Below are 144,179 nucleotides of genomic sequence, written 5' to 3'. Positions count from 1 at the left end.
CTTATCTCTTTAATTTCTTTAATTTGAATTTCTGTTGCATAACTATTCAAATGTTTTTGATAAAATGTTTTGAAACTCTGATTTCAAAATAGATTTTGTTTAAATCAACGATTTTCAAACCTCAACAATTCACCCCATCTGTTGTGTATGGAGTCACATGTTCAAGATGTGGATATACATGCTTACAAGTAGGAAGTTAATACAAATATAGTTGAACCAATGATCCTGATGTTGTTGATTATCTTTGAGTTTAGATAACGATGATGTTAATGATTGTTGAAGTCGTTGGTGATATTTTTCCAACTCTCTAATGATCATATCTCAAGTTTTATCAAGTAAAATATTTATGGTTCCATTGAAGTTCTTATATGATCGGTGTATATGACAAACGAACTTGAAGCTTCAGAGTTGTGAAATGGAGGAATTGTGAAAGTTCAATTGGTCATGTATGTCTGACTAACTAGAGTCTTGTAAAAGTATAAGAGTAACTCCTAAGTTACCAAGGCAACTTACACACACACACACACACACACACACTAAAACCTTTGAGAATATATCCTATCTTGATTTGATAAAACCACCTAAAAATATTTTAAAGGCCTAACTAATTGATTAGAGAATTGTCTGATTAATTAGAAGCATTTTTGCAAAGGATAATTGACTATACCTAAGTAAATAATCGATTATTATCACTTTGTAACGCATGTAGTTGATTGGAGAAATCTCTTAATGATTGGAAATGACGAGAAATCAAAAACGTCTATTTGTGCCTTGAATAATTGATTATTCTCTTATAATAATCGATTATGCTAATCAATTATTCTATTAAAATATCTCGTGGATTACTTTCTATTTGAGGCATATATTCTCCTATATAAAAGAGGTTTCTCCTCATTTAAAGTTACACTAGAATTTATATTTCTCTTATCTCATTCTATTTTATTACTCTCCATCTCTCTCTTTGATAACTTCATTTCACCAAAAGTTGCCCTAGTGCCTTGTGAGTGGAAACTACTTGTGAGGAAAGTTGTGTACTGGTGTCATTCTTGTTTGGTTAATTCAAGAGTGTGATTCTCTTAAAATCTCTCCATTTGGTTCTGAATATAAACCGGTTAAAATCTATGTTTGGTTATTGTGACTAGTCGATAAAATCTCTACTCAATTTGTTAGCTCAGCCTGTGAAAAATATCTTGTTATGTTGGGATAAGTCAATGTAAAATCTTCTAATTTGGTTGTTACAAAGGTCCGTGGGCATAACCTGAAAAAGCTCAAGTCATTATTAAAACTCTTAAGAATATCTCTTAGGGAGAGGACTAGGCCAAAGTTTGTTCAAACGTCTATAAATCTCAATGTCATCTCTCTAATTGTATCTATTTATATTATGTCATTTATTTTCTCAGTTTCATTTCTTTCCGAATTTTTTCTCTGTTTTATCTCAATACTAACACAAACTGTTGTTTTAAGTAAACAATTTTAAAATTAATCATGAATTTTAAATACTATAATTCTCTCTCTCTCTCTCTCTCTCTCTCTCTCTCTCTCTCTTGTGCTTTAAGTCATTTGTTCAACATACATACTGGATTCACCACCTAACCTCATCATTACTCAATTCTCAACCATACAAACTTCTAAAAGGTTTAATATAAACATATGCCTTTGATACATCATCTCAATACTCCCATATTTCCCAGGGTTAATTATTGGGATTTTGGGAAAAACAAAGCCATAACTAACCTCACCGATGTCAATCCTAAACATGTTTTCTCCTCCATCCTCCTCTACATCCACATAAAGTCTCTTATCATATTGGGGATCCTCTGACCCTTAAGCATCACCTCCAGTGTCCCCCATGATGCTAGAGCTATCGCTAATCTCTATAAAGTTTATGAAAGGGTGTCTCACCGCTAACGGGACCCTTATGTAATTTCCACTAGATAAAACAACAAAGACAATGACCAGGTTTTCCTATGTTGGCCATAAATAATTAATAAATGGGAACATATGAAAGGGTAGAGAAAGATTGTGTTTCCTTGAGAAAAATGCATAGTTTAAGTTAAATGGTCAAAAGAGAAATCACCAAAAATCCATAAAATATTGCTTAAATGTGAGAGTAAAGGTCAAGAAAACAAGTATCAGATCACTTGTAGAGCAGAAACTACAAGGGGAAATGAAGACACAAAACCTTGTGGCAAACGATGAAAAAGAGAACCCTATGGCAACTATTTTCTTTATAATTAATCAAGATGCACAAAATTTGCAGTTGAGATCGATAATGATAACATAAGGCAAAATCAATATCTCAAGATTATCCTTGATGACATAATGGCACTTGAGTGCTATAACAGTGTCGCCACTCCCTACCCTAGAAGCCTAGGATCACATGGAGAAGTTAAATTGTGAAACATTTTAGTTACAAGACAAACATTAAATATTCGTGTTTTTGAGGTCACCTACTCTCACTCAACATGTCTTCGGTCCCATCTCTAAGATTAGGACATGTTTGGGCACATCGGGACGATGAAGATGATAAGTCTATAGGCTGGTCTCAAAGCTCCCATTACAAGCCTAGCTTCATACATGATTGTTTGGACTTGAGAGACAACTATTTTAGGCCGACCAAACAGCCCAACACCAAAATTCCGACCACAAATACCCTCGCATGAAGAACGATGAATAGATAGACCTTCGTCAGAGGACCGCACACTAGATCCAGACCACTCGCAGTCATCTGATCCAATTTGAAGGTTTACTGCATTTCGTATCGGACCAATTGGAAGCAATTCTCATTCATTCTTGCAAATTGCATTTTTCTAACCTCACTAACTTAGACGTTGGATTGTTAATTTTACTCTCACTCTACCGTATCAAAATTCCACACCACTTCGTCTAAAAAATTTCATATTTATTTATCATCAATCTTCAATTCCGCACCAAAATACAATGACTTAAATGTTGTTTACAAAACAATAATAGCACATTAAATCTAAAAAATACCGCATATTCTCCAATATGCATCTCTCCTTCTTTTTTTTTCCTACTATCCATCACGTCACCCGTACCTCAAATCCATACACCACTCTCCATAACTCTTTCTCTCTCGAAAATAATATATATGCACTACCAAACATTTTCCTTACAAAATATACTGAACCCGACAAACAGAGCTTTCTCCGCAAACACAAACAACCAGGCGATATTTTCTCTTCTTCAGAACTTTGATCCGGTCACCAACGCGTATATTCTGAATTTAAAACTCACATGTTGCCGTTGCCGGCCTTTCTAAAACTTGAGAGCAACCCATAATCGTCCTTTTCCAAAACAGATAACAATTATCAAACACAACAAACTATAATAATCTCATCAATATCTACCATAGTCATTATTTCCTCTTAAATACAATACAATTCAACAACGTAACCAACACACAAGAAAAAGCTTCCAATAATATGGCTGATTACCAAGGTTACATCATACTTTTCCTCATATGGCTAATATCCACAATTTTGGTAAGAGCCCTACTCAAAAGAACACATAGCAAACCAAATTTACCTCCAAGTCCATTTTCCTTACCTATAATTGGACATCTTCATCTTCTAGGTACAATACCTCACCAAGGATTTCACAAACTCTCATCAAAATATGGACCTATAATCCACCTTTTCCTAGGTTCAATCCCTTGTGTTGTAGCTTCCTCGCCCGAATCCGCCAAAGAGTTTCTTAAAACTCACGAAAACTATTTCTCCAACCGTCCTCAAAGTTCGGCTGTTGATTATCTAACATATGGTTCACAAGATTTCTCGTTTTCCCCTTATGGACCTTACTGGAAATTCATGAAGAAGATATGCATGTCTGAACTTCTTAGTGGTATCACATTAACTCGACTTCTTCCTGTGAGGAAGCAAGAGACAAAAAGCTTTGTTGACTTTTTGCTTAAGAAAGGGAAGGAAAATGAGGCTATTGATGTTGCGAAAGAGCTTTTGAGGATGTCGAATAACGTTGTTTCGAGGATGATTATGAGTGAAAGTTGTAGTGAAAATGAATGTGAGGCTGAAGAGGTGAGGAAGTTGGTGCAAGACACGGTGCATCTTACGGGGAAGTTCAATGTTTCCGATTTTATTTGGTTTTTTAAGAACTGGGATGTGCAAGGGTTTAGTAAGAGATTAAAGGAAATTAGAGATAGGTTTGATTCTATGATGGAGAGGATTATCAAGGAGCATCAAGAGGAGAGGAGGAGAAGAAAAGAAGTTGGTGGAAGAGATGGTGAAATTAAGGATCTACTTGATATTTTGTTGGATATATTTGAAGATGAGAACTCTGAAATCAAATTGAAAATGGAGAACATAAAAGCCTTCATCTTGGTAAGTGTTAAGTGACTCGTATTTTAATTATAACCTCTCAAAATACGATATAATCAACACATTTTAGTTGATAGATCAAGGTCAGACAACTTACGTAATAGATGAAGTTAAAATATGAAACATTTGATCTTGACCTAATTGATTTTTAATTGCCCTATAAACAATCAAGATCTTTACTACCAATATCGCATTTTCCTTTTATTCACTTCTACAATGTCAAACTTTGAAAAATATCAACCATACTATAACCGATACACTCAATCTTCCCCACATTTGACCTATATGATGTAGTTCGATCTAAATCAGACGGTCTAAATTCAAACTTAATAAATTGTATTATTTTAGGTTTAGATCGAACGGCCATCGAAATTTCCGAGGGACTTGAAACATAATTTGTTAAACTTAACTAAAAAATGATGGCATACCCTTTTTGTTTTTGCAGGACTTATTTATGGCTGGAACAGACACTTCAGCCCTAACCATAGAATGGGCTTTGGCAGAACTGATCAACCATCCACATGTGATGGAAAGAGCAAGACAAGAGATTAATGATGTAATTGGAAGTACTAGAATAGTAGAAGAATCAGACATTGTAAACCTTCCTTACCTACAAGCAATAGTCAAAGAAACACTAAGAATTCACCCAACAGGTCCATTAATTGTTAGAGAATCATCTGAAAGTTGCATCATACAAGGCTATGATATTCCAGCAAAGACACAACTGTTTGTTAATATATGGTCTATTGGAAGGGACCCTAATTATTGGGACAACCCACTTGAGTTTAGGCCAGAGAGGTTTATTAGTGAAGTTGGAAATTTAGATGTGAGGGGACAACATTTTCATATGATTCCATTTGGGAGTGGAAGAAGAGGGTGCCCTGGAACTTCATTGGCTTTGCATGTTGTGCAAACAAATCTTGCTGCTATGATTCAGTGTTTTGAATGGAAGGTTAGTGGAGGTAGTGAGAGTGTTGATATGGAAGAGAAACCTGGGTTAACTCTTTCTAGGGCACATCCTTTAGTTTGTGTTCCTGTTCCTAGGCTTGATCCTTTTCCTACTATGTGACTTTGATCATTGATTAAGGTTGGGGAGAAAAAAAATGCAATTTTAAATTGAAAATTTATATATTTGGTCCCTTTGTTTTTTTGTAGTATTCATGATTTCAAATTTGTTTGTGGTTTTCATACTTTTCATAATTTAACATTAGACTATAGAGTAAAATATGTTTAAGTACTTATGTGATAGAAAAAAGTTAGACCATAAGAGTATATTATATTGTTAAAGCAAGGGGTTGATGCAATAAAGATCCTAGCTATCACAATGATAGATTATATAAATGACAAAATGTGGTGCAAATATAACAATAATTTATAAATTTTTCAATGTTGATAATTGATTACCACACATGCATTATCGATTATGGCATATCAAAATGAAAGGGTTTTTTTTCTAGTCATTGTAAATTATTAAGACACTTTTTTAATCGATTTTAGGCGTTACAAAGTAATATAATTGATTATCAAATCGGTATAATCTATTATCCCTTTGTAAAACATGTTTCTAATTGATTAGACATACAATTTCGTAATCTATTGGTTAAGATTTTGAAATATTTTTAGGTGATTTTATAAAATCAAAAGAGACTTTCAAGAGATGTGTGTGTGCATGTGCGTGTGTGTGTGTGGTTGTGTGTGTGAGTCTATAAGTGTGGATGGGTGTGTGCGTGCGTGTGTGTTTGTGTGTGCAATTTAACTTACTAAAATTGAGATTTAGTCGTATTTCTTTACAAACATTGATCACTCGACACATACACTACGAGCTTTCACACTTCATCTCTTTTACGACTTTAAAGCTTCTGGTTTATTCCCACATTATCTTTGACTTTAACATTTATTTGGAACCTTAAATCTTATAGCCTCAATCATTAGACAAACTGTTTGATTAGAGATTTTGCTGACTTCATCAAATGTTGCTTGACATAAGATGTTGTCACCATAGATAATCATATATAACTTGATCTCCAAGTAGAACAATCTTGATCACCACAACTTGACCAACACAACTTTATATTCAATCTCATTCACTTGATCATTGCATCATATGATTTTCAAGCTTTATCTTGATTAACACATCTGATCTTCATGCATCATCACTTGGTAAACTTATCAAGCACCATCACTCTATCAACACATCAAGCATCATCACATGATCATCAACATGTCAAACACAATTACTTGATTAGCAACATGTCAAACACTATCATTTGATCAACATATCAAGCATCATCACCTAATCGACAACATGTAAATCACCATTACATGATCAACATATCATATGATATTATCTGAACCAATGAGCTTTGGACAATAATATTGATGAAGACTTCTTTTAAGAGAGTTATCAACATTAAAACCAAATCAATAAGTTGCTACAAACTTCATACTTGCAAACACATAGATCCACATGTTGAAGAACCATACTTGTAGGCTTGTTCAATTATCTAACTAGGAAAAAGTGATTGGAAACAAGTGAATGCAATTGGCGAGATCAAGGTTCAATTGCGGCTTGAACATGATCAAGGTTGTTGAATAGTGATTCAACATGGTAGAGACAAACAAGGTCGTTGATGAATAAATTGGCATCACCACAGTTTCAAGTCAAGGTGGAGATTGTATAAGTATGCGTTAAAACCTTTAAGTGATTAAGAAAAAGAAAACATGTTTTGAGATTGTAAAAAATCGTAAATCTAAAAAGCAACAAGAATGTTGACGAAAGACGTCAGAGCTGCGGAGGAAAGTCTGGCAAGTAAATGGTTCGGTCTGGTCGGTTCTCAGATATTGGATTTGGTCAATTTAGTTCACGATTCTGTTCATTAATGTTAGAATATTATAAATATATTTTATATTAATTCAGAGATACTCTAAGAAAAAAGAGATACTCTAATATAATCTAAATTAATATAAAGGATGTTATAAGATATTTGGACATAGATCCTCTCCTGCTGCTCTCTCATGTTTTGCATGTTGTTTCAATCTAAACCATTTATTCAGTAATTAATATTAATTACTTTTTATACTTGACCAAAATGAGTGATTGAGATGGAGCAGGACCATTCAGTCACTGAAGAGGATCCATTTCCAAGATATTTATAATCTTTTTAATTCTATAAATTAATGAGTTGGGCTTTATGGCCGTTAACGATACATTGGATTTCAATAGTTATAAATGTGCATATCTATCATTATTATCTTCACAACCTTCAAAATTTTACAATTGAAGGAAGAGAAAAAGTTTATGAATATGATTAAACTTAGAGAGGTGATGCGTGTTTTTCGCAAGTATACGAACGCGTCAGAGTAATATAAAAGATTGTCGAATCCACAGAGACCAAGTGTCAATCTATCGTTATCTATTGTTATGGTGTTTATCAAAGGCAATCAAAATAGGTGTTTTTAGAGTGTGCAATGAAAAGTAGAGTGTTGAATAAAGATTAATTAATAAAGACAGGGTCGAATGTAATTCACATAATCAATTGATAATCCAAGTACTTACTAATAGAACTACTTATGGGCAATGTTTTCTACTCTGAAAAGAACTAATTTAACAGGAATTGTCGCTTTCGCGTATTCAGAACCGAGTTGTACTCCCTAATCAAACCCTCTTATTGTCACTTATAAAAAGGCGCGCATTGCGTTAGAGTAGTAAACCTATTTTTAAGAAATATAGTATCTTGACTAAGTTGAAAAGTATTATAACCTGGATTTCTTAACCAAAAGAGGTTCTCACGAACCAGACTCTAAACTTATAAACGCGTCCGAAAATAGTTTTAAAATCTCTTTTCTTCTTAAGTTAAAACTCCTAATGAACTAAACAAAGCGCTTTCGCTGTTTTTCAAATAGTTAAAAACAATTAAGTTTAGATAGACGTTGGACGGCTTTCGATCTTACCCAACGGAATTGAAGTGCGGGAAAACTTAAGTTGAAAGTTAAAATAGCCCTTAAATGTTTCTACGAACAATTGTACGGATTATCGGTTCAATTATGATCCTTACATTATAACCTTATAAATTTAGTTATACATGGTAAAGTAAAAGTGCATTAAATTAAATAAAAGTAGTGCGAGTGCGGAAAGTAAATAAAAGTAGTGCGAGTGCGAGGAAATAAATAATTTAAAGCGAGTGCGAGGAAATAAATAAAAGTAAAGCGAGTGCGAGGAAATAAATAAAAGTAAAGCGAGTGCGAGGAAATAAATAAAAGTAAAGCGAGTGCGAGGAAATAAATAATTTAAAGCGAGTGCGAGGAAATAAATAAAAGTAAAGCGAGTGCGAGGAAATAAATAAAAGTAAAGCGAGTGCGAGGAAATAAATAATTTAAAGCGAGTGCGAGGAAATAAATAATTTAAAGCGATGCGAGGAAATAAATAAAAGTAAAGCGAGTGCGAGGAAATAAATAAAAGTAAAGCGAGTGCGGGAAAATAAATAAGATAAAGACAAGTAATAAAAACCTGCTCCAATCGGAGGGTTGAATAAATTGCAAAGCGGAAATGAAAATGGCGGCAGGATTAACTTCCTTCCAAAGTGCTCCAAACTCGATTACAGACTCTATCACAGACTCGATTACACAATTGTGGTAACATTCCAATGCGAAGCGATTACCACTTTAAAATACTGAATATATGCCTAAGTGGAACAAAGTTGCTCTGAGTTTGCCTCTGCTCTAAGTTTGGATCATTGTAAAAGTGATTTCGAGTTTCTATTTATAAGCAAGTAAAAAGATGGAAATGACAAGGATGCCCTTCAACTTGAAAATGGGAGGGAAAAACTTTCCTCTTGTGACGCCCGCCACAAGCACAAAATGAGGCGCCTTAGTGGAAGTAGTGGGGAACGTGGAAGTTGAGGGAAATTGAGCTTGGACACATCATGGCAGGGTCTATGGCGCCAGCCATGGGGTAGGCCACAAGTACAAAATGCTGAATTTTAGGGGTTTTGGTTCTTTTTCGCTCCTTTTCTCGATCGGGGCTCCGATCAAAGTAAAAACCTGGAAACAAAGGAAAACATAGCAATAACACAACAAAATAACAATAAAACAACTAGAATGCATGTGAAATCGGAGTCGAAATACGGTAAATTTCAGTGTTATCAAACTCTCCCACACTTAAACCTTTGCTTGTCCTCAAGCAAAACATTAAAAAGCTCATAAAAGAAAATCTGTGTAAACGAGTGCTTCAGGTAAAAATTCTAAGTTCAAGTCGGGATGCAGTGATAGGTACTAACTGAGTGAACTAAGGGTATCATGATGACACTGATCCGCAAATACGGACACAAACTTCATTCCTATATTAACCAACCCATATTATCCCACAATACCTAGGCCTGCCTCTTCATCTCTTTTTGTGTCCTTTTCATTCAGGCGCAATCACATTAAGTCCGTTATTCGTACATGCTTCATAGTAGAGTGGCCTGTTAGTGATTATGATCTGAGCATGGGATTTCTGGCACATAATTATGTGTAAACCCTTTTATTGGACCCAACTGTAGTTGTGGGGGATCAGATTGTAATCCGCCCTACCGAGTTCAGTGCCAGATACCTCTGAACCAACCAACAGTGGGTAAGTTTTTCTTTTTTCTTTTTCTTTTTCTTTTTGTAGCAATTTTTTACAATTCTTTGGTTTAAATGACTTTGTGAGGGTCACCTATACCGGAGTTGCCTTTTTTTGCTTTCTTTTATTTTTTGTTTTTCTGGATCATTCACTTATTTGCATCGGTCCCCTACGTAGAGGATGTGTAGGCCGGAGCTGACTGTTGAGATAAACTACTGAGGACTTATACGGAAATGATGATTAAGGCCATGGTATATGGGGTTTCGGGAGTGGTTCCTATATTTACGAAGTCTATGGTGCTAAAATAATACTGATGTTGCGCAAAGTTCTCCCAAGTCACCGCATCCTTACTCAAAACATGTCTTTAAAACCTGAAAACTTTTGGAATAACACTATTTTCTTTTGCAAAAAAAAAAATCGGTGGGGCTAAAGGTATGGGGAGGTAGGATTGTACTAAAGATATATTGTATTTGGTGACTCGTCAAACTCATGCATTATACTAAAAAGCAAAATAAACAACTAAAAGGAAATAACAATAAATAAACTATCTAAAAACAGCAAAGAAAAAGCGATAAAGGAAAAAACGAGAAAGGTAATAAAGAAAAGATGATAGGTCTCCTCCCACACTTAAATCGAACATTGTCCCCAATGTTTCGAAATAAGATAAGGGAAGAGTTACCTGACAACCTATTGCTGACCACTAGTGCCCTCGCCATCCTGAGGTGGACGACGGGATCGGGTACGACGACGATCTCTCTGATCCATCCTCGCCTGCAGGGCATTCTGAGCGGTCCTCACTTCTCGAAGGTGACCTATAATGGAACCTTGAGTGGCTTCAATGAGTGTCATGTGTCTCTGGTGGTAGTTTTGCTGACGGGCTTGTGTATCTGTGATCGTTTGCAGGGACTGTAAAACAGTGTCGTAGGACCTGTCTGTCCTCCACTGCGACTCTTGCATGAAGCTCATGTTATCCGCCATTTGTTGCTGGATGGTAGAGAGTAGGTCGTCACGCCTTTTCTCTCTAGCCATGTGGTCACGCCACATCTCCTTTGTAATATAGAAGCCAGGAGTGGTACCTGCAGAAGAAGAAGATGGTGCGGTGTGTGGTGGTGAAGGATGATGGGGGGACACATGGGGTACGGGAGATCTCTCTCGCCGATCATATTCATCATCAGTGTCATGTCCCACCTCATCAGGAATGTTAGGAGGAAGAGGACCCAAAACAGGTGGAGCATCTAAAGCGTAGGTTCAATTCCTTTCATCTCGTACATCTGTACGTCTAGTGCACGGTAAAACAACAGATGGGATGGATACACCATGAACCATAAGCATATAGCCTCCTTCTCTCCTCGAACGACACAGTTTCATGTCTCTCAAAAAATTTAGGTTAATTGTGCGAGGAGGTAAGGGGTCTAGGGTAGCCATCTCATTGTTCAGGTGAAGCGCCCGAGCAAAAGATGTAATTAATCCACCAAAAGAAATCGGTCCCGCTTTATTCAAAGTTAAAGTCATATGAGCAAGCATGAACGGGACCGCATTAATACGTCTATTTGTGAGGCTTCCTTGTAAAAATAGAAGCTCTCTAGCATTAACCTTATCTGGATTCTCCCGGCCAAAAATAGTGCATGCCAACAGATATCTAAAAACGCTGATGGTCGGGTTATGGATAGTTGAGGCAAGAACTCCTTCAAAAGAGTTTATGGAAGTGTTTGATAAACGCTCCCAGAAGGAAAATACCTCAACAGACCATTCGGAATCCAAAGGGGCCTCACAAATAGCACCGTCCCCATGAGGGATCCCTAACAAGCTGGCTAGTTTGTCGGTACTGAATTCGTATTCAACAACAAACATTCTAAATCTGACAGTACCAATTGTGCTAGCAGTGTTAGGGTTGACAATATAAATCAAGGAACTCAAAAATTCAATTATCAACCGCTCATAGGTAGGTTCTTTGTTGGAAAAGAAATTATGCAAATCTAAGTTATCTAATAAATGAAATATGCTATGATAGATACCTAAAGTGTAGAGACAGTTTTCGTCAACATACCTTGTCGGGAGGATTTCCCGATTTTGCAACCATTCAATAATTTTTCTTTGTCTATCCCCCGGTTTCCCTCCTCGAAGAATGAATCCGTTAAACTCCATTTGAAAGCTCTTGAAAAGTGATGAAGAAGATGAAGTGGTTTGTGAAAAGGTTGGATTTTTACGAAATCCGACGGATGAAAATGAAAATAGAAATCGGAAAAATGATTTGTACGGTGTGGTGGTTAGAAAAGTATGAGCTTTTTGTGGGTTCAAGGATGTTTTTCCAAGGTGAAAAAATGGGTTTGGAAGGTTGTAAGTTGCAAAAATGGTGAAGAAAGGGATTCTGCTCCGACCTTTTACAGACGCTGTGGCGGGCGCCACAGGGTCTATGGCGGGCGCCACAAGGCCAAATCTGACTGGGCCGGATTTTGGTCCTTTGGTTTGGGCTTCTCTTGTCTTTTGGCTTTGAGGGGTCCGGATAGCATTTGTTTTGTGATTTTCCTAACATCATTGACTTGCATAATTTTATAAAGGTAAAAACAAAAATAAAAATGAAACAAAAATTAAATATTAGACTAATAAATAAATAAATGAATGAAAAATAAAAAATGCAAATAAAACGAAAAATAAGACATATATAGATAAAAGTAGAAATATTGATGTATAGATGTAGTTTATATAATATTCCAAATGCGATAATATAAGATGAGTTATGTAAATACGAGAAATATATAAAAAAAAGAGATAAAATAAGATGAAATGGTGAGATCATATAGTGGGGATGTCATCTTCCTGAGAGGATCCACGGAGCATGGCTACCTCCTGCTTGAGCTCTGCGATCTCCTGATATAGACAGTCGGCTTCAGTAGCATGGGTGAGATCAGACACTCCCATCTGTAAAGTGAGGTCAGCCACCTCCTGTCTAAGCTCTGCGATCTCTCTACGATACTCAGCAATCTGAGTGCGGATGTCGGGGGTCTGCAATGAAAGATTATTAAAGAAAACAGTGATCCTAGGAGATGGTGGTGTAGGCGTGTATTCAGCAATGGGTGGTGATCTCGGCTCCTCGACGGTCTCTCCCTGGCCCTCCAAAGCATAACTCCAATTCGCTGGATCATACACACTGGCCATCATAGGATCTGGCAGTGTGAAGTAATGGATAGCCTCGCTGTCGACTAGCAGTCGGAACTGACATGGGTGGAAAGAGGCTCTCCTCATCAACCCTCTGGTCAAACAGAAGTCGATGTCCATGGTAGTGTAGCCACAGTAGGTCCGAAGATGTAACAACTTGCGAGACAGACCTAAAGCGACAGCAATCTGCGTGATGATTCCGCCAACATGGATGACTCCTTCGGTAGATCTGGAGATACCGTTGAGACTGTATAATAAAAAGTTCCCACATGCTATTGGGCGAGACTGGGATGCACAAAATAATAGGAAGATATCCTCTTCACTCAGTAGTGTCTCTGCATCCGGCCTTCCCTGGAAGGAATGTGCTAATATCATCTGAAAGTATCTGAAGGCGGGGTTATGTATAACATGAGACAGCTGTGTATATGGATCCTGGCTTCCGCCGCCTGATATATCACTCCAAAACTTCTCAACCTCCTTACCTAGAAAATATCCCATAGGTGTCTCCGGGATAGCATCAGGAGTGGTCTGGAAGCCCAAAAGGTCGCCGAACTCTTTCTGGCTGAAAGAGTACTCAACTCCGAAAAGCCTGAAAGCAGCATACCCATCTGGTCCATAATATGGGTCATAGTCGAATGAACTCAGGAACTCCAAAGTCAGGTTCCTGTAGGTGTTACTCAAGTCATCAACAAACTCGTCCCAGTGAAGTTGGTGGCTAAGGAATCGGATACTCGGCTCGATACCCAGTGCTTCCATACAGTGCGGATCAGGATAACGTGTGGGTGCCATAGGGCGCTGATACAGAGCGATGTAGCGCCCCCTCTGAGCATTATCTCTATAGGCCACGTGCATGTCATCGAAATCCTGCATCCTGTAAAAGTTAAGAAAGTGATCCTGAAAATGCAAACCATTCAAATCTTAGTCTCAATGCAAAATATGATAAGATAAAATAAAAATTAAATTAAATAAATGCGAAAAAGTAAAATGAAATAAAAAAACCATGGGTTGCCTCCCACGCAGCGCTTGTTTAACGTCAATAGCTTGACGATTAGAATTTATACACCTGTAGTAGTAGGAATCGATGGATCAATCAGGGTGTGGCTTGAGTAGTATGTTGGAATATCTCCTCCTTCGTAGAGCTTCAGTCTTTGTCCATTTACAATGAATGGACTACAGGTATCGTTCTTGATTTCTACGGCTCCGGATCTCAGAATCTTGGATACTTCGAAAGGACCAGTCCATCTTGAACGTAGCTTTCCAGGGAAGAGTCGTAACCTAGAGTTAAAAAGGAGAACAGGATCGCCTATATTGAAATTTTTCTTTACTATTCTTTTGTCGTGATAGGCTTTTGTCCTCTCTTTATATATTTTTGCATTCTCGTAGGCCGATTGCCTAAGTTCTTCTAATTTATGAATGTCTAGGGTACACTTTTCTCCAGCGGCTAGGTAGTCTAAATTCAAAGTCTTAATGGCCCAATAGGCCTTATGCTCTAATTCGAACGGTAAGTGACCAGATTTTCCATAAACTAGTTGATAAGGAGTAGTTCCTATAGGGGTTTTGAAAGCGGTTCTATAGGCCCATAATGCTTCTTGAAGCTTCTGAGACCAGTCTCTCCTAGAAATAGAAACATTTTTCTCTAGGATTTGTTTTATCTCCCTATTAGATACTTCTACTTGGCCACTAGTTTGTGGGTGGTATGGTGTTGCTACTATATGCCTAACTCCATATTTTCTTAAAAGTTTGTCAAATATTCTCGATATAAAGTGTGATCCTCCATCGCTTATGACTAAACGTGGTGTTCCAAATCTAGGGAATATATAGTTTTTAAATAATTTGATTACTACCCTAGTGTCGTTTGTGGGTGCAGCTATAGCTTCAATCCACTTAGACACATAGTCTACAACTACTAAGATATACATGTTTCCTAAGGATGGTGGAAAAGGTCCCATGAAATCTATACCCCATACGTCAAAGAGTTCTACTTCCTGAATGTTTCTTAGAGGCATTTCATCACGCCTTGAAATGTTTCCAGTGCGTTGGCATCTATCACACTTGACAATGCAAGCATAGACATCGCGCCACATGGTAGGCCAGAATAGGCCAGCTTGAAGAGTCTTGGTGTATATCTTAGATGTGCTCGCATGTCCACCATAGGGTGCAAAATGACAATGCTCGATAATATTATTTACCTCTTCTTCTGGAACGCAACAGCGAAAAATGCCATCTTTACCCCTTTTGAAAAGGAGCGGTTCGTCCCAATAGAAGTTTCTCACATCGTGGAAGAATTTCTTCTTGCGGTGGTAGTCAAGATCAGGGGGTACTATATCAGCAGCTAGGTAATTAACGAAGTCTGCATACCAGGGTACGTTACTTATTGCTAAGGAATTTTGAGGGTGCTCATAAGGATCTAGGTTATTATCTTCAATGGTTTCTACTCTAGCGATCAGTCTATCATAGGCAAAATCATCATTTATGGGTACTAGTTCAGGTTTTAGATGTTCTAACCTAGAAAGGTGATCGGCTACTACATTTTCAGTGCCTTTTTTATCTCTTATATCTAAATCAAACTCTTGTAGTAATAGAATCCATCAGAGTAACCTGGGATTGGCATCTTTTTTACTTAATAGGTAACGAATGGCAGCATGATCGGTGTAAACTATAATTTTTGCTCCTACTAGATAAGATCTAAATTTGTCTATAGCGAAAACTATAGCGAGTAATTCTTTTTCAGTTGTTGCGTAGTTAAGTTGGGTAACATCTAGGGTTCTACTGGCATAATAAATGGCATGTAATTTTTTATCTTTCCTTTGTCCTAGAACGGCTCCAACTGCGTAATCACTAGCATCGCACATTATCTCAAAAGGTTCTGACCAATCAGGTGGTTTCATAATGGGTGCTGAGATTAACGCTTGCTTTAAAAGATTAAATGCGTCATTACATTTTTCATCGAAAATGAATTCAGCATCTTTCATTAAAAGTCCAGTTAAAGGTTTAGTTATTTTGGAGAAGTCCTTAATAAAACACCGGTAGAATCCAGCGTGTCCAAGGAAGCTTCGGACTTCTCTGATGGTTTTTGGGGGTTTAGGTTTTCTATAACTTCTATTTTAGCTTTATCTACCTCTATACCTTTTTCGGAAACTATATGTCCTAAAACTATTCCTTCGGTCACCATGAAATGACATTTTTCCCAGTTTAGCACGAGGTTCACCTCCACGCATCTCTCCAGGATTTTCTCAAGGTTAGCAAGACAATTGTGGAAATCAAATCCGCAAACCGAGAAATCATCCATGAACACTTCCATGATACCATCTAGGTAATCTGCAAAGATTGACATCATGCAACGTTGGAAAGTAGCTGGGGCATTACAGAGGCCGAATGGCATTCGTCTGTAGGCAAAAGTTCCATAAGGGCATGTAAAGGTAGTTTTTTATTGATCTTCGGGGTGGATAGGTATTTGGAAGAATCCAGAGTATCCATCTAGATAGCAGAAGTAAGAGTGTCTAGCTAGACGCTCCAACATCTGGTCTATAAATGGTAAAGGGAAATGATCCTTCCTAGTTGCTTTATTTAATTTTCTATAATCTATACACATCCGCCATCCTCCTTCTAAACGTTTTGCTACATGCTCGCCTTTATCATTTTGCACGACTGTGATGCCTCCCTTTTTAGGTACTACATGCACAGGGCTCACCCACTTACTATCCGAGATCTGATAGATTATACCTGCCTCAAGTAACTTAAGAACTTCCTTTTTAACGACATCACTCATTATAGGGTTTATTCTTCTCTGATGTTCCCTAGAGGGTTTTGAATCTTCTTCGAGCGAAATCCGATGCATGCATACGGATGGGCTTATACCTTTTAGGTCAGAGATATTATATCCTAAGGCTGAGGGATATCTTCGTAAAACGTCTAAAAGTTGGTTTATTTCCTCTTGGCTCAAGGTAGCACTAACTATAACTGGACGGTTCATCTTTTCATCGAGGAACTCATATCTCAGGTTCTTAGGCAGTTCCTTAAGTTCTAAGGTTGGTTTCTTAGGGCATGGCATAGGATCTGGAGTAAGGGATAAACATTCGTAAAGGTTATCATCGATGTAGGGTTTCTTAAAGTCATCATTTTCCCTTATGAGAGTTGATGGTAACTTAATTGTTTTTATAATTTCTTTTTGTTCTAATTCTCTAACACATTCATCAATGATATCTAAGGCATAACACGAGTCTCCCATCACAGGTTCCATAAGAAATTTCGAAAGTATAAATTCTATTTTCTCGTCACCTACCTCAAATGTCAACTTTCCTTTCTTGACATCTATTATGGCTCCTGCAGTCGATAAGAATGGTCTACCTAGAAGGATTGGTATATCACTGTCCTCCTTGATGTCAATGACAACAAAATCAATAGGGATAAATAACTGACCTATCCTAACAGGAACATCTTCTAAAATGCCTATCGGATATTTAACAGATCTATCGGCTAACTGAAGTGACATCTTAGTGGGTTGTAATTCTCCTAAGTTTAACCTCTCACAAACTGCTAAAGGCATTAGACTCACACTAGCTCCTAAGTCTAGAAAAGCTTTTTCGATGACATGATTACCCAAAAGGCAAGGAATGGAGAAATTTCCAGGATCTTTATCTTTCTTAGCTAATTTGTCCTCGGAAATAGCATTACATTCCAAAGGCTTCGGATCGTCAAGTCTACGTTTGTTGGTAAGGATGTCTTTGAGGAACTTTGCATAAGAAGGTATTTGGGTGATGGCTTCTGTGAAAGGGATTTCTACATGAAGTTTTTCTATAACTTTAATAAATTTTTGATATTGTTTATTGATCTGGGTTTGTTTGAGTCTTTGGGGATATGGTATAGGTGGTTTATATGGTGGGGGTGGTACATAAGTTTTATCTTTAGGTTCTTCTCCTTTTTCTCGACCTTCCTGGTTTTCAGATTCCTCTGGTTCCTTTACTTCGTCCGGGGGCTTGGTATATTCCTTAGAAGTTTCGGGTTCACTCAATCTAGGTTTTGGTGGCTCATCATAAGCGTTCCCACTTCGTAGGGTAATGGCATTGGCTTGTCCTCTCGGATTTTGTTGAGGTTGTCCAGGGAATTGTCCTCCAGGTGTAGTCTCAGGGGCTTGGTTTAAAACTACCTGAGAGATCTGGGTTTCAAGCATCTTGGTATGAGTAACTATTTGGTCAACCTTGGTTCCTAACTGAGTAATCAATTCGTTAACATGAATGTTTTGGTTCATTTCTCAAGGCTCGGCTTTGATGGTACAGGTTGCATACGTTGATTTGATCTAGGGGCTTGATAATTAGGTCTCGGAGGTGCATTATTTTGAATAGGGTTATTGTTTTTATAGGAGAAGTTCGGGTGATTCCTCCATCCAGGGTTATAAGTATTTGAGTATGGGTTCCCTTGGGTGTAGTTCACTTGCTCAGAGTGGGTTTCGTTTAATAGACTGCATTCTGCAGATTGGTGTCCTTTGGTTCCACATATCTCACAATCCGACGAAACTGCGGCTACAGCATTCGGGTTTATGCACATATGCTCGACCTTAAGAGCTAATGCGTCCATTTTAGCTTGCATCATGTCTATAGAGCTTAGTTCATGCACTCCTCCTTGGGCTTCCTTCTTCTCAACTGTCGCTCGTTCGACTCTCCATGATTGATGGTTTTGAGCCATATCTTCGATGAAGGCACTAGCTTCAGGGTAAGGTTTGTTCATCAGAGCACCGCCTGCGGCAGCGTCGATGGTCATCTTTGTGTTGTAATGAAGTCCACTATAGAAGGTTTGAATGATTAACCAATTTTCTAAGCCATGATGTGGGCATGCTCGTAACAACTCTTTATATCTCTCCCAAGCTTCGAACAGCGATTCTCCTTGGTTTTGGGTAAATCTAGTTATATGGTTTCGGAGAACGGCGGTTTTACTCGGGGGAAAATAGCTAGCAAGAAAAACTCTTCTAAGGTTATCCCAAGTCGTAATGGAATTGGGTGGAAGGGAATCTAACCATGATAGGGCTTTATCTCTGAGGGAAAAAGGAAATAATCTTAAACGTATTGCCTCAGGCAAAGCTCCATTGGTTTTAAAAGTGTCTGCTAATTGAAGAAATATTTTTAAATGTTGGTTTGGGTTCTCAGTAGCGAGACCTGCGAATTGTCTTTGTTGCACTAGTTGCAACAAGGATGGTTTAAGTTCAAAATTATTAGCTGGGATGGTTGGGTTTACTATACTAGAACTAGGTTCTTCATTTGATGGTTGAGCGAAATCCTTAAGAGGTCTTTGGTTTTGGTCTTTGGCCATAGCTCTCTTAATTCTATGAAAGAATAAACGTGCGCGAGCGTAACGTTCAGGTTCTGCCAGAGGGTATACTAAGCTTAAACTTCCGGTGCTGCGAGTTCTTCGCATTGACCAGCGGGAAATAGCCTAAGTCTAAACGATATAACAACAGGAAAATGAAATTTGACGAAATTGGTCCCCGACAACGACGCCAAAAACTTGATGCGTGCTTTTAGCAAGTATACGAACGCGTCAGAGTAATATAAAAGATTGTTGAATCCACAGAGACCAAGTGTCAATCTATCGTTATCTATTGTTATGGTGTTTATCAAAGGCAATCAAAATAGGTGTTTTTAGAGTGTGCAATGAAAAGTAGAGTGTTGAATAAAGATTAATTAATAAAGACAGGGTCGAATGTAATTCACATAATCAATTGATAATCCAAGTACTTGCTAATAGAACTACTTATGGGCAATGTTTTCTACTCTGAAAAGAACTAATTTAACAGGAACTGTCGCTTTCGCGTATTCAGAACCGAGTTGTACTCCCTAATCAAACCCTCTTGTTGTCACTTATAAAAAGGCGCGCATTGCGTTAGAGTAGTAAACCTATTTTTAAGAAATATAGTATCTTGACTAAGTTGAAAAGTATTATAACCTGGATTACTTAACCAAATGAGGTTCTCATGAACCAGACTCTAAACTTATAAACGCGTCCGAAAATAGTTTTAAAATCTCTTTTCTTCTTAAGTTAAAAACTCCTAATGAACTAAACAAAGCGCTTTTGTTGTTTTTCAAATAGTTAAAAACAATTAAGTTTAGATAGACGTTGGACGGCTTTCGATCTTACCCAACGGAATTGAAGTGCGGGAAAACTTAAGTTGAAAGGTAAAATAGCCCTTAAGTGTTTCTACGAACAATTGTACGGATTATCGGTTCAATTATGATCCTTACATTCTAACCTTATAAATTTAGTTAGACATGGTAAAGTAAAAGTGCATTAAATTAAATAAAAGTAGTGCGAGTGCGGAAAGTAAATAAAAGTAGTGCGAGGAAATAAATGATTTAAAGCGAGTGCGAGGAAATAAATAAAAGTAAAGCGAGTGAGAGGAAATAAATAAAAGTAAAGCGAGTGCGAGGAAATAAATAAAAGTAAAGCGAGTGCGAGGAAATAAATAATTTAAAGCGAGTGTGAGGAAATAAATAATTTAAAGTGAGTGCGAGGAAATAAATAAAAGTAAAGCGAGTGCGAGGAAATAAATAAAAGCAAAGCGAGTGCGAGGAAATAAATAATTTAAAGCGAGTGCGAGGAAATAAATAAAAGTAAAGCAAGTGCGAGGAAATAAATAAAAGTAAAGTGAGTGCGGGAAAATAAATAAGATAAAGACAAGTAATAAAAACCTGCTCCAATCACAGGGTTGAATAAATTGCAAAGCGGAAATGAAAATGGAGGCAGGATTAACTTCCTTCCAAAGTGCTCCAAACTCGATTACAAACTCTATCATAGACTCGATTACACAATTGTGGTAACACTCCAATGCGAAGCGATTACCACTTTAAAATACTGAATATATGCCTAAGTGAAACAAAGTTGCTCTGAGTTTGCCTCTGCTCTAAGTTTGGATCATTGTAAAAGTGATTTCGAGTTTCTATTTATAAGCAAGTAAAAAGATGGAAATGACAAGGATGCCCTTCAACTTTAAAATGGGAGGGAAAAACTTTCCTCTTGTGGCGCCCGCCACAAGGCCATAGCGCCCGCCACAAGCACAAAATGAGGTGCCTTAGTGGAAGTAATGGGGAACGTGGAAGTTAAGCTTGGACACGTCATGGCAGGGTCTATGGCGCCAACCATGGGGTAGGCCACAAGTACAAAATGCTGAATTTTAGGGTTTTTGGCTCTTTTTCGCTCCTTTTCTCGATCGGGGCTCCGATTAAAGTAAAAACCTGAAAACAAAGGAAAACATAGCAATAACACAACAAAATAACAATAAAACAACTAGAATGCATGTGAAATCGGAGTCGAAAATACAGTAAATTTCAGTGTTATCAAGAGGCAAATGTTGAAATTCCATGGAGTTCTTGGAATTTTGAAAACCTTTGGGGATATTTAAAGAGATTGAGAAACACTTTTAAATACCTTTAGCTTATGTAATTCTTATATAAAAAGTTAGAGATATTTAGAAACACTTAGGATAGAAAATATGGTTTGTTCTTGGGAACTTGGGTGACTATTTTCATTTAACTCATTTCTTGTCTTTTTAAATAACTTTTGTAAGTATAATGAATCAAAGAGTTGCTCTTTACCATAGAGTATATCTTTTAGTCAAAATGGTTAAACAAGTTATTATGTTTATGTATTTTATCTTACTCTGTCTTGTTGTGGATTTATTTTCACTTCTAGAAAGTTATTGTGTTGATTTAGGCCATTTATTTTAGTTTCCATTTTTCTTTTTCCCCAAACATCAAATATTTTGGTGTGTTTGAAACTCTGAACTATTCTTTTGAAGTGCTTTGAACTATCCTACCAGTTTTTTAAAACAAGTGGCGTCCACCGAGGTGGTAAAGGGGTATTATTTACAAGTGTGCGACCACCATGGATAAATGGGAGATTGAGAAAATTTTTGAAGACAACTATTTTGGATTGTGGAAAGTTATGATACAAGAAATTTTAACTTAAGAGAAGTGTATTGAAGCATTAAAGGGGAATGCATCAATGGTGGCCCACCTCACATAAGAAAAAAAGACTGAGATGATGGATAAAACCAATAGTATCGTTATTATGTGCCTCAGAAATAAAGTTCTAAGGGAAGTCACCATAGAGAAGACTATCCTTCAACGTGAGAAAAACTTGAATCATTTTATATGACTAATTCTTTGGCTTATAGATTGTTTTTGAAACAGCAAATCTAATCATTATGAATGGTAGAGGACAAATCCATAGTGGGGAAGTTAATCTAATTTCACAAGACTATTGATGATCTTGAGAATATTCAGATCCTTTGATCACTTAAAGGATTCCCTTCTTTATGATAAGGAAGATATTATTACCTTGAATGAAGTACAAATGGTTATCGGATCCAAATAATTTTCAGAGGTGAAAGAATTGAAGATTTACAATAAAGGTGAAGGTATGAGTGTCTCGAAAGGAGGAAGTGAGCATAGAGGGATGTCCAAATCAAATAGGTTTTACAAGTCAAAGATAAAATGCTTACTTGTTAGAAAACTAGTTACTTTATGAGGGAATATCCTGAGAGGATGCGCAATGATGATTTTGGTTGTGTTAGAGTTGCCTTTACTGAGGATAGTTATGAGAATGCTAGTGCACTAGTGGTGTCAAGTATAGAGACTGAGGAGATTTTTATCATGGAATCATATTTATCTTATTACATGTGTCCAAGAAAAAGAATACTTTGAGACTTTGATTTTAGAGCAAGGTGGAACAACTCTCCTTTGTGACAATAAAGCTTGCAAAGTTTATGGTATTGGTACACTTAAACTTAAAATGTTTGATGACCGTGAGACTCTTCTTCATAGGGTGAGGTATGTTCTAGATCTTAGGAGAAATATTTTATTCATAATAATGTTTGATGATTTATATTATTGCACTAGAGTTGAAAATTGGGTGTTGAGGATTTTGCATGGTGAAGTGAACATAATTAAAAGGTCTAACATATGTGGCTTATATAATTTTAAATGTTTCAATGTTATTGTCCATTTATCATTCTATAATGAAGACTTTCATGACAAGAAAAAACTATGGTATTTGAAATCAAGGCATGTTGGATGCCTGGATGTAGTTTTTCATAGCACTTTAATGAGTTTTGCATAAGATAAAGGATGCAAACTTCCAATCTACTTCCATGTACTTTGTTTCGAGATCTTAAAGCATTGATTCCATAACTCATACCTCTCAAAAAAATTATGGGCTTTACGACACTCATAGATGAATTACATTCTCAAATAAATACTATTATAGAAGAAGTGAAAAGCATAAAGGAAATAAAGTGTGTTACATGAAGGAAGTTGGGGATTAAATGAAGGAGATGAAGGAGAAGGGCGATCCAAAACGCAACGGAATTTAAAATTTCTCCTTTAATGATCCTTACAAATGGGCATGATTAGTGATAGAATCGTTATCTCTTGTGGTGATCACGAACGTTGAACGATGACAACGCCTCTACTCAGTCCACATGAACGGATTCCTTCAATCTCAGTGCTAGCTGCTACGAATGAAGGCTTTGAGTGAGAGAGAAAGAGAGAAACGAAATTACAAGTGTAACAATGCTTCTACACAAGGGTTTTATTTATAGAACCACTTGTGTGGGCTGCAAGCTAAAAAGCCCACTCAAGTGTATATGGCCCATATCTTATAATATGCCAAAATCACTTAAGCGCATGGTACCTTACCATATTTCGTATTCTACTTAAGTACACTGTACCTTACGATGTTCTATAATTCACTTAAGGGCACCGTATATTACAGTATTCCTTAATTACTCTATCCCTCATCAATCCGTCCTTTGTGTGTGACCATATAGGTTTTCGCGGCATTGGTAATTATATTAAATCACGTATTTAACATAATAAGTAGTGAACGGTATCTAGCAACACATCACTGCTACCCAAGACACGAAAATGTCATGTGATCTGACAAATCCTTATGTGATAATAATTATGTGTATAATTACCCTTTTGCCCTTATGTCTATATTGAACACAAGGCATAGACCGTGTCATCCTTGTCCAGTTCAATATTGGGCCCATAGACATTTATCCTGTTACGCAGGATGGGCAAAATCCATCTAGGTCACTCATGTCCCTTAGCATGCTTCGTGGAGTACCCATCAACTGTCTTTATGGTCATCCAATTACGGACAACGTTTGATCAGCAATAAGGCACTCGACTCTACATCTAGGGTCCATAGTGGTTTCAGGTCGAAGGATGGTATACACCATTATCACCATGAGAATAACTTATGACACTTTGCATAACATTCTATATAGTATTCTCATAGCGAGTCAATCCAGTATAAATATTACTCTTAATATTCATACCTACGTTTAAGACTTGATAACTTTTTATCCATGATCCATGAGATGTGATCATCAGTCTATAAACATAATAGTCTTCATGCTTTAATATTATCCCACTTCACAATAAAGCTTGACTACGGATACTTTAAGAATAATGTCCTTATGTTTAATGTGATCCCGTGATTAAGTCATACTTGATACATTAAACGGACTAGCTATTCTAGGGACTTTATTAAACAAACATAATAAAGAAAAAGCCTTTTATTATTAATAAATAATTCGATACAAGTACCAAAAGTATTGGCCTCTAGGGCTTACACCAACAATCTCCCACTAGCACTAGAGCCAATCAGGCATACCCCTAATGCCCATAGATCTAGTATGGCCATCATGCTTCTGCTGCGCAAGAGGCTTTGTCAGTGGGTCAGCAATATTGTCAAGTGTAGGTACTCTGCATATTTTCACATCTCCTCTATCTATTATCTCTCGAATGAGGTGATAACGCCTAAGTATGTGTTTGGATCGTTGGTGAGATCTAGGCTCCTTAGCTTGTGCGATAGCACCATTGTTATCACAATAGAGACCAATGGGATCCACAATGCTAGGAACTATGTCAAGTTCACTAATGAACTTTTTGATCCAAACAGCTTTCTTTGTTGCACTTGAGGCAGCAATATACTCGGCCTCGGTTGTAGAATCAGCAACTGTATCTTGCTTTGAACTTTTCCAGCTCACAGCGCCACCGTTTAAGCAAAACACATAACCAGATTGCGATCTAAAGTCATCCTTATCTGTTTGGAAGCTAGCATTGGTGTATCCAATTACAGCCAACTCTTCCTGACCTCCATATATCAAGAATGAGTCCTTAGTCCTTCTCAAATACTTAAGGATATTCTTGACAGCTACCCAATGGGCATCACCAGGATCAGATTGGTACCTACTCGTTGCACTTAAAGCATACGAGACATCTGGTCGAGTACATAATATGGCACACATGATATATCCTATTGCAGATGCATATGGAATCTTATTCATGCGATCCCTTTCTTCCTTAGTTGAAGGGGATTGTGTTTTTGATAGACACATGCCATGTTGCATAAGTATGAATCCTTTCTTGGAATCATGCATATTAAAGCGTCTCAGCACTTTGTCTATGTACGTACTCTGACTTAGGCCAAGTAGTTTTTGTGATCTATCTCTATAGATTCTGATTCCTAATATATAGGCTGCTTCACCTAGGTCCTTCATACAAAAGCATTTCCCCAACCAAGACTTTACTTGTTGCAGGGTAGGGATATCGTTTCCAATGAGTAATATGTCATCTACATATAATACCAGGAAAACGATCATGCTCCCACTAACCTTCTTGTAGACACAAGGCTCATCTTCGTTCTTGATGAATCCATATTGTTTTACCGTTTCATCAAAACGAAGATTCCAGCTTCTGGAAGCTTGCTTCAATCCATAGATTGATCTTTGTAACTTACATATCTTTTGGGCTTCTTCTAGTATGTCAAATCCTTCAGGCTGTGTCATGTACATGTCCTCAAGAAGATTCCCATTAAGGAAAGCAATTTTGACATCCATCTGCCATATTTCATAATCATGATATGCAGCAATAGCAAGTAAAATCCGAACAGATTTAAGCATTGCAACTGGTGAAAAGGTTTCATCATAGTCAACCCCATGAATTTGTTTATATCCTTTTGCAACCAGTCTTGCCTTATAGGTATGTACCTTACCATCCATGTCAGTCTTCTTTTTGAAGACCCATTTGCATCCTATAGGGTTAACTCCTACAGGAGGCTCTACCAAGGTCCAAACTTGGTTTGTGTACATGGAATCCATTTCAGATTTCATGGTTTCTAGCCACTTCTTAGACTCGGGACCAGTTATGGCCTCTTGATAGGTCACAGGCTCATCTTGATCCATGAGTAATACATCACCTTGATCAGTTATGACATATCCATATCTCTCAGGTATGTGACGTATCTTGCTTGACCTACGCTGGTCTTGTTCTACTTGAGCAGGTTGCTCTTCCACAACTACTTGTGTTTCCTGCTCTAATTCCTCCATAGGTGTATCGATGCTTTGTGATTCTTGAATTTCTTCAAGCTCTACTTTCCTCCCACTGATTCCTTTGGAAATAAAATCCTTTTCTAGGAAAACTCCAGTTCGAGCGACAAACACTTTTCCCTCAGAAGGATTGTAGAAGTAATACCCTCTTGTTTCTTTAGGATACCCCACAAATAAGAATTTGTCAGATTTTGGCTCAAGCTTAGTTAAAATTTGTCGTTTCACATAAACTTCGCAACCCCGAATCTTCATGTAAGACATATGTGGTTTCTTACCACTCCATATCTCATATGGTGTCTTATCAACCTTTTTGGATGGAACAAGGTTAAGTGTGTAAGCTGCTGTCAATAGTGCATGTCCCCAAAAGGAGTTTGGAAGATCGGCGTGACTCATCATGGATCAGACCATGTCTAACAGGGTTCGATTTCTTCTCTCAGACACACCATTCCATTGGGGTGTTCCAGGAGGAGTAAGTTGGGATAGGATTCCACACTCTTTCAGATGGTCATCAAACTCTAGGCTTAAATACTCACCACCTCGATCTGATCTAAGAGTTTTAATATTCTTACCTAGTTGGTTTTGTACTTCATTCTTGAATTCCTTGAACTTTTCAAAGGACTCTGATTTGTGTTTCATTAAATACACATAACCATATCTACTGAAATCATCAGTAAATGTGATGAAGTACAGAAAACCTCCTCTGGCTGGTATGTTCAATGGTCCACATACATCAGTATGTATGAGGGCCAAAAGATCATTAGCTCTTTCACCTTTTCCTGTGAATGGATACTTTGTCATCTTTCCAATTAAACAAGATCTGCATGTCTCATATGATTCATAATCAAAAGAGTCCAAGAGTCCATCTTTATGGAGTTTGGAAATGCGTTTCTCATTTATGTGGCCTAATCGACAATGCCAAAGGTAAGTTGGATTTAACTCATTAGGTTTTATCCTTTTAGTATTAATGTTATAAATAGGCATTTCAAGATCAAGGACATATAGTCCATTGTTCATTTGTGCAGTAGCATAGAATATATCATTCAAATAAACTGAGCAACAATTGTTCTTTATTATAAATGAAAAACCAAACTTGTCCAAACAAGAAATGGAAATAATATTCCTGCTAATTGCAGGTACATAATAACAGTTCTCTAACTGAATTATTAAAACACTAGGTAAAGTCAATACATAAGTTCCTACGGCTAAAGCAGCAACCTTTGCTCCATTTCCAACTCGTAGGTCGACTTCACCTTTTGCCAAATCTCTACTCCTTTTTAGTCCCTGCACATTGGTACAAATGTGAGAACCGCATCCAGTATCTAATACCCATGATGCAGAAGTAGATAAATTAATTTCAATAACAAAAATACCTGAAGTTGAAGTCTCTACTCCATTCTTCTTATCTTCCAAGTACTTTGGGCAGTTTCTCTTCCAGTGTCCGGTCTTACCGCAATGGAAGCAGGTGCCTTCTTTTACTATGCCTCCACTAGGCTTCAAAGCAGCAACAGTGGGTTTGGGTTTGGCAACTTCCTTGCCTTTCCCTTTATCACCCTGCTTGGTGGGCCTTTTGTTCTGTCTCTTTCCATTTCCGATCATCAGAATGGACTTCCCTTTTGACTTCAGATTCTGCTCAGCAGTTCTTAACATGGCTAGCAGTTCAGGAAGAGATTTGTCCATATCATTCATATTGAAATTTAGGACAAATTGACTGAATCTATCTGGCAACGATTGCAAGATCAAATCAGTCGCAAGTTCCTTTCCGAGGGGAAAACCCAACCTCTCAAGGTTTTCCACATACCCAATCATCTTGAGCACATGGGGACCTATAGGGGCTCCCTCAGCTAACTTGCCTTGAAAAAGGGCTTTTGAAACTTCAAACCTTTCATGCCTTGCTTGCTCTTGATAGAGCATCTTCAGGTGTTCGATCATATCGAACGCTGCCATGTTCTCATGTTGCTTTTGCAACTCTGAGTTCATGGTAGCTAGCATGAGACAAGCAGTTTCATTGGCATCATCGACATGCTTCTTATAAGCATCTCTTTCTGCCTTAGGTGCAGAACTAGGAGGTTCCTCTTCAGGAACAGGTTTCTCCAAGACATACAGCTTTTTATCATGTTTGAGGACAATCCTCAGATTTCGGTGCCAATCCAGAAAAATTTTCCCAAACAATTTTTCCTTGTCAAGGATTGATCGCAAAATGTTGTTAGAGGTGTTTGTTGTCATGGTAATCTACGTGAAAATAATGAAAATATAAGTATCAATAACATATTTAATTATGCCTTTAATTAAATATGCTCCAAACTATTTTACTCAAAACAAATGACCCTCACCATTTGATTCGGAAAATCCCGTTGGAAGATTTTCTAGTGGGTCGAGATCCATATTTCACTTTGTTTTAAGTCCGCGTAGGCGGAATACACAAAACTAGGTTATTTAGGTAGGAACTCCTTCCAATTGTATCTAATACAACTCTCGAATATTTTAGTTGGGTGAACAACTCCTTATTCCAATCCATCACATGGATCAATTCCAACTCTTGCTTCTAAACATATATAATCTTATTATATTTTGTTTAGTTAAGTTTGACCCATTGTTTTAGCAATTGGATATTACAATTATCCCATCGCACCTTACTAATATAGAACATGCACCTCGCGTAGGTGAAACCTACATTATCCGATACTAGTCTTGATGAGTGCTAAAACTTGGAAAGCATAAACTTAATATTTAATTTGAGGGAATTTGCAATTATTCTGATCTCACCGGCTTATTTATCATATAAATTGTCTCTCACATGCATCAACATACATACATAATGAAACAGTTGTGGCCCCTAGCGCAATTGTAATCCCAAGCCAATGAGAGAACCTAAGCTAACCTAATAACGATCTAAGCTTCTCCAAGCAAGATCTTCAAGGTTGTCCTCCTTTGATATTGATTTCTTCTCTTTCTTCATAACATTACATTACATAAAAGAAACTCGTTTTACATACGAGGGACTGAGATGAGAAAAGAAGTTACATTATGAGATTAAAAGAGAGGCACGACACGCAGGTTGTATTTTAAAAACCAAAACAAAATAAAGGAAAACTAAGGCCATAACCGATCACCACAAGACAATAATAATAAACACATTATTATTATTAATTTTAATTCTTTTAATTAATTAAAACCAAATTAAATTTCGATGACTGATCACACTACGCAGAGTTAGCCAGGGGTTCGCTGCCCGGTCAGCGGGAACGGACGTCGTTTTTCGCATCAACTCTTGATACTTTAAAGCACAACTCTTGCGCAGTCACAACCCTAATCGCATAACTTTTTGACAACATAACCCTTGTGCCTTCATTAACCCTAATGCATAACTCTTTGACAACACAACCCTTGTGTCGTCATTAACCTTAATGCATAACTCTTTGACAACACAACCCTTGTGCCGTCATTAACCCTAATGCACCAATTTCAGACCGTCAAACACATCTCGATTGTTGATTCAGTATGATTGATCAATACGTCATTGCTTCACCATACTAATGTCGGATCAAGAAGCAAACGACCATTGATCGCTCAAAGGAAAACAACCATTAAGTGTTTGAATGAACGAAATAGAAACAGTATATCATATATACTGTATTTTGCATCAGGATTACTGTAGATGTTTGATTGGCTGCATTTTGTGTTAAACACTAACTGTATTCTGATGTCTTGACTGATGTCATGACATGCTTTGTAGATGTTTGATTGGCTGCGTTTTGTGTTAAAACACTATCTGTACTCTGATGTCTTGACTGATGTCATGACATACTTGAGTAGTATGCTGCAGGTTTAGCTAATACAAGATTTACTGAATGTCAAACTAGATGTTATGACATTCATCCATGACAGCAAATACTGAACTATAGAATAGTTGGTTTTTCTGTTATAGCTCAGTATTGAGTTCAGTCTGTTTTTCAGGAGAGTAGCAGACCTGACACATAGCCTACTGACTGAATGTCAAACTGAATGTTATGACATTCATCATTGACAGCATATACTGAATAATAGGCAGGTTGGTTTTTCTGCTACAGTTCAGTATTTATTTCAGTCTGTTTTTCAGGAGGATAACAGACCTGGCAGATGGCCCATTGTCTAAATGTCAAACTGGATGTTATGACATTTATCTCTGACAGTTGATTCTGAAGTATAGACTGGTTGGTCTTTTACAGTTCAGCATTTAGTACAGTCTGTTTTCAGGAAAATAACAGACCTAGCATATGGCCTATGTTCTGGACGTCAAACTGAATGTTATGACATTCATTCCTGACAGCATATACTAAAGTGTAGGATGGTTAGTTTTTCTGTTTCAGTATTTTTCTCAGGCTATTTTTCAGGAATCCAACAGCTGAGCTAAAATCCAGGAAACTAACAACTAAGCTACAATTAATGGACCTAACAAATAGCCTATTTGTTAGCACCATAATATGTGGAAATTAGGTTAACTTGCTTAACCTTAATTTTAGGAAATACAAGTACAAGGCCCAAGTGCTGCAATATAAAAGGATGGCAATCCTACCATCAGCAATTCAGGGATTTCGAAGTGTGAAGCATTAAATACATCATTGTATTTCATAGCTGTATTATTATTGTGTTTTGTATTAGTTTGTACTTGTGAGCCAAGCAATTATCACCTAGATGATTGCATTGGACTAGGGTGTTCATTGAGTTGTAAGTGTTGTGTCACTCTAAGCTTGTAAGCGTGAGTGTTGTGTTTCTTGATTAAAGCTGTTAAGCACAATCAAGAGTTGTTTGAAGTATAACTTCGTCATTAACTTTAATCCAATTAAAGGTTGTAATCATTGTGGTGATTGAGGGGGAGTGAGTAGGAACTCTGGTCTTAGTTTAAGATTGAAATTGCATTGGGTAGGTATTAAGTGATAGGATTAAACAATTGGTTTAAGGTCTGAATTAATACTACTAATAGTGGATTTCCTCCCTGGCTTGGTAGCCTCCAGACGTAGGTGTGTTTGTCACCGAACTGGGTAAACAATTCCTTGTGTTATTTACTGCACTTACATTTACCTGCTGTAAATCTTCCTGTCTGCGCAGAATTGGATGTCATAACATCCTGTGTGACATCGATAGTCTGTTAACTAGAATTTCAATTGGCATCAGAGCAGGCACCCTGCCTGTTAATTTCTGGGTGAGATTTAGGGATGTTACTTTCTAGTACCATGGACAAGGATGAAGGATACTCAAATAGACCACCCATGCTGGATGGTTCTAACTATGATGACTGGAAACCTCGTATGATAGCCTTCTTGAGGTCTCTAGATAGCAAGGTCTGGAGAGCTGTCAACAAAGGATGGGAACATCCAACGAAGACAGGCAAAGATGGAATCATTATGCAAATTCCTGAAGAAGAGTGGGACAAGGAGCAAGAGGCACTAGCCCTTGGAAACTCTAAGGCCTTGAATGCACTGTTCAATGGAATAAATAAGAACATTTTCAGACTGGTGCATCACTGTGAACTGGCTAAAGAAGTTTGGGATACTCTCAAAACAACTCATGAAGGTACCTCTAAGGTGAGGATGTCTAAACTTCAGATGTTGACCACCAAGTTTGAAAATCTGAGGATGAAAGAGGATGAGACTATTCATGACTTCCACATGAATATTCTTGAAATTGCCAACACTTCTGGTGGCTTAGGAGAGAAAATGGCTGAAGAAAAACTTGTAAGAAAGATTCTCAGATCATTGCCAAAGAGATTTTCCATGAAGGTCACTGCTATAGAAGAGGCTCAAGATATCTGCAATATGAAGGTTGATGAGCTTATTGGTTCTCTCCAAACCTTTGAAATGGGCTTATGTGAGGATGTTGAAAAGAAGAACAAAAGCATAGCTTTTGTATCAAATACTGAAGAGGATTCAGAAGAAGGAAATATTGGAGGTGATGAAAGCATTTCAGAAGCTATAGCCATGCTTGGAAGACAATTCAACAAGTTCATAAAGAAGGTTGATCAAAAGGGAAGACCTAATGTCAAGAACTCTTCATCTGACATCAGTAGAAGATCAAAATATGAAGAAAAGGTCACCCAAGGCAAGGGAATCCAGTGCCATGGATGTGAAGGTTTTGGTCACATTAGAGCTGAATGCCCTACCTTCCTCAAGATGCAAAAGAAGGGGCTATCTGTCACCTGGTCTGAAGGAGATTCTGAGAGTGAATCTTAAGGAGAATCGGCTAAACATGTCACTGCACTAACTAGTGTATGTGCCTCTAATGATGACTCAAGTGAAGATGAACTTACCTTTGATGAACTTGTTGCTTCATATAAAGAGCTATGTGTCAAAAGTGCAGAAGTGTGTATCCAAGGAGAAAAGCAGAAGAAACTCATCAAGGAGCTAGAAGCTGAGAAACAGAAGCATCTGACAGTCATAGATGGTCTAAATGGTGAGATATCTTTGCTGACATATAAGCTAGAACAAATGACAAAATCCATCAGAATGCAGAATAAAGGAACTGACACCTTGGAAGAGATTCTAAAGGTGGGACAGAAGTCAGGAACCATGTCTGGTTTAGACTTTGGTAAGAAATCCTCAACTGAACTCAAAAGCTCAAAGGCTGAAGTTCAGAAACTCAAGCAGAAGTCACAACCAATGTCACAAGATTAGGGAACTAGGAGGAGTAACCATCAGAAGAAGAAATTTCAGAGATGGAGATGTCACTACTGTGGTAGATTTGGTCACATCAAACCCTTCTGCTACATGTTGCATGGTTATCCTAACCAGACCCCTCAAGTCAGACCTAAGCAGAAGGCAGCTAAGCATAATGCCCCCATTAAGAAACAACAATGGGTTTCTAACCAGACACCTCAAGTCAGACCTAAGAAGAAGGCATCTAAGCATAATTCCCCCATTAAGAAACAACAATGGGTTGCTATACTAGCTCACACATCTCTAAGGGCATCTACCAGACAAGACTGGTATTTTGATAGTGGTTGCTCAAGACATATGACTGGGATGAGTAACTTATTGGTGGATATACAACCTCATACTACCAGGTATGTGACATTTGGTGATGGAGCTAAAGGAGAAATCAAAGGTGTTGGTAAGCTGGACTGTCCTGGAGCTCCAAAACTGAGTAATATGCTGTTAGTAAAAGGACTAACTGCTAATCTTATTAGCATAAGCCAGCTATGTGATCAAGGTTTCAATGTACAATTCACTAAGGAAGTATGTCTGGTGATGAATGGATGCAATCAGGAAGTTATGAGAGGAGCCAGATCCAAAGATAATTGTTATCTGTGGGAATCTAAAGTCTCAAACTACTCCTCAAAGTGCCCCTTAGCCAAGGAAGAGCAGGAAGTGAAGCTGTGGCATGGAAGACTTGGACAACTTCATTTAAGAGGAATGAAGAAGATCATATCCAAGGAAGCAGTTAGAGGAATCCCAAATCTGCTTATGGATGAAAGAAAAGGCTGTGGAAAATGTCAGGTGGACAAGCTAACCAAGATGTCATATCCCAAGATGGGACATCCAAAATCTTCCAAACTTCTGGAACTGGTACCCATGCACTTAATGGTACCTATGCAGATTGAAAGACAAGAGTTGGCCTCACCTATTAGTCCTCATCAAAATGGTGGAGTTGCAAGGGAGAAACAAAATTATGTATCATTATCCACTGCAGAAGCTAAGTACCTAGCATCTGGTAGCAGGTGTTCCCCATTGGTATGGATGAACCAGATGCAGACTGAGTACAATGTCACTCAGAATGTCATGACATTGGATGTTACTCAGGTTGACAAATTAAGGGGCAAAGTGGGAATGTGTCCTTCTGAGAAATTATAGCAACTAATGATGTTAGTTATTTACTGTTTAATAAGTCAACTTATTAAACATTTGATAGTTCACTCTGATTGGTCAACAAATAATAGATACTGCTCGTGCAACAAGCGTTACCTATTCCATTGTTTCAACTTTCAGTCTTGCAAGCTTTCTCTCAAAGAAACTTTTCATTTCTCCTCTGAGATATTTATCATGTCGCACCAATCTGACTCATCTTCCTACACGACCATGTCTGATTCCTCTAGCTCTGAATCATGCAACCCTAACAGGGAAGATCCTGTGTCTGACTCTGCGAATACCTCACATGCAAGAAGACCTAAAGAAACTGTCTCAGGCTTCTTCTCAGCAATCGCGCTTGATGAACAAACCAGAGAAGGCTCCAGGTATGTTCACAATGCCATTGCAACTATGGTGACTGGAATTTTGTCTGGTAATCATAAGGTTCTTGGGGTCTCAGTTCCCTTAAACACGATTGTACCGGAAAATGTTGCTTGTCAAGAAAATACAGTTTCCTTAGGAAAGAATGTGTCTGATGATGTTGAGTAAACTGATGCTCATGAGGGGTCAAATATTGACAAACCCTTAGAGAATGTGGGTAGTGAAAAAGTCCGTGTCACTCATGATGTCAGTGACAACCCTAACTGTGAAGCTGAAACAGTTAACCTGGAGGAATTTTCTGATAATGAGTTGTTGACCTCAGTTGTCCCTAACATAGCCAAAAGGGTTAGGAGTAGGAGAGAAAAGAAAACAGTGCTGCAGAGGTCCCCAAAAAGGAAGATTGATGTGTTAACTTCTCCCAATCCAAAGGTGGCAGAGAGTTCCCTCAAGAGGAAAGGGCATGGTCCAACAAAATCTTGGAGCAAAGGGGTGCCCAAGAAAATGAAGACAAGTCTGTTGTTGTGGAGTCTGACTCAGATGTCCCATGTGATGTCACAACATCTCTGTCAAAGAAGAAGCCAACCACTAGCAAGCTGGCAGCTAGTGTCCCTGAGGTACTAATTGACAACATATCATTCCATTTTGCTTCTAGTGTGAACAGGTGGAAGTATGTTTATCACAAGAGGCTGGCTTTGGAAAGGGAACTGGCTCAGAATGTTCTGGAATGTAAGGAGATTGTAGACCTTATTCAAGAGGCAGGGTTAATGAAAACTGTGACTCAGCTCTCAAAGTGCTATGAGATTTTAGTAAAGGAGTTTATTGTCAATGTGTCTGAGGAATGTGCTGATGGAAAGTCTAGGGAATTCAGAAAAGTATATGTGCGAGGCAAGTGTGTGAACTTCTCTCCCTCAGTAATTAACATGTATTTGGGAAGACCTGATGTAGCTCAACCTGAGCTTGAGGTGACTGACAACAAAATCTGTCAAGTCATCACTGCTAATCAAGTCAGGAAGTGGCCTCTAAAAGGTAAGTTGGTGGCCAGCAAACTCAGTGTCAAGTATGCTATGCTGCACAAAATTGGAGCTGCCAACTGGGTGCCCACCAATCACAAATCTACAGTGGCTGTAATGCTTGGAAAGTTCATATATGTTGTTGGAACCAAAGCCAAGTTTGACTATGGAACCTACATTTTTTATCAAACCATGAAACATGCAGGAAGCTTTAGTGTGAAGGGGCCTATAGCCTTTCCTTCCCTCATATGTGGTATTGTGTTGAATCAATTTCCAAACATATTAACAGAGAATGATTTTGTGAAAAGAAGAGAGAGCCCTTTGGTCTTCAATCATAAACTATTCCTAGGTAAGCATGTCCCTAACATTGCCATGACAACAGGAGAGACATCAAGTGTTTGCAATCAACCAGGTAAAGCTGTTGTCATTGCAATACTCAGAGAAACGTGCAAGGAGCTAGAGGCAAGGAAGCTCACTTTGGAAATTTTGATTATCAAATTGGAGATGACTGAAGGTGATGTACTTGGTGAAGCTGTTGATGCTGCAGAAGGAGCTGCAAGACAAAGTACAGAGGGTGAAGAGGATGCCAGTCCTGATGATGGCACTGATGATGATGCTGACTCTGAGTCAGATGAATAGATTTTGTCCTGTGTTTCTGAAATTTGTGTGTAATTTATTCTGTTTTAGTCTGTAATTTTAAGTGTTGCTTTGGCAACATTTTTGACAAAAAGGGGGAGTAACACCTGTACCCCAGGACAACAGATTTGCTATGCTTGAACAGATATTGAAGGTCCTCTAATCCAGAGGTTGTGCTGCAGCTTGATGTTCACCTTCTATGTGGGCTGTTGTTTACTATCTGCATGGGGGCTGTTGTTTGAAGTTTTTATTTAACTTTTATGTGTGTTGCTGTTTGAAGTTTCTATTTAACTTCTGTGTGTGCTATGTGTGTTGCTGTTTGAAGTTTCTATTTAACTTCTGTGTGTGTGCTGAATGTGTTGCTGTTCTGAGTATATTAGCTATGGTAATTCTCTGCTGGGATGTGTGTTTTCCGCTGCTGTGAACTCTGTTGTGATGCCAAGTTGTTTTAGCCAAAAAATTGCCAAAGGGGGAGTTTGTAGATGTTTGATTGGCTGCATTTTGTGTTAAAACACTAACTGTATTCTGATGTCTTGACTAATGTCATGACATGCTTTGTTGATGTTTGATTGGCTGCATTTTGTGTTAAAACACTAACTGTACTCTGATGTCTTGACTGATGTCATGACATACTTGAGTAGTATGCTGCAGGTTTAGCTAATACAGGATTTACTGAATGTCAAACTAGATGTTATGACATTCATCTATGACAGCAAATACTGAACTATAGAATAGTTGGTTTTTCTGTTATAGCTCAATATTGAGTTCAGTCTGTTTTTCAGGAGAGCAGCAGACCTGACACATAGCCTACTGGCTGAATGTCAAACTGAATGTTATGACATTCATCATTGACAGCATAAACTGAATAATAGGCAGGTTGGTTTTTCTGCTACAGTTCAGTATTTATTTCAGTATGTTTTTCAGGAGGATAACAGACCTGGCAGATGGCCAATTGTCTAAATGTCAAACTGGATGTTATGACATTTATCTCTGACAGTTGATACTGAAGTATAGACTGGTTGGTCTTTTACAGTTCAGCATTTAGTACAGTTTGTTTTCAGGAAAATAACAGACCTAGCATATGGCCTATGTTCTGGACGTCAAACTGAATGTTATGACATTCATTCCTGACAGCATATGCTAAAGTGTAGGATGGTTAGTTTTTCTGTTTCAATATTTTTCTCAGGCTATTTTTCAAGAATCCAACAGTTGAGCTAAAATCCAGGAAACTAACAACTAAGCTACAATTAATGGACCTAACAAATAGCCTATTTGTTAGCACCCTAATATGTGGAAATTAGGTTAACTTGCTTAACCTTAATTTTAGGAAATACAAGTACAAGGCCCAAGTGCTGCAATATAAAAGGATGGCAATCCTACTTTCAGCAATTCAGGGATTTCGAAGTGTGAAGCATTAAATACATCATTGTATTTCATAGTTGTATTATTATTGTGTTTTGTATTAGTTTGTATTTGTGAGCCAAGCAATTATCACCTAGATGATTGCATTGAACTAGGGTGTTCATTGAGTTGTAAGTGTTGTGTCACTCTAAGCTTTTAAGCGTGAGTGCTGTGTTTCTTGATTAAACCTGTTAAGCACAATCAAGAGTTGTTTGAAGTATAACTTCGTCATTAACTTTAATCCAATTAAAGGTTGTAATCACTGTGGTGATTGAGGGGGAGTGAGTAGGAACTCTGGTCTTAGTTTAAGATTGAAATTGCATTGGGTAGGTATTAAGTGATAGGATTAAACAGTTGGTTTAAGGTCTGAATTAATACTACTAATAGTGGATTTCCTCCCTGGCTTGGTAGCCCCCAAACATAGGTGTGTTTGTCACCGAACTAGGTAAACAATTTCTTGTGTTATTTACTGCACTTACATTTACCTGCTGTAAACCTTCCTGTCTGCGCAGAATCGAATGTCATAACATCCTGTGTGACATCGATAGTCTGTTAACTAGAATTTCAATTACTTATATCATATATATAACTTGATCGATCTCAATTTAATTACTCGTTTATTCTTTGATTCATTCTGTCTTTTAATCGTATTAATACAAAAAATAAACAGCTATCAGATGCATGGTTTCGTAAGTGGCTCTGATACCACTGAAGAAGAAGGGCGATCCCAAACGCAGCGGAATTTAAAATTTCTCCTTTAATGATCCTTACGAATAGGCATGATCAGTGATAGAATCGTTACCTCTTGTGGCGATCACGAACGTTGAACGATGACAACGCCTCTACTCAGTCCACACGAATGGATTCCTTCAATCTCAGTGCTAGCTGCTACGAATGAAGGCTTTGAGTAAGAGAGAGAGAAATGAAATTGCAAGTGTAATAATGCTTCTACACAAGGGTTCTATTTATAGAACCACTTGTGTGGGCTGCAAGCTAAAAAGCCCACTTAAGTGTATATGGCCCATATCTTATAATATGCCAAAATCACTTAAGCGCGTGGTACCTTACCATATTTCGTATTCTAGTTAAGTACATCGTACCTTACGATGTTCTATAATTCACTTAAGGGCACCGTACATTACAATATTCCTTAATTACTCTATCTCTCATCAATCCGTCCTTTGTGTGTGACCCTATAGGTTTTCGCGGCATTGGTAATTATATTGAATCACGTATTTAACATAATAAACAGTGAGCGGTATCTAGCAACACATCACTGCTACCCAAGACACGAAAATGTCATGTGATCTGACAAATCCTTATGTGATAATAATCATGTGTATAATTACCCTTTTGCCCTTATGTCTATATTGAACACAAGGCATAGACCGTGACATCCTTGTCCAATTCAATATTGGGCCCATAGACATTTATCCTGTTACGCAAGATGGGCAAATTCCATCTAGGTCACTCATGTCCCTTAGCATGCTTCGTGGAGTACCCATCAACTGTCTTTATGGTCATCCAATTACGGACAACGTTTGATCAGCAATAAGGCACTCGACTCTACATCTAGGGTCCATAGTGGTTTCAGGTCGAATGGTGGTATACACCATTATCACCATGAGAATAACTTATGACACTTTGCATAACATTCTATATAGTATTCTCATAGCGGGTCAATCCAGTATAAATATTACTCTTAATATTCATACCTATGTTTAAGACTTGATAACTCTTTATCCATGATCCATGAGATGTGATCATCAGTCTATAAACATAATAGTCTTCATGCTTTAATGTTATCCCACTTCACAATAAAGCTTGACTACGGATACTTTAAGAATAATGTCCTTATGTTTAATGTGATCTCATGATTAAGTCATACTTGATACATTAAACGGACTAGCTATTCTAGGGACTTTATTAAACAAACATAATAAAGAAAAAGCCTTTTATTATTAATAAATAATTCGATACAAGTACCAAAAGTATTGGCCTCTAGGGCTTACACCAACAGGAGAAGGGCAATCTTAAATGCAGCAAAATTTAAAATTTCTCCTTTAGTGATCCTTATGAATGGGCATGATCAGTGATAGAATTGTTACCTCTTGTGGAAATTGTAACCTTTGATGCAGATCTACGGAGCAATCACGAACGTTGAACGATGACAACGCCTCTACTCAATCCACACGAATGAATTCCTTCAATCTCAGTGCTAGCTGCTACGAATGAAGGCTTTGAGTGAGAGAGAGAGAGAGAGAGAGAGAGAGAGAAACGAAATTGCAACTGCACAAATGCTTCTGCACAAGGGTTCTATTTATAGAACCACTTGTGTGGGCTGCAAGCTAGAAATCCCACTTAAGTGTATGTGGCCCATATCTTATAATATGTCAAAATCACTTAAGCGCATGGTACCTTACCATATTTCGTATTCTACTTAAGTACATCGTACCTTACGATGTTCTACAATTCACTTAAGTGCACTGTACCTTACGATGTTCCTTAGTTACTCTATATCTCATCAATCCGTCCTTTTGTGTGTGACCCTGTAGGTTTTCGCGGCATTGACAATTATATTAAATCATGTATTTAACATAATACAGTGATCGGTATCTAGCAACACATCACTGCTACCAAAGACACGAAAATGTCATGTGATCTGACAAATCCTTTTATGATAATACTTATGTGTACAATTATCTTTTTGCCCTTATGTCTATATCGAACACAAGGCATAGATCGTGTCATCCTTGTCCAGTTCAATATTGGGCCCGTAGACATTTATCTTGTTACACATGATGGGCAAATTCCATCTAGGTCACTCATGTCCCTTAGCATGCTTCGTGGAGTACCCATCAACTGTCTTTATGGTCATCCAGTTACGGACAATGTTTAATCAGCAATAAGGCACTCGACTCTACATCTAGGGTCCATAGTGGTTTCAGGTCGAAGGGTGATATACACCATTATTACCATGAGAATAACTTATGACGTTTTGCATAACATTCTATATAGTATTCTCATAGAGGGTCAATCCAATATAAATATTATTCTTAATATTCATACCTATGTTTAAGACTTGATAATTCCTTATCTATGATCCATGAGATGTGATCATCAGTCTATATACATAATAGTCTAAATGCTTTAATGTTATCCCACTTTACAACAAAGCTCGACTACGGATACTTTAAGAATAATGTCCTTATGTTTAATGTGATCTCATGATTAAGTCACACTTGATACATTAAACAGACTAGCTATTCTAGGGACTTTATTAAACAAACATAATAAAGAAAAAGCCTTTTATTATTAATAAATAATTCGATACAAGTACCAAAAATATTGGTTTCTAGGGCTTACACCAACATTAAAGACAAAGAGTGGAGAAAAATGCAGGAGATACTTGTTAAAGATGCATGAGATGAAGTGATTGGATTAAGGAAATCTGAAACCATAAAGCCTATTTATAGGTTTGACTGGAAAATAATAGGACTGTTGCACTTAAAGTTATCTTCCTAGGGATGCAGGAAGTAGGGATAAGCCATAAGTTATTGTTGTTTCCAAGGAATTTGACAATTATCACAACTAGTGTAAGTGGAACAGTCAGGAAACCAACATACATTAACCAGGAACGGGCAAAGGTCGTCACACCCCAAAAAATTAGAGCAAGCCCGCCCAAGAAGGATTGGTCGTTGAGGTGTGACACAAAATTGTTAATTGATCTCTTAAAGAAGTCGTGTCAGATAAATATATCCAGCTAGATTGCCATGTCATCTGAACTTGACGATTTTTGACAAAATTTGACAGAAATGACCAAATCGATTAACGGAAGTGTGTTTTAGGAACTAAATTGTAAAGTTTTTTAGATAAGAGACTAAAGCGAAACATTAAATTAAGTTAAGGAACTAAAACATGTATTAAGCCTATGTTCTAAATTAAATATTGCAAACACACAAAGCATGGATATTAAGATATTTATTCGCATTAAGCCAACACATTACTATACGTTTCTCCTTACTTGATGTATAATTTATTTCAGGTTAATAACCTGATACTTCTCATCTAAGTGAACTTTTGGATGTGTTGTATATTTTCCAATTGCTCAAATATGATACACTAAGACGAGTCCTAATAAAATATTGGAAATATATATTTGATATCAATTCCATTTTTAAGATATAATTTGACCAAATAATTGCATGCTTGATTCAGTCTGGTAGGCTGATTATTAATTGAGAAATTAATTTTTCCAATATTAGGGGGGAGATTAAGTGACTGAAGAGTGAATCGCAAGTTCAAATGACAAATGAATAATTTAAAATAAACTGTTATCTTGATCCTCGTATAAGAGTATATGAACCCTAAGTTTAATATATTTCTCATTTGCAAAATTTATAAAACTAATTATCAACTACTAATACCAATGTTTTAAAAACCGGACCGAATCGCCTGGTTCAACTGGTTGGACCGGGAATCAAAGATTAATTCGGTTGGGTCAACCTTTCAAAACCTCTAGTGGGTCAAAATCAGAGTAAAACTGGAAAAACCGGGTTGAACCGTCCAAAATCATTCGAACCAAAGAAACAGAGTCGGTTTTGTAAAACCGTCAGGTTCAAAAAATGAATCAAATTGACCTTTTTTTTATATTTTTTAAAAAATTTAATATGTTAATATCAAAACTTAACCTACACTCTCAATCACAAAAAAAAAACCGTATTTTTTTATAACCATACGAACTTCTAAGTTTTGTCATTCCATTATAGTTTTTCCTTCAACCATACTCCATCATCATCACGTTGTCCCTTTCAAACATAGTCATGATATCCAACTCAATATTGATTGTCGTTCAAGTCAATATTATTTGTTGTTGTCAATTAAGATTTATTTATTGTAGTTCAACTCAAATTCTTTTTTTTTATTTAATGAAGTATATTATATTACTTATCTTTGGTATTTTATCTTATTTAATTTAGATACTCTTAATTATTTGAACTTTATTTTAGTTATTATATTCTACTATTTTAATTTTGGTTTGAATTAGTTTAACTTAGTTTATTGTAATTTTGTCATTTGGTCAAATTATTCTTAAATGAAAGTTGAAATGAAGTGTAGAACCATGTTTGTTATTATATGTATTATCGATATTGTTGTATTAAATTTGTAATGAATTTTGGAAATAATTATTTTATTAAGTTGTGAACATATGATTATGTGTGACATATTTATGAAATTTAGTTTTATATTATTAGTTTATTTAATAAACGGTTTGATCGTAAGTTTAACCTGTTGAATCAATTGAAACTTAAACCGCAAGTCTTACCGGTTCAATCTCCGGTCCGATTTTTAAAACATCGACTAATACTTCAATCAAAGTAGATTCTATTGTTGGACAATCTAATATTGACAATGAGTTGAAACTGCATGTGAAGTATGATAGGAAAGTTGGTTTCAATATTAAAAGTCATCTACAAGAAATTAAGATGAATTAAAAATGAATCAAGTGAGGATATGAAAACTCTAAGAGTACTTTGACATAACTTATTTTTGAGTTCAAGAAAAACTAACCACGTACCTGAAATTTATAGAAATAAAGAGATCTTGATAAATTATGTCATGAATATCACTATTAATAATGTATTTGTATATAATATAACCCTAAAGATGATAAATGATAACGATGATCATGAATCAAAGTCTATCAAAGATTATAGACAAAGAGATAATTGACCAAAAATGAACATATCCAATTGAAGAAGAATTAAACTCACTTTACAAGCTACCCACATTTGGACATGTAGTTCGAACAACTCAAGGTGTGAAACCAATCGGATATAAATAAGTTTTTATGAAAAAGCAAAATAAGAATGGTGAAATTATGAGATATAAAACTTGATTTGTTGCTCGATGATTTTCGCAAAGACCTAAGATGGATTTTGATGAAACATATCCATTTGTAGTGGATTCAATTAATTTTTTATTTTTAATTAGTCTTATAACACATGAAGAGTTTTATTTAAACATGATGGATGTTGCAATAACTTACTTGTATGATTCACTTGATAGTGACATTTATATAAAACTCCCAGAAGAGTTTAATATATAAAAGATACATAATTTTGGATCTCGAGAAAGCTATTCCACCAAATTGAACAAGTCTCTCCACGAGTTAATACAATATGAGCATATGTGGTATAATTGTCTTAGTGAATATTTGTTACGAGAGAGATATACAAATAACTTCAGTTGTCCTTATATTTTTATGAAAAGATCTAGAAAATAATTTAATATAATATAAATGACATAAATATTATTAAAACTTCTAAAGAATTTCTAAAAGTTATAAATTGCTTAAAGAAATTGTTTGAGACAAAGAACCCAGGAAAGACAAAGTCATTACAAGATGAATATTTAGACAACGAAATTTTCTTACACCAAAAAGGATGTAACGAAAAAGTGTTAAAATCCTTATATATGAACAATTATGTTATATTGTTTACCCTAATAATGATAAATTATTGGATGTGTAAAAGATCCTTTAAGACCTTAAAAAAGTATTGAAAAGTAAATTAGTCCATAAGTATCATACCTCAAAAGATATTATTATTATTATTATTATTATTATTATTATTATTATTATTATTATTATTATTATTATTATTATTAGAAATCATGATACAGTACTTATGGACTGCTACCATAATTAATTTCTCCTTAAGTATCATATCTCTGAAGATAATATTATTATTATTATTATAATATTATTATTATATATTATTATATCATTATTACAAATCATGATATGTACTTATGGACTGGTACCATAATTAATTTCTCCTTAAGTACCATATCTTGCTAATATATTATTATTATATCATTATTAAATTGAGATATGGTAATATAAATATTATTATTATTATTATTAATATTATTATTATTATTATTATATTAATATAAATATTATTAATATTAAAAATTATGTTATTATTATTAATGAAAATGACATGAATTAGCAATGAGACGTCATGTTCAAGGCATGTTATTAAAAATTGTCTCAAACTGAAAAGGGATTAATGCTTAAATAAAGGATTAAAAGCCTAAATTTTAAAATAAAAATATCAAAGTTAAAAATAAAATAAGAGGACTGAAATTGAAATTAAATTTAATTATAACTAAATATCATTATTAGATAAAAAAATTATATGAAGAACCCGCACTCATATATTTCATTTACCTTATTTTTTTTATATTATAAATAATATTTTTTAGAGATAAATTAATACTGTCTCCGTTCTTTTTTAAGTGTCATTCTTTTTTAAAAAAATATATTATTTTAATTATTATTTACAAAATTCAAAATAATTTTAACTTGTCAAAATTATCTTTAAATAAAAAAAATAAAAAAAATAAATATAATAAATAATTAGAAATATTATAAATAAAAAATTACGTATTCCGTTACTGTAACGGAATAAGTAACTTTTTTTATCTTAACTTATATTATAACACACTTCAAATACATAAAGAGAATTTTAATAAAAAATAAAATATAATAAACTTTTAAATTAATTTATACTTTTTTTTATATCATCAAACATTATATAAAGATAAGATATGGTACCATTATTATATATAGTTTCTAACTTAAAATATATTTATTTGATTACCATCTTTGAAAAAATTATCAAAATTGATAAAAATAATAAATATTCTCTTCATCCCAAATTATAGTCAAATGATTGAATTGTCGGGATAATATATTACAGTGATAAATAGTCAATTTTTTAAAATAAATTATAAATTGTTTTAATCAATTGTGATTTAGAGAATCTGAAATCATTTTATAGAATTGACTTTTGAATTGAATTGATTTCTGAATTAAATAGATTGATACAGTAAATCGAATATGAAAACTAAAAAAGCCAATTTTATAAAATTACACCTAATACTTCTTTTTTAATATAAAATTAATTAGAATAAAAATTCGTATAAATTAGGAGCGAAGAAATATTTAATTAAAAATGATATAAAGAAAAAATTGTTATTATTAGTAATTCAAATACTAATATTCCAAAGAATCATTCGAAATTGTTGACGGCATAAACTTCAAGCTAGGTTGTTTGTTGGTGGGTCATCCACGGTGTCATGTCTTTCTGTTGAATGTAAATCGAAACCGCTTCTCTGTCTCTTTCTCTATCCTCGTCAAATCTCCCCACGATCCTATCCAATCTAATCCTTAACGTCACAATCACCCTCCTCTTCCGCCCTCCTTTCCGCTATACACCTTCCCCTATTCTATGATTTTCTCTTTTTTTGTCATATAATTTCTTATACCCCACAACACCATCGATAACCCTTTGCTTTTTTCTCAACTGGGTTTAACAAATTTTCCGCTAATTTTTATTGGGTCATCCCAAAGTTTTAAACTTTATTAATAATGGTGACGAAGAATCTGGGGATGCTTCATTATGTATTAGATCATGTTTATGGAGCATTCATGCATAGAACTAAGATCAGTACTCCGTTTTTCTCAAGAGGATGGGGAGGTACAAAACTAGATATGCTTGAGAAGATGATCAACCAGTTGTTCCCTGTTTTGGGGGCACAGAATTGGCCTCCTGTTGAGATTCAACCCGTTTGGAAAACTGTTTGGGAGACTAGAACGGCTTGTTTGAGAGAAGGGGTTTTCAGAACACCTTGTGAGGATCAACTTCTTGGTGCATTGCCACCTGAGAGTCACATTGCAAGGGTTGCTTTTCTCATGCCAAAGAGTGTTCCGACTCATAGAATGTCTTGTGTTGTTCATCTTGCAGGTATTGTTACTTTGATTGTATTCTGATCAGTTTTGAATTTTTAGGTATCATGTTTTTATTTCATTCTCAAGTCTGTATATCTTTCTTGAATTGCTTGGAGTTGGAAATTTTTGTTGGATCTGTTACTTTGTTAAAGTTGATTGTTTAGACTAGACATGGTAGTCCTGTTGCAAAAGATATGGGTAGAGCTTATGGAACATGTCCATAAGCTGTTTATCTTTTGTCACAAATATAGCTTATATGATTAGTCTTTATGCTATAGGCGCTTAATTGGGTTGTTTATCCAAACAGGGCTCATGTCCTTCTGTTTTGACTTCATCATTGAACCATTTATTTCTGTAATGCTATCTTTTGTTCTTTACTATCATACTCCTTTCAAGTTGCAAAGCCCAAGTTTAGGACATTGTTTGATGTCAGCACAATACATTGAATGTTATTCTCCATGAATTGTTCGTTTACATGCAAAACAAGAATAGACTGTTTAAGGTATTTAACTTAGTTGCTTATGCGGATGAAAAGTATAGTTTTTTTTTTCTTTCTCTAGAATTTCACATTGTGAAAGAGTTAAGTAATTGAGCTGAGAGAATAGTGATGATCGCACTTGTGAAAACCATGAACTAACTATTTTCTGTTAATTTTATGGTTTAACCTTTTTCTTCTATATCATTGAATTACTCTTTGCATGAAAAGCACGATTTGAATAAAAAAAATTGTAAGCTTGAAAAGTTTGTATTACTGAGAATAATTATTCTGCATAAAAACTAGAAGATTATTCTTCTTTCAAGCTTTGATTATGTCTCTTAGACATTTCTGTTTTGTTTAAATGTTGTATTTGTTTTTCCCCATGCAGGAACTGGTGACCATACATTTGAAAGAAGACTGCGTCTTGGTGGTCCATTGGTTAAGGAAAACATCGCAACCATGGTGCTTGAGAGGTCAGGGTCGCTTTTTTAATGATCTTATTTCGAAATTAATAAAACCGTCTTTTTTGGGGGGTTTGAACTAGTCATATTTAATATTTGTTCTGTATTCTGATCTGATTTATGCAATTGCAGTCCATTCTATGGTCAAAGACGTCCTATGCTGCAGCGCGGTGCAAAACTTTTGTGTGTAAGTGACTTGCTTATATTAGGAAGAGCAACTATCGAAGAGGCGCGCAGTCTCTTACACTGGTTGGACTCTGAGGCTGGTTTCGGCAAAATGGGTGTCTGCGGTCTTAGTATGGGTAAGACTGGTTCAGAATGCATACTAAAGCTAACACCATTTTTTATGTTCAGTCCTATTTAAGTTTGAGTTATGCTAATTCATTGCTTGAACCAATTCTTCTTGAGATGTAATAACACTGTTTACACTTTGTCTCACGAGTTGCAAATGAAACTAGTTTAACATATAGAATCTCTTGGCTTTTCCGTTTATATAATCTTGGCAATATCTTTATGAACTCTAGGAGGAGTACATGCCGCAATGGTTGGATCACTCCACCCGACACCTGTTGCAACACTCCCTTTTCTCTCACCACATTCGGCGGTTGTGGCATTCTGTGAGGGGATTTTAAAGCACGGCACTGCATGGGAAGCACTGAGAAATGACCTTGCAACCGAGAAAGTTGCAATGACTCTCGAGGAGGTAAGAGAACGGATGAGAAACGTGTTGTCGCTCACAGATGTCACACGCTTCCCAATTCCTAAAAACCCCGACGCTGTAATCCTTGTCTCCGCGACTGTAAGTTCTGTATCTCATCATCACCTTGTGAATGTGTACATGTACAACGATTTTTTTTTCAAATAGCTTTTTCCATTTTCATCGTTGTGTCAATCTTTGTGATTATCTTGTATTGTTAAATTTCTCGATTCTATCAATTTGCCATTGTATTGCTCCTCCTAATCACTGTCAGCATTGTTCTGTAGGATGATGGATACATTCCGAAACACTCGGTCCTAGAACTGCAGAAAGCCTGGCCAGGTTCTGAAGTAAGATGGGTCACAGGCGGGCATGTCTCGTCCTTCCTTCTCCATAATGACGAGTTTCGAAGAGCCATTGTTGACGGCCTTGATAGATTACCATGGAAAGAATCTCCATTGTAATAATAGAGTTATAGAGTTATTGCGGGCGAAGAAGCTATTTATTCTGTACCATTAATTGATTGATCTCGTGGTTTTCCCTCCTATACTCATCAAATCAAAGCTTGTAACATGCATAGTTCATCCCTCTGAACTCCTTCCCCAAATGAAAAGGGAAAGTCTGTACATTATCATCTAGAACATGTAGATTAATGTTGTTTTTGAATAAGATAAAGTGGATGGGAATTCTTATGTCCTTATAAAAAAAATCCATTACTTGAGCTACTTTTCTAGCCCTTTAATGTATTGACTTGAAAAAAGATCAATATTGATAGCATTATAGTGACTTTGTGCCAAGAAATTGACTGAAAACAATGTTTGAAACAACTAAGAAGGTGCCTAATTAATTAATATATTGGACTTTTCTTTATGGACTTTTCCTTAAAATATTGATAGCATGAAGACTTGTAGTAATTTTTGAAAGACTATTTCTTTCAATATCTTAAAGATAATTAGTTGAAAAATAGATTCTTAAAATTGAATGAACTTTTGCCGAACTTACTAATAAGAAAACTGGGTTACCAGTATCAAAAAGTTGATTTTTTGCTCTTGTAAACTAGATATAGCAAAACACTTATAAGCTCAACCATTTCTTCAACATATTGAACAATATAACATAACAGTAAGTTGTAGAATAGAAGCTTAATTACGTGCTTCTATTTTAACTTTTTTTTAAAGTATCTTTATTTGTTTAGTAGATAGATAGTAATATAGACAAACTATAAGGGCCAAATAAAATTTGACGTGCAAATTATTCTATGATAATATTTGACTTAGTCTTCCACTAGTATTTAATTTTTTAAGTCTTCAAGCTACTGTCACCAGAGAATTTGATATCTCCTCTTTCAACTTGATTCTATATAAGTATCTGAATTAAAGAGATTCAAGTTATATATATCAACATAGCTTTTGTAAAACATTAGTTGCTCATCAGAAGCACTTTTTGAACTGAACCATTATTTGATTTTCCAGTTTCCAGTTTCCACTTCAAAGCTTTCATGGCAAACCTCGGAACCACACAAAGAATACCAACGTCCTTCAAACCTTCATCCCTAACAACTACCGCGTCTGAACCAAAAGGACCGCATGAAAAACCATTTGCTGATTTCAAATTCTACTGTCCAATTAACATTCCCTTAACAGCAGAAGCTGCGGCGTCTCGTATCGTAAGAAACTTAGGGAATTTGGGGTTATACTACACACTCTTTATTTGGATCATACTCTTCATAACCCTCATACCTTGTCGAAAAGTGTCCTTGATTCTGTTGGTTATTATGACTTATGTGACAACCGTTTATTGTTTAATATTAAGATCGTTTCCTAATTCAGTTTTGCTGCATAGAATCATAGATAAAAGGGTTATATTGAGTTTGCTATTTATTGCAACTGCAATTCAGCTGATTTTGACAGATGCAGGTATTCATTTTGCAGTTACTATGACTTGTAGTGTGCCGGTTGTTTTGCTTCATGCAGTTTTGTGGGCTAGTAGTTGCGAATTTTCCTATGAAACGGAGGAAGAAGGCTCTCGTAAAGAAGAATTGGCTCCTCTTACGAGCGGCCATAATGATAGCGAAGCTCAGAACTCGGACGCAGTTTGACTTATTTATGAGAAATCATCGTGTTGCAACTCTAATTTAAGAAATTAAGATGCTGTTTGATTTAAATGTCTGTAGAATAGTTGCTTTTCCTTAAATTTTGTAGAACTCTGCAAGGAAATGATCATAAGATGGCATATATGCCGTGTTTGTAATGAGCATGAATACGTGTGCAAAATATCTATACAATTATCTTGAATAAAACTTGAAGACAATTGTTTGATCTGTTTTTCTTTTTATGCAATTCTTATCGCGCGGGCAAGCGATTTAGTAACAATCTCCAACCGAAAAATTGGACTTTTCGACTGCATATTTGTATTCCACGGATTTACAAATGCTTTCTTCAAATCACTCTCTACCTCATTCTGATTTGCTGCTGAGTTCAGTATCTTGTAACACAATTTGACCCAGAAACCATTTCCTTTGTCAGGAAACCACAGACACACCTCCTTTCCTGTTCTGCGCGGTTCATTTTTTCAAATAATTATGGGTGTCGCCGTGTCAGTGTTAGGACCATGTTCGGGGTGTCCGTGCTTCATAGGTAACAATTTCTTCAATTCTGTATACTGGTTTTGCAGCTTAGGAATTAGCTCGGGTTCTGCATTTTCAACTCTCCAGCTCGAACCATAGCCATCCCAGCGCCCCGTATCTGCTATACTTCTGTTATGAAGTAGAGATACTGAGAAAACTCCTGAAAAAACTTCCTGTAATGTACTACCAATCCATTTATCTCTCCAAAACAGACATGTTTTTTCCATTACCAAGTCTAAATGCTATCTAGTACTTATGAACCAGTTTCGGTCATACAACAAATTTCCAACTAGGATAGAATATCTTTCTGTTAACTGATATCTTGCATATCACTTGTATATATATTTAATGGCTTTTTCCTTTTCTATCCTTAGAGTGTGGATAATGTAATATAAATAGTCAATCACATTCTGTTTTACACAGTTAGTTATCAATAACAAACTTTCTGTTATCTTCTTCTTCTTGGATATTGCTTGTTTTCCATTTTCTCCATATGAGCATTGCTGTAATCTGTTTTGCCACTGCACTGTTTCATATGGACATTGATATGGTATCAGAGCCTCACCAGCTCTGGTAGCCATTGTCCTTCTCCTTCCTTCTCCAACCAACTGCATTTCTGGTTTTTCTTGTAGATTCTTGTTTCCTCCCAATCTCGGTTTCCATGGCTAACCAGAGCTTCACCGATTTTTTCACAAATTCGTCGAATCCGTATTACCTGCATCCGAATGAAAACCCATCAATTGTCCTCGTTACACCTCTTCTTGATGATAAAAATTATCATACTTGGGCGAGATCGATGCACATTGCGTTAATCTCCAAGAACAAGGATAAGTTCGTCGACGGTACACTCACAAAACCTCATGTTTCTTATCCCTTATACGCCCCTTGGATTCGGTGCAACACAATGGTTCTGGCATGGATTCACCATTCTATTTCTGAATCTATTGCTAAGTCTGTGTTGTGGATCGAAAGCGCAGCTAGCGTATGGAAGAATTTGCAGCTCAGTTTTTCGCAAGGTGATATTTTCCGCATTTCAGATATTCAAGAAGATCTATACAAATTTCGTCAAGGTTCCCTTGATGTTTCAAACTATTTCACTCAATTGAAGGTCATGTGGGATGAACTCGAGAATTATCGTCCCGTACTAGCATGTTCTTGCGCAATACCGTGTTCTTGTGGTGCCATTGGTTCAATCAAAAATTACAGAGAGCAAGATTATGTTATCAGGTTTCTTAAAGGATTGAATGAAAAGTTTACACATTCCAAATCCCAAATAATGATGATGCAGCCTCTTCCCACCATTGACAAAGCCTTTTCATTGGTGATTCAACAAGAAAGAGAGATAAACTATGCAGGATCATCCATGGTCATTCCCACTGTTTCAACCGCCGAAGAATCAACTGCATTTCAGCTTCACAATTCTCATTCAGCACATGCTAATGGCAAGAATGACCAATTTTTCAGAGGCAAGCCACAAAGTGGAGCTCGAGGACACAATCGTGTTTGCACACATTGTGGGAGAACTAATCACACAGTTGAGACTTGTTTCCTTAAGCATGGATATCCACCTGGCTTCAAAGGCAAAGGTAAAAACCAATCTTCTAATACTTCAAATCAGAATGTTGTTTCATCTGTTCATGCAGGGTCAGACGAATCTCAACCAAGTTTTGGTTTTACACAAGATTAATACAACAGCATTTTGGCCTTAATCCAACAATCCCAACTCACACCTCAAGCCAACTCCATATCCTCATTCCCATTTGGCCTAAATTCCCATGCTTACAATGATCATGGTAAGAACCCTAATCTATGGATATTTGATACTGGTGCAACAGACCATATTGCCTATGACTTAACTTCCTTTTAATCATATAAACACATTATTCCAGTCCATGTTAGTTTACCAGATAGTTCTCAAATTATTGCTTCTATGTATGGTAATATAGTTTTATCTCCCACCCTCACTCTTCATAATGTCCTCTATATTCCCACTTTCCATGTTAACTTACTCTCTATTGCTAAACTTGTCAATAGCAATGACTGTCATGTTAACTTCACTGCTAATTCTTGTACCATTCTGCAGAACCATTCCAAGGCAGTGATTGGTACAGCTAACCTGCAAAGAGGACTGTATGTACTTGATGCTACTCCTCAATCACAAGCCCTTCATTCTAATGCTGCTTCCTCTTGTAATCCTTGGCACATAAAATTAGACCACATATCTAATGATGGTTTAAAATACATTTCCAAAGCTTTCCCTTTTATCCCTTATGTACACAATAATACTCCCTGTGATTCTTGTCATTTTGGCAAACAAAAGAAACTTTCATTTCCTAACAACACTACTGTTACTTCCTTTCCTTTTGAAATACTACATGCTGACTTATGGGGGCCTTTTGCCACCACCTCTACATTGGGACATGGATATTTTTTAACCTTGGTTGATGACTATACTAGGTATACATGGACTATATTCCTCAAAACCAAAGACCAAACAAAGAATAGCTTAATACAGTTTGTAGCGTACATTGAGACTCAATTCAAAACTTCTTTAAAATGTCTTAGATCTGACAATGGAAGTGAGTTTATAGACCTTACTAATTACCTTCTATCCAAAGGTATCATTCACCAAAAGTCATGCATTGAAACACCCCAACAGAATGGGGTAGTGATCGGGAAAATAGCAAGTGTACTATTTTGCCTTTTATAGTAATAATGGGGAAATTCCCCGAATGTCGATCTCAAGGACTGCACGTTAATATTGAGTTTAAATTATAATTCAATTAAACAAAAAGTATTAAGTTGATTTTTAAGTGTAAAAATATAATAATAACAGTAAAGGTAAAGAAGGATGAAAATAAGGGTTTATAGAGAAAAAGGAACAATGCCAGGGAAGGTATATGATTTATCCCTGTAACAACTCTGAGTTACTATTGCATCAACAAATACCAATAAGTACCAGTTCTCAAGGGTATTTTCTCCCAAGTCCTTGGTGAGAAAACCTTTAATCAATCTACCATAATCCCTATGTCCATAGCCAATTAGGGTGAAGTTAAGCTGTATAATATCAAGAATACTCTGGTTCATACAGGGTATCCCTAGTCCTAGGTGATATTTACTGTAGAGTAACCTTATGAAAACCTTATCAATGGCGGTCTAGCCTAATTGATAACCACAAATCAATCTCCATTGGTCCGAAAGAGAAAGCAATAAACACATCAAAAGGTTACCGTAAACAAAATATTATAAATGCAAATGCAAATTCAAATTCATTACAATTCTAAATCAGGGACACCCCCCTAGCATTGGGGGGTTTAGCTACTCATATTGTTTAAAACCAATTCAAGATAAAAATTACACATTACAAGTATTTGGATGACTTTGATCTTCAATCGCTCCCGCTCATGAATCTCTTCAGCTCTCCAAATGCCTTGATCTCTGTAATACATGATTGCTTCACAATACTGTGGTTTGCCGTATTCCATGATCTTTGCTCTTGCAAAAACTCTTCTTATATAGTGAAAATCCCTTGGCAGAAGGTGGAAATCTCCAAAATATCCATGCAGCTCAAGCCCGGTGAAAAAGCCCGAAAATTGGAAAATTAGCGTTTTAGGCTGACACGGGCAGTGTCAGCTGACACGGGTGGCAGTGTCGGGCTGACACGGACCGTGTCAGCTGACATGGGCGGCCGTGTCAGACCATTGCCTTGTTATTTCCTTGCCGACACACCCTAGATGGCCTGACACGGCCGTGTCAGGCTGACACGGGCGGGCGTGTCAGACCACTGTTTTGGGCTTTTCTTGTACCTTCTTGGCCTTCCTCCTGACACGGCCCGTGTCAGGTGACACGGGTGGCCGTGTTAGGCCTCCTGAACTGGAAAATCTTCTTTTTTCGAACGCCAAAACTTTCCACTCTCTCGCATTGAGTCCATTGGATCTTCTCCGTGGACCTGGAGGGCATAAAAACGAAAATCGACGCGTAAAATCACAAAAACACAAAATAAAACTGACAATTAATAAAATTGCTTAAATAACTTACGGGAATGAAAATTAATTTTAAAGGCACCATAATGCGTACACAGTGTCTCAAAGTTCTTGGTTTCTTGTCGGATAAGCAACAAAAATATAGTGAAAATGGTGACCGATCACAACCCCAAACTTAGCTCATTGCTTGTCCTCAAGTAGTGTCCTATACGACAAAGTGTCACTTCCCAAAATTTGTATTCTTACCATGATACTCCTGAGATCTTTCGCCAACGCCTTCACTCTCCCTTTTATAGTTCCTGCTTTTCCTAATGAGTTTTCAGCCGTACTTCCTCATCGAGGTACCGCTTCACCTGTCAGCTTACATCACACTTTCACCAAGTCTCTCGGGGTTAAAGTGTTTTCACTCCTAACACTTGGTAAGGAACATGTGGTTCGAGAACTTGCTAGTTGTTGTGCTATCTGCCCTAGTTGAACTTCAAGATTCTTTAGAGAGGCGGTGGTGTTTTTCTGATTGTTTCTAGTCTCTTCTTCAAATTGCCTATTTTGAGTTGTCATGTTTTCAATGGAAATCTCCCAGTCTGCTTTCCTTTGAGCTTGTTATTGTTGTTGTTGTTGTTGATATTGAGTCTGATATTGACCTTGACCCTGTTATGGAACATCCCCTTTCTGATCTTTCCAGGAGAAGTTTGGATGATTCTTCCAACCTGGATTGTAAGTGTTAAAGTAGGGGTTATTTTGCTGTAAGAATTTTATCCCTTCAATTTGTTGAGGAGTTGCAACGCAATACACAGTGTGGTGAGGTCCATTACATATTTCACAAGTGATGGTCTGAGCAGGTTGAATTTGAGCTACCTGTTGAGTACCTATATTCATTGCTTTCAATTTCTTCTCCACTTCAGCAGCGATTGTATCTTCCAAACGGATTTTATTTGCTTCCACTTTCAGGTCAATGACTCCTTCAGGTTTGCTTGTACACCTATCATATAATTCCAGATGCTCATTTGCGGCTATCGCTTCAATGATCCTTTTAATACCGGTGGCTGTTGAGAAATTTGTTGATCCACCGGCTGCTGTATCAATTAACTGTTTTGTATTTATTTTCAGCCCATTCACAAACATCTGCATTTGTTCAGTCTGATCCATATTATGAGTTGGGCATGCTACCAGGACCCTCTTGAATCTTTTGTAGGTATCTCCCAACGAATCACCATCTTTCTGTTTGAAGTTAAAGATTTCATACCTTTTTCTCAGAAATACTGATGCGGGAAAATACTCATTTAAGAAAGTTGTTTCCATCTCTTCCCATGAGGTAATACTGTCAACTGGAAGAGAGTAAAACCACTATTCCGCCTCTTCAGATAAAGTGAACAGGAACATTCTTAACTTCTTTGCTTCATCGGTGTGACCGTCAATTTTCAAAGTAGTACTCAAGGTCAAGAATCTCTGCAGGTGCTTGTTGGCATCTTCATTAACCTTTCCGGTGAAAGATTTTCTCTCAAGTTGATTGATTATGCTGGGATGTAGTTGAAAGTTCGTCACATTCACCGGTTGGTTGACAATGGTCAATCTACCACCCAGTGCATTTGCCCTTCCATAGTCACCTAGGAGTCTTTCCTGAGGTGAAGGCGGTGGAACTAGAGGAATTTCAGCCATACTTTCTTTTTCTGAATCTGAGTGATCAGAGGGAACTTCTTCTTTGGAATCCAATCTAGCGTTTCTACGTCTCCGGTGAAGGGTTCTCTCAATTTCTGCGTCAAAAAGAAATTTTGCTAAGGGCTCTCCTCGCATACACAGATTAGTGAATGAAAATATATAAATGACAAAAAAATAATTTTATTGCAGTGCAATAAAATTTTAATTGAACTTAAAATTAAACTCTATATTTTGGCAGTCCCCGGCAACGGCGCCAAAAACTTGATCGAGAAAATAGCAAGTGTACTATTTTGCTTTTTATAGTAATAATGGGGAAATTCCCCGAATGTCGATCTCAAGGACTGCACGTTAATATTGAGTTTAAATTATAATTCAATTAAACAAAAAGTATTAAGTTGATTTTTAAGTATAAAAATATAATAATAACAGTAAAGGTAAAGAAGGGTGAAAATAAGGGTCTATAGAGAAAAAGGAACAATGTCAGGGAAGGTGTATGATTTATCCCTGTAACAACTCTGAGTTACTATTGCATCAACAAATATCAATTACTACTAGTTCTCAAGGGTATTTTCTCCCAAGTCCTTGGTGAGAAAACATTTAATCAATCTACCCTAATCCCTATGTCCATAGCCAATTAGGGTGAAGTTAAGCTGTATAATATCAAGAATACTCTGGTTCATACAGGGTATCCCTAGTCCTAGGTGATATCTACTGTAGAGTAACCTTATGAAAACCTTATCAATGGCGGTCCAGCCTAATTGATAACCACAAATCAATCTCCGTTGGTCCGAAAGAGAAAGCAATAAACACATCAAAAGGTTACCGTAAACAAAATATTATAAATGCAAATGTAAAGTCAAATTCATTACAATTCTAAATCAGGTACACCCCCCCCCCCAGCATTGGGGGGTTTAGCTACTCATATTGTTTAAAACCAATTCAAGATAAAAATTACACATTACAAGTAATTGGATGACATTGATCTTCAATTGCTCTCGCTCATGAATCTCTTCAGCTCTCCAAATGCCTTGATCTCTGTAATACTTGATTGCTTCACAATACTGTGGTTTTCCGTATTCCAAGATGATCTTTACTCTTGCAAAAACTCTTCTTATATAGTGAAAATCCCTTGGCAGAAGGTGGAAATCTCCAAAATGTCCATGCAACTCAAGCCCGGTGAAAAAGCCCGAAAATTGGAAAATTAGCGTTTTAGGCTGACACGGGCAATGTCAGCTGACACGGGTGGCAGTGTCAGGCTGGCACGAGCCGTGTCAGCTGACACGGGCGGCCGTGTCAGACCACTGCCTTGTTATTTCCTTGCTGACACACCCTAGGTGGCCTGACACGGCCGGCCGTGTCAGACCACTGTTTTGGGCTTTTCTTGTACTTTCTTGGCCTTCCTCCTGGCACGGGTGGCAGTGTCAGACCTCCTGAACTGGAAAATCTTCTTTTTTCGAATGCCAAAACTTTCCACTCTCTCGCGTTGAGTCCATTGGATCTTCTCCGTGGACCCGGAGGGCCTAAAAATGACAACCGGCGCGTAAAATCACGAAAACACAAAATAAAACTGACAATTAATAAAATTGCTTAAATAACTTACAGGAATGAAAATTAACTTTAAAGGCACCATAATGTGTACACAGTGTCTCAAAGTTCTTGGTTTCTTGTCGGATAAGCAACAAAAATATAGTGAAAATGGTGATCGATCAGGTAGTAGAGAGGAAACACCAACACATATTAAATGTAGCTAAAACCCTTTTGTTTCACTCTTCAATTCCATTAAACATGTGGAATTTCTGTATCCAACATGTTATACATCTCATAAACCGCCTTCCTACTCCCCTACTGCAACTCAAAAGTCCTTATGAATTGCTACATAAACATCCTCCCATTCTCATTCACTTAAAAGCCTTTGGATGTTTAAGCTATGCCACTTCATTACAAGCTCACAAAACCAAATTTGCACCTAGAGCTAGAAAAGCTATTTTTCTTGGTTTCAAGGAAGGGACTAAGGGATATATTCTCTATGATTTACAACACCACAATATCTTTATGTCTAGACATGTAGTTCTTTTTGACACTTACTTCCCCTTTAAAACTCCTAATACATCTGCACCTGAACCTGAAAACACAACTCTCATGGCATGTCCCACCTATGATGATCCATCTATCCAACCTATTTCCTCTTCCACAACTCATGACAGGATTTCACCTCAATCCCATATACAGCCTGCTGTTGATACACCTCAGCAGTTGGTAATTAATGACCAGTCCCACATCAGTCCAAATTTACAACCTGTCATGAATGACCAGTCCCACATCAGTCCAAATTTACAACCTGTCATGAATGACTTTTCACAAATGTCTCACTCTAGCACTTTGTTGGATGCACATAGGTCTGATAATCAAACTATTCCTATTATAACTTCTTTAACACCTTTATCATTACCTAATGGACAATCCCATATTCCCCCTGCTACAACTGTTTCCCCTGCTACAATTGTTTCCTCTGCTGTACCCACCACAACACAACAGCCTGCTACCACTGAAGAACCACATGTCCCCTTACCTGAACCAGAGCTAGCAACTAATGCTGAGATGTTACATAATCGAAATTCTACTAGAGTTTCTCATCCTCCAAGTTATCTTGCAGATTACCATTGCTATAACACCATACATCATTCTCCTATCTCTCTTAAAACCAAACCAAAACTTTCCACTATTGCATATCCCTTATCCTCTGTGTTGACTTATGATCATTGTTCTCCCTCTTATAAACACTATTGCCTTGCCATATCATCTCATGTTGAACCAAAGACCTTTAACCAAGCCAATAAACATGATTGTTGGAAGAAGGCAATGGATGCAGAGTTGATTGCTCTTGAGGAAAACCATACTTGGCAGATTGTTGATCTACCTCATGGAAAAACACCCATAGGATGCAGATGGGTTTATAAAATCAAGCATAAGGCAGATGGCTCCATTGAAAGATTTAAAGCCAGGCTGGTGGCAAAGGGGTATACACAAATGGAGGGTATTGATTACTTTGACACATTCTCTCATGTAGCCAAGATTACTACAATCAGAGTTCTTTTATCATTAGTTGCTGCTAAAGGTTGGCACTTAGAACAACTAGATAAGAATAATGCCTTCCTTCATGGTGATTTACATGAAGAGGTATATATGACTCTCCCTCCTGGTTTATCTGGATATGGTAAATCTAAGGTGTGCAAACTGCAGAAGTCTTTATATGGCCTCAAACAGGCCAGCAGGCAATGGTATTCCAAACTATCCACTTTCCTTATTTCTCTTGGATACATACAATCTCATGCTGACCATTCACTTTATGTTAAGAAATCCAAACATGAATTCACTGCACTATTGGTCTATGTAGATGATGTGGTACTGGCATGTAATTCATTGTCTGAGATTCAACAGGTTAAACACCTCTTGAATCAAAAGTTTCGAATTAAAGATCTTGGTCAGCTACGTTTCTTTTTAGGATTTGAGATTGCTAGATCCCCTATTGGCATTTTTCTTAATCAAATAAAATATGCTCTTGAACTCTTGGAAGATGCTGGTCTCTTGGCAGCAAAACCTTCTGCAGTTCCTTTCAACCCAACCTTGAAATCATCAGATGATGAAGGCAATGTTTTAGAGGATCCTTCTGTATATAGAAGGTTAATTGGCAGGTTGATTTATCTCATCAACTCCCGCCCTGACATTGCATTTGTTGTACAACATGTGAGTCAATACGTATCCAAGCCACGTGCTCCTCATTATCAGGCTGCCATTCAAATTCTCAGGTACCTCAAATTTGTCCTGGCCAAAGGCATTTTCTTCTCATCCAACAGCAAACTACAAATTTTTGGCTTTGCTGATTCTGACTGGGCTAGATGCCCTGATACCAGGAAATCAGTCACTGGATGTTGTGTTATGTTAGGCTCCTCCTTATTATGCTGGAAATCTAAAAAGCAACACACAGTTTCTCGTTCTTCCACTGAGGCTGAGTATCGTGCTTTAGCTTCTATCACTTGTGAATTACGATGGTTACATTTCCTATTTCAAGATTTCCTGGTTCACTTTGAGCAACCTGCATCTGTGTTTTGTGACAGCAAGTCTGCAGTTTACTTAGCGCATAATCCTACGTTTCATGAACGTAGCAAACACATTGAATTGGATTGTCACGTCATACGGGAAAAGATAAATTCAAAACTTATTCATCTTCTTCCTATTTCGACACATAACCAGTTAGCAGACATTTTTACTAAACCTCTTCATTCACCATCCTTGAAGAACAGTTTGGTCAAGTTGGGAGTTTGTACCATCCACTGCCTAACTTGAGGGGGGCTGTTAACTGATATCTTGCATATCACTTGTTGAAGGTGAGAAAAACAAGAAAGGGGGGGTTTGAATTGTTTGAAAAATAAGCGCTTTTGCAAAATGAAATCACACAATGATTTTATACTGGTTCGCTTATAACACAAAGCTACTCCAGTCCACCCGGCCAAGGTGATTTCGCCTTCAACAAGGACTTAATCCACTAATCTTGAAAGATTACAAACAACCCCTAAGAGAGAAGAAAATCTCTTAGTCCTCTCAAGTCTACAGACTACAAAGAGTCACTTGAGGAAATCAAATAAAAATAAGATACAAGATGTGTAATCTAGAGTGCTTCTAAGAAAGCAAATATTACAAACTTAAGAACAAATTTTTCACTTGATAAGCAAAAGCTTAGTGAAATTCTTTGAAGAACAAAGATGTTTTTCTTGAGCGTGATATAATTTCAGTATAGTTTTGGCTAGTGATTTCTTATTTTTGCTGAATGAGATTTCTTCTCTATTTATAGGAGTTGAAGTAGAGTTGAAGTAGCGTTGAATCTGTTGGATATTGAGATGTAGTTACGCCATTCCATTTATAGCTTCTGCAGTAGACTTTTTCTCTTAGAAGTGACTACTTACCACAATTAGTATCTTCTCTCTTGGAAGTGGAGATTAACGTCTCTTTCTAATTGAGGAAATCCATTTGCAGAACTTTAACTTGGCTTAAACGTTACTTCATCATGATTAACAATTCTGATTAGAGTCTTTGTGTATCTGGAGAAATCTGGCTTCTGATGTTATCTCTTGAAAGTTCAGATGGCGCTGATAACTTCAGAATTTACAGAAGGCATTTGTTCAGAGTCAGAGCTTCTAGACTTTACTTCATGTTCAGATGCTTCTGATACTTTGTAGTTTTGTCCAGATTCAGAGCTTCTTGAATGAGATTCCTCTTTAGATGCTTCTGAAACTTGAGATTTTGCATCTGATCTTGTTTTGCATCTGATGACATCATCAGATTTATTTCTTCTTTCTATAGAACCCTGCACACTTAGAAACTTTTCGTTAGGGTGCCATTTTTGGTTTCATCCTTTGTTATCATCAAAATCATGGAAACTGTTGTAGAACAATTTTTGTTCTTACAATCTCCCCCTTTTTGATGATGACAAAACAAATAAAATTATCAGATGAAACATGAAAAATATTAGATCAGATAGACAAAAGCTCCCCCTGAGTTAGTACTAGGGAGTTCAGAAGTTCTTACCAGAGCTTTCCTAGCAATAAGATTTCTGAAAGCTTTCTGCAATTTCTTAATTTTAATGTTAGAGTTATTTAATCAGAGCTATTATTTAATCAGAGCTATTTATATTAGAACTATTTCTATAATTGTTGCAGAATGCTTAAGGTTTTAGACATAATTTTCATCAGAGCTATTTAATAATTTCTCCCCCTTTTTGGCATAATCAAAAAGGCATAAAAATAAAAAGAGTAATAAAGAGAAAAACAATTCATTAAAAAGCACAAAGGCAAACAACAGTCAAAACATCAGATTCAAAGACGAATATCAGAGCTAAAAAGAAGACAGAAGCAAAAACATTAGGCAAGCAAACACAAAAAAATCCTAAGTGCCTAAGGGTTTGGAGGTTGAGGAAGTCTCTGAAGCAACATGGCAAACATGTTCTGGATGTTTTCATTCAAAGCATCTTGCTTGTCCATCCTGGCACGTAGCTCATTCTGATCTTTCTTGATCTCTTGCTGATCTTGCTTGATCTCCTTCAGAGTGTTAAGAATCAGAGGGATCGCAGAGGAAGACTCCCTCTGAATCAGAGCTTGCTGAGCTTCAGCTTCAGCAGCAGCTTGGGCTTCTGCATCTGCCTGAGCCTTGGCTTCAGCTTCCTTAATCCTTAGAAGTTCTGCTTCCTTTGCCATTCGTTCTTCTTCCAACCTCTTGGCTTCTTCTGCTTCCTTGGCCAACCTTTCTTCCTCTAATCTCTTAGCCTCAGCTTCTCTAGCCAGTCTCTCTTGGAGTCTTTCCTCAGAGTCTCTGATGTAGCCATTTCTGACTTGTTCAGAGATACTCTTCAGCCTATAAGACTCAGAGGTCATCCAACTAATGACTCTGTTCCAGTGTGTCCTAACAGATTTAGGATCATCACTAACTTCAGAGTTTTTAGCCAGAGACTTAATCTTCTGGACTGAAGCTTCTGCAACCTGTATAATGGCCTCCTCAAGGGTAGGTATGGTAAGTTCAGGTTCAGGTTCAGGTGAATGAGGTGGAGAGTTTTGAGGGCTGAGATTTAGAGGTTGAGGTTCAGTTTGTTGAGGTTCAGATTCTGCTTGAAGTTCAGAATCTGCGTCTGGTTGAAGACTGGGGGATGAAGCATATAGTGGATTTAGGTCTAATGGGTCAGAGTCTGGTCCAGGTACAGCGGGAATAAATGGTGGAGTGATATTAGAGGTGAAGGGATCAGATGGTTGAGTTTCAGAGGGTAAGGTTGTTGTTTGTTGTGGTGGAAGTGAAGTTTGGAGGGGAGAGGTTACTTCAGATTGTCTTGAGGGTTGTGGAGCGAAATTTTTAGCATAAATTTCAGCTATTGTTGGGGAGTTTGGGTCAGAGTGTTCTTGGTCAGAGGACTCTTGGTCAGAGAACTCTTGGTCAGAAGAAGGGGAAAGGTAAGGGGTGATTCATATTCAGAGGATGAGGAAGAGCTGTGGTGATATAGTTGATTAGGGTCAGAGGTTGTTGTGAAATTACGAGCAATTTTTAGAACAGGTGGAGGTTGAGAGGTTCTGATGGTTGAAGGAGGGATTTCAGAGGTTGTAAATATGGGAGGTGTTGGGAGAGGAGTAGAAGAGGCCATCATAGGTATTACAGAAGTAACAGGAGGAATAGACTTACCAGAAGAAGAGATTTTCAGAGGAGCTTTGGTTCCAGAAGATTCTCCAAGTCTGGGTTTCTTTGCCTTCCTTGCTTCCTCAGCTATCTTCTTCTCAGAAAGACCTCTTTTGTATCTGACCAAATCTTCTACAGAGTCCAGACAGTCTTCAAGGCGGAAATCAGAAATATCAATGCCTTCATCCAGACGATCCTGAAGGTAGATAGCAATGGCATCTCTGGGTTCATTCTTGAAGAACCTTTCAAGGCCATGAGGCATCTTCCTCTGATCTTTCAGAGCTTCCCAGGTCACATCCATAGTGGGCTTGACTCTAATGTCTTTGATGATTCCCATGCTCCTCAGGTTTTTGGCATTCAGAGGCTTTCCAACGTCAATTGCCAGATCATCCATACATCTGGTCTTCTCCAGAGCATCTACCAAGCCATGCTCAATGAAGACATCAGAGAGCAATCTTCCCAGAGGAATGTAGGATCTGGGCTTCATATTATTCCTCGTTTCTCTGACTGAATCCCTCAGATATCTGAAGAGGAGAACAGGGAGGTTGATCTGGATACCCTTCTGAATACAGTAAAGGATGCATTTCTGATCAGCATTTATGTAATCTGAAGAGTTGGAGGCTGGACGATGATGGATTGTTCCCAGAATAATCTTCAGCCAAACTCGGAGGTTCTGATGAAGCTCCTTGTTCTTAGAGGGATTTCCCTCAGCGTTTGCTTTGAAGATTGTAGGGTTAATGACTTCTGTGATGCGCTTGGACCTTGGAGGAATATTGTAAATCCTTTTACCTCCAGCTTTCTCCATGTTTAGCAAGGAAGCAATTGATGCTTCAGTGATGACAATCTTCACACCCAGAACAAACGAGACAATGAACTGGTCATCAGCATCTGCACATCTCCAGAACTCCTTCACCAGAAGAGGATAGATTGGACCATACAATCTGTTGAAGTAGTTTTCCCAACCTTGCTTGCGAAGATCTTCAGTGAGATCAACGCCATTTCTTCTTAAATTCTCAAAATCTACCAGCGATTCACACAGTACATCTAAATCTTCAAAGGGAGTTGAAAGGTTTATGTGTTGTTCACGTTCAAGAATGTGAGGTTCTTTGTAGACTGGGGTTGTGGTGACGCCTATAACCATGGGTGTTTGAGTGTTTGAGGTTTGGGGATTAGAAGCGGCTTCCATTTGTTGGGAGAAGTTAAAAACTTCTTGCTCTTGAGGATTCATGAAGAAAATTGATGAAGAAGATGAAGAACTGAGAAAGTTGCAGAGAAAACTTCGAGAGAGGGTTTAGGGTTTAAGAGTGAGTGAAAGTGATAAGTGTGTGAAATGTGAGAAAAGTGTTTATATACCTAAGTAAAAACGCATGCAAAACGACACACATACCAGCGTTAGACACAAAACTCAAAAAGGCACGCTTGGGGGGAAAAATGATTACAGCTCATAAATGAATGTCTAATCCCACAGTTTGCACACTGCTCGAGGAAAACTCAAACGTCTGCCTTTTGAATTTCTTGACAGCTGTCTAGAAGTTCTAAAGTTTGACGCTTCAGAGTTCCACGCGTTGATGTATCTGATCTTCAGGAATACCAAGAGATTGGTTCTGAAGATTTCTAACTCAGATATCTTCTTAACAATGTAGAAGTATCAGAGTCAGAGGCAGAAGTGTATTTGTTTTTATCAGATTCTCATTTTACATGTTCAGAGCCAAATTTTACTCAGGGCAATTTTTAATGTTCAGATTTTCTAAGATAAAAAGAAATCTATCTTCAGCTAGAGGCTTAGTAAAGATATCTGCCCATTGATGTTCTGTATCAATGAACTTCAGCGTTACTATCCCTTTCTGAACATAGTCTCTAATAAAATGATGTTTAATTTCTATGTGTTTGGCTCTGGAATGTAAAATAGGATTCTTACTCAAACAAATAGCAGCAGTATTATCACAAAAGATAGGAATGTTACTCTCAAATATCTGAAGATCTTCTAGCTGATGCTTCATCCAGAGCATCTGAGTTGTGCACAGTGATGCTGAGATGTATTCTGCTTCTGCAGTTGATAGAGCGATAGTTGACTGTCTTTTGCTAGCCCAGGAGATTAGATTGTTTCCCAGAAGCTGGCAATTTCCAGATGTGCTTTTTCGTTCTATTCTATCTCCTGCATAATCTGCATCACAATAACCAGAAAGCCTATACTCTGATGTTTTCTCATACATCAGGCCCAGGTTAGGAGTTCCTTTCAGATACTTAAGAATTCTCTTAACAGCTGTTAAATGAGATTCTCTAGGATCTGATTGGAATCTGGCACAAAGACAAACGCTAAAGAGAATATCAGGACGAGTAGCAGTCAGATAGAGAAGAGAGCCTATCATACCTCGATAGAGCTTCTGACAAACCTTGTTGCTTACCTCTTCCTTTTCCAGAATGCAAGTTGGGTGCATAGGAGTTTTTGCAGAGTTGCATTCAGACATATCAAACTTCTTCAGAACGTCTTTAATGTACTTGCTTTGATGAATGTATGTGACTTCTGGAGTTTGATTAATTTGAATTCCCAGAAAGAACTTTAATTCTTGCATTAAACTCATTTCAAATTCTGCCTGCATTAACTTAGAAAATTCTTGGCAAACAGAGATATTAGCAGAACCAAAAATAATGTCATCAACATAAATCTGGCATATCATGAGATCATTATTAAGGTTTTTACAGAAGAGTGTAGAATCAACTTTCCCTCTGATAAAATTTTGTTCCAGAAGAAAATTACTTAAGCGTTCATACCAAGCTCTGGGAGCTTGTTTAAGTCCATACAAGGATTTCTTAAGTTTGAAAACATGTTCTGGAAAGTTTGAATTTTCAAAACCAGGAGGTTGATTGACATACACTTCTTCTGAGATATAACCATTAAGAAATGCACTCTTGACATCCATTTGGTATAATTTTATAGAGTGATTAATAGCAAATGATACAAGAAGACGAATAGACTCTAACCTTGCGACTGGAGCAAAAGTTTCATTATAATCAATACCTTCTTGTTGACTATAACCTTGAGCTACCAGTCGTGCTTTGTTTCTGACAACTTCTCCTTTCTCGTTCAGTTTGTTTCTGAAAACCCATCTGGTTCCAATGACATGAGTGCCTCTGGGTTTAGGAACGAGATCCCAGACATCATTCTTGGAGAATTGATCTAACTCTTCTTGCATAGCTGCCACCCAATCGTTATCTTGAAGAGCTTCATCACAGGACGTAGGCTCAATCAGAGACACTAGTCCCAGAGGAATATCTTCAGAAGTTCTGAAGGTAGATCTGGTTCTAACAGGTTCATCTTTGTTTCCCAAAATCAAATCTTCAGATACGTTGCTACGACTCTTGACTTTCCTTGGAATTTCTGGAGATTTAATTTCTTCAGAGTCTGGAGTGACAGTTGCTTCTGGAGTTTTCTCAGATTCTACCAGAGTGATCTCTAAGTCTGCAAACTTTTCAACTAGCTTTGACTTTTCAGGGTCAAGCTTATCATCAAATCTAACATGAATTGATTCCTCCACAATTTTGGTTTCTGTGTTGTATACTCTATAGCCTTTAGAGCGTTCTGAGTATCCTAACATAATACCTTTCTATGCTTTGGAATCAAACTTGTTTAGATGTTCTTTAGTATTTAATATAAAACAAATGCATCCAAAAGGATGAAAATATGAAATGTTGGGTTTTCTTCCCTTACACAGTTCATAGGGAGTCTTTTCCAGAATAGGTCTAATAGAGATTCTATTCTGAATGTAACACGCTGTATTTACAGCTTCTGCCCAAAAGTGCTTTGCTACATTTGTTTCATTGATCATGGTTCTGGCCATTTCTTGGAGTGTCCTATTCTTCCTCTCTACAACTCCATTTTGTTGTGGAGTTCTAGGGCAGGAGAAATCATGGGATATTCCATTAGAATCAAATAGTTCTTCAAAATCTTTATTTTCAAATTCTCCACCATGATCACTTCTGACTCTAACAATTTTAGAGTCAAATTCTTTTTGCACTTTAGAACAGAAACTGGTGAATACAGAGTGAGACTCACTCTTGTGCTTTAGGAATTTTACCCATGTCCAGCGGCTGTAATCATCAACGATTACTAGTCCATACTTCTTTCCATTGACTGATGCTGTTTTCACAGGACCAAATAAGTCAATGTGAAGAAGCTCCAGAGGCTTGGAGGTAGAAACAACATTTTTCTTTTTAAAAGATGTTTTTGAAAACTTTCCTTTCTGACAAGCTTCACACAGAGCATCTGAAGAAAACTTCAGTTTAGGTAAGCCTCTGACTAACTCAAGTTTAGTTAGCTGAGAAAGTTTTCTCATGCTAATGTGGCCTAAGCGTCTATGCCATACCCATTGCTCTTTGTGAACTGACATTAAACATTTAACATTTTGATCTTTTAAATCAGAAAGATTTATTTTATAAATGTTGTTTTTCCTCTTGCCTGTGAAAAGGACAGAGCCATCGTTCTGACTAATGGCTTTACACGTTTTTTGATTAAAGATTACATCATAACCGTTATCACTTAATTGACTTATGGATAACAAGTTATGCATTAATCCTTCTACATAAAGAACATCAGATATAGAGGGAAGAGTACCGTTACCAATAGTTCCGGAGCCTCTGATCCTTCCTTTCTGATCTCCTCCAAAGCCTACGAAGCCAGTGTCTTTAAGTTCCAGGCTTTGGAACATAGACTTTCTTCCCGTCATATGTCGCGAGCATCCAGAGTCCAGGTACCATGACTGGTGTCTGAACTTTGCTGCATAGGATATCTGCAACATAGATAATCTTATCTTTCGGTACCCAGAATCTCTTGGGTCCTTTCAGATTAGTTTTCCCAGAGTTTCTTACAACTTTGGGTCTTCTAGCATTTTTAAATTTGTGTTCTTGTGTGTGTGTGTAGTGGTATGAAAAAGGCGATTTAATTTGGTTACTGGTAGAAGTTTTATCAGAATCAGAATCATACCCAATTCCCCTTTTATTATTCTGACCTACTCCATAAATCATGGATGCCATAATACTCCTATTTATCCCATTCTTCAGAAATTGTTGAAAGGCTTCTTCATATTTATAAATAATTTCATTTGAAGTTTGTGGTGCTTGAGACAACACTTCTTCTAATTCTAAGCTTTTCGTTTTAGCTTCATCTCTTTCTAACGTTAAAGATATGATTGTATCATCTCTTGTTAGAATTGTTGTCTCAAGTTTACTACACTCTTCAGATTTTGCTTTAAGAAGACCTTTAATGTTTTTAACTTTTTGTTTTAATTTCTGAAGAGAGGTAAGAGTTTCTGATAAACATGATTCTAAGTCAGATCTAGAAAGTTCAGAAAATACCTCTTCAGATTCTTCATCTGAGCTGCTGGATGTGGTAGCCATAAGAGCTACGTTGGCCTGTTCATCAGAGTCAGATTCTGATGATTCGGATTCACTATCGTCCCAGGTGGCCATTAATCCCTTCTTTGTTCTGAAGGCATTTTTCTTGAAGCTTTCTTTCTTAGAGTTATCTTTCTTCAGCTTGGGGCATTCATTTCTATAATGACCTGTTTCTTTACATTCAAAACAGGTAATATCTTTATTAGGTTTACCTTTTGAAGTTGACTCTGATCTATCCCCTCTGGGTCTTGATCTTCTGAAGTTGTTGTTGTTCCTTCTTTTCCAGAGTTGCTTAACTCTTCTGGTTAGTAAGGACAGTTCTTCTTCATCATCAGAGTCTTCAGGTTCAGAGTCGTCAGTATCTGCAGTTTCTGCCTGGAGAGCTTTGGTTCTGTCTGACTTCCGTCTTTCAGGTCTGGACTTCAGCGCCACTGACTTGTTCCTTTTCTGAGGCTCATCCTCCTCTAGTTCTATCTCATGGCTTCTGAGAGAACTAACAAGTTCTTCAAGGCTGATATTGTTCAGATCCTTTGATAACTTCAGAGCAGTAACCATTGGTCTCCATTTCTTTGGCAGACTTCTGACTATCTTCTTAACATGATCTGCAGTCGTGTATCCTTTGTCTAGCACTTTAAGACCTGCAATAAGAGTTTGGAATCTGGAAAACATAGCTTCTATAGCTTCGTCATCTTCCATCTTGAAGGCTTCATATTTCTGGATCAACGCCAGAGCCTTCGTCTCCTTGACTTGGGAGTTTCCTTCATGGGTCATCTTCAGAGAGTCAAGTATATCTTTAGCCGTCTCTCTGTTGGTGATCTTTTCGTATTCGTTGTATGATATAGCATTTAGAAGTATTGTTCTGGCCTTGTGATGATTTTTGAACTCACGTTTCTGATCTTCTGACATTTTGCTTCTGGGAACTTCAGCTCCATTTAAGGTTGGAGGTTTGTATCCATCTGTGACAATGTCCCAGAGGTCAGCATCATAACCCAGAAAGAAACTTTCGATTCTATCTTTCCAGTAATCAAACTTTTCTCCATCAAAAACAGGAGGCTTGGCATTGTAAGAATCTTTCTCATTTGAGTGGGCCATTTGTTTTTCTCGCACTGGATCTCTCTACACGGTTAAGTGTTTGATTTGAAAATCAATAACAGAGCCGGAGCTCTGATACCAAATGAAGGTGAGAAAAACAAGAAAGGGGGGGTTTGAATTGTTTGAAAAATAAGCGCTTTTGCAAAATGAAATCACACAATGATTTTATACTGGTTCGCTTATAACACAAAGCTACTCCAGTCCACCCGGCCAAGGTGATTTCGCCTTCAACAAGGACTTAATCCACTAATCTTGAAAGATTACAAACAACCCCTAAGAGAGAAGAAAATCTCTTAGTCCTCTCAAGTCTACAGACTACAAAGAGTCACTTGAGGAAATCAAATAAAAATAAGATACAAGATGTGTAATCTAGAGTGCTTCTAAGAAAGCAAATATTACAAACTTAAGAACAAATTTTTCACTTGATAAGCAAAAGCTTAGTGAAATTCTTTGAAGAACAAAGATGTTTTTCTTGAGCGTGATATAATTTCAGTATAGTTTTGGCTAGTGATTTCTTATTTTTGCTGAATGAGATTTCTTCTCTATTTATAGGAGTTGAAGTAGAGTTGAAGTAGCGTTGAATCTGTTGGATATTGAGATGTAGTTACGCCATTCCATTTATAGCTTCTGCAGTAGACTTTTTCTCTTAGAAGTGACTACTTACCACAATTAGTATCTTCTCTCTTGGAAGTGGAGATTAACGTCTCTTTCTAATTGAGGAAATCCATTTGCAGAACTTTAACTTGGCTTAAACGTTACTTCATCATGATTAACAATTCTGATTAGAGTCTTTGTGTATCTGGAGAAATCTGGCTTCTGATGTTATCTCTTGAAAGTTCAGATGGCGCTGATAACTTCAGAATTTACAGAAGGCATTTGTTCAGAGTCAGAGCTTCTAGACTTTACTTCATGTTCAGATGCTTCTGATACTTTGTAGTTTTGTCCAGATTCAGAGCTTCTTGAATGAGATTCCTCTTTAGATGCTTCTGAAACTTGAGATTTTGCATCTGATCTTGTTTTGCATCTGATGACATCATCAGATTTATTTCTTCTTTCTATAGAACCCTGCACACTTAGAAACTTTTCGTTAGGGTGCCATTTTTGGTTTCATCCTTTGTTATCATCAAAATCATGGAATCTGTTGTAGAACAATTTTTGTTCTTACACTTGTATATATATTTAATGATTTTTTCCTTTTTTATCCTTAGAGTGTGGATAATGTAATATAAATAGCCAATCACATTCAGTTTTACATAGTTAGTTATCAATAACAAACTTTCTGTTATCTTCTTCTTCTTCTTGGATATTGCTTGTTTTCCATTTTCTCCATATGAGCATTGTTGTAATCTGTTTTGCCACTGCACTGTTTCATATGGACATTGATACTTTCCACTAAAGAGAATCCTTTGAACCACCTATTGAACCATCTCTGTTCAGACCTGTGAGCAAGCAGTTCAATCCAAATTGCATTCTGTTTCTTGATTATCCTCCATTAGAGAGGGAATTGGACTGATCCTGAGATAGACTTTGCCAAGTCAATTGATGTTTAATTGATGTTTCTGGTGAAATGTGATTTGGTAAGAAATATGAGACAAGAGCCTCATACTTAAATTAGTTCTATCTTGTTTTAGGGGATCTTTTGGAAATGCTTCTCCAGTGTCACCCTAATTTGTTATTTCGAAAATGAATGTTCAGAACGTCCCCTAATATTATATAAAATTGAAAAATGCAGAAATAAAATTTATATTGAAATGCAGAAACTTTTTTAAAACTTAAACATGTATTGAAATATTTGAAAATGTATATATTAAACATCATTAATACAAGATTACATAAAAAAAACACTTATAACCACATAAATACATTGTTGAATAAAAACTAAAATGAATAGAAACTTGTGTCGCCAGCTAAATTTATATATATAAATGATGTCGTCTTTTGTTGAGAATGTATTAAGTGTGAGTAGCATATGTAATAGTCTCACATTGATTGGAAATATGGAGACTTAAGCATTTATAAGTAAGACAATGCATCCACCTATCACCTTAAGATTTTGGGTGAATATGTGGTGTGTCTCTTACAAAGGTGTTGCTCTAAAAGAAGAAGTCACACAATATTCAATGCTCTCTAGTAAAAAATTCCTCCAACAAAGGGTATCATGAGCCTTTGGTTCAAGAAATGGATCGACTTACTTGTATCGAAAGTCAACGGCACCACAAGAGTGGTGAGTAAGAAACATTTTGTTGAAGAGTGTCAACGACGTCATGGTGCTAAGTAAGAAACATTCTGTGTAGTACAATAGTTTGTGGAAGTAAGAAGAGTTTCCACTTGAGGGGGAGCATTGTAGACTCACACTTGAGAGAGAGTGTTGAGAATGTATCAAGTGTGAGTAGTGTGGGTAATAGTCCCACATTGGTTGGGAATATGGAGACTTTAACATTTATTTATAAGTGAGAGAACTCACTCACCTATCACCTTAAGGTTTTGGGTGAATATGTGGTGTGTCTCTCACAAAGGTGTTGCTCTAAAAGAAGAAGTCTCACATTGTTCAATGCTCCCTAGTGAAAAACTCCCCCAACATCTTTGACTTTTGTTTATATGATTTTGTTTCAATCTCGTTCAACTTGGTGAACTCTGGCATCTTTTCCACAAAATGATCCGCTTAAGTCTCAATTTTTGTTGTTGAATTAGTTGTCAACTCCGGTGATGTAAGTGGTATAAGACATCCTGATTCCAAATAAACTTGAACACATTGCAACAAATTTGAAATTCACCCAACACACATAATACATTCATTTGGGTTTTGAGGCGGGGCAGTGCGCAGTGGAAAAAATATTTATGAAAAACCGTATCTTGTAAGATCAATACACATTTGTTATAAGATGATTCATTTCAGGGAAGCACATCCATTTTGTCATACACTAATTTTTCCCCTTATCATGTCATTCAACCCTCATGGCATTTGCATTATTTGCATGCCATTGCATACATTTCTTTAAGCATAACTAAAAAAAAAGTCAATCACACTTTCATTTGTCATGTTAATTTAGGTCATTTTTGCATTATGAGTCTTATTTGAGGAATCAACCAAAAAGTCAACTTCTAGATTTTTTAAAAACGGCATCATCATATTTTCTTATTTATGGTCAATTTTCATTTCGTATCATACTTTGTTCCATATATATGCATTTTGATCATTAATCATCATGCTTCCATTTATTAAAATAATTAAAGAACATGGATTTGAATCATTTGCACAAATATAGATTGATTTGATTTCTAACTTTAGATTTTGCCTTTACTAGAGACTGAACTACAAGAACACATAGTTTCATGATATGCAAGTTAATATCACCAATCAAAGTGTCTTAAATTCATAATCACCAATATCAATCATCTTTGCACAATTGCTTTGGATTAATTTTTCTTTGTCCGACATCTTTCATAATATTTTTCATGTCATTACCATCATCCAAGTTCCTTTCCATTCAAAATTTAAATCAAAATTGACTTGCTATGTTAGCATGAAATTCACTCTTTCATACACGATATGGCATACAATTTCAAGTTAACATCATCCAAGTTTCTTGTCTATTCAAAATTCAAGCCAATTTGAATTGAATTCATACATTCATAACACTACCAAACTAAACCAAAATAAAAGACCAAATTTGAAATAATAAAGTAAAGAAATAAGAATTTAATTTGAAAGGACTTGACACTAATTTTATTCATTCATAATAGTAGAATGTTTATATTTGTTTACATCAGCGGTTACAACTTGAAATTACAGAAAAAAAAACTTGCACATGATGCCCCGACAAAATCTCACACAGTTCACTCCCCATAAAATCATGGTCAAATCCTCACCAAGTTCCTCTCAATTTTCACTCATTCTTATCCTAAACTACAACTCATCCTAACAGCTCATACTCACATGATTTCACTCCAATTCTCACAGAAATTCTTCATTCTTCACACATTTTTATAACTCACACACTCGCCACTAAACTTAATTCCTACCCTATAAATGCTAAGCTAACCTTAAAGTAAGAGACACCAATTCCACTAAAAAAGCATTATGTCACAACCATCAATCTCATGAACCCTTCGTTAAAAGCTCTCTGCAAGAGCAATTAGAGCTTCATCTTGAAGCTCTTATTGAAGTGAGCTTGAACATCCTCTAAGTACCTTAGCAAAAATAGTACACAATAGCAGAGAAGAAGGTGTAAGGAACAGAAGAAGAAGAAGAAGAAGAAGAAGAAGAAGAAGAAGAAGAAGAAGAAGAAGAAGAAAGGAAAGAACATAACATTCATTACGATCTTAAAGCACGATTATCGATAATTGTACGCTTGCTACCAAGCATCAGCGCTCATCAGCAGAGCCTCTCACCTCACGTAAGCAGTTATCCTAAATCACCTTACAACACCACCGTACAGAGTTTCTCGCCACCAAAACATGTTATAAACCTACTAAGGTCTCCGAGTCTCCCTGCCCTTGAGGGTGTGAAAGGTGACCTACAGCATATGATCTCACAATTTTTCAAGATTATGTTATGGTAAAATAGACCTCCATGCATATATTTCACGGTTAATTTACGGTTAAATAGAGCTCATAAAAAAATTTACACACTTAATCCAACTTTATACACAAAGCCTTTCAAAAGTTTGAGGCGGTTATATATATATATATATATAAGCATAAACTATTTCACCTCGGTTGAAAAATCTAACGGAAATGAAAAATAACTTATTTTTGGATTAAAAATAAAATATGAAGGATGACACCACACTTAATGAAATAAAAACATAATGTGATTCGAAGCATATATCCTAAATTAGTTTAACTCTTGATTTTCTATTACAACCAACTTAATAGATGTTATTCTTTAGAAAGAAAGAAAATATGACTCATCCATGAATTATATCTCAATAATTATTTGTTAGGTGAATCGGAAATCATTATTATATAATATATTATTTATACTAGTGCAAATACAATTATATACGGGGAAAATCACTTAATAAATCACATTAACTATACTTTAACTTATATTAATCAATTTTTCACATACCATTAACCAATTTCGTTTTTAATTATTATTTGTTACGTGAAGTGTTAAGATAGCATTAATCTTTAAGATTATAAATAGTTGATTCATTATCTAAAAATTAATTACAAACTAGAATGAACTTCAACCAAGTATAACTAACTCACAAACATACTAAACTAATTACAAACTAGAATGAACTTCAACTAACTATAAAAAATTACAAAGAAGAAGGATTAATTAACAAAGCTAAATTTAAATTACTTCTCTAACATGGGAGAATCCATTTCCATTTGATCGCTCATCTTACGTCGCCAGCAAACAAAAAGCAGCAACATGATGAAAACAAAAAGAATGATAATAAAACTAAGAACCCCTATAGAAGCAAATAAAATGCCACTAATTCTAAACGCGCCACATATTATGTCAAACCCTGAAGCTGCAGCCACCAACACAGAGAAACAATACAGAAGATAAAGACATAACATAGAGATAATAGGAACTCGATAATTCAATGACCAAACTACCATCACTGTGTATAAAAAGCTCACTGTGATCATTCCACTCCATATCATTGCTGGTAAGAATCCAGTAAATGCTTTCTCTAAGCTTACTACATGTGACTGTGAATTGTTTCTTGAGGTCATGGATTGTGATAGATTTTCAAATGGATTTCCCAAAGCTGATAAAAGTGCTGCTTGAATTCCGTATAACTTAATTGCCAACGCAGAGCGATCTTCTTGCGGACAAATTATCTCAGTTGAACAGTATTGTGTAAATGTTTTACAAGAGGTGTGAAGCTTTTGTGATAATTGTTGTTCTTGGTTGCAATCTGAAGTATGGATCGTGTCTTTCAAGTATATGACGTGGGAGGGGGAACGAGGAACACCACGACATTCATTGTTTGCCTTTGTCTGTCAATTTTAAAAATGAGCTCGTTATTGTAAGGCCAATTTGCAAGATAATGTAAAAATATGATATCACTAGAGATGTTCTCAATTTCTTAAGGTTCTGTGTTAAGTCGGTGTTAAAACAGATTGTGTTTCGCTGCAGTCATTAAGACATATATTTGGAGAAATAATGACCAATCAATTAAGATCAGAGGGGGTTAAGATTTATGTTTGATATTTTAATATGTATTTTATGGGACCATCAATTGTCAATCAGTTCAATTTCGTGTTAAGATCCAATTTAGCTAGAGTTCATCTCCTTTAGTCATACAAATTTCATTTCATAGCACTACAAAATACAGTTGTCAAGCACTATAAAAACAAAAAGAATGATAATAAAACTAAAAGAATGATAATAAAACTAAAAACCCCTATAAAAAATACAGGTGTGTTGAGTTATCTCAAATGTATCGCATTCGCCGACTTATATGAGACACGTACGACATATGTTGTTATTTAATAGTGTACGATATCGTACGACACATGTCTTAAAAAATAGTCAAATTGATGTGCGACACTCGTATGATATGTTAAATTTGTTTGGATCTCATTCCACAAGCTAATTCAAATGGTGAAGTTGTCGTTACATATTTATACAATCAACCGTCTAAGAATCTAAGCAATGTTGGACTTCCAACAAACTCCAATAACACAAATACTAACTTCAACGTCCATCATTACGCCTAACGTGGACCTGTATCAAATGCCCACATTGTAATTCTTAACCAGTCTCTGATACCATATTAAATATGCTTGAATCTCAATCCAAAATGTTAATTCAAAGGGTGAGATTTTCCTCACATATTTATATAATCGACAACTCGGAATCTAAGCAATGTGAGACTTCAAACAAACTCCAACAACACAATTACCAACTTCAACACTCACCCTCACGCACGCCTAGCATGAATCTGGGTCAAATGTCCATATTACAATCCTTAATTCTAACTTTGATACAATATTAAATATGCTTGGATATCATTCCAAAAGTTAGTTCAAAAGATAAGATTGTTCTCCCATATTTTATACAAACTTAACAACACAAATACGAACTTCAACATGACATCCACATCATATATGTCATACAATTTAGATAAAAAATAAAAATTACTGGCTTCAACGCACTTTATAAATTTTCTTGGACAAATAAAATCTATCTAAAAAGATTAAAAATGTGTCGAAATTGTTGAATTGTAATTCCTTGTGTCGAAGCAGGTTGCTCGACAGAACAAAGAAGTGTCGAACCACCTAGTATGTTAAGTTGTGTTAGTGTTGAAGTGTCGAAGCATGTTGCTTCACACATGATTTCGACTTAGGTCTATTTTAGTAGTGTTAGCTATTTTAGACTTGTATAGTTTTGGGTTTTGCCTTGAGGTCCAAGTTAACATAAATCTATAAATAGAGGAAGTAGCCCTTATTTTTATAATGAAGTGAATAAAGCATTCATAACATTGTATTCACGGTATTTTGCAGTTGCAAAGTGAGTAAGAAATTTTCCACAGTTTTCCACAGCTTGTGGGCAGAGAAAAACTCTACAAAATTATATTACTCTTCTCCTTCATTGTTCTTTCTTTCTTTCTCCATTGTTCTTTCTTTTCATTACTATTGTACGAGTGATAACAATCTTATTCATTAAGATTGATTGAAATTCTCCATAGATTTTGGGGAATTTCCAACAGAAATAGTAATATTGATCGATGGATAAAGAAATTAGATTTGATTAAAATATTTTTATCTCTTTTAATAACATATGGATAAAAGAGGTCAAATAATATCATATAGATAGAAATGTTGTTGTTATTATTATTATTATTATTATTATTATTATTATTATTTATTTATTTATTTATTAAAGGGTAATGCTAACTTGTGCCCCAAGGCCATAGGTTAAGAAACCCACAAATAGAAAATTTATATTGAAAAAATAAATAAAATTATTAATTATAAATTTTTTATAAATTCAATACACAATTTTCAAAAATTTATTTCTATATTGATCTCTTAACTTGTGCCCCCAAGAACATAAATTAGCACTTTATTAAATTATCTTTGTTCGGTTGAAGTCGAGTTATGTTTAGATGTCCTTGGTGGAGTCATTTCTGTTGAATAAACTTTAAATGTTATAGTTAATGGGTTTTATTAATAAGTTAATGGAGAGATTTGGAAGATCAAGAGATAGTGGCTAAATTAATAGTATTTACTTATTTTTATGTTTCCTAGAATAGCTAAAGTTTCTGAGTCTGTATAAAGACCAAAATGTAATCTAATGAAAAACAGAAGTTTACAAAAGAGTCATTCTTTCTGTCAAATTGGCATCAGAGCTAATGGCAAACATGATGAATCAAATGTCGTTGCCACGGCTAACGAAGTTAAATTACGAAAACTGGAGTATCCAAATGAAAGCTCTTCTCGGATCTCTAGACGCGTGGGAGGTGACCAAAGATGGGTTTGAAGAACCAACATATATTTAGGGATATACGACAACTCAAAACAAGGCGTTGAAAGAGACGCGATCGAAGGATAAAACGGTACTATACATGCTATTTAGGGTTGTTGATGAATCAGACTTCGAAAAGATTACCGGTTCGACTACGTCGAAAGAAGCGTGGGACACGCTAGAGAAAATGTTCAAAGGAGCAGATCGAGTAAAGCAAGTTCGACTCCAAACACTTCGTGGCGAATTGGAGAGGATACATATGAAGGAGTCAGAAAATGTATCTGACTACATCACGCGTGTACAAAAGGTGGTGAACCAACTCACCAGAAATGGCGAAACAGTAACTGATGCACGAGTTGTCGAAAAGATTTTGAGATCTTTAATAGATAAGTTTGAGAATATTGTGTGTGCAATAGAAGAGTCGAAGGACCTTTTGACGCTCGCAGTCGAAGAGCTCGCTGGTTCCCTCGAAGCATACGAACAACGTAAGATGAAAAAGAAGGAAGAAGGAGTAGAGGACGCAAATCAAACCAAGGAGCAAATCAAAGACGAAAAGGTACTCTTTTCTCAAAATTTTCGAGGAAGAGGACGTGACAGTAGTCGAAGTGGTAGAGGCAGCAATTTCGAGAGAGGACAATCGATCCAGCAAAATTGGCGTGGCAGAGGACGTGGTCAAAGAGGTGGTAGGTCGAACCATTCCAACTTTGAATGCTACAAATGTGGGAAGTATGGTCATTATGCGAAGGATTGCAACTCATTCAAATGCTATAACTGTGATAAAGTGGGACATCTTGCAAAAGATTGTCGAATCGAAAAGAAGGTAGAAGAAACAACCAATCTAACTTTGGAAGCTGAAGCAAATGAAGGTTTTCTCTTGATGGCTCAAAATGAGATCAACACAAATGACAAAGTTTGGTATCTTGACTCATGAGCAAGTAACCATATGTGTGGTCACAAACACTTGTTCAAAGAAATGAGAAAGATTGAAGATGGCAATGTGTCTTTCGGAGATGCATCGAAAGTGAAGGTCGAAGGCAAGGGAACGATTCGTTACTTGCAGAAGGATGGGTTGATTGGATCAATTCAAGATGTTTACTATGTACCAAATCTTAAGACCAACATCTTGAGTTTGGGACAACTTACAGAAAAAGGTTATTCGGTACTTATGAAAGAACGGATACTGCATTTGAAGGACAAGCTGGGACATCTGATTGCTCGTGTCGAAATGGAGAGAAATCGAATGTAAAAATTGAATCTGATAAACGTTCGAGAAAAATGTTTACAAGTAAATGTCGAAGACAAAGCGTCACTATGGCATCTACGCTTTGGTCATCTACATCACGCTGGTTTAAAAAGGTTGGCGAAAAGGAACATGGTGCATGGACTACCAGATATGGATTATGAAGGAAAGCTCTGTGAAGAATGTGTGCTTAGCAAACAAACAAGAACTTCATTTCAAAAGAAGGCACAATATCAAGCTAAGCATATCCTTGATTTGATTCACACCAACATATGTGGGCCAATCACGCCAGAATCTTTTAGTAGCAAAAGATACTTTATTTCCTTTATCGACGATTACTCACGGAAGACATGGGTTTATTTCTTGAAAGAAAAGTCTGAAGCATTCGAGGTGTTCAAAAGGTTCAAAGTAATGGTGGAGAAGGAGACCGACAGACACATTAAAGCAGTTCGATCAGATAGAGGTGGTGAGTATACTTCGACAACCTTTATGAAGTATTGTGAAGAGCAGGGTATAAGGAGATTTCTAACTGCAACATACTCACGTCAACAAAATGGGGTGACTGAAAGGAAGAATCGAACAGTCCTTGACATGGTTCGTTCAATGCTTAAAAGCAAGAACATGCCAAAGGAATTTTGGGCAGAAGCTGTAAAATGTGCCATTTATGTTCAAAATCGATGTCCACATTCGAAGTTAGAAGATAAAACACCACAAGAAGCGTGGAGCGGACAGAAGCCAACAGTCTCTCATCTCAAAGTATTTGGAAGTGTGGCTTATGCACACGTACCAGATCAACGAAGAACGAAACTTGAAGACAAAAGTCATAAATATATGCTCATTGGGTATGATGAGAAAACAAAAGGGTACAAGCTATTTGATCCCATGAGAAAGAAGGTGATAGTGAGTAGAGACGTTCAAATAAATGAAGCAAGTAAGTGGGACTGGAACAGTTCGACAGAAGCTATTGTCGAAGTTGAAGAATCATATGTCGCTGTACCACCAAACATTTCGACAAAACTTGAAGATTCTGACAATGAAGATGAACCTACACAACCCAGAATGCGAAGTTTGCAATATCTGTATGATTCGATAAGTGAAGTGCACCTTGTATGTCTCTTGGCAGATGCTGAAAACATCAGTTTTGAAGAAGCAGTACGAGACAAAAGGTGGAAAAGTGCCATGGACGAAGTGATGAGGGCGATTATCCACAACAACATTTGGGAGCTAGTTGAATTGCCAAAAGATAGTCAACCCATTGGTGTAAAGTGGGTATTCTAGAAAAAGATGAATGTTCAAGGAGAAATAGAACGATACAAAGCGAGACTTGTTGCGAAGGGATACAAACAGAAAGCAGGAGTTGATTATGACGAAGTATTTGCACCTGTTGCAAGAATGGAGACAATTCGATTACTCATATCTCAAATTGCTCAATTCAAATGGCCAATATTTCAAATGGATGTCAAAACAGCGTTTCTGAATGGTGTACTCGAAGAAGAAGTCTATGTTGAACAACCACTCGGGTACATGAAAGCTGGAGAAGAAGGTACTGAAATTGAAGAAAGCGCTATATGGGCTGAAGCAAGCACCGCGGGCATGGAACACACGTATCGACACATACTTCAAGGAGAACGGGTTCGAGCAATGTCCGTACGAACATGCCCTCTATGTGAAGAAAAATGGAAGGAATGTATTACTTGTTGCTCTCTATGTCGATGATCTTATTTTTCTGGGCAGTAATGATCAGATGATAGAAGAATTCAAAAGCACAATGACACGTGAATTCGAGATGACAGATTTAGGCCTGATGAGATTCTTTCTTGGTCTGGAAGTTCGACAAGAAGAAACAGGAATCTTCATCTCACAAGAAAAATATGCAAAAGAAATCTTGAAAAGATATAAGATGGAAAGTTGTAATCTGGCTTCGACGCCAATGGAACCAGGAACAAAGTTGTCGAAATTTGATGGAGGATAACGTGTCGAAGCAGGCAAATATCGAAGTTTGGTAGGAAGTCTTCGCTACCTCACATGTACAAGACCAAATATCTCATTAAGTGTAGGCATTGTAAGTCGATTCATGGAGGAGCCAGTTTACACACATTGGAAAGCACTGAAGCGAATTCTGAGGTACATCCAAGGAACAGTGTCACTTGGGATGTTTGTCGCATCACGCGAAAAACCGGCGGGAAAACAAGAACAACAGAGCCGCCACCGTGCGTTATTTATCCCAAAAAAGAGGGAAAGGAAACGCTCAGAGTAAACCTGGGAAAAGAACATGGTCTCGCGACCAAAGAGAATGGGTTCGGGAGTCGGTTATGCGAAGGGAAGGTATTAGCACCCCTACGCATCCGTAGTACTCTACGGGATCCACGCACAAAAGGAAGGATAAATGGTTGCTAAACAATGCTCAAACACACACACACTGGCTGAAAGAGACAAAAGAGACTGACTGAAACTGACTCGGCAGGATGTCGCATCCTGGGCCTACTTAGTCTATCAGACATAGACATCAGAGTCGAAGTAGTTCGGACTGGGGAAACGACACATGCTCGCTAGGATATCGCATCCTATGCATACGTATCTTCTCGGACGAGAGAAGAATCAGAGCATTCGTAGCTCGGCTGACACGCACACAAACAAACACTGGCGAAGGCAAACGTGGAGCCTGAATGCCAATCACTGGACTTACATCAGCATCCGAACCAAAACACACACAAGAAGGCAAACATGGAGCCTGAATGCTAATCACTGGACTTACATCAGCATCCGAACCAAACACACGCACACTGGAACCTAACTGCCACTCGATGGACTTACATCAGCTTCCAAGCACACAACAGGACAAAACAAAGACACGGGCGCCCAGAGAGATCTGCTCATCTCCTGCCTACGTACCTCATCTGGTATGAGGATCAGGGCGACGTAGTTCCCCTACAGAGGGATAAAGGACTAGCCTAACCAGATAACAGAGGGAGACACAACACTAGGGAGACTTCGACTCGAGCCTAGATGTTGTCATGCAAAATCAACCCTAAGTTAAGGTTTCTAGCTAACTGGCACAGGGAGCCAGCCTATCCTAGTCATGACTTGCACAGGAAGCAAGCCACACCTACACTTAACTTGCACAGGAAGCAAGCCAAGCAAAACCTAACTTGCACAGGAAGCAAGTCTAAACTAACCCTAACTTGCACAGGAAGCAAGTCAAACAAACATACAAGCACAGATAGCACACACTATACACAAGCAAGTGGCTCAAACAAGGGTTAGGTTTTAGTCGAGGGGTCATATCAACCTCAACAAACAAACCTCTGGAACTGGGTGAATGTGCTCTTAACCTTGACATTGAGGGGCCAAGGTGAAGCAGATGAAAGGTGAGTGAAGATGAGACTTCACAGCTCTTATCCCTGGCCTGGGAGAGCTTAAGACAAGAATGTGTGGGTTCAGAAAGTGGGAACCCTTCTACACATTTGAAACTGACTCAACTGTACAATTGTACAAGATCTTGGGTTCGTATCAGCAATGCATCAACACAGTGGTGTGAGCAAAGCAGATGACACACAGAATAGCAGGGGATAGGTTGCATATCCCTTGGGTTCTGCCAATTGCCTCTTCACTTAGGAGGTCTTTGACTCTATACAAGGACAAATGTAAACAGTCACAAACATTGCCTCTTAAGGAGGACTTCAGACAGTTGCCTGGCCAAGTAACAGGCCAGGTCTTCCAGACTACATGAAGATTAGAAATATACCTCAATGCAAATTGCTTATATAAGCAAAGCAAAGCAAAATTTCACAAGGAACTAAGCAACTAAAAGCACCTGAAATAGTCAAGCAGATGTTAGTATGCAACTCAAATCAAAGCAAAAGGAAACAGACATTAACAGTTAGTCAGAAGCAAATGAATGTGCAAGGCACAAGGCTTAAGGCTTAAGAGCCAAGCCACCTACAAAACAAAACATGTTAGTCATGGTATTTAAGCAAGCTCAATCAAAAAGAAGTGGTCTCATTGGTCATTTGTTGGTCAACCTGAAAACATGAACTCAAAGGTGAGCAACAGGACCACTAGGGCAAGCCTAGGGTCAAAAGAGAATGAAAAAAGTCAAAACAGCAAAGGGCAAACATCCAAAATCATGTTCAAACAATCAAGAATCAATGCCAATTGGGTTCACATTCATATCAATCATCATCATCATTTCATGAACAATTTAGGTTAAAGTGTTGCAAACAGAAGCTCATAGAAGTCAACAGCAAGACTTAACTCAAAAGCAATCTTAAACATTTCCAAAAATCACCAAATAAATCATGACCAACCCTAACACATAGCATGGTAAGCATGTCAAATTTCATCTCATTTGGACAAGTGGAAGGCAGTCAATGAAAATCAGAAAGTCAAAGCAATTTTGAACATGCTCAAAGAAGTCAACCAAACATGCATCCACTTAGAAAAATCATAAATCAGAAATGGTGTATGATAAATGAATGTGACTAAAACCATGGCAAAGCTTAAGATGTCTAGTAATCACATATGAAATTTCAAGTCCATCTAATAAAGTATGAGAATTTCACAAATGAAATGGGAACAAGTGTCACAAAAAGTCAACATATGACCAAGCAAGGGAGAAAATCTCAAACAATTAGGAAATGCCACAAATAAATCCAGGAAAATTCACATGTAAACTAGACATACAAAAGTAGGTTCATGCAAAAAATAAATCCAATTGGAGGTCAAGAAGCATGGTATCAAAAATCATGAAGTTGCACATCAATGGTGTGACACAAATTGTCACACCCTAATTCAAAAAAACATAACTCACAAACCAACAATGATAAATTCACAAACTCTACACCAAAATCACCATGAGTGTGTCTATTTTAAGCACAAAAAATTTGGGAGCCATTGGATAAAGTATCATCATTTCACAAATGTTTTGGCAAAGTGTACAAAATATGAGCACATGTCACAAACCCTAATACCAATTAAAATCCACTCATCAAAAAAATCTGGAAAAAATATGATAAAAAACTAGAGATTGTGATGAACATGATGCAAAAAATCCCATGAAATTTGGATTTAAAATGGACGAGTTATGAATTTTGTAAGATGATGTATCAAATTGAAATAAATATTGAAAACACACATTATTCAATGAGACATGGGGTCCGGGAATGGCAAACTTGTAATTTCCTGGACCTTTTAATGAAACGCGGCGTTCCAGATGGCCTGCGTGTCACACGCTGATTCGTTACATGGCCAAAAAACACCAGAAAACATGCAAGGCACGGCTTTAAAGATTAAAACACGAAATCTGGGAAAATATTTAGGGTTCTTCAAGCTTCAGCCACTGTTCATCATCATTGATGAACGAACTTTCCAGAAATTCGCAATGTGCATACCATTCGAACAATCAAACCAAGCACAATCATAATCCCAAATCCAAATTCATTAAAACAAACTGAACACAAAGCAACAAGCAAAAACATTCATGAACATCCAGCTTTTAAAACCGAGTTACTCACTCCATACTCAACCAATTTTCATGATGTAAAGCTCATTGGAATCAGCACAACAAGGCCTACCTAAAGCATGGCATGGTTTTGGAAAAGGTTAAAGTCGAAAACTCACTTAATTTGCAGAACAGTGGTGATTCAGATGTTGTTTGGCTTCCTTTGCTCGAAACAGCTGCTCAACACACTTCCACAAGGTGAATGGTGAAGGAAGCTTGGCTTAGGAAAGCTTGAAATGGTCTAGAACTTGAACTGCCATTGCTGAGTTCATGGAGAAAACAGTCGAAGATGAAGCTTTACAGTTGAAGAATACCACTTGCAATGAGTTTAAAATGATGGTATGAGATGAAGTATCCAAACCCTAGCTCGAGTTCTTTTGGTTTTTTGACAGAAAGTTTACAAAATGAAGAATGAGCAAAAATGAGAGAGATGGATTTTCTTCTGTTAGAATGTGGCTGCTACTAGGGTTCACAATGACAGAAAATGATGTCCAAATACTCTGTTTAAGAGTACAAATCACAATCCATGGAAATATGGGATAGAGTTGTTGAGAAATGTACTTTTTTTTCAAGTTTCAAGCAAGTTGGCATGGGTGTATGTACTTGCACGAATTTGACTTTGAACATGTCCAAAATACAATTTCAGATCAATTCCCAATGGCCAAAATGATGGAAAAGGTTTATTTTAAAAAGTCAAAATTTCACTTCACTTGAAATTAATTCAAGTAAGTCAAAAAATGCCATTTTGATCCATAAGGTTTTGGTACATGAAAGTTACATTTTTGGAAAGAGGGGATCAAATGTTACTTGTAGGAAAAAACCCCACCCAAATTGGCCAAATGGTTTGAGAGATATGGCCTTTTGAAGTTCAAGAATTTCTGAAAATGATTCGATCATAACTTGCCAACCATACATGGGAATTGAGTGTTCTTGGACTTTTTGGAAATGGGAGAACAATATCTTCAACTTTCATGTTGGGCAAAAATTCATTTGAAGCTTGTATCATGATGTAAGTTTGAGGATCAAGACTTTCCATTTTTGGTAAGTTTCAGTTACAGGTCCAGTTTCCATTTTTGGAAATTTCTGATCTGGCTTCAAATTCTTCCATGATGGTATTTGACATGATATATGAGGCCTATATGGACATGAATAAGCTCTCTCAAACCATTTCCATTCATCAAATCAATGATTAAATGGACAGTTGACCAACAGTTGACTTTTAGGGTTTCTGACTGACTGTGCATTGACTGATGACTTCTGAACATCCAATCCTTGACCAAAACACTTCAAGTGGGTCCCCAAGTCATGTGAACATGTTGGACCAACCCTAGGGCCTTGGCTCCTTGAGAAATGCACTTGCTTGCTTGACTGACTGATCTCCTGACCAGTTTGACCTAATTCTCTTGATTGGCTTGCACTTGAGGCAAAAGGACAATGCAATGCTATGTAGTGGACCATGATATGCTATGACCTAATATGAGAATGTATGTACAATGATGGGTGCAAATTTGAGGTGCTACAGCTGCCCCTATTCAATCAGCTGGGAACCCGAATGGATGAGAGCAACGACTGTCAGACTTTCAGGGTAAACAGGGATTGAATACCAAGAACCGTAGAAATTTGCACTCTGCTGGATATGATACAAGAAGAACCACGTCATTTACTGATGACGCCTACAATTGACAACTTCAGAAAAGCGAAACCATTTACCGATGGTTAGAAACTGGTAACTTGATATTTACCGATATCAACTTCAGCAAGACCATTTACCGGTGGCTGCTGGGAAACAACTCTGATGTAAAAGGAAGCAAAACCATTTACCGATGGTGGCTTCACAGAAACTTGACATTTACCGATATCAACTTCAACTCGACCATTTACCGATGGTTACTGCAACTGGGGATCTGATATTTACCGATATCGAAGAAAACGGGGCCATTTACCGATGGCAGATAAAGCTGGGCATTCAATATTTACCGATATCGAAGCATACAGGGCCATTTATCGATGGCGTCTCCACTTGGGGAGGAACAAAATCTTTGTGGTGTAATCAGACAAGACGTTTGCCGACGACTTCTGGGGATCTTGATTTTATCAACAAGGAAACAAAGCATGACCAGACATTTACCGATGACTGGGATGAGACTCGACGTTTACCGACATCGAAAGATGATGTTTACCGACATCAAAACAAACGACCAGACATTTCCCGATGACCGGGGAACACTTTACTAAGGGAAAAAACGAATATTTGCAACTGGAAACCAGATAGGACATTTACCGATGACTCTACTGGGGATCTCTGGCTGGGGATTTATCAGACATTTACCGATGACTGCAGAAAAGACTCGATGTTTACCGACATCGAAAGATGATGTTTACCGACATCAAAAATGACCAGACATTTACCGATGACTGGGGAGAAAAACCGATGTTTACAGACACCGAAACAATGGTGTTTACTGACACCAACAATAATGACCAGACATTTACTGATGACTGGGGAGAATACCCGATGTTTACAGACACCGAAACAATGGTGTTTACCGACACCAAAAATGATGACCAGACATTTACTGATGACTGGGGAGAATACCCGATGTTTACAGACACCGAAACAATGATGACCAGACATTTACTGATGACTGGGGAGAATACCCGATGTTTACAGACACCGAAACAATGGTGTTTACCGACACCAAACACACGCGAGTGCTAGTATGACACTTACCGGTATCACAAGAACGACTTCTTAGATATGTCAAGGCAAGGTTGACCACTTGCTGGGGGTCTCACAGGGGAGAAACAAGCTTTCTGTCACCAACGGGTGAGGTAATAAACCTCTGTGGAGATATCGATCCTGAATGCTGTCAAGAGCAACTGTAGCAGACTTGCTGTGCTGATGTTGAATGAAGTGATCCGCCTCTGCCGGGGATACGGTCTGGTGAGGTTAACACATGAATGCATATGTTTGAATTTTTCTATGGCGTAATGCTCCATATTGAATGGGAATGCTACGCAGTTTGAGGATGCAATGATCACTAAAATGCAAAAATGCAAAAATGATGAAAAACTCCGGCTGGGGAGCCAAAACTGATCGGGTACTCCAACTCTGCGGGGAGACTCTGCAGGGAGAGCAACGACTTCTCACTCATGTTGGAGAATAGCACTGCTGCTGGGGAAAGGTAAACTCCGCTGGGGATATCCTTCAGTCCATAGATAGGATAAATGTTGGAGATAAATTTCAATGGACCTGCCTCACTCGGGGGGAATCGGCAAATACAGGCCTGCTGGGGATAGGCAATCCTTAGATCTGTTGGGGAATAGAAGGCACTATCCAAAGACGTCTCCGCAGGGGAACATAGCTCTGATAGCTTCCAAACTTGCTTGGGGAAAATATCTGCTAAGGGAACGTCCTCACAGATGCCAATCCTGAAAAATAGCACAACAAAATGCCCCCAGGGGATACATGGACAAGATACGCTCAAGTGTCCTCAACATTCAAAATGATTTTCAAATGTTTCATCATCCTGCAAGCTATTGTGTAGCCTTCATGTTCTTATATGCAATGCTTATCAAAAATTCGGACATTTTTTGCAAAAAAAACAGTAAAAATAAAAACAAAAGAGCCATTTATCTGAATAACGACTTTTATTGATTGAAAATGTGCCTGAAAAGGCAAATACATGGGGAGGCAATTCCTAGAAAGAGGTAATTGCGCACAAAAGGAAAAATCTATCCTAATGGCAATGTGAACACGGCATCCACTATTTCCCAATTCTGTTATAACTCACAGATCATCAGTTTTCCTCCCAACTCCTTGCTTTCTGAGAAGAATGACTGGACGGATCACATCTTTCGAGATGGCAGACGACAAAGCTCGATGAAGTACAGATAACTCAGACTGTAGTCTTCGCTTTAATCCCTCTTTTGCCTGGATCGCCCTTTCGGGTTTTCAATCCACCGGGATACCCATTTTTGCCTAAGTCGCCCTTGCGGGTTTTCGACTTACCGGGTGTACAAATTCTTTTCATTTTTATCCCTAATTTTTTCCCGAACCTTTTCTTTCTGTTTTTGGTTCGCCGGGATGCCCATTTTTTGCCTGGACTCTTTTTTTCTTTTTGTCCAGCGGGTCAATTCATGCGAAGTATTTTTTGACTACATCTGAGTTAACAGGAGACGGAAAATCTTCACCATCCATAGTTGTAAGCATCAAGGCTCCACCGGAGAAGACCTTCTTCACAACATACGGACCTTCATAATTAGGAGTCCACTTGCCCCTGTTATCTGTACCGGGAGGGAGGATCCTCTTCAAAACTAGATCACCTATCTGATAGCTTCGAGGACGCACTTTCTGATCAAAGGCTCGCTTCATCCTTCGCTGATACAATTGTCCATGACATACAGCTGCTAGCCGTCTCTCTTCGATAAGGCTCAACTCGTTAAACCTTGTTCGAATCCACTCGGCTTCGTCCAGCCTGACATCCAATAAAACTCTCAGAGAAGGAATCTCCACTTCAACAGGTAAGACAGCTTCCATACCATACACAAGGGAGTAAGGGGTTGCCCCGGTCGACGTACGTACTGAGGTACGGTACCCATGCAAAGCGAAAGGCAGCATCTCATGCCAATCCTTGTACGTAACGACCATCTTCTGCACAATCTTCTTGATATTCTTGTTTGCCGCTTCTACAGCACCATTCATCTTCGGTCTGTAAGGAGAAGAATTGTGATGTTCAATCTTGAAATCTTTACAAAGCTCTTTCATCATCTTGTTATTGAGATTCGAACCATTGTCAGTGATGATTCTCTCCGGAACTCCATAACGACAGATGATTTCTTTCTTGATGAACCGGGTAACCACTTGTTTGGTAACGTTAGCATAGGAAGCTGCTTCCACCCATTTGGTGAAATAGTCAATCGCAACCAAGATGAAGCGATGTCCATTCGAAGCAGTAGGCTCAATCTTCCCAATCATATCAATGCCCCACATGGCAAACGGCCAAGGCGAATTCATGACATTCAGAGGGCTTGGTGGTACATGCACCTTATCAGCATAAATTTGACACTTATGGCACTTCCGAGCATACTTGAAACAATCGGATTCCATAGTCATCCAGTAATAACCCGCTCTCAACAATTTCTTAGCCATTGCATGTCCGCCGGCATGAGTACCGAAGGAACCTTCATGAACTTCCTGCATTAACATGTCTGCCTCGGGTCTGTCCACGCATCTGAGCAAGACCATGTCAAAGTTTCTCTTATACAGCACATCATCCTGATTCAAATAGAAGCTTCCAGCTAGCCTTCTCAGGGTTTTCTTGTCATTCTTCGACGCACCTTCAGGATACTCCTGAGTCTTGAGGAAGTTCTTGATGTCATAATACCACGGCTTCTCATCAATCACAACAGACTCGGCTGCAAACACATACGCAGGCCTCTCGAGTCGATTCACCGCAACATGTGGCACATGATTCCACCAATGAACTTTGATCATAGACGACAAAGTTGCCAAAGCATCAGCCATCTGATTCTCATCCCGGGGGACATGATACAACTTCACCTTCTTGAAGAACGTCAGTATTCTTCTGGTGTAATCTCTATACGGAATCAAATGCGGCTGATTCGTATTCCAATCTCCATTGACTTGATTGACCACTAGAGCGGAATCTCCAAATATGTCAAGAGTTTTGATCCTCAGATCAATGGCTTCTTCTATCCCCATGATACAAGCCTCATACTCAGCTTCGTTGTTGGTGACGTCAAACGTCAATCTGGCAGAAAAAGGTATATGAGCACCTTTAGGATTGATCAATACTGCCCCAACACCGTTACCGTTCATATTCACAGCCCCATCAAACATCAGTGTCCATTTGTCATCCGGATCCGGTCCTTCCTCGACAAGAGGCTCTTCGCAATCTTTCATCTTAAGATACATGATGTCTTCATCAGGGAATTCAAACATCATAGGCTGATAATCTTCAATCGGTTGCTCGGCGAGGTAGTCTGACAGAATACTACCTTTGATGGCCTTTTGTGACGTGTACTGAATATCATATTCTGTTAGAATCATCTGCCAACGAGCAACGCGTCCGGTGAGAGCCGGTTTCTCAAAGATGTACTTCACTGGATCCATCTTAGAAATCAATAAGGTAGTATGGTTCAACATATACTGCCTCAGTCGGCGAGCAGCCCAGGCCAAAGCACAGCAAGTTTTCTCGAGCAGTGAATATCTTGTTTCACAGTCGGTAAACTTTTTGCTAAGGTAGTATATGGCATGCTCTTTTCGACCAGACTCGTCATGTTGTCCCAATACACACCCCATCGAGTTCTCAGTCACTGACAGGTACATTATCAGAGGTCTCCCTGGAACTGGAGGTATAAGGATTGGAGGTTTCTGTAAATACTCTTTAATCTTGTCAAAAGCTTTCTGACAATCATCATTCCACTTGATCGCCTGATTCTTTCTGAGCAGTTTGAAAATTGGTTCACATGTGGCTGTTAGATGAGATATGAACCTTGCAATGTAGTTCAACCTCCCTAAAAACCCACGGACTTGCTTCTCCGTTTTTGGTTCAGGCATCTCTTGAATAGCTTTGACTTTCGCTGGATCAACCTCAATCCCTTTCTCACTGACAATGAAGCCTAAAAGCTTCCCTGATCTCACCCCAAACGTACACTTGTTCGGATTCAACCTCAGCTTGAACTTTCTCAACCGGTCAAACAGCTTCTGCAAATTAACCAGGTGCTCCTCTTCTGTCTGCGACTTCGCAATCATATCATCTACGTACACTTCAATTTCTTTGTGCATCATGTCATGAAAGAGAGTCGTCATTGCCCTCTGATAGGTAGCACCAGCATTCTTTAGCCCAAATGGCATCACCTTATAGCAGAACGTGCCCCAAGGTGTAATGAATGTCGTCTTTTCCATGTCCTCTGGCGCCATCTTGATCTGATTATATCCAGAGAAACCATCCATGAAAGAGAATACCGAGGATTGAGCCGTATTATCAACCAATACATCAATGTGAGGTAATGGGAAATCATCTTTCGGACTCGCTCTATTCAAATCCCGGTAATCGACACACATTCTGACTTTGCCATCCTTCTTCGGCACAGGAACGATGTTGGCCACCCATGGGGGATAACTTGTAACAGCCAAAAAACCTGCATCCCACTGCTTCTGAACCTCTTCCTTGATCTTAGTTGCCATATCAGGACTCGTTCTACGAAGCTTCTGCTTGACCGAAGGACATCCTTCTCTAAGAGGTAATCGATGCACCACAATGTCTGTATCTAACCCAGGCATATCTTGATATGACCAGGCGAATATCTCCACATATTCTCTCAGCATCTCAATCAGCCTCCTCTTGACAGAGTCCTCTAAAGCAGCCCCAATCTTGATTTCTCTTTTGGCGTCCTCAGTACCCAAATTAACAACCTCCAACTCCTCCTGATGAGGTTGGATGACCCTTTCCTCCTGCTTCAGCAATCTGACCAATTCTGCAGGGAGTTCACAGTCTTCCTCACTCTCCTCTTCAGCTTGGTAGATGGGATTGTCGAAATCATACTGAGCCATAACAGAACTGTTCATAGTGAATGCCATAAGATCGCTTCTGCATGTTTAATGCTTTGTTTTAGAAAAAAGAGTTCAATAAAGTCACAAAAAACAAAAACATTGCCATTTTTATTGTTTTTGAAAAAGGATGAAAACAAAAAATAGAAAGACAGGGATCACAAAGTTTGATTTCAAAAAATGTCCTTCATTAATGATAATCATTAAAACATGATGAGGCCCTACAATGAATCACTACGCCTTGGGCAGAACGTAGGATTTTCATGCAAAATGACAAAACAACAGAAAATTACTCTGTCAGAAGAGTAACTTGAACCACTTCTTCAGCCGTCCAGTTGTTGATAGACCCCCCTGGTGCACACGGGCGAACCCAGTTGTCCAGATCACAATCACTGTCACAGTCTTCACTACCGGTTGCAGAGACGTCGCCATGATTCATCAGCCCAGCGCTGGTAAAAGTACTCGGACCCGCTTGACCATTCTGCTCTGCTTGGAGAGGCTCATAACCAACGCCAAATTTGTCTTCTTTGACAGGCAAATCCACCATCTTGCCCCAGCCTTCAGCTTTGCCAGAATCAACAACCTCCTTAGCCTGCTTGTAAGAAGTAATTGAAGCACCTGGCTTCCTCTGCTCAGCGTACGCCACTTTCTCAAGAGCCACAGTCTCAAACGCCTGGCATAAGGTTTCGTGGATCTCGCCATCCACCTCAACATACTTGAACGAGGATAGATGACTCACCAGAATCTCTTCTTCACCGCACACAGTCACAATCTGACCGTTCCAGACATACTTGAGCTTTTGATGGAGAGTCGACGAGACTGCCCCTGCTGCATGAATCCATGGACGCCCCAATAAACAACTATAGGCGGGCTGGATGTCCATAACATAGAAGATGATATCGAATACCTCAGGACCTATCTTCACAGGCAAGGTAACTTCCCCACACACAGAACGTTTGGATCCGTCGAAAGCACGAACGATCAGGTCACTGGGAGTAAGCACAAACCCTTCCACATCAATCTTCTTCAGAATCTGCTTAGGCAACACATTCAGCGACGACCCGGTGTCTACCAATACGTGAGACAACACTGCCCCCTTGCACTCCATGGTGATGTGCAAGGCTTTGTTATGGTTTCGCCCTTCAGGCGGTAAGTCCAGGTTGGTGAATCCTACACCATGCCTGGTGCTCACATTGGCCATCACACCCTCCAGTTGATTGACAGAAATCTCCTGAGGCACGTAAGCCAGATTCAACATCTTCAGCAAGGCATTACGGTGTGCCTCAGAGCACAACAACAGTGAAAGTATAGAAATCTTGGACGGAGTTTGATTCAACTGATCTACAATCTTGTAGTCACTCTTCTTGATTATCTTCATAAACTCCTCCACGTCCTTCTCAAATGACCCCTCGGGCGCTTCCTTCTGGACAGGCTCTTCCTCAACCACAGCTTGCTTACCCTTTGCTTTGGCGAGAGCCTCAGCATTATTGTCCCTCAAAGGCTGCGGTGCGAACAGACGACCGCTTCTGGTAAAACCTCCTGGACCCCCTACATTATCCACAGCCGGACCAACAGTTGCAGGAACTCTATTCGGTAAACCAATTGTCACTGGAGTTTGATTCACTGGTCTCGTCTGACTTTCAGCCCTTCTGTAACTGCGGTGAGCATTATCATACTTCCACGGCACGGCTCTACTATTCTCAACAGCCCTTCTTCCAGACGCGGCGATAGTAGTTGGAGCACTGATGGTTACAGGCACGGAAATGGTAACTGGGGTACCATTTGTTGCAGGTGCACTAACGACCCTTTGTCCACGTTCTTCAGACGGTTTAAAGTAAATGGTGATAGTTGACACTGTTCCACGATCTTTTACAGCCCTACTGAATTGCAAACAACCCTCATCCATCATACCCTGGATACCGGCCCTTAACTGGTCGCAACCATTCTCAGATTCTGCACAGCCCAAACAATCCTCATCACAGCCCGAGTAGACACCCCCATTCAGCAGACGGCCCTTCACAACTAGCAGAGAAGTCTGAACATCATCAACATTAACAACCAGATCTTCAGCTTCTTTCCCCTCAATATTGTTCACTCTATGCCCACCATGCTGAGGCATAGGGTTGTTTACGACGTTAGGCACTGGAGCGAAGTTGATTGCCTTGGCATCGATCAAATCTTGGACCTTGTGCTGGAGAGCCCGACACTTCTCAGTATGATGCCCTGGTGCCCCAGAGTGAAAGTCACAACGGACGTTGGCGTCGTACCCAGGAGGCAATACTGTAGGCGGAGCCATTGTACGCAACTCAACCATCCCCAACCTGAGTAGTTCGGGCAGCAGTTCGGCGTACGACATGGGTAGCGAATCAAAACGTCGATCAGGCATCCTTTGTCTGGGCTGATACGGACGTTGCTGTTGTTGTTGTTGTTGCGGTTGTTGAACTCTTTGTTGTTGTTGTTGACGAGGTTGAGGTGCCGGAATGGTTACTGCAGCAGCTTGACGGTATTCACTTCTGTTCTGATCTCTGCGGTGTTGAACAGCATTAGTTTCACCCTCTCTTCGACGAGGTGCCCCAGCAAACGGCTTCTTAGAAGAAGAGGAACCAGCATCTTGGATCTTCCCAGTTTTAATCAAGCTCTCAGTCCTCTCTCCACAAATGACAACATCAGAAAAACTACCGAATGGGCAGCTCCCCATCCGGTCCATAAACACACCTTGAAGAGTACCGATAAACATATCTGTCAACTCCCTCTCCAGCATAGGGGGTTGAACTCTAGCAGCCAGTTCACGCCACCTCTGGGCATACTCCTTGAAGCTCTCATTGGATTTCTGACAAAGACTCTGCAGCTGAGTCCGGCTCGGTGCCATGTCCATGTTATGTTTATATTGCCTCAAGAAGGCCTCACCCAGATCCCTCCAACAGCGGATAGAATCTCTCTTCAATTCCATGTACCAGTCCAAAGAAGCCCCAGATAGACTATCTTGGAAAAATACATCCACATCTTTTCATCATCGGTATACGCAGAGATTTTTCGATAATAAGCCTGCACATGGGTGCGAGGGCAAGAAGTACCGTTGTATTTATCGAAGGACGGTGCTTTGAACTTGTAAGGGATTCTCAAACCTTCCACCAACCCCATATTGGTAACATCAAAACCGAGAGAATTCTGACATTCCATAGCTCTAATTTTCTCAGCAAGGGCATCAACTTTACGATCCCTCTCATTAACCCTTCCCAGAACGTCTTCGTCTTCACTGAGCAGAGAAAACATATCCTCTTGTCTGTCAACAATCGGAGCAGGATTACGGGCCGGGGCACGGACTGCTCTGGCATTAGCGGCATCTGGAGCAATAGGTTGACCGTTGATTCGAATACCCCCCAACTCATCACCTACAGCATAGTTGTTGATGGGTACAGCAGCAGCAACATTGTTATCATTGACCGGGCCTCCCTCTGGCGGAGCATGGTTGACCGGTGGAATTGCAGCCTCTTGTCTCTGAACCATGGCTCGAAGTTCTTCTTGACCTTGTGCAACCCCTTGCATCATATTCATAAACTGGGCCATGTTAGCCTTCATCTCAGCCAACTCTGCTTGAACTTGATCCATACCTCTCTGTTGATTCAGTCTTGTTGAGTAGCGGTGCGGACGTTGATCAGCTATCCTGCCTGAACAGGAACCAAGAGTGAGAAGTCACGACCAAGAACACCTGTTATGCAAAATGATATGAGTATGGTGCTAATGATGCGTATGATGCACATGATATGTTCATTCCTCAGGCATTCAAAGAGCCTGAGTCATCCTCAAAAGATGGCAACCTGCAGCAAGAACAACATAGAAGCACAGAAACAACATACACAAGAGTGATGAGTACAAGGTGAAACCAACAACCTCATCTATATGAGTAACAGGATCATACAACAAAGTCGACAAAGAAAATCCAAACAATCGGAGTACAACAATGAATCCCATCCAACAAGCCTGGAGGTGATTCTCAACATACATATCAAAGATACAAGCTAAGACAAACGGCCTCCCGGAATGAGAGTCTTCAAGTACTGACACTGGTCTATCAACAGGTCACATTCTGAACATTCTGGCAAAAGAGTGATCTTCTCCTTCAGTTGTCGTCTAAGCTCTACCACTTCTCCTCCAAGGTGGTTCTCTGATGCCTGTCTCAAGTCTACTTCCTTCTTCAACTGGATGTCTTTATCTCTGAGTTGCTTCTCCAAGTCTCTGATCTTCTTCTGATAGCTGGCCTCAACCCTCTGCAACCTCAAGCACTCCCGGTGTTCTGCATCTAACATGCTCTCCACCTCCTCGTAGGATCTCTTCTTGCTTCTCAGTCTGCTAGCATCTTCTTCTCGCACTCCTCTGAGTTGATGAGCCAAGTTCAAACTATCAGCTTTGGCTTTGTACAGCTCCATCTGGGTATCTTGCTCCTTCCCTCTCAAACGGCGATTCTCCATCAGGCTTGCTTGTAGTGCTCCGCAGGCACACTCTCAGCAAGGATCAAAGGTGGTTGCTCCTGCAACGGCTCCATCCTATCGTAGGGTAACAACAAAGTTTCTACTCTCTCCTTGACCCAATCAGTGTAATCGGGCATAGCAACGGCAAACTTCTTCCCTAAGACAGATCCATCCTTCACACCAATATACTTCCAAGCTCTTCCTATCTGCTCCAATCTAGCCGGGTCACTCTGCTTCTCAAAATACACACTTTCAGCTACCTCAGCCTCAAGTGGTCTTCCCTTCATCACAAACCCCAACTGGCGAAGAGAAAGAACCGGGTTGTAATTGATGCAACCCCTAGTCCCTACGAGTGGCACATTACGGAATCCTCCACAGCTCATAATGACGTTACGCACATCCATCCGGTAAGATTGCCATCTGATATCATAGGAGTAAGAGACATAACCCTCTGAGTCCACTTATGCGTGCTCTGAGCATCCATAAATGGTCCACTGACTGGCAGAAGAGACAAGAACCATCTGAGCAAAAGCGGGAGACAACACCTGATAGCCCCACCCTTACCATGCCTACTGTGAATAGCATAGTAAGTGTCAGCTAATAGAGTAGGAACTGGATTTCCTCCAATGAAAATACTGACTGCAGCATAGTCAACAAAATTGGGCATACTCGGAAACAGGACGATCCCATAGATCATGACGGCCAACTGAGCATGAAAGGCTTCCCAACTTCCCTTCTCTGCTTCTTCTCTAGCTACCCTCAACAGAAACTTCAAAGGCAATCCTACAACATCCCCACTGGACTTCCAACTATCACTGACTTCCTTGATACCCAAATGGAGAGCTCTGGCAACAACTCTGAAATCAACCTCCTTGGGCACATCCAAGAAAGGAACCTGATACCGGACCGGGACACTCAGCAGAATGGAGTACTCCTCAAGAGTAGGCGCCAACTGATAATCTTGAAAGGTGAAACAATGAAGCTCTGGGTCGTAGAACTGTAGAAGAGTCTGCAACGGCACCGGATCGACTACCATCTTCAACAGTGTCAGAATATCTCCATACTGGTCAACAAACCCCTTCTGGTTACCACTGGTCATAAGGTTGCTCAACTCAATCAGAGACGTCAAAGGTTCACGGTGAAAGCTGTAGGAACAAGTCTTCCGCTTCAACTCTGGGACTGTTGCCATCTCTATCAGTGAACAAGCTCTGGAATGTACCTGAGAAATGATATGCATGCAGGGATTAGTTTTTTTTTTTTTTTTTTTTTTTTTTTTTTGTATCTTTTTTATTGCGTTTCTTTTGAAAAATAAATATGCTATGATGCAAATGATGCAGACACGACTGGTTGGCTGTGTCTCTCAGAACACAGGATCAAAGCTTCGGCTTGAACTCGGAACCACAAATTCATCTGAAACCCAAAGTCATCTGAGACCCCAAATTCTGAACCAATAGTCACCAACAGGATCACAAGTCACCAGCAAGTCACCAACAAGTCACCAACTATACCTGTAATAATGATCATTCCCTCCCCACTCACGGGTGTCATCTAGGCCAGGGTAAGGTCGAGAGAAACGCAGCATAAATAACCTTTCGCAGAATATCATCATATACACACCCGAAGTATGTAACGATAATATCCCACCAGGGTCTGAACTGCTCGTGATATCAATGTTCCGCTAAGTGGCGCAATACCACTCGCTTCCCATGAATCACTCTATTCCTAAGTATCCTAGATTTCACTCATAGCCTGGGTATTGGGCCTTTTACCTCATGTAACTCCCACCCCAACAGAGAGAAACAGACAACCAGCCAGCCAAGTGAACAGATGAATATGAATGCAAACATTAATACAAACATAAATGCAAACAATAAATAAATGAATGCAATAAATACAAGCAAAAGCAACCAAACCCTATCCTAGAGAGCGCTAGGAGGGACTCGCTTAGGGAAGATGGACCAGCACAGGTCAACTTCTCTAGTATCCCCAGCAGAGTCGCCAGCTGTCGCATCACGCGAAAAACCGGCGGGAAAACAAGAACAACAGAGCCGCCACCGTGCGTTATTTATCCCAAAAAAGAGGGAAAGGAAACGCTCAGAGTAAACCTGGGAAAAGAACATGGTCTCGCGACCAAAGAGAATGGGTTCGGGAGTCGGTTATTCGAAGGGAAGGTATTAGCACCCCTACGCATCCGTAGTACTCTACGAGATCCACGCACAAAAGGAAGGATAAATGGTTGCTAAACAATGCTCAAACACACACACACTGGCTGAAAGAGACAAAGAGACTGACTGAAACTGACTCGGCAGGATGTCGCATCCTGGGCCTACTTAGTCTATCAGGCATAGACATCAGAGTCGAAGTAGTTCGGACTGGGGAAACGACACATGCTCGCTAGGATATCGCATCCTATGCATACGTATCTTCTCGGACGAGAGAAGAATCAGAGCATTCGTAGCTCGGCTGACACGCACACAAACAAACACTGGCGAAGGCAAACGTGGAGCCTGAATGCCAATCACTGGACTTACATCAGCATCCGAACCAAAACACACACAAGAAGGCAAACATGGAGCCTGAATGCCAATCACTGGACTTACATCAGCATCCGAACCAAACACAACGCACACTGGAACCTAACTGCCACTCGATGGACTTACATCAGCTTCCAAGCACACAACAGACAAAACAAAGACACGGGCGCCCGGAGAGATCTGCTCATCTCCTGCCTACGTACCTCATCTGGTATGAGGATCAGGGCGACGTAGTTCCCCTACAGAGGGATAAAGGACTAGCCTAACCAGATAACAGAGGGAGACACAACACTAGGGAGACTTCGACTCGAGCCTAGATGTTGTCATGCAAAATCAACCCTAAGTTAAGGTTTCTAGCTAACTGGCACAGGGAGCCAGCCTATCCTAGTCATGACTTGCACAGGAAGCAAGCCACACCTACACTTAACTTGCACAGGAAGCAAGCCAAGCAAAACCTAACTTGCACAGGAAGCAAGTCTAAACTAACCCTAACTTGCACAGGAAGCAAGTCAAACAAACATACAAGCACAGATAGCACACACTATACACAAGCAAGTGGCTCAAACAAGGGTTAGGTTTTAGTCGAGGGGTCATATCAACCTCAACAAACAAACCTCTGGAACTGGGTGAATGTGCTCTTAACCTTGCCATTGAGGGGCCAAGGTGAAGCAGATGAAAGGTGAGTGAAGATGAGACTTCACAGCTCTTATCCCTGGTCTGGGAGAGCTTAAGACAAGAATGTGTGGGTTCAGAAAGTGGGAACCCTTCTACACATTTGAAACTGACTCAACTGTACAATTGTACAAGATCTTGGGTTCGTATCTGCAATGCATCAACACAGTGGTGTGAGCAAAGCAGATGACACACAGAATAGCAGGGGATAGGTTGCATATCCCTTGGGTTCTGCCAATTGCCTCTTCACTTAGGAGGTCTTTGACTCTATACAAGGACAAATGTAAACAGTCACAAACATTGCCTCTTAAGGAGGACTTCAGACAGTTGTCTGGCCAAGTAACAGGCCAGGTCTTCCAGACTACATGAAGATTAGAAATATACCTCAATGCAAATTGCTTATATAAGCAAAGCAAAGCAAAAGTTCACAAGTAACTAAGCAACTAAAAGCACCTGAAATAGTCAAGCAGATGTTAGTATGCAACTCAAATCAAAGCAAAAGGAAACAGACATTAACAGTTAGTCAGAAGCAAATGAATGTGCAAGGCACAAGGCTTAAGGCTTAAGAGCCAAGCCACCTACAAAACAAAACATGTTAGTCATGGTATTTAAGCAAGCTCAATCAAAAAGAAGTGGTCTCATTGGTCATTTGTTGGTCAACCTGAAAACATGAACTCAAAGGTGAGCAACAGGACCACTAGGGCAAGCCTAGGGTCAAAAGAGAATGAAAAAAGTCAAAACAGCAAAGGGCAAACATCCAAAATCATGTTCAAACAATCAAGAATCAATGCCAATTGGGTTCACATTCATATCAATCATCATCATCATTTCATGAACAATTTAGGTCAAAGTGTTGCAAACAGAAGCTCATAGAAGTCAACAGCAAGACTTAACTCAAAAGCAATCTTAAACATTTCCAAAAATCACCAAATAAATCATGACCAACCCTAACACATAGCATGGTAAGCATGTCAAATTTCATCTCATTTGGACAAGTGGAAGGCAGTCAATGAAAATCAGAAAGTCAAAGCAATTTTGAACATGCTCAAAGAAGTCAACCAAACATGCATCCACTTAGAAAAATCATAAATCAGAAATGGTGTATGATAAATGAATGGGACTAAAACCATGGCAAAGCTTAAGATGTCTAGTAATCACATATGAAATTTCAAGTCCATCTAATAAAGTATGAGAATTTCACAAATGAAATAGGAACAAGTGTCACAAAAAGTCAACATATGACCAAGCAAGGGAGAAAATCTCAAACAATTAGGAAATGCCACAAATAAATCCAGGAAAATTCACATGTAAACTAGACATACAAAAGTAGGTTCATGCAAAAAATCAATCCAATTGGAGGTCAAGAAGCATGGTATCAAAAATCATGAAGTTGCACATCAATGGTGTGACACAAATTGTCACACCCTAATTCAAAAAAACATAACTCACAAACCAACAATGATAAATTCACAAACTCTACACCAAAATCACCATGAGTGTGTCTAGTTTAAGCACAAAAAATTTGGGAGCCATTGGATAAAGTATCATCATTTCACAAATGTTTTGGCAAAGTGTACAAAATATGAGCACATGTCACAAACCCTAATACCAATTAAAATCCACTCATCAAAAAAATCTGGAAAAAATATGATAAAAAACTAGAGATTGTGATGAACATGATGCAAAAAATCCCATGAAATTTGGATTTAAAATGGACGAGTTATGAATTTTGTAAGATGATGTATCAAATTGAAATAAATATTGAAAACACACATTATTCAATGAGACATGGGGTCCGGGAATGGCAAACTTGTAATTTCCTGGACCTTTTAATGAAACGCGGCGTTCCAGATGGCCTGCGTGTCACACGCTGATTCGTTACATGGCCAAAAAACACCAGAAAACATGTAAGGCACGACTTTAAAGATTAAAACACGAAATCTGGGAAAATATTTAGGGTTCTTCAAGCTTCAGCCACTGTTCATCATCATTGATGAACGAACTTTCCAGAAATTCGCAATGTGCATACCATTCGAACAATCAAACCAAGCACAATCATAATCCCAAATCCAAATTCATTAAAACAAACTGAACACAAAGCAACAAGCAAAAACATTCATGAACATCCAGCTTTTAAAACCGAGTTACTCACTCCATACTCAACCAATTTTCATGATGTAAAGCTCATTGGAATCAGCACAACAAGGCCTACCTAAAGCATGGCATGGTTTTGGAAAAGGTTAAAGTCGAAAACTCACTTAATTTGCAGAACAGTGGTGATTCAGATGTTGTTTGGCTTCCTTTGCTCGAAACAGCTGCTCAACACACTTCCACAAGGTGAATGGTGAAGGAAGCTTGGCTTAGGAAAGCTTGAAATGGTCTAGAACTTGAACTGCCATTGCTGAGTTCATGGAGAAAACAGTCGAAGATGAAGCTTTACAGTTGAAGAATACCACTTGCAATGAGTTTAAAATGATGGTATGAGATGAAGTATCCAAACCCTAGCTCGAGTTCTTTTGGTTTTTTGACAGAAAGTTTACAAAATGAAGAATGAGCAAAAATGAGAGAGATGGATTTTCTTCTGTTAGAATGTGGCTGCTACTAGGGTTCACAATGACAGAAAATGATGTCCAAATACTCTGTTTAAGAGTACAAATCACAATCCATGGAAATATGGGATAGAGTTGTTGAGAAATGTACTTTTTTTTCAAGTTTCAAGCAAGTTGGCATGGGTGTATGTACTTGCACGAATTTGACTTTGAACATGTCCAAAATACAATTTCAGATCAATTCCCAATGGCCAAAATGATGGAAAAGGTTTATTTTAAAAAGTCAAAATTTCACTTCACTTGAAATTAATTCAAGTAAGTCAAAAAATGCCATTTTGATCCATAAGGTTTTGGTACATGAAAGTTACATTTTTGGAAAGAGGGGATCAAATGTGACTTGTAGGAAAAAACCCCACCCAAATTGGCCAAATGGTTTGAGAGATATGGCCTTTTGAAGTTCAAGAATTTCTGAAAATGATTCGATCATAACTTGCCAACCATACATGGGAATTGAGTGTTCTTGGACTTTTTGGAAATGGGAGAACAAGATCTTCAACTTTCATGTTGGGCAAAAATTCATTTGAAGCTTGTATCATGATGTAAGTTTGAGGATCAAGACTTTCCATTTTTGGTAAGTTTCAGTTACAGGTCCAGTTTCCATTTTTGGAAATTTCTGATCTGGCTTCAAATTCTTCCATGATGGTATTTGACATGATATATGAGGCCTATATGGACATGAATAAGCTCTCTCAAACCATTTCCATTCATCAAATCACTGATTAAATGGACAGTTGACCAACAGTTGACTTTTAGGGTTTCTGACTGACTGTGCATTGACTGATGACTTCTGAACATCCAATCCTTGACCAAAACACTTCAAATGGGTCCCCAAGTCATGTGAACATGTTGGACCAACCCTAGGGCCTTGGCTCCTTGAGAAATGCACTTGCTTGCTTGACTGACTGATCTCCTGACCAGTTTGACCTAATTCTCTTGATTGGCTTGCACTTGAGGCAAAAGGACAATGCAATGTTATGCAGTGGACCATGATATGCTATGACCTAATATGAGAATGTATGTACAATGATGGGTGCAAATTTGAGGTGCTACAATATTTTACTCGAATTCAGACAAATACAAGTTGGTTGGTTACTCTGATAGTGATTGGTGCGGAGACATAGACGATCGAAAAAGCACTTCTGGATATGTGTTTTTCATGGGAAATACTGCATTCACTTGGCTTTCTAAAAAGCAGTCAATAGTAACACTTTCGACATGTGAAGCAGAATATGTAGCAGCATCCCGGTGCGTTTGTCATGCAATATGGCTCAGAAGATTGATGAGTAAAATGGAGCTAGAACAAAAAGATGCAACAATAATACAAGTTGACAACAGGTCAGCAATTAAGTTAGCAAAGAATCCAGTAAACCATGAAAGGAGCAAACACATTGACGTTCGCTTCCACTTCATTCGAGAACACGTGAAGGAAGGAAATGTCGAATTGAAGCATGTAGCAAGTAAGGACCAAGCAGCAGACATTTTCACAAAACCACTATCAAAGGAAATCTTCGACAGAGGCAAGAAATTGATAGGCATGATGAATAGAAGAAACATTTAAGTTTACAGAGGAGTTTTGTTGAATAAACTTTAAATGTTATAGTTAATGGGTTTTATTAATAAGTTAATGGAGAGATTTGAAAGGTCAAGAGATAGTAGCTAAATTAATAGTATTTATTTATTTTTATGTTTCCTAGAATAGCTAAAGTTTCTGAGTCTGTATAAAGACCAAAATGTAATCTAATGAAAAACAGAAGTTTACAAAAGAGTCAAATTTAGACGACTACTTACCTCGTCAATATGACTGCTTTTCTTTTTCTGCTTTTTGATGTAGTAATTGTTGTCGTGGTTGCTAGATTTTTGTATTGACATCTCAGGTTCTTGTTTTCCCTTTTCATCACACTCGCCCTCACTATTTGTGATCCACTCTCCACTCTCATAGTTGATATGTGTTTTGTCAGGCTGCAGTCAAAAGTCATATATATATATATATATATATATATATATATATATATATATATATATATATATATATATATATATATATATATATATAAATAATAAATTTGATTTTTCAAAGTTACACATAAATTATCTTCCTAAGTAAAATGGATCCAATGATAAAATACCTGTGTAGCATTAGTGTATGTCAAGAACGCAATAGTTCTCAATAACTCCTTAGTAGAAAGCTGTTAATGTCAACACTAGAGACATGTATATCACAAAAGAAAGGAAAAACACAAAATAGAGGAATAAATTAACATGGTCTGTTCTTGCCTCTGTTTGCTTCTCAGGAATTCTGGCTGCAGCTGATCCTCGACGCAGTTTTCTATACACAACTGGATTTGGTTGTCTTGCCTTTGTTGTGAAACAAAATGAAAAGGTTAGGAAAAGAAAAGGAGAATACAGCTTCTAACAGTTACAAAGTATGAGAGAAATTGGTGCATAAACTTACTGGCTTTCTTGGAAGAAACTGCTTATTGTTGACATTATTCTCTATGTCCTGTTCTGAAGCTGAAATAGAATCCATCATCAATCTTGAGGATCTAATTAAGATTAAAAGGGTATATAACTATTTATAGTATATATTAAATGGAAAATAATTTAAGAACTCTGTTGAAGAAATTGCATAGAAATTTCAAATCGGATCAAATTGCATATTTATTGGATTATAAGTAGGGTTGGAAAATGAGTAGAGTTGAATTGAATTCGTTTCAGATCGACTCGACTCGTTAAAAATTGATTAAGTTTAAATTTTTTTTCGAGTTCGATACGAACTTTTTTTTAAATTCAAATTCATTCCGTTATAAGTTTATCAATAATTCGAGATTCAGTTGGTTAACTTTACAAATTAAAAAGATTTTTTTTAAGTCTATTTTTTAATTAAATCTTTAAATTTAAATTAATTAAAATAAAATTTAAAAATAATATAAGGGTATATGCTACGATTTTTAAAAAGTTATATTTTTTTAAAGATAGTTTAAAACAAATTGAAGATATATGTTTTTTTTAATTTAAATGTATTTGTATAGGATGTAGATTTTTTTAGAAAATATTTTTTTAAATTAAAATCAATTTAGAAGATGTATTTGATTTTCTTAAATTTAAATAAATTTAGAAGATATTTTTTAAATTAGAAAATATATGTTAAATTATAAATTATTTTCTTAAAAAATATAATTTATATGATATTTATTTTATTTATATAATTATTTTTAGAAATATTTTGTTCACTTGAAAATATAAATTATCAATTAAAATCACTAGATTAAAAAAATATATAGGTAAAATTTGAAGTACATCTCTAAATCTACTCTTAAAGATAATAATAATTATTTTCATATATAATTAAATTAATCTATGAATTTAACGAGTTGAATTATATATAATTCAATTTTAATTATTTAATTAATAAATTTGAGTTTTTTTTTCCTATTCAATTCACTTGATTAATAAATTTAACTAAACGATTTAATTATTGAAAAACAAATTTTCAAGAGAGAGAGGTGGTTTTCAAATCACTCATTGACTAATTGACTATATTATCTGTGGGATTAGAGTGGAGATGCCGAAAGGAAGTTGCTTAGCAACAGCTTGTATAAACTTTATGTCACGAGTATTTTGTTTTTGTTGACTTCTACAAAATAAAATAAAAGTGATGGTTATTCTAGGACTCGAGTTAGATACTATTGAGATTTTTAATGGATATACTTTTGAAGTGTGATTATCATTTGAATAATTTATAATCCTTTGAACTTGGAATAGGTATGCATAAACTGTTTCCTGTTTATATGTTTTTTTTTATAATTTTAATTATATATAATATTAAAATGTTTGTAAACCAAAGTGAATTCAATTTAATAGTTGGAAGCAGTTTCAAATCAGTTCAGAACTATTTAAAATCAGTTTTAATTATAAACTAGATTTTCAATGGATTTTTTTATAAAATTCATTTTTTAGAGGAAATAACAGTTTTTTTAGTGTGATTATGGTGCAATTCAATAGAAATTAAATAATATAAGTGAATCAATAGAATTATTTTTTAATAAAACTAAACTATATCTCAAATCAATAAAAAAATTATTGTAATATAAATTAAAACTAAAAAGAGAGCATATACAAATTAAAAGAAAATGGTAAGAGTAATGGTTCAGTTTTTTAAAAAACAATTTGGATTAATTAAAATGGTCTTTCAATTTTTATTAAATGGTTCTTAGAGAAATAATTTTTTTTCCACACCCTTACTAATAATAAGGAGAAATATATATCATTCGTAATCATCAAAGTATTTGTTGGAATTCATTTTGATAGAATAGTATTTAATTATTTTCTTGATTGATTTAAGATTCTCGTTTTTCAATCTTCTCTCAAGTGATTTAACTACACATTGATTGCAAGGTAATTCCCTCACACAATGATTTGAGAAGAAATATCTTTTTTTAAAAGTAAAATGAGTGAGAAGATAGAATTAAGAGAGTATGAGTTGAAGTGAAAGAATGAAGGTTTATTGATTTTTCTATCAACGAAGAATTTCTCTCTTTTGTGTTTTTTCTCTCTGTTTACAAATGCAATGTGTCTACCTATTTATAATGAGATTACTTGCGCATCAAGTAATCTCAAACTAGCTGACTTTGACTAGCTATATTCGACTTTATCGAATACATGCACCTTCATCTACTAAAAGCTATATTCGACTTTCTATCGAATACATGCAGATTAAACTATTACAAACCATATTCAGATATTACTCTATTGAATACATTCGACTTCGACTATGTCGAATCTTGCACTTTACAAACATGTTTAACATGAAGAGTAACATATTTAACACACCACTTAATTCATTGTATCTAAGATATATACATTCATCATAGTTCTCAAACTTTTGAACAATTCCACCAGCATAACCTTTATCATGATGTCTGCAATCTGATTCTCAGTTCTTCAATGTTCCAAGTTCAGCTTCCCATTAGCTACTTGCTCTCTATGATAATGGAATCTCATCTCAATGTGTTTGCTTCTTCAATGTGCTATCAGATTCTTTGCCAAATTGATAGCTGACATGTTATCAATCTCTATGATCATTGATCCATGATTTTTCACATGTAATCTCTTCAATCAGATTCACCATCCATGTTGCTTGACATACACAAAGAGAGGCAGCTGTGTACTCAGCCTCACATGATGACAGAGCTACAACTGGTTCTTTTCTTGAGCTCCAAGAAACTGGTGTACCACCTAGCATAAACACATAACCAGTTGCGGATTTTCTATCTTCACTATCACCACACCAACTTTAGTCAGTGTATCCCACTAGTTTGCATTCCTTTCCTTCATTTGTTGCAGAAAACAAAATGTCATAGTCTAGTTTTCCTTTGAGATGCCTTAGTATCCTCTTGGTGGCTGCAACATAGGATACCTTTGCCTTTTGCATGAACCTACTCACCATACCTATATTGTGTGATAGATCAAACATTGTGTGACAAAGGTATCTTAATGATCTAATGAGTCTTCTATGATGTGTTGGATCAACATCATTTTCATTCAACTCTTTCATCAATTGCAGTCTTGGTTCAACTGGTGTTGAAGTTGCATTGCAATCCTTCATCTCAAATCTTTTAAGAATTTCACTTGCATATCTTATTTGGTGCAACATTAAGCCTCTATTACTCTTATATAATTTGATACCAGGGAAATATGAAATGTTTCCTAGGTCATACATTTCAAATTCCTTGCTCATGACACTTTTGAAGTCTTTGATATCCTTCTTGTAGCTACCTATTATCAACGGGTCATCTACATAGAGACAAAGTATGAGCAGTTCACTCATACTTATTCTAACATATACATCATGCTCACTTGTGCCATTTACAAACTCCTTCTCCCTTAGAAAACCATATATCCTTTTATTTGAAGCTCTTGGAGCTTGTTTGAGTCCATACAGGGCTTTGTCCAACCTGTATACCTTGCTTTCTTGACATTGCTGCATAAAATTGTTTGGTTGTGCTACATAAACTTCTTCATATAAGGGGCCATTTAGAAATACACATTTCACACCCATCTGACATACATACCATTTTTCTATGCTTGCTAAGCCAATAATCAACCTGATTGTTTCGATTCTAGCAATTTGTGCAAAAACTTCATCAAAGTCAATTTCTTCTCTCTGAACAAATCCGTTAGCTAGAAGTCTTGTTTTGTGTTTGGTTACTTCTATTTCACTTTGTACACCCACTTCACACCAATTGCCTTCTTACCTTGTGGCAATTCGACTAGTGATCAGGTATTATTGACCTCTATGGATTTCAATTCCTCCATCATGGCTTGCATCCACTTTGAGTCCTTCAATACTTCAGTTACATTGAATGGCTCAATATTTGCATAAAAAATGTAGCACCCCTATTTTTAATTAAATATTTTATTTAATTATTGGTGTGTTTATATGTGTGTTATTCGATATATTTTAATTATTTATGTTATTTGGTGTTCAGAGGTATTTTGGTAATTTAATAACTATCGGGGTTATAGAATTTGAGAGCGAAAAAATAAAATAAGATTTATTGGAATTATTAGAGATAATTAGATAATTTTTAGTTATTTAGTAATAATTTGAGAAAATAAAAATCTGGAGAATTTTTATTAATTTTTTATTTAAATTAAATTTTTATTTAATTAAAATAATAATAAAATAAGAATTTTAAGAGTTTGGGTGGAAACTGGAATATATTGAGAATAAGATGTGGAGTGGTGAGAATCTGGGAAAATAAGGCCAAAGTGCAATAATTAAAGATTATGAAATTAGGGTAAAATAGATACTGAGATTTGGTGGGCTAAGTTACAATACGTAAGATTTGAATTTTCGAGAAAAGAGACAACTAAGGGATTGGAAGAGGGAGAACTACGAAGAAAAATCATAGCCAAAAATTTAAAAATTCTACAATTCTAAGGTAGGGGGAATTTTCTTATTGATGGGTAATAATAGGCAACTAGAGTGGTAAGGGATCCTTACCCTCCGATCAGCGTCAAGGTTTATGATATGTTTCCTTCATTAATGTGTTTGGCTAAATAAGCTTTGAGCAAAACCTTATTGGCCTTGATAGATAAATAATTATGTGGTTCATTGTATTACTGTAGATGGCCAATTGGAATTGGGATAAAAATCCCATAAGGTTATTGTAATTGACTTGTTGATGCATGAACATATTTGTTTGATATGAATATAGACCTGGTTGTAACAATTGTGTTGTAATAGAATTTTGATGTCTGTGTAATTTTTTAGCGATCCTATTTGGTCTTGTTTTCTCAAATTTTCCAAAAAACATTTCGATATGTTTTTTCAAAATTCTCTCAGATGTCAAAAACCTAACTTTTTTCAAAAACTGAACCTTTTTACGAAAAATAGAAAATCAGACTTCTCACGGAAATTGAAACATCGGGAATTTTGGAACAATTGGAAAATATTGGGTTTCGAATGGGTTCAGCGACCACGCGACGACACCAAAATCGGGTGGGTCGTGTCGCGGGTTGGCGGCAGCGGCGACACATCAGCACCGAAGGGCCGCGCCGCAAGGCGGGGGCTGAAGGTGTTGCATAACGCCGTTATCGGCGGCGGAGAGCCGCACAACGACAATGCCACGATAGCAAGAGGCGGTGGGCGTCAATGTTAGTGGGAGGCGGCTGCGATTTCTGGTCCCGCGGTAGTTCGGGGCGTTTTCGGCAGTTTTTGAGTTCGGGAAGTTTTTTGCCAATTTTTGAGCAATTTTGACGTTAGTGACCTTTTGGTAACCTTAAGGTCATTATAGAATAATATGAGTTGAACTTCCATCCATTAGAGTTAGTAGAGTTATTAGAGTTATCACTTGTGAAGAGTTGTCCTTAGAACACCTTTGAATATTTTCTCCTTATAGAGTACCTTTGGATACTCTAGAGTGATTTTGAGAGTTGAGAGATGTTATTAAGCTGTTTTTGAGTTTTTTGAGTACTATATTGAGCTATTACTAATATAATGAAATTTCGAGAAATTTCGAGTATTTTGACGAGTTAGAGTTGTTGAGTAATAATATAACTTTACTATTTTAAAGATGAAACATAATTATTTTAAAATTATATTTTTGGAGATTAGTAATCCAAAGAGATTACAGTGATGACATGTGACTGGCAATATTTTGGTTCAAGAGTGGAACCATATTTTGATGATGTTTTGAGGATGATATTTTGATGATGATGATGTTTTGATAATGATAATTTGACGATTTTTGAGTTGCATGCTTGCATTTATACATGATCATGCATGCATATATTTTGGAATTAGGTGTGATTTCGGTCCAGTGATGGTCAGGTTCTGAGAGGAACCATGGCAGTCTCACATCCAGAGAGAGACACGGTTCAAGAGGAACCGAAGAGATGGGTAATTAGTAACATACCTCTGATCCCAATAATATGGTACCACGTGCATATTGATGAAGGTGTTGGTGGCATTAGCATTTGCATTACTATTTGAACTATGATTTTGTTTTGTGTGAATGATATATTTGTGATTGTCACTATTTACCATCCTACTGCTAATTTTCACCATTATCATTTATAAGATGTATTATCACCCCTTTCTTATTTATTTTGTTGGTTTTGTGCAATTGTTTGTACAGATACTCAGTAGGAGTAGTTACTTGTGAGTGGGAGATGACCTTAGAGATATTCTTCATATATTTTATATTTATCGCTATTTTAGTCAATTTTATATGCTCTGATATATAACATCGGGAACATGTCGTATTGTTCGTCTTGAGTTGGTGTTTGGCGTTTTATTTCTTGAGTAATCTCCTATAAATAATTATTTTATATTTTGAGATATTTTGATTTCCGCTGCGAAGTTTCTGAAAAGTATTCATGAAGTTGCATGTTGTGTTATAAGTAACACCCTAAGTTGTGAAATTTATCTTTATATTAAGAGGCCGAATTTAGGGTGTTACATAGTGGTACCATAGCAGGTTGGTTCGTCAATCCAGGTTTTGTAATTTTACTTGTTTCCTAGTATGCGTCCAATGTGTGAACACTGTCGATGCAACGTTTCTTCTAATGTTTGATTGTTGTTATACAGAGAGATAACTGGAAGAAATGACCGTGAAATCATTGATGCCTTGGCAACTATGGCTCAGGTGATGGGATAGACTTTACAAGCTAATCATAATCCATAGGCCAAAGGTGCTTAATCCTGTGGGCTGAACAAGTTTCAGAAATAATACGCCAACCTTCAAGGGGATGTATGACCTAGAGAGTGCTCAGGTTTGGTTGCAAGATATCAATAAAATCTTTTGAGTGATGGCTTGCACAAATGCTCATATGTTTCTTTATGGTACTCACATGTTGTTAGAAGAGGCCGAATACTGGTGGGATAATGCAAGGCAGATACTATAAGCTAGTTTGTGGTTGCACATATTGAAAAGATATTTCACTAAAGTTTCCATGATGATGGCATAAGTATATTACCTGACACGGTAAAGTTTAAAAAACACCCATATCTCTCAATTGGTCAAAAGTGGCATTTTTTTTTGGGGGGGGGGGGGGGGGGGGGGGGGGGGGGGGGGGGGGCAATTTGTTGGCATGGAACTTCAACATCATTAAACTTGGCATGGGGAAAAAGGGATTCATAAAAACACTTAATAAAATGATGATGTGTGATAGCATTTCGGAAATAGGGGTCCTTAGCCAAGGGCGTCGAATTAGCTATGTGGAACATGAAGATGGGGACTTGGCGTGTTTTCTCAGATTATGAAGGATATCGTTCTCAGGAATTTGATGAAGGATTATTGGTCGACACTGGAAATTAAAGCAAAACGATGAGATCAGATTGTTTAACTGTCTTTTGGTATTATCCTTGCATCGAAGACACGTTGAAGCCAATCAGAAAGGTGAAAAACATGCAACTGGATACGTGTCGATCCTAGAAATAGAGTTGTTGTAGGCAGTTATTTATATATTAGTATATATGTAGATATTCTAGTGTTAGGATTTGGGGTGGAAATATCATTACGAAAACTCTAAATATTCAAAGTACCCAGACAAGAGTGAGAAACGAGTTAGTGAGAAAACATGTATGATCATGCACACCATTCTTTACATATTTAAGCAAATTCTTTTTTTTCTTGCTTTACACATTGCTTTAAGCAATTTAATTGTCTTTTATCTTGCATTTTTACAAGGATCTCGACCCTGTCGAAATCCCTTGCATTTAAGTTTTTCTTTTATTTTCTTGCAAAGTTAGAATCTATGATACATTTACAACAAAAAAGTCAAACACTATTTTAAGAATTTATGCACATATGTCATAGGATTCACTAGTCGATCCTGCAAGTAAATTTTCTAATAAGACTAGCGATTGTTTACCAAAAATAGGGGTAAACAGGTATATAACTTGATTCGTGCAGACAATCCCTTAATCAACTAGTTAGGTCCCAAAATAATTTTTTTAATGACTTTAATTGAGAATGATAGGCTTCTTAATGTTGTGTGTATGCATGCGCGTATGTGTGTATGTGTGTGCGTGTGTACGTGTGTGTGTTTGTGAGTGTGTGTGTGTTTGTTTATGTGTGTGTGTGTGTGTGTGTGTGTGTGTGTGTGTGATTTACCCATAATGCTTCCAGTAATGCCCTTGTGTCTTTACAAGACACTGATCACTCATACAAACACGACCAGATGATCTTTCACACTTCCTTTCTTTCACACTCTGAAGCTTCAAGTCTTGACATCATTAACTTTGAATTTAGCACTACACAAGAACCTTGAGTGTTCTTGATAAGGTTTGAGATAAATTAATGCATATTACCATCACCATGAATCTTATATTGATGAGGCTTGAGATAAGTCTTCCTAATGAACTCCATCATTAGGAAACCTACTTGTTCAGAGATCTTTGTTGACATCACTAAACGTTGGTTGACATAAGGTGTTATTTTCACAAATAGGCGCATATAACTTGATCTCAAAGCACAACAATGATACTTTAATATTCCGTTTGATCAAACTCTCTCACTTGAGTAACATACCGAGCACCATCATTTATAAACAACTTGTCAAGCCCCATCACTTGAGCAAACACATAAAACACCATCATTTGATTAACATACCAAACACCATCACTTGATAAACGACTTGCCGAGCACCATCACTTATGAGAACACATCAAGCACCATCATTTGAGTAACATACCTAACATCATATCTTGATTAACAACTTATCAAACACCATCACTTGAGTAAACACATTAGGCATTATCACTTAAATAACATACCAAGCACCATCATTTGATAAACAAATCATCAAGCACCATCACTTGGTCAAACTTATAAAGCATCATCACTTTGGTAACATACCAAACACCTTCTCTTGATAAACAATCATGTCCTTGAAAAACAACAATGATGAAGACTCCTCTTAAGGGTGTTGTCAACATCACAATTAATTCATCATGTTGTTATAGTCTTCATACCTGTAAGCACATAGATCCACACAAACAACAACACACAACACATAACTTTAAGCAGACAAACAACAAAATAAAACACATACATACCACAATCACACCATGCTATATACTCTATCACTCCCTTGATAATTTTTCTTCAAAGTTATAATCAAATAGCTCTTCCATTTGTTTCTTATGCAATTCCTCACTCCTTGAAGATGATTAGAAGTATTGTCTTAGGTCGATGCCTTGTCCAACACGACAAACACGCCCACCATGCGCATTTGTTCCAATTGCTTCTACTAATATATCATGGTGTGCTTAAGGAACAAAGGAACCTTCATTGACCGTTTCAACCAATGAATCCTACAACACAAATAAAAGTTCATTACCAAGGTGAAGTAGCCTACCATTAATATTTTTGACAAAAAAATCTACTTATAATCTTCTCATCAACTACATGTGTAGCCTTTGACTTGAACTATCCTCCCGGTCTTTGTCGGTCCCTTTTCCATTTCTCATTGTATGATGATGGAGATGGGTTGCAATCAAGGCTTAGTGAAACATCCTCATGTTGTTGTTGTCTCCGTTATTTTTTTCATTAATCATGGTCTCCTCCGGTTTTTCATATCCTCCACGAGACAATCTATAGGGATTAAAATTTTAACCTTGTTTTCCTTTCCTCTTCAACTCTTAGTTTGTTATAAACATAGTGGAGATATTAATTTGCAGAGTTGTATATTAAAGGCATCAACACAAGACAAGATTATACTTCACAAAATAAGATTACTACTAAATTAAAATTCAGGAGAACTATGAGCCTTAACAGATTTATCCCTAATCTCCTTATCAATAAAACTATACTTCACAACTGGATGATCAAAATCAGTCTCCTCATCAAATGTGAGTTGTGTCTTAAAGTCCCTTCAACGATCACCAATATAAGAAATCAATTTATTCTTCAACTTATCACTACTTTATAAAAATTCAAAAACTAATTACATTTACTTCAACAAGTAGGTATTAGTATTTAACAAAAACATAAATGGTCATGTATACAATTGTAAGATCAAATCATATAAGTTAAAAGTAATACCTCAAGATAGATCCATATACTTTATTTCACATCATCTGATACCTGGCCTTAACCATCTATCAAAATACTCATTTTGCTACAACCAAGTAATATCGCATAACTCCTAACTATGGAAGCATGTTCACCATAACACCTCCTAATTTTAATATCAAACTCGAATCATAACTTAACACATGAATTGAAGAATTTTGTTAATTTATTTATCATTGTGGCACCTCTAGTATTATGTTCTTCCTTTTATGTTGAATAAGAGAACCTTAATTTTTAAGAGGAGTGTTGGATGAATGGTCTGTCTATCTGTTTAAACAAAAAAGAATAAAATCAATTACAAAAAATTATTAAAAATATTAACTATAAATATTAAAAATAAAAATACCAATAGATTATCGATAAACAATAAAAAAAATTACTCGTTGGTTTACTCATATCCCTTCTTAATGATCATAACGAATAACATGCATATCATATGAATCATTTTCTTCATACGAGGTACACGCATGTGTTGTTAAAGAATGGGTCTTAAAAATATCAAGAGTGGAATCTTGATTTTCATCATTAGCACAAATGTGTTTTCCTTGCAAAATAATTGATCATATATTTTTATAAGTATTAGTAAAATAAAACACTTGTTTTTCTTGGGAGGCCATGGTTAAAGGCTCATTCATATAAGTTATCTTACGAAGGACAAACCATGTGAATCCAAACTCATCGATTTGTACATCACTGTTACTGTCAATCCATTTGTATTTAAATAAAGGCACTTTAAATATAATACAATCAATCTCTCAAATATCTTAAGTGACCCCAAAATACGATCTATATGCCATTACACAATTCTTGTATTTGAACTAGAAAAGTACATAGATTTAGCCTCAATCATAGCCCCAATATTTTGCATGGTACTACAATTATCCTTTGATTTTGTATAGAAGGAAAATTTACTAATATCACATGCAATCTAAGTTATTACATTAAATTTAGGCATAAATATCATTCATTTAATTGTCTCAGATGCACTCCCATAATTAGAAATTATTTCATTAAACCAATTTATGAAACTATTGTTATGCTTTATCATCAACCATTTTTCACTCATCCGGGAGAATATTTCCTTGATAAGTCTTTTGTGAGTGGATAAGGTTGAACATCATTAACATTATTCAATATATACAAATATGCTACATCCTGAGACATTGACTTAACATTACCTTGAGTATATCTACCTTCATTTCTTCCATAATGACGAGACTTGGGAATTTTTATAGAGTCTACTTATGATAAATAGTTTGAACAAAACTTTATAACTTCTTATGTGGTGAACCTTTCAATGATTGAAACTTCCATACAATGGTGATTCTTTGTATAAACTTTAAATATATTCATGTATCACTCTACTAGATACATCCACCTTAAATAAACTGGGCCATAAAATCTAATCTCCCTGACTAGATGAACAATTAATTGAACCATAATGTTAAAAACTGATAGAGTGAAATACATCTCCAATTGACACAAGATAATTGCAGTCTCATGCTCCAACTCATTTAATTTTTTTGGATCAATGACTTTATTACATAGAATATTAAATAAAAATCACAATCTAGTTACAGTTTCCCTTACATTTTTTGGCAAGATGCCATAAATAGCCACCGGTAGAAGTTGTTGCATGAAGACATGACAATCATAAGATTAAAATCCAATTAATTTAAGATATTTCACTGATACAAGTTTCTTTATATTTGATGAGGACCCTTGGGGAACTTTGGTACCATACAAACACTCGCAAAACCTTTTATTTTATTTTCTAGACAAAGTGTGACATGCTAGGGGAAAATATGTTCTTTTACCTATTGCTTCTTGGGTTAACTCTTGTCGTATACCCATATTCACCATATATAGATGTTCATTCTTACCATCTTCTATATTGCCTTTAATGTTGAGAATTGTTCCAATTAAACAATCAAACAAATATTTCTCCTCATACAGCACACAAGACAATCTCTTGCGTCAAGGCTAGACTAATATGGAAGATCAAAGAACACCGACCTCGTTTTCCATATATTTTTCTCCATGGGATCTTTTTGGCTCTTTCCAAAGACAATATTAATGTGTTATTGTCGTTGATAAATTTCCTCATTGGTTAAGGGCTTTAGAGCAATATCAAACTCTTGATCTCCATTAAAAGTTTTCGACAATCTACGATATAGATGATCGGGTTTTAGAAATTTCCGATACCGAAGATAAATAGTAATTTTTTTACATTATTTAGTTGGTGATAACATGTATTAGCTTCACATATATGACACATTTTATGTCCCTTAACATTGTGCCTTGACAAACTACCATATGCAGAGAAGTCATTGATTATGCAAAATAACACGACATGCATCTTAAATGTCTCACCTGAATACGCATCATCAACATCAACGCCTTTCTCCAACAATTTTTTTAAATATTCAATCAATAAACTTAGATAAGTATCTATGTTGTTTTGTAGTTGTCTTGTGCCTAAAATCATCATAAATGACATCATATATTTGTGCTTCATGTACAACCACGAAGATAGATTGTAAATTAAGATAATAATATGCCATAAAGTATGGTTAGTACTCAGATTACCAAGCAAGTTCATTCCATTACTGGCAAGTCCAAGCTTAAGGTTTCTTGTCTCAAGGCCAAAATCTGGAAACAACGAATCAATTTTCTTTCATTGCAAAGAATCAGCCACATGACAAATTTGTCCATCATATTTTTTTTAATTTGCATGCCATGTAATATTATTTGCATTATTGACATTAGCAAATAATCTCTTAAACCTTGGAATTATTCATAGGTGGCATATCACCTTGATAGGAGGATCTTTTATGCTTACACCATTATCATCATCATCACCCTTGTCCTTTAATTTGTAGTGTGACTCCCCACACTTCAGGCACTAATTTATTTTTTGATATTTTTTCCTATATAATTAGAAATTATTATAACATGCATGCATTTTGATATAGTATGAACTTATTGCCTTAATCGGGCTAATGAGGGATTAAGGATTCAAAAGGGTAAAGGATTTTAGGATTAATACCTTTTTTAGTCTCTTAATTTGACCTCTGGATTCATTTTGGTCCCTTGACTTAAGAAAGTATCATATTAATCCTTCAACTTTTCAAAATGTACCATGTTAGTCTTTTTCGTCTAATTAGCGATAAAAAATAAAAAAATCAATCGTTGAATTCATCACTAATGAATGGAAAGAACTAATATGGCATGTTTTGGATAGTTAAAGAACCAATATGATACTTATGACACTGAAATTCACCGTATTTTCGACTCCGATTTCGCATGCATTTTAGTTGTTTTATTGTTATTTTGTTATGTTATTACTATGTTTTTCTTTGTTTTCAGGTTTCCAGTCTAATCGGAGCCCCGATCGAGAAAAGGAGCGAAAATAAGCTAAAAAGCCATAAAATCAGCATTTTACACTTGTGGCTCCCACTGTGGCTGGCGCCATGGGTCCAGCCATGACGTGTCCCAGTTTCAACTTCTCCTCAACTGCCACGTCCCCCACGATCTCCACTTGGGGCTGCAAATTTCCTCCTGTGGCGGGCGCCATGATGTTGTGGCGGGCGCCACAAGAATAAAATGGTTCCCGCCCATTTTCAAACTTAGGGGCATCCTTGTAATCTCCATGTTCTTTTCTTGCCTATAAATAGAACCTTGATTTCATTTATTTTGGCATCCAAACTTAGTTAAAACTAGGCATATATCAGTATTGTGTAAAAATGGTAATCGTTTCACATCGGAGTGTTGTTACACTGTGTAATCGAGTCTATAATCAAGTTTGGAGCACTTTGGAAGGAAGTTTAATCCTGCCGCCATTTTCATTTCTGTTTCGCACTTTATTCGACCCTCCGATTGGAGCAGGTTTTATTGCTTTAATTTTGTCTACTTTATTTTCCCGCACTGCCTTTATTTTGTTTACTTTCCCACACTGCCTTTATTTTGTTTACTTTCCCGCACTCGCACTTTACTTTGTTTATTTCTCGCACTGCACTACTTTCCTTTATTTCTTGCACCCGCACTACTTTAATTTACTTTCCTGCACCCGCATTACTTCTATTTATTTTCCGCACTCGCACTACTTTTATTTACTTTCCTGCACTCGCACTTATTACTTTCTTTTTAAAAGTCTCTTATTTTATCCGTTTTTATGATAAAAATCAAAATGCATTTTTACTTTACCATGTCTGGCTAAAACTATAAATGTTAGAATGTAAGGATCGTAATTTAACCGATAATCCGTACAATTGTTCGTAGAAACACTTAAGGACTATTTTGACTTTCAACCTAAGTTTTCCCGCACTTAATTTTCGTTGGGTAAGATCAAAAGTCGTCTAACGTATGTTTAAACTTAGTTGTTTTTAACTATTTCAAATACAGCGAAAGCGCTTTGTTTAGTTCATTAGGAGTTTTTAACTTAAAAAGAAAAGTGATTTTAAAACTATTTTCGGACGAGTTTATAAGTTTATAGTCTGGTTCGTGAGAACCTCTTTTGGTTAAGAAATCCAGGTTAAAATAATTTACAACTTAGTCAAGACACTATATTTCTTAAAAATAGGTTTACTACTCTAACGCAATGCGCGCCTTTTTATAAGTGACAATAAGAGGGTTTGATTAGGGAGTACAACTCGGTTCTGAATACGCGAAAGCGACAGTTCCTGTTAAATTGGTTCTTTTTAAAGTAGGAAACACTGCCCATAAGTAATTCTATTAGCAAGTACTTGGATTATTAATTGATTATGTGAATTACATTCGAACATGTCTTCGTTAATTGAATTTAATTTAATACTTTGTTTTTCATTGTGCACTCTTAAAAACCCTGTTTCGATTACCTTAGATAAACACCATAACAATAGATAACAATAGATTGACATTTGGTCTCTGTGGATTCGACAATCTTTTATATTACTCTGACGCGTTCGTATACTTGCGAAAAACACGCATCAAGTTTTTGGTGTCGTTGCTGGGGACCAATTTCGTCAAATTTCGTACCCTGTTTTTATATCGTTTAGACTTAGGTTGTTACCTGCCGGTCAATGTGAAGGACTCGTAGCACCGAAAGCTTAGTAGATCCTCTGGCAGAACCTGAACATTACGCTCGCGCACGTTTATTTTTCCATAGAATTAGGAGAGTTATGGCTGAAGATCAAAATCAAAGACCTCTTAAGGATTTCGCCCAACCATCCAACGAAGAACCTATTTCTAGTATAGTAAACCTAACCATCCCAGCTAATAATTTCGAACTTAAACCCTCCCTGTTGCAACTAGTGCAACAGAGACAATTCGCAGGTCTTGCTACTGAGAACCCAAACCAACATTTGAAAATATTTCTCCAATTAGCAGACACTTTTAAAACCAATGGAGCTTCTCCTGAGGCAATCCATTTAAGATTATTCCCTTTCTCCCTCAGAGATAAAGCCCTATCATGGTTAGATTCCCTTCCACCCAATTCCATAACAACTTAGGAAAGCCTTAGAAAAGTATTCCTTGCTAGATACTTTCCCCCAAGTAAGACCTTTGTTCTTCGAAACCAAATAACCAGATTTACCCAGAATCAAGGAGAAACGTTGTTTGAAGCTTGGGAGAGATATAAAGAGCTGTTAAGAGCATGCCCACATCATAGTTTAGAAAATTGGTTAATCATTCAAACCTTCTATAATGGACTTAACTATAACACTAAGATGACCATCGATGTAACACCCCGATAATAATATGATAATTATTTAAATTAAGTTAATAATATATTTATTAATTTAATTAGATAATTGGATTATTATTATTATTATTATTTTGGAATTTTTGAATAATTATTATTGGAATAATTATTTATTGGAATAATATATAAGTTGGAATAATAAAAAGTCCCAATTTTTGGAAAAGGTTTTCACGTGAAAAGGAAAACAGAGAAGCGGCTGAAAGTGGGAAAAGGGGCAAAGAGGCAGAGCAAGAGAAGAGGAAAAGCTTGAAGCTAACGGAATTGCCGGATTAACTCAGGTAAGGGGGGTTATCGTCGTTTGATGGGTCTTATGGGATAGCATGTAATGGGTAGTGATAAACCTCTGAATTTGACTCTGATTTGAATGATGCATGCTGAAATTGTGAAATATTTGATGAACGAATTTGGACGATGATTGATGAAAATTCGTAGGAATTAGGGGTAGTAAGGTTAGTGATTTGGGAAGCCGAATGTGTATGATCTGTAATTGATAAAACGAACGAACATGTATGAAAATTGAACTGTAGAAGGTTGGGATTGTAGAGATCTCGTAGCAGAGAAAACCCATAGCAGATCTGGAAAATTGATTCTGGTCATACGCGTATGGCACTAGGCAATACGCGTATGGGATGGCTTGAAAATGGGGGTTTTGGCGCTGGTACGCGCCATACGCGTGTGATACGCGTGTGATACGCGTATCCCATGAGTGGTACGCGTATGGGGTATACCATACGCGTATGAGTGAAAAAGATGATGTTTTGAACGTGAAATTGTCTCTGTTGGTACGCGTATGAGGATGTGGTACGCGTAGCATACGCGTATGGGCGTGGGCAATACGCGTATGGACTTGGTCAGGCGTGGGCAATACGCGTATGGGCATAGGCAATACGCGTATGGACAGATTGAGATTTTTCTGAACTGTTGTTGTGCAGTTTTTGGTTGTTTAGGCTGAGTGATGTACTTAGCTGAGGTATGATGTTGTAGGGATCATTTCCCGTGGGTTTAAGTAGTATAGGTATTAGTAGAGTGTGCTAATACTATGATTGATTATGTGGCATGATATGATATGCTTTTGTAATGAATGTGTTGATGATATGTGATGGTATACATGATGTTGTGAATGTATGCATTGTGAATAGACTGTTTTATGGCTTAGAGTGTGAGCATATGTCTATTCTTGAATTGTTGTTGATGTTGCATTGCTAGGTGATTAGCATGCATATATGGCCTTTATGGTGGTAGCTAATTCCCATGGTGAGGAATTAGTGATGTTAGTCATTTTGGACTGTTGTTGATGTTTGCATGCTAGGTGAGTTAGCGTGCATAGCATGGCCCTTTGGGGGTGGTAGCTAATTCCCATGGTGAGGAATTAGTGATGTGAGTCACTATGTCTCAAATGAGTGGGACTAGTGAGCTTGGTAGCCGTGTCTGGATTTGGACGGTGAGGTTGAACTATATGTTCACAAATAGTCGGTACCGCATGCATGGAGTCTCATTGCATAAAATTTGTATGGCGTATAATATGAATGGATGTATTCCAATATTATACGTGTGTTTGTGTTGGTATTGCTGTGTTGTTATTCAGTATCATGTTTGAGTTGATATGCTGTTCCTGAATGTGTGTTTTGATTAGGGTGATGAAGTGTGTTAAATTACTTAACATGACATGATATTTTATAATACCTATTATATCGATTGAGGAACTCACCCTTACAACTATTTTTCAGGTAACGAGCAGTGATTGAGTAGGAGCTAGTGCGTGGAGTCTAGAGTAGTTCCTTAGTGGGTCATGCTCTGATAGATGTAACATCGGGAAGGGATGCTTTAAATGTTTTACTGTTGTTTGTGAACCATTTTACTTGTAATGTGTTACATGTTTTGATTGATTTGATTTATATCCGCTGCGATTTATGCAAATGTTTATTTGATTAAATAAAGAGCATGACTGTTATTTTGGAACATGGTGTGAAGTGATTGTGTGACACCCTAACTGCATAATTACTCTGATGTTGTATTTTGATATTTAATTAAATTATTGGGGTATTTTAGAAGGGTGTTACATTAGTGGTATCAGAGCATAGTCGGTCGAGTCGAGTCGTGATTATTCTGTTTCCCCTGTACGGGATAGGTGTTGTGTAACCCTATCAATACTTATTGTTTTAGTTTGTTTGGGCTTTCAGAATAGAGATGGCTGGAAGAGGTAGAGACGATGCTGCGATTGCTGAGGCTCTGGGTATGCTAGCTGGAGTACTTGGAGGGAATCCAAATGTCGTGGGAATGGGAGCTGCTCGTCAACTGAGTGAGTTCCAGAAGAACAATCCTCCAATGTTCAAGGGAGCATACGATCCAGATGGTGCTCAGAAGTGGTTGAAGGAGATTGAGAGAATCTTCCGAGTGACTGAGTGTGCCGATAACCAGAAGGTCAGGTTCGGTACGCATATGCTGTCAGAGGAAGCTGATGATTGGTGGGTTGCTACCCGCACTGAGTTGGAATCTGCTGGGAATGCTGAGATCACTTGGGTTGTGTTCAGAGAGAGATTCCTGAGGAAGTATTTTCCAGAGGATGTTAGAGGAAAGAAAGAGATAGAGTTCTTGGAATTGAAGCAGGGTAACCGGTCTGTTACGGAGTATGCTGCTAAGTTCACAGAGTTGTCTAAGTATTATACTCCCTATAGTGAGGCTACTGGGGAATTTTCCAAATGCGTGAAGTTTGAGAACGGGTTGCGTCCCGAGATCAAGCAGGCGATCGGATATCAGCGAATCAGAGTGTTTTCTGATTTGGTTGACTGTTGCAGGATTTTTGAACAGGATTCCAAGGCTAGAGCAGAGAGCTATCAGCAGAGGGTTGATAGGAAGGGTAAGAATCAGATTGATCGTGGGAAACCGTATGCAGCTGGCAAAGGTTTCCAGAGACAGAGTGGGATGAAGAGGCCTAGTGAGGGAGACTCTAGTGCCCCTGCTAAGTGTTACAGATGTGGTCAGGCTGGACATCGTTTCCACGAATGTACCAGTGCTGAGAAGAAGTGTTTCAAATGTGGGAAAGGTGGTCATTTGGCTGCAGATTGCCGGTTGAAGACTGTGACTTGCTTCAACTGTGGAGAGGTGGGTCATATCAGTCCACAGTGTCCTAAGCCAAAGAAAGAGAATCAGTCAGGAGGCAAGGTTTTTGCTCTGTCGGGTTCTGAGACTTCTGCAGATGATCGTTTGATCCGAGGTACGTGTTATATTAATGGCTTTCCTCTTGTAGCTATTATTGACACCGGTGCTACTCATTCCTTTATATCTTTGGATTGTGCTGTGAAACTTAAGTTAGAGATATCTGAGATGCATGGAAGTATGGTGATTGATACTCCTGCAAAGGATTCAGTGACCACTACTTCAGTTTGTTTAAATTGTCCTTTGAGTATTTTTGGTAGAGACTTTGGAATAGACCTTGTGTGTCTTCCACTAGTGCAGATTGATGTTATCTTGGGTATGAACTGGTTGGTGTTTAACCGAGTCTATATCAACTGTTTTGATAAGACTGTAATCTTTCCTGAGGTGGCGGAAGAAAAGAGTTTGTTTCTATCCGCAAGGCAAGTGAATGAGGAAGTGGCTGATGGGGCAGAGTTGTTTATGCTGTTAGCAACTTTGGAGGCTAAAGATAAACTAGTGATTCGTGATCTAGCTGTGGTGTGTGATTTTCCTGATGTGTTTCCTGAAGAAGTGAATGAATTACCGCCAGAGCGTGAAGTTGAGTTCTCGATTGATTTGGTGCCTGGTACTAGACCGATATCGATGGCTCCGTACCGTATGTCTGCTGTTGAGTTAACTGAATTGAAGAGTCAGTTGGAAGATCTGTTGGATAAGAAATTCATTCGTCCGAGTGTGTCACCGTGGGGTGCACCAGTGTTATTGGTTAAGAAGAAAGAAGGTATTATGAGGTTGTGTGTAGACTACAGGCAACTGAATAAAGTGACGATCAAGAATCGGTATCCTTTGCCGAGGATCGATGATTTGATGGATCAGTTGGTTGGTGCGAGTGTGTTCAGCAAGATAGATTTGAGATCGGGATATCATCAGATACGTGTGAAAACTGAGGATATTCAGAAGACTGCTTTCAGAACAAGGTATGGACATTATGAGTATTCTGTAATGCCTTTTGGTGTGACTAATGCGCCTGGAGTATTTATGGAGTATATGAATAGGATTTTCCATCCGTACCTAGATCAGTTTGTTGTGGTGTTTATTGATGACATTTTGGTGTATTCGAAATCTGAAGAAGAGCATGCTGAGCATTTGAGAGTGGTTTTAGGAGTTCTACGAGAAAAGAAGTTATTTGCTAAACTCTCTAAATGTGAATTTTGGTTAGAAGAGGTTAGTTTTCTTGGTCATGTGATTTCAAGAGGTGGCGTTGTTGTTGATCCTTCTAAGATAGAAGCGGTATCTAAGTGGGAAGCTCCGAAGTCAATTTCTGAGATAAGAAGTTTTCTTGGACTTGCAGGTTATTATAGGAAGTTCATTGAAGGATTTTCTAAGTTGGCGTTACCGTTGACGATGTTGACTAGAAAGGGGCAAGCGTTTGTTTGGGACTCAAAATGTGAAGAAGGTTTCCAAGAGTTAAAGAGAAGGTTAACTACTGCTCCTATTCTGATATTACCGAGTTCGTCGGAACCATTTGAGGTTTACTGTGATGCTTCATTGTTGGGTTTGGGTGGTGTGTTGATGCAGAATAAGCAGGTTATAGCTTATGCTTCGAGACAACTGAGGGTTCATGAGAGGAACTATCCGACTCACGACTTAGAGTTGGCAGCCGTGGTATTTGTTCTGAAGTTATGGAGGCATTACTTGTATGGATCAAGATTTGAGGTTTTCAGTGACCATAAAAGTTTAAAGTATTTGTTTGATTAGAAAGAGCTGAATATGAGACAGAGGAGATGGTTAGAGTTTCTGAAGGATTATGACTTTGGTTTGAATTACCATCCGGGTAAAGCAAACGTAGTGGCTGATGCATTGAGTCGGAAATCGTTACATATGTCTATGTTAATGGTTAAGGAATTGGATTTGATTGAACAGTTTAGAGACTTGAGTTTGGTGTGTGAGAGTACTCACAATAGTGTTAAATTGGGGATGTTGAAGTTAACGAGTGGTATTCTGGATGAGATTAGAGAGGGCCAGAAATCCGATATGCTTTTGGTGGATAAGTTGACTTTAGTGAATCAAGGTCAAGGTGGTGAATTCAGAGTCGATGAGAATGGTGTCTTGAAATTTGGTAATCGGGTGTGTATTCCGGATGTTATCGAGCTTAAGAAGAGTATTCTGGAGGAAGGACATCGTAGTGGCTTGAGTATTCATCCTGGAGCTACGAAGATGTATCATGATTTGAAGAAGTTATTTTGGTGGCCGGGAATGAAAAGAGAAATTGCGAGTTTTGTTTATTCGTGTTTGACTTGTCAGAAGTCAAAGATTGAGCATCAGAAGCCGTCTGGGCTAATGCAACCGTTGGCTATTCCAGAGTGGAAGTGGGACAGTATCAGTATGGATTTTGTTTCTGGTTTACCGAGGACGAGTAAGAATTTTGAAGCTATTTGGGTGATTGTTGACAGATTGACGAAGTCGGCTCATTTCATTCCGATTAGAATGGATTATCCGTTAGAGAGATTAGCTGAGTTGTATATTGAAAAGATTGTCAGTTTGCATGGTATTCAGTCGAGTATTGTTTCGGACAGAGATCCTAGATTTACATTGAAGTTTTGGGAAGGTTTGCAGAAGGCTTTGGGAACTAAACTGAGATTGAGTTCTGCATATCATCCGCAGACTGATGGTCAGACTGAGAGGACGATTCAGTCACTAGAGGATCTGTTGAGAGCTTGTGTTTTGGAAAAAGGAGGTACTTGGGATTGTTATTTACCTTTGATTGAGTTTACCTACAACAATAGTTTTCATTCGAGCATTGGTATGGCACCGTTTGAAGCTTTATATGGTAGGAGATGTCGGACACCTTTATGTTGGTATGAGTCCGGTGAGAGTGTTGTGGTTGGACCGGAGATTGTTCAACAAACTACGGAAAAGATTAAGATGATTCAGGAGAAGATGAAAATTGCTCAGAGTCGTTAGAAGAGTTATCATGACAAGAGGAGGAAGTCACTTGAGTTTCAAGAGGGAGATCATGTGTTTCTTCGTGTTACTCCGATAACTGGTGTTGGTCGAGCTTTGAAGTCGAAGAAGTTGACACCTCGATTTATTGGTCCTTATCAGATTTTGGAGAGGATAGGGGAGGTAGCCTATCGTATCGCTTTACCGCCGTCGCTTGCGAATTTGCATGAAGTTTTTCATGTGTCTCAGTTGAGGAGGTACATTCATGATCCGTCGCATGTAGTCCAAGTAGATGATGTACAGGTGAGAGATAACCTGACTGTTGAGACATCACCTATGAGGATCGAGGATCGAGAGTTGAAGCAGTTGCGGGGTAAAGAGATTGCCTTGGTGAAGGTAGCTTGGGGAGGACCAGCAGGTGGCAATGTGACTTGGGAACTTGAGAGTCAGATGAAGGAGTCTTATCCGAAGTTATTCGCTTGAGGTATGTTTTCGAGGACGAAAACTCTCTTAGTGGGGGAGAGTTGTAACACCCCGATAATAATATGATAATTATTTAAATTAAGTTAATAATATATTTATTAATTTAATTAGATAATTGGATTATTATTATTATTATTTTGGAATTTTTGAATAATTATTATTGGAATAATTATTTATTGGAATAATATATAAGTTGGAATAATAAAAAGTCCCAATTTTTGGAAAAAGGTTTTCACGTGAAAAGGAAAACAGAGAAGCGGCTGAAAGTGGGAAAAGGGGCAAAGAGGCAGAGCAAGAGAAGAGGAAAAGCTTGAAGCTAACGGAATTGCCGGATTAACTCAGGTAAGGGGGGTTATCGTCGTTTGATGGGTCTTATGGGATAGCATGTAATGGGTAGTGATAAACCTCTGAATTTGACTCTGATTTGAATGATGCATGCTGAAATTGTGAAATATTTGATGAACGAATTTGGACGATGATTGATGAAAATTCGTAGGAATTAGGGGTAGTAAGGTTAGTGATTTGGGAAGCCGAATGTGTATGATCTGTAATTGATAAAACGAACGAACATGTATGAAAATTGAACTGTAGAAGGTTGGGATTGTAGAGATCTCGTAGCAGAGAAAACCCATAGCAGATCTGGAAAATTGATTCTGGTCATACGCGTATGGCACTAGGCAATACGCGTATGGGATGGCTTGAAAATGGGGGTTTTGGCGCTGGTACGCGCCATACGCGTGTGATACGCGTATCCCATGAGTGGTACGCGTATGGGGTATACCATACGCGTATGAGTGAAAAAGATGATGTTTTGAACGTGAAATTGTCTCTGTTGGTACGCGTATGAGGATGTGGTACGCGTAGCATACGCGTATGGGCGTGGGCAATACGCGTATGGACTTGGTCAGGCGTGGGCAATACGCGTATGGGCATAGGCAATACGCGTATGGACAGATTGAGATTTTTCTGAACTGTTGTTGTGCAGTTTTTGGTTGTTTAGGCTGAGTGATGTACTTAGCTGAGGTATGATGTTGTAGGGATCATTTCCGTGGGTTTAAGTAGTATAGGTATTAGTAGAGTGTGCTAATACTATGATTGATTATGTGGCATGATATGATATGCTTTTGTAATGAATGTGTTGATGATATGTGATGGTATACATGATGTTGTGAATGTATGCATTGTGAATAGACTGTTTTATGGCTTAGAGTGTGAGCATATGTCTATTCTTGAATTGTTGTTGATGTTGCATTGCTAGGTGATTAGCATGCATATATGGCCTTTATGGTGGTAGCTAATTCCCATGGTGAGGAATTAGTGATGTTAGTCATTTTGGACTGTTGTTGATGTTTGCATGCTAGGTGAGTTAGCGTGCATAGCATGGCCCTTGGGGGGTGGTAGCTAATTCCCATGGTGAGGAATTAGTGATGTGAGTCACTATGTCTCAAATGAGTGGGACTAGTGAGCTTGGTAGCCGTGCCTGGATTTGGACGGTGAGGTTGAACTATATGTTCACAAATAGTCGGTACCGCATGCATGGAGTCTCATTGCATAAAATTTGTATGGCGTATAATATGAATGGATGTATTCCAATATTATACGTGTGTTTGTGTTGGTATTGCTGTGTTGTTATTCAGTATCATGTTTGAGTTGATATGCTGTTCCTGAATGTGTGTTTTGATTAGGGTGATGAAGTGTGTTAAATTACTTAACATGACATGATATTTTATAATACCTATTATATCGATTGAGGAACTCACCCTTACAACTATTTTTCAGGTAACGAGCAGTGATTGAGTAGGAGCTAGTGCGTGGAGTCTAGAGTAGTTCCTTAGTGGGTCATGCTCTGATAGATGTAACATCGGGAAGGGATGTTTTAAATGTTTTACTGTTGTTTGTGAACCATTTTACTTGTAATGTGTTACATGTTTTGATTGATTTGATTTATATCCGCTGCGATTTATGCAAATGTTTATTTGATTAAATAAAGAGCATGACTGTTATTTTGGAACATGGTGTGAAGTGATTGTGTGACACCCTAACTGCATAATTACTCTGATGTTGTATTTTGATATTTAATTAAATTATTGGGGTATTTTAGAAGGGTGTTACAATCGACGCTGCCGCAGGCGGTGCACTGATGAACAAACCTTATCCTGAAGCTAGTGCCCTCATCGAAGATATGGCTCAAAACCATCAATCATGGGGAGTTGAACGAGCGACAGTTGAGAAGAAGGAAGCCCAAGGAGGAGTACATGAGTTAAGCTCTATAGGCAGGATGCAATCTAAAATGGACGCGTTGGCCCTCAAGGTTGAGCATATGTGTATAAACCCGAATACTGTAGCTACAATTTTGTTGGATTGTGAGATATGTGGAACCAAAGGACACCAATCTGCAGAATGCAGTCTCTTAAACGAAACCAACCCTAAGCAAGTGAACTACGCCCAAGGGAACCCATATTTGAATACCTACAACCTTGGATGGAGGAATCACCAAAACTTCTCTTATAAGAACAATAACCCTATCCAAAATATTGCACCTCTGAGACAACCAGGTTACCAAGCCCCAAGACCAAATCAACCTATGCAACCTGTGCCACCAAAGTCGAGCTTTGAGAAAATTGTGGAAAATTTTATCACTGCTCAAACCCAACAAAACAAAGAGTTCATGAACCAGAACATTCACATTAACGAACTGATTACCCAGTTAGGAACCAAGGTTAACCAAATACTTACTCACAATAAGATGCTTGAAACCCAGATCTCTCAGGTAGCCTTAAACCAAGCCCCCCAGACTACACCTGGAGGACAGTTCCTTGGACAACCTCAATAGAATCCGAGAGGACAAGCCAATGCCATTACCCTGCAAAGTGGGGCCACTTATGATGAGCCATTTAAACCAAGATTGAGTGAACCCAAAACTTCTAAGGAATATACTGAACCCACAGACGAAGTGAGGGAACCAGAGGAATCTGAAAAACAGGAAGGTCAAGAAAAAGGAAAAGAACCTAAAGACAAAACTTATGTACCACCCCCGCCATATAAACCACTGATACCATATCCGCAAAGACTCAAACAGACCCAGATCAATAACCAGTATCAGTAATTCATTAAGGTTATAAAAAACTTCACATGGAAATCCCTTTCACATAAGCCATCACCCAAATACCTTCTTATCAAAGTTTCTCAAAGACATCCTTACCAACAAATGTATACTCGACGATTCGAAGCCCTTGGAATGCAATTCTATTTCCGTGAATAAGTTAGCCAAAAAAGATAAAGATCCTGGAAATTTCTCCATTCCTTGTATTTTGGGAAGTCATGTCATCGAAAAATCCTTTCTAGACTTAAGAGCTAGTGTGAGCTTAATGCCTTTAGCAGTTTGTGAGAGGTTAAACTTAGGAGAACTACAACCTACTAAGATGTCACTTCAATTAGCCGATAGATCTGTTAAGTATCCGATAGGAATATTAGAAGATGTCCCTGTTAGGATAAGTCAGTTGTTTATCCCTACTGATTTTGTTGTCATGGACATTGAAGAGGATGATGACATACCAATCCTTCTAGGTAGACCATTCTTATCAACTGCAGGAGCCATAATAGATGTCAAGAGAGGAAAGTTGACCTTTGAGGTAGGAGACGAGAAGATAAAATTTATACTTTCAAAATTTTTTATGGCACCTGTGATGGGATACGCATGTTATGCCATAGATATCATTGATGAATGTGTTAGGGAAATAGAACAAGAAGAAATCATAAAAACAATTAAGTTTCCATCAACTCTCATACTGGAAGATGATAACTTTAGGAAGCCCTACATCGATGATAACCTTTACGAATGTTTATCCCTTACCCCATATCATATGTCATGCCCTAAGAAACCAACCTTAGAACTTAAGGAACTGCCTAAGAACCTGAGATATGAGTTTCTTGATGAAGAGATGAATCGTCCGGTTATAGTCAGTGCTACCTTGGGCCAAGATAAAACGGACCAACTCTTAGATGTTTTACGAAGATATCCCTCAACCTTAGGATATAATATCTCTGATCTGAAAGGTATAAGCCCATCCGTATGCATGCATCGGATTTTGCTTGAAGAAAATTCAAAGCCCTCCAGAGAACATTAGAGAAGAATAAACCCTATAATAAGTGATGTTGTTAAAAGAGAAGTTCTTAAGTTACTTGAGGCAGGTATAATCTATCAGATCTCGGATAGTAAGTGGGTGAGCCCTATGCATGTAGTACCTAAAAAGGGAGGCATCACAGTAATGCAAAACGATAAAGGCGAACATATAGCAAAATGGATAGAAGGAGGATGGTGGATGTGCATAGACTACAGAAAGTTAAATAAAGCAACCAGGAAGGATCATTTCCCTTTACCATTTATAGACCAGATGTTGGAGCGTCTAGCCAGACACTCTTACTTTTTCTATCTAATGGATACTCTGGATTCTTCTAAATACCTATCCACCCGGAAGATCAAGAGAAAACTACCTTTACATGCCCTTATGGAACTTTCGCCTACAGACGAATGCCATTCAGACTCTGTAATGCCCCAACTACTTTCCAACGCTGCATGATGTTAATCTTTGCAGATTACCTAGATAGTATCATGGAGGTATTTATGGATGATTTCTCGGTTTGCGGATTTGATTTCAAAAATTGTCTTGATAACCTGAGAAAATCCTGGAGAGATGCGTGGAGGTGAACCTTGTGCTAAACTGGGAAAAATGTCATTTCATGGTCACCGAAGGGATTGTTTTAGGACATATAGTTTCCGAAAAAGGTATTGAGGTAGATAGAGCTAAGATAGAAGTCATAGAGAATCTAAAACCACCCAAAACTATCAGAGAAGTCCGAAGTTTTCCTGGACATGTTGGATTCTACCGGCGTTTTATCAAAGACTTCTCTAAAATAACTAAACCTTTAACTGGCCTTTTAATGAAAGATGCTTAATTCATTTTTGATGAAAATGTAATGAAGCATTTAATCTTTTAAAGCAATCGTTGATTTCAGCATCCATTATGCAACCCCCTGATTGGTCAGAACCTTTTGAGATAATGTGTGACGCTAGTGATTACGCCGTTGGAGCCATTCTAGGATAAAGGAAAGATAAAAAATTACATGTGATTTATTATGTCAGTAGAACCCTAGACGCCGCCCAACTTAACTACGCAACAATTGAAAAGGAACTACTGGCTGTAATTTTTGCTATAGACATATTCAGATCTTATCTAGTTGGAGCCAAAATTATAGTTTACACCGATCATGCTGCCATTCGTTACCTATTAAGTAAAAAGGATGCCAAGCCCAGGTTACTCCGATGGATTCTGTTACTAAAAGAGTTTGATTTAGATATTCGAGATAAAAAAAGGCACTGAAAATGTAGTAGTTGATCACCTTTCTAGGCTAGAACACCTGAAACCAGACTTCGTACCCATAAATGATGACTTTGCCTATGACAGACTGATAGCTAAACTAGAAGCCATTTGAGACGATAGCCTAGGCCCTCATGAGCACTTCCAAAAATCCTTAGTTGCAAGTAACGTGCCATGGTATGCCGACTTTGTTAATTATCTAGCTGCTGACATAATACCCCCTGATCTTGACTACCACCTGAAGAAGAAGTTCTTTAACAATGTAAGAAACTTTTATTGGGATGAACCGCTCCTTTTCAAAAGGGGTAAAGACGGCATTTTTCATCGTTGCATTCTAGAATAGGAGGTAAGAAGTATAATTGAGCATTGTCACTTTGCACCCTATGGTGGATATGCGAGCACCTCTAAGACATACGCCAAGATTCTTCAAGCTAGCCTGTTCTGGCCTACCATGTGGCGCGATGTCCATGCTTGCATTGTCAAATGTGATAGATGCCAACGCATGGGAAATATTTCAAGACATGATGAAATGCCTCTAAGAAACATTCAAGAAGTAGAACTCTTCAATGTTTGGGGTATAGATTTCATGGGACCTTTCCCACCATCCTTAAGAAACAAGTATATCTTAGTAGCTATGGACTACGTGTCTAAGTGGATTGAAGCTATAGCTACACCCACAAACGACACTAGAGTGGTGATTAAGTTATTTAAAAACTATATATTCCCCAGATTTGGAATACCTCGTTTAGTCATAAGCGATGGAGGATCGCACTTCATATCGAGAATATTTGATAAAATTTTAAGCAAATATGAAGTTAGGCATAGAGTAGCAACACCATACCACCCACAGACTAGTGGCCAAGTAGAAGTATCCAATAGGGAGATAAAACAAATTCTAGAAAAAACTGTTTCTATATCTAGACAAGACTGGTCTCAGAAGCTCCAAGAAGCATTATGGGCCTATAGAACCGCTTTCAAAACCCTTATAGGAATAACTCCCTACCAACTAGTCTATGGAAAGTCCTGTCATTTACCTTTTGAATTAGAGCATAAGGCCTATTGGGCCATTAAAACTTTGAATTTGGATTACATGACCGCTGGTGAAAAACGTATCCTTGACATCCATAAACTGGAAGAACTCAGGCAGTCTGCCTACGAGAATGCCATAATATACAAAGAGAGAACCAAAGCTTGGCATGACAAAAGAATTGTGAAAAAAGATTTCAATATAGGCGACCATGTTCTCCTGTTCAATTCTAGGTTATGACTTTTCCCTGGGAAGTTGCGTTCAAGACGGACTAGCCCTTTCAAAGTATCTAAGATTTTGAGACCCGGAGCTGTAGAAATCAAGAACGAAACATGTAGTCCATTCATTGTAAATGGGCAAAGACTGAAGCTCTATGAAGGAGGAGACATTCCAACATACAACTCCAGCCACACTTTTATAGATCCACCAATCCCTACGACAGATGTATAAGTTCCAATCGTCAAGCTAACGACGTTAAACAAGCGCTGCTTAGGAGGCAACCCATGGTTTTCTTATCTTATTTTACTTTTTCTGCATTTATTTACTTTATTTTATTTTTAATCATATTCTCGTCAGGACTAAATATCATTTGCAATGTTTGTGTTTTCATAATCCTTTTCCCTAACCTTTGTAGGATGCGGAACTTTGATGACATGCACGTGGTTTTCAGAGACGACGCCCAGAGGGAGCGTTACATATTTCTCTACCAGCGCCCTATGGCACCTATAAGCTATCCGGACCAGGATTGCATGGACGCCCTAGGCATTGAGCCGAGCATCATATTCCTGTGGCACCAACTCCAATAGGATGAAGTCGCTGATAACTTGAACAACACCTACAGGAACCTGACTTTGGAGTTCCTTAGCTCGTTTGCTTATGATCCTTAATTCGGACCAGATGGACATGCTGTTTTCAGGTTATTCAGGACTGAGTACTCTTTCAGCCAGAAGGAGTTCGGTGACTTGTTAGGTTTTCAGACAACCCCCGACGTTATCCCTGAGACGCCGATGGGATACTTTCTGAGTAGAGAAGTGGAGAAATTCTGGAGCGATATCTCTGGTGGAGGGAGTTAGGATCCTTCCACTCAGTTGTCCCAGGTTATCCACAACCCTGCTATCAGGTATTTCCAGATGATACTGGCGCACTCTTTTCTTGGAAGACCAGATGCTGAGACTCTGCTGAGTGAAGAGGAGATATTTTTGTTATTCTGTGCATCTCAATCACGCTCTGTGGCATGTGGGAACTTTCTTCTGTGTGGTCTTAGCAGTGTTGCCGGATCATCCGAGGGAATTATTCATGTAGGAGGGATTGTCACGCATATTTCCACTGCCTTAGGTATGTCCAGCAAGCTGCTCCATCTCAGGACTTTCTGTGGCTACACTACTATGGATATTAATTTCTGCTTGGACAGAGGATTGATAAGGAGAGTCTCTTTCAACCCCAGACAGTTCAGATTGTTGATTGATAGCGAGATGATACACTACTTTACACTGCCAGACCCGATGATGACCAGTGTTCATGACCCAGCTAACTGGAGTTATGCTTTGGAAGGTCATGGAGAGACTGTTGAGGAGCCTAGATCCCCTCCTGTTGCTGATTATACTCCTACACCGCTTTCACCCAGGATTATTGTGCTCTCTAATAATTTATCTTTGCAGCCCCCAGATGTCCGCACGCAGATTACCGAGTGTCGCAAAGAGACTGCCAAGCTTAGGTAGGAGGTGGCTGACCTTACTTTACAGATTGGGGTATCCGATCTTACACATGCTACTGAGGCTGATTTTTTGTACCAAGAGATAGCAGAGCTTCGTTAGGAGATAGCCGTACTTCGTGGATCCAGTCAAGCAGAGGAGCCCCCTGCTGTTTGAGCTCACCGTCTCGTTTACCTTTTCTTATTTATGCTTATATTATTTTTCGCATTTCCCAGACTTATTTTATATTATTGCATTTGGTACATTTTCAAATTATGTTAGCATTTTGATATTTCCATATATATATATATATATATATATATATATATATATATATATATATATATATATATATATATATATATATATATATATATATATATATATATATATATATATTATTTCCTTTATATTCATATTATAATCTAATAGTATTTATTTGTTTGTTTAATGTTTAAATTTTATTTTCATAAATTGTGCAAGCTTTATTCTATCAGGAAAAACAATGAAAATGCTATCCGGACCCCTAGACCAAAAAGAGCATGGAGAAGCACATACCAAAATCTCCAAATTTTGGCCCAGCTCAGTTTTGCTCTTGTGGCACCCGCCATAGACCCTATGGCGCCCGCCACGGCGTCTGGTATATGCGAGGCAGATTCAATGAATTCACCATTTTTGGCCCTTCAAACTTCCAAAACCCATTTTTTCCTCTTCCAAAAACTCCCTTGAACCCCATAAAAGCTCATACATTTATCATCTTCCGACCATACAATTTACCTTTTCAACTTCCATTTTAATTTTCATCCATAAAAATCCCATATTTGCCACCCTATATATATAAATCCATTTTCATCTTCTTCAACATATTCAAAGAGCAAAACAATGGAGTTTTACGGATATATTCTTCGCGAAGGGAAACCTGGGGATAGGCAGAGAAAGATTATTGAAAGGTTGCAAAATCGGGAAATTCTCCCGACGAGGTACGTGGACGATAACTGTCTGTATACTTTGGGTATCTACCATAGTATTTTTCATTTGTTAGATTTTTTAGGCTTGCACACTATTTTTGTAAACAGAGAGCCTACCTTTGAGCGACTGACAGTCGAGTTTTTAAGTTCTTTAATTTATATTGTCAGTCCTAACACTGCTAGTACAATTGGTACTGTTAAATTTCGAATATTTGTTGTTGAGTATGAGTTTAGTACCAACGAACTAGCAGGTCTGTTAGGAATTCCTCATGGGGAAGGTGCTATTTGTGAGGCCCCTTTGGATTCAAACTGGTCGGTTGAGGTGTTTTCCTTCTGGCAGAGATTGTCTAATACTTCAATAAATTCTTTTGAAGGAATTCTTGCCTCAACCATCCATAACCCAACCATCAGAGTTTTTAGATATCTGTTGGCATGTACTATTTTTGGCCGGGAGAATCCAAATAAGGTTAATGCTCAGGAGCTTCTATTTTTACAAGGAAACCTCACAAATAGGAGGATTAATCCAGTCCCGTTTATGATTGCTCATATGGCTTTAACTCTTAATAAAGCGGGACCTATTGTTTTTGGTGGACTCATCACGTTTATTGCTCGGGCTCTTAACCTGAACAATGAGATAGCTACCTTAGTTTCCTTAGCTCCTCACACAATCAACCTTAAATTTCTAAAAGATATGAAATTGTGCCGAGTGAGAAGAGAGGGAGGTTATGAGCTTATGATTCGTGGTGTAGCTATCCCATATGTTGCCTTACCATGCACTAGACGTACTGATGTACGTATTGAAAGGAATTGGACCTATGTTTTAGATGCTCCACCTATTTTAGGTTCACTTCCTCCTAATGTTCCTGATGAGGAGGGACACGACACTGATGAAGAGTTTGATCATAGAGAGAAATCTCCCGTACCTCATGTGTCCCCTCCATCACCCTTCACCACCATACACCACACCATCTTCTTCTTTTGCAGGTTCTGCTCCTGGATTCTATATCACTGAGGAGATGTGGCGCGACCACATGGCTAGAGAATAAAGGCGTGATGGCCTACTCTCTACCATTCAGCAACAACTGGAGGACAACATGAGCTTCATGCAAGAATCGCAGCGGAGAGCAGATCGATCCTATGCGACTATTTCATAGGCCCTACTTGCGATCACAAACGAGCAATCCCGTCAGCGGAACTACCACCGTGAGCATTTTGCGCTGATAGAGGCCACTCAGGGTTCCATTTTAGGAAACCTTCGAGAGGTGAGGACTACTCAGGCTGCCTTATCGGCCAGGATGGACCAGAGAGACCGTCGTCGCAGCAGATCGCATCGTCCACCTCAGGATGGCGAAGGAACCAATGGTCAGCAGTAGTGTGACAGGTTACTCTCCCTCTATCTTATTTCAAAACATTGGGGATAATGTTTGATTTAAGTGTGGGAGGAGATTTTATCGCTTTCTATTTCCCTTTGCTGTTTTTAGTTAGATTGTTTATTTTTATTACTTTTTAGTTGTTTACTTTGTTTTATTTGTTTTTAGTTAGTGTGTTTTAGAAAATGCATGTGTCTGACGAGTCACCAGTATAGTGTATCTTTAGTACATCCTCATCTCCCCATTCCTTTAGCCCTACAATTTTTTTTTGCAAAAGAAAACGGTGTTGTTCTGAAAGTTTTTGGGCTTTAAGACAGGTTTGAGTTAGGATGTGGTGACTTTGGAGAACTTTTTGAAACACCAGTATTGTTTTAGCACCATAGACTTCATGAACATAGGAATCACTCCCGAAACCCCATATACCATGGCCTTAATTATCATTTCAGTATAGTCCTCAATAGTTTATTCTAGAAGTCAGCTCCGGCCTAAGTATGCTCTACGCAGGGGACCGATGAACATAAGTGAATGATCCTGTGTAATAAATAAAGAAAAAGACAACTCTGGGATAGGTGACCCTCACAAGGTCGTTTAAACCAAAAAGTTGTAAAAATTTGCTGCAAAAGAAAAAAAAAACTCACCCACTGTTAGTTGGTTCAGAGGTATCTGGCGCTAAACTCGGTAGGGCGGATTATGATCTGATCCCCCACAACTGCATTTAGGTCAAATAAAAAGGGTTTACACAGACTTATGTGTCAGAAATCCCATGTTTAGGATCAAAATCACTAACCAGTCACCCTACTATGAAACATGTACGGATAACGGGCTTAATGTGATTGCGCCTGAATGAAAAGGACCCAAAAAGAGATGAAGAGGTAGGTCTAGGTATTGTGGGATAATATGGGTTGGTTAATATAGGAATGGAGTTTATGTCCGTATCTGCGGATAAGTGTCATCACGATACCCTTGGTTCACTCAGTTAGTACCTATCACTGCATCCTGACTTGAACTTAGAAGCCTTTTTAGCCCAAATCACTCGTCGACGTCGGTTTTTCTTCTTTGAGCTTGTAAGTGTTTTGCTTGAGGACAAGCAAGGGTTTAAGTGTGGGAGAATTTGATGACACTGAAATTCACCGTATTTTCGACTCCGATTTCGCATGCATTTTAGTTGTTTTATTGTTATTTTGTTATGTTATTACTATGTTTTTCTTTGTTTTTAGGTTTCCAGTCTAATCGGAGCCCCGATCGAGAAAAGGAGCGAAAATGAGCTAAAAAGCCAAAAAATCAACATTTTACACTTGTGGCTCCCACTGTGGCTGGCGCCATGGGTCCAGCCATGAGGTGTCCCAGTTTCAACTTCTCCTCAACTGCCACATCCCCCATGATCTCCACTTGGGGCTGCAAATTTGCTCCTGTGGCGGGCGCCATGATGTTGTGGCGGGCGCCACAAGAACAAAATGGTTCCCGCCCATTTTCAAACTTAGGGGCATCCTTGTAATCTCCATGTCCTTTTCTTGCCTATAAATAGAACCTTAATTTCATTTGTTTCGGCATCCAAACTTAGTTACACCTAGGCATATATCAGTATTGTGTAAAAGTGGTAATTGTAACAGCCCAATTTTTTTTAGTATTTAATTATTATACTATTATTATTATAATTTTAATTTAATTATGTGGAGTGTTAATTAATTAATTGGTGTATTAATTTATTATCTAGTGGATATGAGAAATAATTAAATAATAGAATTAATTAATTAATTTGGTTGCATAGTGAGTGGTTAATTATTTAAATTTAAATAGAGATATTTAAATATTAGGTATTATTGGACCTAGTGATTAAATTAGATGAGTTAAGCCCAACTAGAATACTATTATAAATAGTAAGAGGTGAGGGGAGTGAGAAATATAATTCACTGGAGCACTAAAGGCAATAGAGAAAGAGGAGAGGAAAAGTAAAGAGGAGTCAGGGTTTTCATCAGATTTACAAGGTAAGGGGGGAAATCCTTATTATTATGGGTTAGTATGATTGGGTCAACGGGTAGGAACATGTTTTAGGTTGAAATCCTTAATTGGCATGTTTTGGAATTATTAGGTTTGATAAATACTCTTGAATCGTGATGATTAAATTATGCTAAAACTGTGAATGAATATATATTTGGATGAGTCATAATTTTCTGAACGTGTAGCTTTTTACGGAATCGAAATCGGAGGTCCGGAAGTCCTCCAACGATGAAAAATGCGGGGAAATCTGCATTCTGTTTCGTGTTAGCGCAGGAACAGCTTTCTGCGTTAACCGGTTAACCCAGGGCGTTAACCGGTTAACACTGTTACGAATTATAAAAATTACATTATGTATTGCGTTAACCGGTTAACCCAGGGCGTTAACCGGTTAACACTGTTAAATTTTGCCAAGAATTGTTGTCTGTCTTGCGTTAACCGGTTAACCCATGGCGTTAACCGGTTAACACTGTTATAATATTGAAAAATTGATATTTAATTGTTGTGTGCGTTTTGGAATGAAATCTATGTGTACCTATTCGATGGTTGGCCTATATTGGTGAATAATATATTGTATGAATGTGTGTGTATGCCATTATTGAATTGTGAATGATTTATGGTTATGGATGTGTATATGTAATCATAATTGATGTGTTGTGATGAATGTGTGTATGTACCAATTGTGAGTCATGGTGATATGTGGAATGTTAAGACGATATATGAAAGGGTCTTAATTGCATATGTGTTGGTATGTGTGCATTCATTCATAGCATGGTTGACTTCATTGTGGAAGTGGTGAAACTGTGGGTTCACATGAGCAGACGTTGATTCTTACTTGGAATCAGGCGTAGTATTAAGCGGTGATCCTTAATTGGAAACAGACGTAGCAGACATTAATCCTTGATTGGGATTAGGCGTAGTTTTAAGCGGTGATCCTTCATTGGAAACAAACGTAGGGCTTTGGTCTTGTCCGGATCGGAAGCGTGGCTTGGATTCTAGATATTGAATCGGAAAGCGGTGAAACTTTGAGTTTACATTGAGGTACCACATGCATGGGGTCACATTGTCTTGCATAGAGTCGTCTATAGTTATGTGATCATTGAATGCATGTATTGATGTGAGGGTGATGTACTTTTGAAATATGTGGAATGATTGTCTGTTAATATCATTGATATAATAATACAAAGTGTGATGAACTCTTTAATTGTGTTTTAATTCATTGTGCCTTATTATGCTATTTCATAATGATTTGGAATTCTCACCCTTTCTGTTTGAATGTTACCTTTACATGGGTATCGTGCAGATACTACAGAGTAGTATTGCTGGAGTAGGTGGACGGTAGCTCGCTCAAGATTAGCTGGAGAGTTTCCGTATTTAGTTTGAAATTGGGTAATGAGTCAATGCTCTGGTCATGTAACACTGGGTAGATTAGTGGTATTGAACTCGTATGCTTTATGTCATTAATTGTTTTATTTTATTTGATCATGGTATAGGACATGGATCATCTTATGAAATACATGAGTATTCTTTATTTTCCGCTGCGAACGCATATTGCTTGAATATTCATGATGAGTGAAATGTGTTATTTTGAATGACCAGGTGTATTGTTGGTTTTTGAAAGTTTTAAGTTTCGAAAAACGTCATGTGACGCCCTTTTCTTTATATGCGTGCTTACTTACTCTGATTATATGCTAAATAATTTCGGGTAGAAAAAGGGGTGTTACATTAGTGGTATCAGAGCATGGTCGACCAGTTGGTCAATAGTAGTAGGTTTTCCGTAGTATTTGATTTGTGTATCTGACACGAGCGATATTGTTTGTTCGATGTTTCGGGTTGTGGATCCGACTCTTGATAGAGGATTTATGACGAGGATAGTAGGGAGAGTGCTTCTGTCTACAAGAGTCTGAAGGGGAAAAACCAAGATCGGGGAAAACCATATGATGACAAGAGGAGACAATCTAGTGTTGGCAAGAAGCCAAGTGGGGGAGTACCTTCTATTCCACTTAAGTGCTTCAAATGTGGTGCTGAAGGCCATTGTGCTACGAAGTGTAGTAGAGATTCTGGGAAGTGTTTCAATTGTGGCAGGATTGGTCACAGAGCAAACCAGTGTAGGGCGAACGTAACTTGTTTCAACTGTGGTGAGAAAGGTCACATTAGTCCGCAATGTGATAAGCCGAAGAAGGAGCAAGTGAAGGGGAAGGTGTTTGCATTGTCTGGTGCAGAGACCACTACCGATGATAGACTAATCCAATGTATGTGCTTTATTAATGGTACACCTTTGATTGCCATTGTTGATACCGATGCAACACATTCTTTCATTTCTTTGGATTGTGCTAAGAGGCTGAATCTCATATTATCTGATATGCGTAGAAGTATGATTATTGATACACCTGCTATGGGTTCTGTTTCTACTTCCTATGTGTGTGTGAATTGCCCGTTGAGTATATTTGGTAGGGATTTTGGAATTGATTTAGTTTGTCTTCCGTTAGAGCAACTCGACGTGATTTTGGGTATGAATTGGTTAAAAGTTAATCGGGTGTATATCAACTGTTTCGAGAAGACGGTTATTTTCCTGAGGTTAATGCTAAGGAAGATTGGTGTGTGTCTGCTAAGCAAGTTGATGAATCGGTGCAAGATGGTGCCGAGTTGTTTATGTTGTTGGCAACTTTGGATATTCGGGAGAAGAGGACGATCGAAGAACTGCCAATAGTTTGTGAATTTGCGGAGGTATTTCCGGAAGATATAAGTGATTTACCGCCGGAACGAGAGGTCGAGTTTTCGATTGATTTAGTTCCTGGAACTAGTCCTGTATCGATGGCTCCCTATCGAATGTCCGCTTCTGAGTTGAAAGAGTTGAAGAGTAAACTTGAAGACTTACTCGAGAAGAAGTTTATTCGTCCTAGTGTGTCGCCGTGGGGTGCACCTGTGCTATTGGTCAAGAAGAAAGAAGGTTCTATGAGACTATGTGTTGATTATAGACAACTGAATAAAGTGACGATTAAGAACAAGTATCCACTTCCGAGGATTGACGATCTGATGGATCAGCTGGTTGGAGCTTGTGTGTTTAGCAAAATTGATTTGAGGTCTGGGTATCACCAGATTCGTGTAAAGGCTGAGGATATTCAGAAGACTGCTTTTAGGACAAGGTACGGTCACTACGAGTACTCCGTGATGCCTTTTGGGGTGACGAATGCACCTGGTGTGTTTATGGAGTATATGAATAGAATCTTTCATGATTATCTGGATAAGTTTGTAGTTGTGTTCATCGATGATATATTGATTTATTCCAAGGGCGAAGAGGATCATGCAGAGCATTTGAAGGTTGTGTTATCGGTGTTGAAAGAGAGGAAGTTGTTTGCTAAACTCTCTAAATGCGAATTTTGGTTGAGTGAAGTAAGTTTTCTTGGACATGTGATTTCGAGCGGTGGGATTTCTATGGATCCTACGAAGATCGAAGCTGTATCTCAGTGGGAAGCTCCTAAGTCTGTTGTTGAGATTCGAAGTTTCCTTGGTTTGGCTGGTTATTATAGGAAGTTCGTTGAGGGATTTTCTAGGTTGTCGTTACCGTTGACGCAGTTGACTAGGAAGGGTCAAGCTTTCATTTGGACTTCACAGTGTGAAGCGAATTTTCAAGAACTTAAGAGAAGATTGACTACGGCTCCTATTTTGATTTTACCGGATCCGTTAGAA

At 37.7% G+C, this 144,179-nt stretch overlaps 4 protein-coding genes and 2 non-coding genes across 9 annotated transcripts; 4 read left to right on the top strand and 2 right to left on the bottom strand.

Annotated features, from left to right (window-relative positions):
• Nucleotides 1-3,446: 3,446 nt before the first annotated feature.
• LOC127129067 (3,9-dihydroxypterocarpan 6A-monooxygenase) lies at nt 3,447-5,424 on the top strand. The gene is made up of 2 exons (XM_051058385.1): nt 3,447-4,358; nt 4,801-5,424. Exons 1-2 carry the CDS (start codon nt 3,447-3,449, stop codon nt 5,422-5,424), a joined length of 1,536 nt encoding a protein of 511 aa, XP_050914342.1.
• A 13,501-nt stretch (nt 5,425-18,925) lies between these two features.
• LOC127133035 (small nucleolar RNA R71) lies at nt 18,926-19,032 on the top strand. Its single transcript, XR_007807032.1, has one exon. It is a non-coding gene; the product is annotated as a small nucleolar RNA R71 (small nucleolar RNA).
• Nucleotides 19,033-45,858: 26,826 nt separating this feature from the next.
• LOC127126263 (uncharacterized) lies at nt 45,859-48,906 on the top strand. Its single transcript, XM_051055155.1, has 5 exons — nt 45,859-46,561; nt 47,412-47,496; nt 47,617-47,786; nt 48,009-48,283; nt 48,469-48,906. The coding sequence occupies exons 1-5, from the start codon at nt 46,186-46,188 to the stop codon at nt 48,643-48,645; spliced, it is 1,083 nt and encodes a 360-aa protein (XP_050911112.1). The 5' UTR covers nt 45,859-46,185; the 3' UTR covers nt 48,646-48,906.
• A 496-nt stretch (nt 48,907-49,402) lies between these two features.
• Nucleotides 49,403-50,499, top strand: LOC127126264 (PRA1 family protein F1). The gene has a single exon (XM_051055156.1). The coding sequence runs from the start codon at nt 49,680-49,682 to the stop codon at nt 50,277-50,279; it is 600 nt and encodes a 199-aa protein (XP_050911113.1). The 5' UTR covers nt 49,403-49,679; the 3' UTR covers nt 50,280-50,499.
• Nucleotides 50,500-75,333: 24,834 nt separating this feature from the next.
• LOC127126262 (uncharacterized) lies at nt 75,334-105,791 on the bottom strand. Of its 4 annotated transcripts, none has more exons than XR_007804938.1 (6): nt 105,631-105,788; nt 105,453-105,533; nt 105,305-105,364; nt 104,967-105,137; nt 100,954-101,022; nt 95,899-96,562 (listed from the first exon to the last, which is right to left on the bottom strand). XR_007804938.1 is itself a non-coding variant. In XM_051055153.1 (5 exons), exons 1-5 carry the CDS (start codon nt 105,706-105,708, stop codon nt 75,452-75,454), a joined length of 1,044 nt encoding a protein of 347 aa, XP_050911110.1. In that variant the 5' UTR covers nt 105,709-105,791; the 3' UTR covers nt 75,334-75,451. The 4 variants fall into 4 exon arrangements, 2 of the variants coding, with proteins under 2 accessions (XP_050911110.1, XP_050911111.1); XR_007804937.1 differs by lacking the exon at nt 95,899-96,562 and adding an exon at nt 97,005-98,582; XM_051055153.1 differs by lacking the exons at nt 95,899-96,562; nt 100,954-101,022 and adding an exon at nt 75,334-76,105 and having other exon boundaries at nt 105,631-105,791.
• Nucleotides 105,792-121,305: 15,514 nt separating this feature from the next.
• Nucleotides 121,306-121,412, bottom strand: LOC127132921 (small nucleolar RNA R71). The gene has a single exon (XR_007806925.1). It is a non-coding gene; the product is annotated as a small nucleolar RNA R71 (small nucleolar RNA).
• Nucleotides 121,413-144,179: the final 22,767 nt, after the last annotated feature.

This window comes from Lathyrus oleraceus, chromosome 3 (assembly GCF_024323335.1).
Source record: "Lathyrus oleraceus cultivar Zhongwan6 chromosome 3, CAAS_Psat_ZW6_1.0, whole genome shotgun sequence".
Classification (NCBI taxonomy): domain Eukaryota; kingdom Viridiplantae; phylum Streptophyta; class Magnoliopsida; order Fabales; family Fabaceae; genus Lathyrus; species Lathyrus oleraceus.
This window is presented reverse-complemented; position numbering and strand designations above follow the sequence as displayed.

Excerpts from the sequence above, each read along its gene's own strand:
- LOC127129067 (XM_051058385.1), top strand. The coding sequence starts at position 3,447 with ATGGCTGATTACCAAGGTTACATCATACTTTTCCTCATATGGCTAATA. Across the intron at positions 4,359-4,800 it reads ACATAAAAGCCTTCATCTTG|GACTTATTTATGGCTGGAAC; the intron begins GTAAGTGTTAAG and ends TTGTTTTTGCAG.
- LOC127126264 (XM_051055156.1), top strand. The coding sequence starts at position 49,680 with ATGGCAAACCTCGGAACCACACAAAGAATACCAACGTCCTTCAAACCT.
- LOC127126262 (XM_051055153.1), bottom strand. The coding sequence starts at position 105,708 with ATGATGGATTCTATTTCAGCTTCAGAACAGGACATAGAGAATAATGTC. Across the intron at positions 105,138-105,304 it reads CATACACTAATGCTACACAG|CCTGACAAAACACATATCAA; the intron begins GTATTTTATCAT and ends TTTTGACTGCAG. Across the intron at positions 76,106-104,966 it reads AAAGCAGTCATATTGACGAG|ACAAAGGCAAACAATGAATG; the intron begins GTAAGTAGTCGT and ends TAAAATTGACAG.
- LOC127126263 (XM_051055155.1), top strand. The coding sequence starts at position 46,186 with ATGGTGACGAAGAATCTGGGGATGCTTCATTATGTATTAGATCATGTT. Across the intron at positions 47,497-47,616 it reads GCAACCATGGTGCTTGAGAG|TCCATTCTATGGTCAAAGAC; the intron begins GTCAGGGTCGCT and ends ATGCAATTGCAG. Across the intron at positions 48,284-48,468 it reads TAATCCTTGTCTCCGCGACT|GATGATGGATACATTCCGAA; the intron begins GTAAGTTCTGTA and ends ATTGTTCTGTAG.